Source organism: Pelmatolapia mariae, linkage group LG6, assembly GCF_036321145.2.
Source record: "Pelmatolapia mariae isolate MD_Pm_ZW linkage group LG6, Pm_UMD_F_2, whole genome shotgun sequence".
In the NCBI taxonomy this organism is placed as follows: Eukaryota; Metazoa; Chordata; class Actinopteri; order Cichliformes; family Cichlidae; genus Pelmatolapia; species Pelmatolapia mariae.
The window spans coordinates 8,279,541-8,415,299 of NC_086232.1; the positions used below are offsets into that span (position 1 = coordinate 8,279,541).

Here is a 135,759-nt window from a genome sequence, read left to right on the forward strand (position 1 = left end):
CATGCTGCTAATTAATGTCCCAGAAACACAGTTAGTCAACCTGACAAACTGTGACCTTTCTGTCAGGTAGTGTTTGTTATACCACTGCTATGAAAAAATTGGTTTTCTCCACAAAACACTTGTGTGGAAAGGTGGAGACAAATCTCAATGTGCCAGGTAAGAAACAGCTGGCATGCTTGGTATGTTGTATTTTACCAGCCTGCTGTTAACAGTGAGAAACTGACCTCAACTTGTGTTAAAATTTAGAAACGTTGTATTTTGCCATTGTCCAGATTAGTGTGTTTGGATGTTTCACTGCCTTCTAGTGGTGAAACTTTAGCATTGCAGTTTTTGTGTTCATATCTGAGTGCTCTCTCCACTGTGCTTTAAAGATTGTGTCCAGCCAAAACGAAGAACATTTTTTCCATAATATTGAGGGCCATTTGACCTCAATAAATCACATGATAGGGTTGTGCAAGGTTTCACAATGGGTCCACTCAAAACCATGGCTGATTGTGTCCCACACCTGTTTTCACACATTGGCTCGTGTGACTAGGTAGAAGATCAATGGGGGGTCCATGACCCTCTTGCGGACACTCCCATGGGGCTTAAAATCTGGGACTCTCCACCAATTGCTCTTAGAACTAAAGAAGCTTCTCAGATGAGAGGTGAAACGTCTTCAAGAAATGTAGTTGGTTTTTGTATTATATGATTTATTTATTACATTTTATGTGAAGTGAATAAATAAAAGTATATTTACGGTGGCCCCTAGAGACAAAGCACGTAAAACTCCAAAACACGTACGAACTCCAAAACACGTACAAACTCCGAAGCACTTACAAAACACAACAGAAGTGCTCCAGAATGCTAGGCACAGTGTTGAGCTTTTGTTACCTAGTGGCTACACAAGCCAGGAAGTACCAACGACCGGATTTGGTGTGTGGTAGTAACAGGTAAATGAACATTTTTTTAAATTATTTGAATATATATGAGTGCTTGTGTATAAATACACAAACAATACACATATGCTTTCAATTGTGTAATTTAAGTGATCTAGGTAGTTCTGTTTTGGAAGTTCAGTTAACGCTAGAAATGTGTTTTGGAGTTTGTACGTGCTTTGTCTCTAGGGGCAACCGTATATATTTATATATAAACATATATAAATAAAACCACTTTTTTTTACATTAGTAATTCCTTTTGTGCATAATTTTATATTGTTGTTAATAATAAATTAATTAAAGCAACAAAACAACAACAGCTCTTTTTAGTGAGCCGAGCCGAAAGAGCCGGTTCTCTAAAAAGAGCCAGAAATCCCATCCCATCACTACTGTGGACTGCTCACTCGCATCAAGCCAGTGCCTGCATTTTGGGTCCTTTACTTTCACACATGGTTTCAGTCATTATGCAAATGTACTATTTATAAGATTCGGGGAAACCTGCGTTCAGCTGAGACTGAAGAAGTCACTTGGATGGGTGACAAAACGTTTCTCCCACAAAACGCTACATCCAGATAACCAGAATCAACTTTTAGAGATATGAAAGAACTTGAGTTTTCTTGCGTTTGGCTGATTGCGCAAATCGTTGTTGTAAAGAGGAAGGAAGCTGGTTTATTTCATCACTTTTATTTCTGTCTTCTGCCTACAGACCAACACAAAATGGAATCTTTACAGACAATTTAATTCATTTTTGGAAGTGGAATTGTTTATTGATGGGTCTGATTCCTGGATACTTTATTTACCTGTTTTTTTTTTTAGTTTTTATTGTCTCTAAAGTCAGATAAGAGAACAGACTATGAGTTTAACTGGTGTGATGGGAAGATTTGTTGTTGCCCTTCTCTCTGTGTCAGGTACTGTATATCTTACATTTAGATTTCTGTATATCTACATTTACATCTGCTGAGGTAAAAGAGGGGGATGTGGGAAAATAAAGTAGACTCAGGCTCTAAAATCAGCCTTCATTTTAGTTTTAAAAAATATATATACTGTATGGAAATTACAATGTGGTTCAGTGTGTGTATGTGTGCATGTGCTTGCAGAGCTGGGTTCATTTTCTCATAGTTACTTTAAATGATTGGTGAGACTGATTGAAGACTTGTCCTGTGTTATCTCTTCCACACATTACTATGAGCTGTTTTGTCTTATTACCCGACTGTTAAGAGAAGTTGTTCATTTTATTTGTGTTATCTCATGTGCTCTATGTTACAGTGGTGCAGAGTCAGAGTGAATATGGAGTGACTTACACTGTCACTCACATCTATGCTGCAAAAGGATCAACAGTGGACATACAGTGCACCTACACATACCCACCAAGAAAAAAAGATCAAAGTACTGAAGTTCAAAAGAAGTTGTGGTACACTAAATGGATCAAAAACGTACCTGTGGATCTAATAACTGACCCATACTACAGAGATAGAGTGAAGTATTATTTTCATGGGAATAACTGCACTCTGAGAATCACAGACCTGAGAGAGAGTGACTCAGCTAAGTACATGTTCAGGTTTGAAACAAACCAGTCGGGTGGAAGTTTTAGTGGTTTAAATGGAGTCATTTTGTGTATCACGGGTAAGATTTTCATTATCAAAATAAATCATTAATGGGGTTTCGGATTCACTTTGTATATTTGAATAAGAGTGGAGTATTTAAAATATGTTCCACTATGAAAATTTTAAACCTCTTTGATATCAAATGTTACATTTTTTACCATGTTTCCTCCTCCAGATGCTCCAAAGCTTCTCTCTGTGTCAGTGAGTCCCTCTGCTGAGATAGTAGAGGGCAGTTCAGTCACTCTAACCTGTAGCAGTGATGCTAACCCAGCTGCTAAATACACCTGGTACAAGGAGAATGGTTATGCACCTCTAAGTGAGGAACAGACTCTGTTTTTCCGCTCCATTCAGTCTTCCGACTCTGGACACTATTACTGCATCACTATAAAGAGCCTGGAGTTAAAGTGCTCTGGATACAAATTTATTGATGTGAAATGTAAGTTTAACTTAAAACATGCTCTTTCTCCAGCTCTTCTGTTTAACATTCACATTATGCTGTTGTAATGTTTTTATCAGCTTCAGAAGATTTATACATAACTGTTTCTAGATATATATTCAGGAATTTTAATAAGCAAGTTATCCTCAAAACTCTCTTTAATAAATACCTAGCATTCAATGCAACTTTGTATCTAATAGAAATGTTTTTTAATTATTATTATTATTAGCAATATCAACTAACTCTTCATTTCACTATTCATTTTGAAGAAACATTTTTTGTATTTAGAAAAACATTTTTTCCCCCTTTTAAATTGTCGTAGAGTAACTTACAGAAAACACTGAATCTTAGAATTTGTTTAAAGACAAACCAAAATAAACAAAGAAACAACATTTCTTTCCCTAATAACCCAGCATTCAAGAATTATTTCTCTATTGTTACACTTTCCCTGATTCATGCATTATTTTGTTGTAAGGATCACCTAATGATGGGAATTTACTGTTAACTGCACCTACTGAGCACCAGACTTCCATAGATGTACTTTTCTGGACTAACTCTAATCACCTGGTCATCAAGCCTCTATTTAAGCCAACAATAGTCACTGAAAACAATAATGCATACATTAATTATTGCATCAACAAAATGTTCATGTTTCCTCCTCCAGATGCTCCAGAGCTTCCCTCTGTGTCAGTGAGTCCCTCTGCTGAGATAGTGGAGGGCAGTTCAGTCACTCTGACCTGTAGCAGTGATGCTAACCCAGCAGCTAGTTACACCTGGTACAAGGAGGATGAAGACTCCCCTAAAACATCAGAACAGAACTTCACCATCAGCAACATCAGACCTGAGCACAGTGGGAGTTATTACTGTGTGGCCCACAACAACAAAGGGACTCATAACTCCACCTTACAGCTGACTGTTGTAGCAGGTAATTCTTTACATTTAGCAAAGCATTATTTGAATCTAGCAAAAACAAAAAAAGGGTTATGTAGATTTAATGACCATTGTGACCAAGCTCCAACCTTACGGGCAGTGAGGGCAACAAATCCGGGTACCTGGCAAAACCTGTAAAAAGCTCGATCTCCTTATGATTTGCACTGCTCTTCCTACATACATTCCTTGCATGTATAGATAGATTTGTTTGTTTTACACTTGAGAATTTTCTGACTTTTTTTCAATATAAGGTCTTTTGCTATTCAGGATTCAGAATCATCTGCCTTCCTCAAAACACAGATACAGAAACAGATTTTGAGACTACACATGGGGCTGCATGGCTATGCTCGTTTATGGGACAGCAGGTCTCAAATATTGTATAACACTTATTTAACTCTAATTTTCTTATATTTTATTCATCATGCATACACTTTTTCCATAGGAACATGGAAGTTAACAGCTGCTGGAGTAACTTTTGCTGTTCTCCTCTCCATCATAGCCCTCTCTGTCTCCCTGTGGATTTGGTGAGACTTTGTGTTACATCATTCAGATTCAGTTTATCAGAAACAATAAATGTCATCTCATTGCTCATCATCGTTTACTCTAACCAGGAAATGGAGGTCCTCTAAGGAATTATTTCAACCTGGAAACAGAGCAGACAACAGAGAACAGGTGAAAACAATCATATCATTGTTGTGCTACACAACAACACTCACTTCTAGTATAGAAAAACAATCAGCTGACTGAGAAATTAATCAGCTCTATCGTTGATCATGCCATGATCTATCCTTTAAATTTTATCATATGTCAAGTTTGTAGCTAATACTAATTTTTCTATGCCACGTCAACCTGATCAGAAACAGCCACAGGATCAAGAAGACCTTCAGTATGCCAGCATCCAATTCCCCAAAATCCAGGCCGATCCTCTCTACTCCAGCATCAGAGGAACTCAGTCCCACAGACATATGAAGGAACAGGAGGTTATCGAGTACACTGCTGTTAGATTTAAGAGAGACAGTGGGGCCCTGAGGTGAAACAACTCCTCACACAGAAATGTTCCCCACTACAAAGTGAACGGTTTGTGAAATACATAAACAACGTCATTAGCCGTTTCTGGGTCCAAACTCCTCATCAGGTCCCAAGGTCAAACAAACACTGTGGGATCACTGAGAGCTAAAAACTGTCTAAATTCTTTCATCTGTAATAAAATGATCAATGTGGCTGCTCTACTAGGTGTAACATTGAAGTTGTGCTTTGTTATCACTTGCATTGTTACCTTGTTATCAAATTAAATTAATATTAAAATTAATTACGTTTGTTGGCAGAAATTTCTCTTTTACATGATTAATCCATTTTTGCTGATATTCTGGCTCATTCTGTGGCACATCTCAGCACACAAAGTCATAATTCCCTTTATATCACATTACCTCACCTCAGTACAGTCATACTGTGCAACAGTCATCAAACTCAGCACTAACTATTGTGCAAGAAGGAAGGAAGGACTTCTCCCTTGTGCTTATGGAACTGTCGACAGCCCGCTTCTGAATTGCACAACTATTGCTGTGGTTAATTTAGTTTAAACAGATGTTATCTCCCTGCAGAGATGTTTTATTGACACACAAAGAAAAAGAGAACAGCGGCTAATTTTAAATAAGGAACTGTAGTGTCTATATTTCCACAGAAATGTGACTTAAATAGAAAATCATAGACATGTGTTATTTATGATCCTGCTAGAAGGGTGAATGCTGCACAAAGCTGACAGAGTAGCTTTGCTGTATACCAATAGCGTTCTGACAGGACAGGCAAAGCAAGCAGTGCTTGCCTTGTCAAATCTTAAAAATAGACATAGATTAAAATGTACCAAAGTAAATCTCTACCCTTTCATCTCAGACATAATTGTCATAAAGCTTCTGGCTTGTTTGCATCCATCCATTGTCACTGAAAGCTGAGCTTATGGGGGCTGTGGCCATTTCCTGTTAACAATGACTGGTTCTAGCAAGCTGAGAAGCCAGCAGCTTTTTTTCTGGTGCTTAGCACATGCGCATTGTGGATAAACCTCTCGTGCTTTACAGTAAATTGACTGTCAGACCAACACTGACAGCTGCTGGAAAGAATGACCTGCGGAAGCGCTCTTTCCTAAGCTGTGGGTGTAAAAGTCTACTGCTGAACGAGCTGCTCAGTGCTCGTACAGTCTCATGCAGGGGATGAGAGGTGTTGTCCATGATGGATGTAAGCTTAGACAACATCCTGTCCTCCACAACCTGCTCGATGGACTTCAGTGGACAGTCCAGGACAGAGCTGCCGATCTTGACCAATTTGTTACGTTTCCCCCTGTCCCTCTCTGCCATTCCACCACTCCAACAGACAACAGCATAAAAAATAGCAGACGCCACCACTGTGTCGTAAAACGTCCTTAGAAGAGTCCTGCTCACTTCAAAGGATAGACCCTTTTTGTAAAGGGCTTTTGTATTCTTGGACCAGTCCAGTTTGTTATTGAGGTGAACACCCAGGTAATAGGGGGTGACTTCTTTCTGAAGTCAACCAGCTCTTTTGTCTTGCTGGCATTGATGTGAAGATGGTTCTGTTCACACCAGCTGGCAAAGTCATTGATAACTCCCATGTATTCCAGTTCGTTTCCCTCCGACACCCGGCCCACAATGGCGGTGTCATCTGAGAACTTCTGGAGATGACAAGTGTCCGTGTTATAACTGAAGTCCAGAGTGTACAGGGTGAAGAGAATAGAGGCGAGTACTGTTCCTTGTGGGGCCCCAGTGCTACAGACTTACCACCTCAGACACACAGTCCCGCAGCCTCACATACTGGGATCTACTGGTAAGGTAGTCAACAATCCACATGGACAACTAATGGTCCACTCCCGCTCCCTGCAGCTTCCCCCTTAGCACTGAGGGCTGGATTGTGTTGAAGGCACTGGAGAAATTGAAAAACATGATTCTCACAGTGCATGTCCGGATGAGAGAAGGCCCGATGTAGCAGGTAGATGACAGCATCATCCACCCCAATGTTCAGCTGGTCGGTAAACTGCAGTGGGTCTAGATCTCTCCCAAGTAGTGGGTGGAGGTGGTGAAGTATGATCCTCCCAATGGTCTTCATCAGGTGTGAAGTCAGGGCAACAGGTCAGGGGAATGAGATCGTGGATACAAGCAGCAGAAATGAGCCCCCCCCCCCCCCCCCCCACCCCCCCTTTAGAGATAGGGTGAGAGGTTCAGCCATCTGGGAGGGGGATCTGACAAGGATGCCTGCGGAGCATCTCCTGGGTGAGGTGTCCCAGACATGTCCTGCTGGGAGGAGCCACCGGGGCAGACCCAAGACATGCTGAAGAGATTATATCTCTCGGCTGGCCTGGGAACGCCTTGGTCTTCCCCTGGACAAGCTGGAGGAGGTGCCTGGGGAGAGAGAGGTCTAGGCTTCTCTGCTTAGGCTGCTGTCCCCTTGACCCGGCTCTGGATAAGCAGAAGAAGATGGATGGATGGGAAAAATTAATAATAATACATTTCTAATAACTAACAATTCACTAGCTGGGCCCACGTCCTCATTTTAGGTTTGTCAGCGTTTTAGTAGGTAAAAGTGAATGCTTTGACATAAATTGAGCTTCAGTTTGGGGAAGGCCTCGAAGGGGACTGGCGATGGCTCCCAGGCCTGGCAGATCCCCATTTACTAAATAGAAATGAAGAAATTGAAGAATGGAGAACAAGGAGGGAGGGAGGGTGGGGCACATAAACGAGAATGATCAGCTTGCAGAACTGGAGGAACCTATAGAGATGACAGCCAGAAGGAGCGTGTTTGGAGGCGTGGACCTGCTCCTGAAATTCCGATACATAATCTCCAATAACTGGCTAGCATAAAAGAGTTCACTTCCAAATTTTAGGTCATAAGTCTTGGAAAATTCTTATTATTATTATTAACTTGTAATTTAAATTTTGATTGAAAATATACCGAAAACCACTACTGCCATCTATATGACTACTTTAAGTGAAAGTGAATTTTAAGATAAAAGTAATGGATTTAATAGATAAAACAAATTGAATTTTCTTTATGGTCTTGAGTCAGTATCATGAGGTTTGAGTGTGCTCTTGTGGCCTCTGGTGTTGCAGCTACAGATTTTCATTCCCAGTGCTCACTTTATTATCCATTCATCTGTTCTCAACTGCTGATCCACCTCAGGGTCATAGGGGCTTTAAACAATCTGTTAATCTAAACCACAGGTGTCGAACTCCAGGCCTCCAGGGCCGCTGTCCTGCTTGTTTTCCAACTAACCTGCCCTTGCAGCTTCTTATTGGCAAAGCACACCTGATCCAGGTAATCAGCAGCAGGTAGGGCAGGGATATCCCAAAAACAAGCAGGATGCTGACCCTCGAGGACTGGAGTTTGACACCCCTGATCTAAACTGAAGAAAAAATGCATATCTATTATCCTATTTTTTATTTATTCATTTTTCAGTCTATAGAGTGCATTAATGGTTCTAGTTGTATTGAGACTTTGTTTCATGTTTTACATGAAGACAAGAAACATGATACCATTGAACCTACCACCCAGCTATAAAGACAAAATAACAAAACATAGAGAAGGCCAAAAACAAGTTTAATCAAGATCATCGCTGCGTGTCGACCCATGAACAGTTTTTTCAGGGACATCAAAACAAATGCAAAATGACTTAATTGAAGCTACTGCAGATGTTCTGAAGGAGAACATAAAAGCGGAAGTGAGTTTAGCTCAGGTTATGGCAGTGGAGGTTGATGAAACAACAGGCATTGCAAACAAGGCTCAATTCTCCATCATTCTTCATTACCTATCTGGTAAATTGGTGAAGGAGGCTTATCTCAGCTTTGAATGATGAGGTCAGTGAAGACAGAAGAGCAATTACTAATTATGCATTATGTATACTAGAGACATTCAACTGTGCATACAACCTGATTCCACAAAGATATAATAGCATATTTGTTATAACATCCAACCTAGATGGAGGTAAAAAAAAAATAAATAGAAAGAGTATTAACTCACAGGTATGGACAAAAGCTGAACCTTGTTCTGACACAGTCTGCAAAGATTATACCAGAGTGTAAATCTTTTTGAAGACTCTGAAGGATATTGCAGTCAAGTCTACAAAATGTACCAATTTCCTTCACGGAGTAGTGAAATATTATATTCCATCCGTTGCAGCTCGAAAATGGAACTCAAACTCAAGGCTTGTTCAGACTATCATAATGTATCATTACAGAGGTATTTAATGTTAATGAAGAAAGCCCAGATGAGAAGGATGGAGAGACACCAACACCATCATGTCTAATTTGGCTCCATCAAGACCATCAAGTTCATTTTCTCTTGAGAAATATAAACTTGCGTGTTGAGTAGAAGAGTTGTGTCTGACTGCAGCTATATTTAGCTGAGTGAAGTCACCCACGGGTGGTGGAGGGTGACACTGTCAGACACTTGAGTTGTTATACCAAGTTATTTTAGTATATGCTAATCATGATGTTTCAGTTCCTTAACAATAGTGAACTTTTTGTTCACTTTTTTGTACTTGATAGAATTTAGATTCTTCCCCACATTTTATCTGTAGTCTTAGTAACTTTTTAAGTTCTTCATTTTAATTGTGTTTTCTGATCTCCTCTGTGTTGCAGTGGTACAGAGTCATAAAGGCTACGCATCTACTCAGATGATGGCTCAACAATGAACATAAGCTGCAACTACACATGCCCATCCAAAAGACAAAACACACATGTTAAAAAATGACTGTGATTTACTAAAGGAAAACAGTATGCATCTGTGGATCTGAAAACAGACTGACTGCACAGATCATGATGACTACCATTTTACTCAATAAGGCTTCATTTTGACAATGAGTAGCCTGAGAGAGTTCAGATTCATAACAAACCATGAATGCATCTCAAATAATTCTTACATTTTAAATACAATCTGTGTGTTTATGTAAGAGGATAAATTACAACTTCAGGTTTTTCGTGTTTTCAGATCTCAAGGTGCATATGATAACATCAGAGGGGCAACAGTATGATACCCAGGTACAGCTGAAATGTCACAGCGGCTGTCTGCCTGATTGCCTTTTCTATGTCCGGATCAGGAATGGGCAGGTCATTTCCATATAATAAATGTCTTCTCTTTCATCTAGACATCATTTTCTGTTTTTAAAAGGATACAACAAGATTCTCAGTGTGTGGAACGTGATGTACTGCAACATATGTGTGTGCCTCCTGCACTCCAAGCTGTTTGTTCTCATTCTCATGCCCCTGCTGCCAGTCCCCTCTGAGGCCTTCATCAAACTGCAGCCTCAATTCATGCTTACTGCATCGACCAATATCTACTAGAAATGCTTTGAAATCTAAATGAGGATGTGGTCCTAGCTAGTGAACCACATGTTATTCGAGGCGTCTTGTGGATTTAAATTACTGGTGATTGAAAAGAGGAAGTTATATTCATGAATGGCTCTGAGAAATGCATAGATGTTGAGATGACAAAACCCACCTCATCATTACTCTGGTAAAATCAAGGCTGTAGTAAATACATATTTCAAACATATTTGTTTTATTTTCCCTTTTCTGCTAAGTTTAATGTTCTTTTACAAATAATATACACTCATATACACAGAAACAAAATAAAAAACACAAGCATTCAGTGTGAAGTCTAAAAAAAATAAGTGAAAGACATTTAGATAGAATACATAAATCAAATATAATATGTTCAGGTTTCCTCATTGACTCTGACTTGTAACAGTGATGCTAACCCACCAGCTAACTCATGCTAATTACACCTGGTACAAGGAGAATGAGGACTCAGCAACAGCATCAGGACAGAACTTTACCATCACTGACTTCAGACACACAGTGAGAGTTATTACTTTGTTGTCCCCTTAGCAAGGGTAGGCAGCTCCAGGCCTTGATGCCCGGTGTCCTGCAGGTTTTAGATATCACCCTGGGTCAACACACAATCAAATGATTAGTTCATTACCAGACCTCTGGAGAACTTCAAGACATGTTCAGGAGGTAATTTAGCCATTAAATCAGCTGTGTTAGAGCAAGGATACATCTAAAACCTGCAGGACACCGGCACTCGAGGCCTGGAGTTGCCTACCCTGGTTTACTGAACTTAAGTGAACTTAAAAGGCAAGGCAAGGCAAGTTTATTTATATAGCACAATTCAACAACAAGGTAATTCAAAGTGCTTTACAGAGACATTAAAAACAAAAACAAATAAAAAGCATGATTTGAAATTGATTAAGACAAGCAAACAAACAAACAAACAAACAAACAAACAAACAAACAAACAAAACTGTATATAAAATCAAAAATCAAAACAGTAGATAAAATTAGAACAGTAGATAAAATCAGTAGTTAAAATGTAAGTTTTGAAATTTAAGCTTAAAAGTGTGGATTTGGTGCTTTATTCAAAAGCAGCTGAGAACAGGTGAGTCTTCAGCCTGGATTTAAATAAACTGAGTGTTTCAGCTGATCTGAGGCTTTCTGGGAGTTTGTTCCAGATATAAGGAGCATAAAAGCTGAATGCAGCTTCTCCGTGTCTGGTTCTGACTCTGGGAACTGATAAAAAACCGGATCCAGATGACCTGAGGGATCTGGAAGGTTCATACTGGGTCAGGAGGTCACTGATGTATTTTGGTCCTAAACCATTCAGAGCTTTATAGACCAGCATCAGAACTTTAAAGTCTATCCTCTGACAGACAGGCAGCCAGTGTAAAGACCTCAGAGCTGGACTGATGTGGTCCACTTTTTTGGTCTTAGTGAGGACTCGAGCAGCAGAGTTCTGAATGAGCTGTAGTTGTCTGACTGATTTTTTAGGTAGACCTGTATAATAGAAGCTTTGCAATAACAGAGTCCCTTAACAACAGTTTTATTGCTTTCAATTTTATCTACCAGCATCTGAGCCTCCATGCGTGAAAAGGATGAGAAGGAAGGGAGGGGATCATTTTTAACAACTTCACTTCTGTATTTTGTATATTAACTTGAGAAGATGTGAGAAGAGTCAACTTCTGTGATACAAATGAAAATACTGTCAGTCATGCATTTTATGATTGTGGAGACACATTTCGATGCCTCACACAGAGCAGTAAGTGGAGCAGCTATGAGTTTAATGCAAGTAATCAGTGGATTTGTTCTTCTCACTGTGACAGGTAGGCCTGCTGTATATGTCCCTGTGTGTTTCTGATACTAATCTACTAGAGTAACTAGAAGTAAGAGAAAATGTTAATTGAGTCACTCATTCTGAGTTCAAAGTTGTTGTTGTTGTTTTTTTATTATTTAATTTCTACAATTGTTGTATGAAATACTTTCTGTTTCAGTAAAAGGACTAGATGTTACAATCCCTGACCAAGCATTGCTTTAAATGGATTCATCGTGTGTTATGGCCATTATCACTAGACACCCTCGTCCAAGGAGGCTCTGCCAGGGTTGATCAGGCCCTGTGTCACTGGTTTATGTGAAATTGTTATTTCTCTTCTTCTTTCTGCTGTTTAGTTTCCTACAGTTTATTCTATCTATTCACTGCAAGTGAGAAATACTTACCTACCTAAATACTTACCATACAACAATTGTTGTATGAAATACTTTCTGTCATTAAAGCTGGGCAGTACCAAGCATTCTTCTTTGATTAATCACTAAAAGTAAACATTATGGGTATACTGGAATCCTTTTCTGTGAAATAACAACACTGAGAAGTTTGTCAGAAGTTCAAATTTTTTGTAATCTAATCATTTAATTTTCTGTGTTGTTTTATTCCAACACCATACATGTAGGTGGGCAGTAATGGTCTTGTCCTTTTGTCATGAAACCGCTGTGTGGCAGGCAGCATTTGGAGCTAAGTGCAAGACTTGTGAGACAAGAAACAAACTCAAAACAGCTTTAATGGTGAAATCTTTCAAAAACAAAACAGAGTATAAAATAATAAGGAGGGATGTCAGTTTAGTTTGTCAGGTAAAAGCCAGGGAATAAAAATAGGTTTTCAATCTGGACTTAAAGACCTGCACTGAAGACGCTTGTCTAATATGAAGAGGAAGGTTGTTCCAAAGCATCGGAGCCCAGGATATCCTAATACCTTGAGGCAATCACATGTAAAACACAATATTTATGAGTGTTTTAAGTTGTAAATCGTTCAGATTTGACCAAAACACGACAGGAAGGCTAGCAATCTAGGGAAACAGAACAAGGGAGCACACAGCATTGAGAGACGATGCGACAAATGACAAGCAGCGACTCGGACAATAAACAAACACATAGTAATGAGGGAAGGAAGTGGAACAAAATACAAAGCACCAGAGACAAGAGACCATTAAAATAAAACAGGAAATGACAAACACAGAGACACAAACACAAACCTAATGACTAAGCAAATAACTACCATTTAAAATAAGAGAGAATAAAGAGTATATAATATGAAAAGACACTGATAAACAGATAAATGCTGTCAAGAAAAGCAGGATTCAACTGCAGGACTTCTTAATCAAATCAAAGACAGTGAGATTATTTACAAGGTGCAATAAAAACAGTTTCATAATGTGACATCCACATTTGTGTTAATCCCACTCCAACACCCAAACTCTCTCTGCAGCTTTACCCCAAATATTTACAAAGAGGTGTCCGTGCTGTCTTCAAAACTGCTTCACAGGTTTCCTGGACAGAAAGGAGAACATCTTCCAAAGAACAAAACGGTCTTTAACTTATGAACCAGGGTTTCACCAGGGTTTGTCATACAACAATCCGGTGTTGACTGGTAGAAACAGCAGGTTGGATCGGCGAGGACATAGGGACAATGACAAACAGAGAAGTAGAGAACTAGAAATTAATCCTCTCGAAGCCCAGGGACCATGGCATTGTTTTCCAACAATGTTATTGTTCCATTAACTTTAATATATGATCCTAAAGCCTGACACCTACATTTCCGGTCTCGCGTTGACTTCTTTTAACACATTAAGCACATTACAGAATCGCGCAATAAAAGAAGCATTGAAGCAATTAATTTGTGTTGAGAATTTTTTATAATCAAATTATTTGAACACCAATGGCACTGCTTGCTTTACTTCCTGAGAGTAATCACAATGTCTTGCAACATCACTTCTTCTTAGAGGCCATCCTTCTAGGTGTCACTTCTGGTTACAGCGTTTATGGGTCTTTGAGTTTAGTTCCTTTTATGACTCTGAGTTTATTTATATTTCTGGTTCATGATTTCTTGTCTGTCTCATCCTGTGTCTCCTGTGAGACTCTGTCATGTCCTGTGCATAAGTTTAACCACTCATGTCTCTGTTAATTACATATCCATCTCATTGGATGGATATGGCCCATTGTTTTCCTATTTGTGTCTCTCTCTGTGTCTCTCGCTCTCTCCCTCCATGTCTGGGCTACGTCCACACTAATGCGTTTTCGTTTGAAAATGCATCGTTTTCTCTCCGTTTTGGCCTCCTGTCCACACTGAGACGGCGTTTTCCTCAAGGAAAAACGCAGCGTTTTGAAAACGCTCTCGAAAACGCATACATTTCAAAACGCAGCTGTCCCGTCGCAGTGTGGACACACGAAAACGCAGACTTTCTAAAACAATGATGTATTTTAGTCATGTGATGCAGTCATGTGACCAAATAAACAAAGATTATACATTATGCATTATACAGCGGTTGTTTTGATTGCTCTCAATTTTGACTGCCCTAAAAACGATGAATATCAGTTTGTACATGCTCCAAATAGCTTTTCGTCAATTCTTGAATTCTCACTCGCTTTTGCGCATGCGCAGGACTGGAACGTAAGCATTTTCATCCGTTTCAGTGTGGACGCAGGACTCTGTGAAAACGACTGAAAATGCTAGTGTGGACGTGGTTTTCAGATGAAAACGCCATTTTCAAATCTATCCGGGCTAGTGTGGACATAGCCTTAGTCTCTGTGTTTTGTCTCCCTTACCTGTTGCCATGTTCCTCTCCTCGTTTCATCCTTTGTCTCCCCCAGTCAGTCATTATGCTTCAGTATTTGCTTATCCCTGTTTCAGCTTCAAGCCTGTGTGTTCTTGTCAGTGTTTGTGTGTTCGTGCACTTCCTGTTTTATTTTGACAGTCACTTGTCCTGCTCTTAGCTGTAGCTGATTTCTGCCCATTTTTTTCCATGTCTTCCTTTTCAAAAGATCTCTGAGCTAAGCTGGGTGTTAGGCCCTATACATACCCAGAAAACTAAAGATATTCAAGGTCCAAACACGGTTTCTCTTATAACACATCAGCCAAGACAATATTGATATTCAGTATCCAAACATGCTGGGAGCCAAATGTTGCTCTCTAGAGCCCACAACCCTTTTACAGTAAGTCTGCTTTGGCTGTCTGTTGAAAAAGTTCTGATCTCTAATCTCTAAATTTGTGTTATCCAGTTGATAATGCACAGTTTAGATGGAGCTGATGTGTGGGTGAGGGGACTCGCTGTAAATGTTCTGTAAATGTGGTCGTAGGGTTTCCAATGGGAGAAACATTTCATCACTCATCCAAGTGACTTCTTGAGTCTCAGCTGACTGCAGGTTTCCCCAACTTTCTAAACACTACATTTGCATAATGGCTGAAACTAGCACCAGTGACTAGTTCATCAGAGCATAGTGTGAGAGCATGCATCGTAATCTATGAACTTCTAACCCCTGCGATTCAATCGTACAGTTTGAGCAGGAGCTGAATAACGGGACTGAAAAAATTGCACAGTGTATGCCCAGCTTTAGATGAACAGGCATATGTAATACATGAGTGGGGCAAAGAAAGGAATTGGCAGGAAATACCCTATTTGTGCAGCAATCAGCATGATGTTTTCCACTTCTTCTCTACACTTTTACCCTATGTGCCAACTGCAGTAGGCAGATGTTGTTGCAAACACCAGCGCAAGTGGGCCTGATGGTGAAGGACAGTCTTGGCCTTCTGACAGCCCTATGAGTTCAGAGATCTCTGCCAGATTGTCTGGGTAGAGGTTACTTCCTGCCTTCTAACATGAAAGTCAGAGTCTTTAGCTGAGATGTGTTTTCCATGATACTTGAAGCTGGAAATGTAGCCTACAAAAAAAAAAAATTAAAATAGGTTTATAGTCTGATTTTCTTTTTTCTCTGATGTGCTCTGTGTTACAGCGGTACAGGGTCAGAATGATTGGGGAGTGACTTACATGTCTTCTCAGATCTGCAGTTTAAAAGGATCAACAATGGAGATACGCTGCAGCTACACATACCCATTCAGAACGGATAACCCTTATATAGTTGTGAAGACATTCTGGTTTATGAAAGACAGTAATTTTGTGTTTGTAGATCTGAGAACAGACTCAGAGTATTCAGGTCGTGTTCAGTATCAGTGTGAAAATAAGAACTGCATGGTGAGAATCACGGACCTGAGAGAGAGCGACTCAACTGAGTACAAGTTCAGATTAATCACAAACCAACCAGGAGGGAGATTTTTTGGTTCACCTGGAGTCACTTTGACTGTTGCTGGTAAAATTTTAAACTAATCACTTACTATTTTAAATCCAAGTATTTACTGTGAGTGTGTTTGTGTGTTTTATCTGTATGTTGTCAGCTGAGTTTAATGTTCTTTATTTACTAATGGGCAGATCTGCAGGTGCAGGTGAGCAGATCAGCTGTCAGAGGTGATTCTAAGTCAGCAGATCTGAAGTGCGAGAGCAGTTGTCCTCTGCCTGATAATCTCTCCTACATCTGGTACAAGAATGAACAGATCATCACAGGACAAACATCTAATCTTTATCTAAACCACTGGGATCCTACAAACAGGATTTCCTGTGCTGTCAGAGGATATGAGAACTCTCGCTCTCCTTCAGTGGGTAAGTTCACGTACTAAGTCCTCTGATTATATGCATTTTTATTTTATTTGTCAGTACTGTCTTGAATTTTTTATGTGACCAAACAATGTGTAGCATTCAGTTCAGCAAGAAGCATTCAGTTCTCTCTCTCCACAACACTCTGTCTCACAGTGGTGAAGGATGTCTGGGATGTGACCTACACCACTACTCAGGTCTGTGCCTTCAAAGGATCATCAGCAGAAATACGCTGCACCTTCAGATACCCATCGACTGTAGATGGCACAAATACAAAAGTTCAGAAAACTTTCTGGTTTACTAAAGTCAAAGATAATGAACCTGTGGATCTGACAACAGAGTCAGAGTACAGAGATCGTGTTCAGTATCAGTGTAAAAACAACGACTGCACTCTGAGAATCACAGACCTGAGAGAGAGCGACTCAGCTGAGTACAAGTTCATGTTCATAACAAACGATCCAGGAGGGAAATATTCTGGATCACCTGGAGTCACTTTGACTGTCACAGGTAAAATAATTTCCACTGGAAGTCACTTTAAACATGTATTTGTGGAGATGTTGACTTATTTCTGACAGACAGTCCCAGATCAGCTGCAAAACAGCTTATTTCAGTTTTGTTTTCAATACATTTAATTTCTTCTTGTTCCATATCGAAGTTCTACTTGGAACCTTATTAAGATTCAAAAATGCAAAAAAGGATTTTCTGCCATTTTTCAAGTGGTCTTCAACTTTTGAGTCTTCAACTCTCTGTTTTTTTACTCCCAGATCCACAGCTCCAGGTACATGTGAGGAGATCAGCAGTAAACTCTTATTCTAACTGGACAGAGCTGACATGTCACCACAACTGTCAGCTACCTGATCAATCTTCCTACATCTGGTACAGGAATGGACACAAACTTTCATCAGACGAACAATATTTTCACATGGACACATTTGATTCTACAGACAGTTTTCACTGTGCTGTGAAAGAACATGAGCGATTCCCTTCTCCAACAGTGTGTGAGTTCACTACTTTTTGTTTCATTAAAGGAATTATATTTAATCTTTCTTTATATACGTGTATGTTAGTTTAGTCACAAGCCTTTCTTGTGGGAAGTTAACGATGTTTTCTTTTTAGAATATAAATTTATAAAATTTAGTTTTGTTATGACCATGTTGTCATTTTCCTTATTTCTCATGCAGATGCTCCAAAGCTTCCCTCTGTGTCAGTGAGTCCCTCTGCTGAGATAGTGGAGGGCAGTTCAGTGACTCTGACCTGTAGCAGTGATGCTAACCCAGCAGCTAATTACACCTGGTACAAGGAGGATGTCATCAATCCTCTCAGTTACCAAAACCAACATGTTTTCAGCTCCATCCTCCCCTCTGACTCAGGAAAGTATTACTGTACAGCTGATAATAACCTGGGACAAAAGAGATCTGAAAGCAGAACTATTGATGTGAAATGTGAGTAAAACACATTTATAAGCTGTAAATTCTTTATTCTCAATTGAACAGTTAACATCAACTTTAGAGATAAGATTTAATGAATCATCATGAAGAGTGGAAACAATTACAATTGTTATTACTTTGAATGACTGAATGAGAGTGTCTGTGTGATCTGAAGACATTGTTTGGTTTTAAACAACATCTCCTTTTGATGCATTGGTAAAATAAAAACTCACTGCCATGATTACAGAAACGTATTGACTAATTTTATGTTTTTTACTGATAATATATAATAGAAAACCTATCAAATAGCAAAATATATGATTTTAAGATACAACATTTTGAATTAGATGGTACAATAGCAGAAAAGTACAAAACAAACTGGAAGAACATGTTGTAACTAATTTAATTAATGGGTAAAAAAAAATGTTTCTACAAAATCTAGAAATACTTCAGAATATGTCCCCTAACATGTCTTGATGTCTATAAGCTCAGAGGACAATTAGAATTAGCAAGTCTAGGAATCTATAAAATCCAGTCCATTCTGTCAGTCCACATGGTGCATTTACAGATGGATGTTAATTGCTTATCTCTATTAGTTTGGAGGACAGTGGAAAATATTGTAGCAAGTCTAAGAATAAGTATGGCATCCTCTGTCTCTACCCATCAATGTAAAATGCAAGGCTTTAATGTCAGTGAAAAACTTTCATACTTAATACAAGGAGAGATTATTCATACACTTTTTCAATGTTTCCTAGATAGTCCAAGGCTTCCCACTGTGTCAGTGAGTCCCTCTGGTGAAATAGTAGAGGGTAGCTTTGTGAATCTGACCTGTAGCAGTGATGCTAACCCAGCAGCTAATTACACCTGGTACAAAGACAAAAAAGTACTGTCAGGAGGACAACAGGATGTTTATCACTTTAGCTCTATCAGTTCTGAGGACAGTGGGAATTACTTTTGCAAGTGTCGGAATTTGTATGGACAGGCAAACTCTATGTCTCTATCCATCGATGTAAAATGCAAGTATTTTTTGTTTGTCCAAAACTTTCAAAATAATTATTTTCAGGGTTGTCGGAGCAATTTTGATTAGATTTTTTTTCCGGTTTCCCAGATGGTCCAAGGCTTCCCACTCTGTCAGTGAGTCCCTCTGGTGAAATAGTAGAGGGTAGCTTTGTGAATCTGACCTGTAGCAGTGATGCTAACCCAGCAGCTAATTACACCTGGTCCAAAGACAAAAAAGTACTGTCAGGAGGACAACAGGATGTTTATCACTTTAGCTCTATCAGCTCTGAGGACAGCGGGAATTATTCTTGCAATTCCAAGAATATATATGGACAGGCAACCTCTATGACTCTACACATTGATGTGCAATGTAAACGTTTTTTAGCAGTGCAAAGCTTTTACAATACTTCTTTACAATGCATAAATGATGTCAGTAAATGTATATTGGTTCTTTCCTGTTTTGTAGATGCTCCAAGGCTTCCCACTGTGTCAGTGAGTCCCTCTGGTGAAATAGTAGAGGGTAGCTCTGTGAATCTGACCTGTAGCAGTGATGCTAACCCAGCAGCTAATTACACCTGGTACAAGGAGAATGGCCATGCTCATCTTAGATACTTGAAACAATTTACCTTCACATCCATTCAGTCTTCTGACTCTGGACCTTATTACTGTACAACTAAGAACAACATTGGAACAAAGATATCACCACACATTTTTATTGATGTGAAATGTGAGTGAGGCATCTTAATATAAAGAACAGAAATGAAGTTCTTTAAGAGTTATATTTTAAACTCATTAAGTTCTCTTTTGCAATTATTTCAATCCATTCGATGCATGTCCATACATGTACAGATGCTCCAAGGCTTCCCACTGTGTCAGTAAGTCCCTCTGGTGAAATAGTAGAGGGTATCTCTGTGAATCTGACCTGTAGCAGTGATGCTAACCCCACAGCTAATTACACCTGGTACAAAGACAACAAAGTACTGCCAGCAGGAACACAGGATGTTTATCGCTTTGTCTCTATCAGTTCTGAGGACAGTGGGAATTACTTTTGCAAGTGTCGGAATTTGTATGGACAGGCAAACTCTATGTCTCTATCCATTGATGTAAAATGCAAGTATTTTTTGTTTGTCCAAAACTTTCAACATAATTATTTTCAGGGTTGTAGGAGCGATTTTGATTAGATTTTTTTTCCGGTTTCCCAGATGGTCCAAGGCTTCCCACTGTGTCAGTGAGTCCCTCTGGTGAAATAGTAGAAGGTAGCTTTGTGAATCTGACCTGTAGCAGTGATGCTAACCCCACAGCTAATTACACCTGGTACAAAGACGACAAAGTACTGTCAGGAGGACAACAGGATGTTTATCACTTTAGCTCTATCAGCTCTGAGGACAGCGGGAATTATTCTTGCAATTCCAAGAATATATATGGACAGGCAACCTCTATGACTCTACACATTGATGTGCAATGTAAACGTTTTTTAGCAGTCCAAAGCTTTCACAATACTTCTTGACAATGCATAAATGATGTCAGTAAATGTATATTGGTTCTTTCCTGTTTTGTAGATGGTCCAAGGCTTCCCACTGTGTCAGTGAGTCCCTCTGGTGAAATAGTAGAGGGTAGCTCTGTGAATCTGACCTGTAGCAGTGATGCTAACCCCACAGCTAATTACACCTGGTACAAAGACAACAAAGTACTGCCAGCAGGAACACAGGATGTTTATCACTTTGTCTCTATCAGTTCTGAGGACAGTGGGAATTACTTTTGCAAGTGTCGGAATTTGTATGGACAGGCAAACTCTATGTCTCTATCCATCGATGTAAAATGCAAGTATTTTTTGTTTGTCCAAAACTTTCAAAGTAATTATTTTCAGGGTTGTAGGAGCGATTTTGATTAGATTTTTTTTCCGGTTTCCCAGATGGTCCAAGGCTTCCCACTGTGTCAGTGAGTCCCTCTGGTAAAATAGTAGAGGGTAGCTTTGTGAATCTGACCTGTAGCAGTGATACTAACCCAGCAGCTAATTACACCTGGTATAAAGACAACAAAGTACTGTCAGGAGGACAACAGGATGTTTATCACTTTAGCTCTATCAGCTCTGAGGACAGCGGGAATTATTCTTGCAATTCCAAGAATATATATGGACAGGCAACCTCTATGACTCTACACATTGATGTGCAATGTAAACGTTCTTTAGCAATCCAAAGCTTTCACAATACTTCTTGACAATGCATAAATGATGTCAGTAAATGTATATTGGTTCTTTCCTGTTTTGTAGATGGTCCAAGGCTTCCCACTGTGTCAGTGAGTCCCTCTGGTGAAATAGTAGAGGGTAGCTCTGTGAATCTGACCTGTAGCAGTGATGCTAACCCAGCAGCTAATTACACCTGGTACAAGGAGAATGGCCATGCTCATCTTAGTTACTTGAAACGATTTACCTTCACATCCATTCAGTCTTCTGACTCTGGACCTTATTACTGTACAACTAAGAACAACATTGGAACAAAGACATCACCACACATTTTTATTGATGTGAAATGTGAGTGAGGCATCTTAATATAAAGAACAGAAATGAAGTTCTTTAAGAGTTATGTTTTAAACTCATTAAGTTCTCCTTTGCAATTATTTCAATCCATTCGATGCATGTCCATACATGTACAGATGCTCCAAGGCTTCCCACTGTGTCAGTAAGTCCCTCTGCTGAGATAGTGGAGGGTATCTCTGTGAATCTGACCTGTAGCAGTGATGCTAACCCCACAGCTAATTACACCTGGTACAAAGACAACAAAGTACTGCCAGCAGGAACACAGGATGTTTATCGCTTTGTCTCTATCAGTTCTGAGGACAGTGGGAATTACTTTTGCAAGTGTCGGAATTTGTATGGACAGGCAAACTCTATGTCTCTATCCATTGATGTAAAATGCAAGTATTTTTTGTTTGTCCAAAACTTTCAAAATAATTATTTTCAGGGTTGTAGGAGCGATTTTGATTAGATTTTTTTTCCGGTTTCCCAGATGGTCCAAGGCTTCGCACTGTGTCAGTGAGTCCCTCTGGTGAAATAGTAGAGGGTAGCTTTGTGAATCTGACCTGTAGCAGTGATGCTAACCCAGCAGCTAATTACACCTGGTCCAAAGACGACAAAGTACTGTCAGGAGGACAACAGGATGTTTATCACTTTAGCTCTATCAGCTCTGAGGACAGCGGGAATTATTCTTGCAATTCCAAGAATATATATGGACAGGCAACCTCTATGACTCTACACATTGATGTGCAATGTAAACGTTCTTTAGCAATCCAAAGCTTTCACAATACTTCTTGACAATGCATAAATGATGTCAGTAAATGTATATTGGTTCTTTCCTGTTTTGTAGATGCTCCAAGGCTTCCCACTGTGTCAGTGAGTCCCTCTGGTGAAATAGTAGAGGGTAGCTCTGTGAATCTGACCTGTAGCAGTGATGCTAACCCAGCAGCTAATTACACCTGGTACAAGGAGAATGGCCATGCTCATCTTAGTTACTTGAAACGATTTACCTTCACATCCATTCAGTCTTCTGACTCTGGACCTTATTACTGTACAACTAAGAACAACATTGGAACAAAGACATCACCACACATTTTTATTGATGTGAAATGTGAGTGAGGCATCTTAATATAAAGAACAGAAATGAAGTTCTTTAAGAGTTATGTTTTAAACTCATTAAGTTCTCCTTTGCAATTATTTCAATCCATTCGATGCATGTCCATACATGTACAGATGCTCCAAGGCTTCCCACTGTGTCAGTAAGTCCCTCTGCTGAGATAGTGGAGGGTATCTCTGTGAATCTGACCTGTAGCAGTGATGCTAACCCCACAGCTAATTACACCTGGTACAAAGACAACAAAGTACTGCCAGCAGGAACACAGGATGTTTATCGCTTTGTCTCTATCAGTTCTGAGGACAGTGGGAATTACTTTTGCAAGTGTCGGAATTTGTATGGACAGGCAAACTCTATGTCTCTATCCATTGATGTAAAATGCAAGTATTTTTTGTTTGTCCAAAACTTTCAACATAATTATTTTCAGGGTTGTAGGAGCGATTTTGATTAGATTTTTTTTCCGGTTTCCCAGATGGTCCAAGGCTTCCCACTGTGTCAGTGAGTCCCTCTGGTGAAATAGTAGAAGGTAGATTTGTGAATCTGACCTGTAGCAGTGATGCTAACCCCACAGCTAATTACACCTGGTCCAAAGACGACAAAGTACTGTCAGGAAGACAACAGGATGTTTATCACTTTAGCTCTATCAGCTCTGAGGACAGCGGGAATTATTCTTGCAATTCCAAGAATATATATGGACAGGCAACCTCTATGACTCTACACATTGATGTGCAATGTAAACATTTTTTAGCAATCCAAAGCTTTCACAATACTTCTTGACAATGCATAAATGATGTCAGTAAATGTATATTGGTTCTTTCCTGTTTTGTAGATGGTCCAAGGCTTCCCACTGTGTCAGTGAGTCCCTCTGGTGAAATAGTAGAGGGTAGCTCTGTGAATCTGACCTGTAGCAGTGATGCTAACCCCACAGCTAATTACACCTGGTACAAAGACAACAAAGTACTGCCAGCAGGAACACAGGATGTTTATTGCTTTGTCTCTATCAGTTCTGAGGACAGTGGGAATTACTTTTGCAAGTGTCGGAATTTGTATGGACAGGCAAACTCTATGTCTCTATCCATCGATGTAAAATGCAAGTATTTTTTGTTTGTCCAAAACTTTCAAAGTAATTATTTTCAGGGTTGTAGGAGCGATTTTGATTAGATTTTTTTTCCGGTTTCCCAGATGGTCCAAGGCTTCCCACTGTGTCAGTGAGTCCCTCTGGTAAAATAGTAGAGGGTAGCTTTGTGAATCTGACCTGTAGCAGTGATACTAACCCAGCAGCTAATTACACCTGGTATAAAGACAACAAAGTACTGTCAGGAGGACAACAGGATGTTTATCACTTTAGCTCCATCAGCTCTGAGGACAGCGGGAATTATTCTTGCAATTCCAAGAATATATATGGACAGGCAACCTCTATGACTCTACACATTGATGTGCAATGTAAACGTTTTTTAGCAGTCCAAAGCTTTCGCAATACTTCTTGACAATGCATAAATGTATATTGGTTCTTTCCTGTTTTGTAGATGCTCCAAGGCTTCCCACTGTGTCAGTGAGTCCCTCTGGTGAAATAGTAGAGGGTAGCTCTGTGAATCTGACCTGTAGCAGTGATGCTAACCCAGCAGCTAATTACACCTGGTACAAAGACAACAAAGTACTGCCAGCAGGAACACAGGATGTTTATCGCTTAGTCTCTATCAGTTCTGAGGACAGTGGGAGTTACTTTTGCAAGTGTCGGAATTTGTATGGACAGGCAAACTCTATGTCTCTATCCATCGATGTAAAATGCAAGTATTTTTTGTTTGTCCAAAACTTTCAAAATAATTATTTTCAGGGTTGTCGGAGTAATTTTGATTAGATTGTTTTTCTGGTTTCCCAGATGGTCCAAGGCTTCCCACTGTGTCAGTGAGTCCCTCTGGTGAAATAGTAGAAGGTAGATTTGTGAATCTGACCTGTAGCAGTGATGCTAACCCCACAGCTAATTACACCTGGTACAAAGACGACAAAGTACTGTCAGGAGGACAACAGGATGTTTATCACTTTAGCTCTATCAGCTCTGAGGACAGCGGGAATTATTCTTGCAATTCCAAGAATATATATGGACAAGCAACCTCTATGACTCTACACATTGATGTGCAATGTAAACGTTTTTTAGCAGTGCAAAGCTTTTACAATACTTCTTTACAATGCATAAATGATGTCAGTAAATGTATATTGGTTCTTTCCTGTTTTGTAGATGCTCCAAGGCTTCCCACTGTGTCAGTGAGTCCCTCTGGTGAAATAGTAGAGGGTAGCTCTGTGAATCTGACCTGTAGCAGTGATGCTAACCCAGCAGCTAAATACACCTGGTACAAGGAGAATGGCCATGCTCGTCTTAGTTACTTGAAACGATTTACCTTCACATCCATTCAGTCTTCTGACTCTGGACCTTATTACTGTACAACTAAGAACAACATTGGAACAAAGACATCACCACGCATTTTTATTGATGTGAAATGTGAGTGAGGCATCTTAATATAAAGAACAGAAATGAAGTTCTTTAAGAGTTATATTTTAAACTCATTAAGTTCTCTTTTGCAATTATTTCAATCCATTCGATGCATGTCCATACATGTACAGATGCTCCAAGGCTTCCCACTGTGTCAGTGAGTCCCTCTGCTGAGATAGTGGAGGGTATCTCTGTGAATCTGACCTGTAGCAGTGATGCTAACCCCACAGCTAATTACACCTGGTACAAAGACAACAAAGTACTGCCAGCAGGAACACAGGATGTTTATCGCTTTGTCTCTATCAGTTCTGAGGACAGTGGGAATTACTTTTGCAAGTGTCGGAATTTGTATGGACAGGCAAACTCTATGTCTCTATCCATTGATGTAAAATGCAAGTATTTTTTGTTTGTCCAAAACTTTCAACATAATTATTTTCAGGGTTGTAGGAGCGATTTTGATTAGATTTTTTTTCCGGTTTCCCAGATGGTCCAAGGCTTCCCACTGTGTCAGTGAGTCCCTCTGGTGAAATAGTAGAGGGTAGCTCTGTGAATCTGACCTGTAGCAGTGATGCTAACCCAGCAGCTAATTACACCTGGTACAAGGAATATGAAAAGTTACATAAAGCATCAGGTCAAATCTTCACCATGTCTAACATTGGACCTGAACACAGAGGGATCTATTGCTGTGAAGCCAAGAACAGCAGAGGGCGCCAGATATCCACTTTGCAATTTACTCTTGAGCCAGGTAATCTTTTGCATTTATCCCAAAAGTTGATTCTATTCATTTGGATCTAGCTTTTGTAGCGGAGAAACTGCTCCTCACTCATTCACATGACTTCTTCAATGTCATCTGAATGCAGGGTACCCCAAATTTATAAACAGTACATTTGCATAATGACTGAAACTAGCACCACTTAAAACAATGGGCTGTGAGGTCAGTTTTTTGATAATTAATATTCAAATTGTCTTGATCGTTAATAAATTACTAATCAAAGATTAATGATGAGTGACAATTGATCAATGGCCAAGAGTACCACTCACCCATAATTAGGGAATGGATTGAATTGTAAGATGGTGAAAGTTGCACCCTTAGGCTCCCTCCTTGATTCTGAGATGGTCTTTCCCTTTTCATGTAAATGGCCTCCTTGAGTCATTGCTCAAACCAGCATTCCTGCCTGTGAAGGATGAGTACATCCTCATCACTGAGGTTACATCCTTGCTTGAGCTGTTCCTCTTGAAGCTGTTCTCAGGAGGATTAAGGAGATGAGCCGTTTGGAGCTCATACTCCATGGCAGATATCACATGTTTCTGAAACAGAGTCTAATTTTGCAAGAGCTTCTTCATTCAGGCTTTGTCCCCATTTCTACCTTGTTGTCATTGTTCACCACCTCAGCCTCTGGGGAAGTGCTGTCTCTGTCACTGACCCCCAGTTCAACTCTACTGCATCTTCTCTGCCTTTCCCCAGATCAACCTCTACAGGTCTCTTTGGTTAGTTTTAACCCACTGAACTACTTTTCCAGCCCCCTCTATTTTCCTGCTCCCTGGCTTTTACTCCCCTGGTTTCCTTTCTTCATTGTCAGAGCATCTGCATTCATCCCCTTTGTCTTTCTTGTTCACTAGGTTTCATGGATTCCTGGACTTTAATTTGTTCTCATTTTTGGAGATTTACCTTAGATTGCAACTTTTGGCTTTTTAATATTAAATTTCCCTCCACGTTTTGCACTTGCTTCGACTCTTGCTGTACCCAGACATAAAACAGGATACAAATGAAATGAAGTTCTCATCCTCTGGTGTTTGTTTATGTTTGTTTCACTTATTAAGGATTCAGACTGCTCTGTCTTCCACAAAACACTGATACACTATTACAGAGACAGACTGTGTTATATGAGTAGTTACTGAGAAGATATCCCACAATCCAGTATACGTGGATATACGCAGATCTGCTGTTTTACTGATTGTTTTGATAATATTGCGGTACAAACATGATGTAACATTCAATTAACTGTCATTTGACTTTAATTACTATTTTCACAGGTGTATGGAAATTAAAAGCTGTTGGATTAACTGTTGTTGCCTTCCAGTCTGTCAGCCTCCTCTCTGTCATAGTCTTCTCCATATTCTTGTGGATTTGGTGAGCAAATCTGTTACATTATTAAAGTTCAGTTTCAGAAATAATAAATGTTATACCTTTAGTCATCACCAATTGTCCTAACCAGGAAAAGGAGGAATTCCAGGGAATCATCTGAGAAGATGACTGAAGACATAGCAGACAACAGAGAACAGGTGAAAACAGTCATATAATTGTTATGCTGCACAACAACATTTTGGTTTAGAGAAATAATTCATGCTCCTGTCTTTAATGTAAACACATTTTTATTGTGGAACAGTGGTGAGCACTTTTGTGTCACAGCAAGAAGGTCTTGGGTTTGAATCCACTGTTCTCGCAGTGTCTTTGTGGGTTCTCTCCAGGTACTCTGGATACTTCCTCCCACAGTCCAAAGACATGAGGTTCTGGGGTTTAGGTTAACTGGTAATTCTAAAATTTCCCATAGGTGTGAATATGAGTGTGAATGATTGTCTGTGTCTCTATGTGTTTGCCCTGTGACAGCAACCTGTCAAGAGAGTACCCTCCCTCTTGTCTTATGGCAGCTGGGATACCCCATCCCAACCTCACATCCTGATCATTGGATAAGTGAATGGACTTTTTTTCATTGATTGTGAAGCTTGTAACTGACACAGATTTTCTATACAGTTCCTGTCTGTTCATGAAGAGCTAGAAGAGCAGGAACTGCTTCAGTATGCCACTTTTTACTTCCCCCAAAACAAGGAAGATCATCTCCACTCCAACATCAGAGCAGTTCAGCTCCACAGAGACATGGAGGAAGAGCAAGTTACTACAGCCCTGAGGTGATTTTTTTTTTTTGTTACAACACATATCTGATTTTTGGGATACTAATGAGAATATTCATTTAATGCTCTCTGTCTCTCTCTCTTTATCTTTAAACCAGTGAAGAGACATTAGAGGATTCCTCTGCATTGTACTCCACAGTCAACACAACCAGATAAAACACAAACGTTCTAAGCTTGTATTCATTGCATATACGCTATATACCCTATCAATATTAGGAAAGACAGCTTGATTCTGGTCTCTGTTTGGGTCACTGAGAAAGTGGGGGTGGTGGAGTGTGGTTTTTGGCTCAGCTGCAGGGGAATGGTGGAGCAGTGGGTTCACGGTGTGGTGTCTGGAAAGGCTGACCAACACAGTGGATTTCCATCATCTAAACATGCCTCCCCTATTTGAGTAGGATGCCACGACCTGACTGAAGAGCAGTACTGGACTGAAATGAAGGATGGCAGCTAGAAAGCTACACAAGCAAACTGATTGTTATCACAACAAATAAACATACCCTTGTCTGGCAGTACTGTGTGCAATGAATCCCACTTTTACAGTGAGCATCATCACACGTTTTGAAGAGAACCACAGCTACGGGAGCTGTGATTAAATTTGTTTACATCAGAAAGTGTACTTGATTGGAAATATTTTCTAAATCTTTGCCAATATGTGTTATGTTATGTGGCTAATCAGCCATATAATCTATATTTTACTATAGCAAAGATTTGGGTGTGAATATTTTAATAGCTTTTAAGAGAACTGCTTCACAAGACATAGACGAGTGTGTGCTAACTTTCACTCAGATTTTGTTGCCCCCTTTTTCAAGATGTAAAACAACAAACATGATCAACACAGTTGTTATTAGAAAACATGGTCATCACCGTGTATTTTATAATATTTGTTCTCCTGTTATATAATAACATTTCAAAATTAAATGAATGTGGTTAAATGGGTATAGAGAAACAAGTTGTCCTTTATTCTGCTTGTCAAAATCAAAATTGGTATATCAAAGAACTGTACAATTTCAGTCATGCAGACAATTCTTCACTCTCTCATAATACTGTGAAGTAAATATAGATTACTATGTCATCAAGATTATTAATTAATCCAATTTATTAAATCTGCTTTTAGCTTATACACACACTGGAGTCAGTATTTTTATAGAGCTGTTAGCCTGCAGGTGGCACCACTTACATCAGCAAGGATAGTGTGCCCTTCTTCACCTGCTCCTGCTTTTCAAGGATGAAGGGTGTGACCTTGTGAAATGAGTGGGAGAACTCTTTGTATAGGATTAACAAACAAAAAGATGAAAAGAACAAAAAGGGAAGAAAAATTATTCACAAGAGTCAGAAGGATGTGATTAATTAAAGCCTGCAAGATTTACTTTACTTTTACAACTGACATCAGTTCACACAGAAGATAAAAGCTCAAAGCAGGACATAACAGATACATAACAGTAAATCGTGTTTATTTAAAACGTGTCTGTGGTACATTAAGTGGTAGCCAATGCATTCTTCTTCTCTGCATTTCTCTCTATTTAATCTTAGTCTCCCCTTACTTGGTGTATGTATGCAGGGTCCCCCAGGGTTCCATCCTAGGGCCCCTCTTATTTAGCATTTACATGCTCCCGTTAAGCCAGATTATAACCACCTATAATATTAACTACCACAATTATGCAGACGATACTCAACTTTACATTTCAATGTCACCAGGTGATGTTGAACCTATTCAAACCCTTAATAAATGCATTGAGCAAATTAACAACTGGATGTCTCATAATTTCCTTCAACTAAACAATAACAAAACTGAAGTACTTATCTTTGGACCCAAAAAAGATAGATTAAATATCAGTAATCAGCTCAAACTGGTCCAACTAGAAACTACCGACCAGGCCAGAAATTTAGGTGTAATAATGGACTCAGACCTGAACCTCCAGGGCCACATAAAAGCTATAACAAAGTCAGCATTCTACCACCTGAGGAACATTTCCAGGATTAAAGGACTGATGACACAAGGAGACCTAGAGAAACTCATCCATGCATTTATCTCTAGCCGCCTTGATTACTGTAATAGTATCATGACAGGTTTACCAAAAAAATCAATTAGACAACTGCAGCTGATCCAGAACACTGCTGCTCGTGTTCTTACTAGAACTAAGAAAATAGAGCACATTACCCCAGTTCTAAAGTCATTACACTGGCTCCCTGTAGCCCAGAGAATAGACTTTAAAGTGCTTTTATTAGTTTATAAATCCTTGAATGGGTTAGCACCAGAGTACATTAGGGATCTGCTATCATGGTACAAACCCTCCAGATCACTTAGGTCCTCCAGCTCTTGTTTATTGACCGTCCCTAGAACCAGAACTAAACATGGAGAAGCAGCTTTTAGTTTCTACGCTCCTCATATCTGGAATACAATACCGGGAGAATACAAAGCTGCAGAAACATTGAACTCTTTTAAGTCTAAAATTAAAACTTACTTATTTAGACTTGCTTATGAGTAACTGATCCTATTATGGCTCTCTACTTGTTTGTTTTAATATCTTCATATAAATTATTGTCTTGATTGTTTTATTGTAAATGCTTTCTTGTAAATGTTTATTGTATTTTACTCTTATAGTGTTTTATGTTTTGTGTTCTCTTTTAATCATGTAAAGCACCTTGAATTGCCTTGTGCTGAAAGTGTGCTATACAAATAAAATTGCCTTGCCTTGCCTATGTATCACTGTGTGTGTGAGTGAGTAGGTTTATCCTGGAGTTATGAGATCCTCTGAAGGGCGAGGCCATTCAAGGCCTGGTTCCCACTGGATTCCTGGCTGACTCATCAAACAAAGACTTAACTACATTACTTAAAAACCGGTTCATCTCTCCATTCCTCATCATAATGTTAGAGCAGGATTGTAAACATGTTCGTTATTTTGCTCCTCAGACTTGACTTTGCTTCTTCTTAAACACTTGTGAGCTCTTTCAGAATTATTCACATATACAGAGGCTACAGTCCGGTGTATATTAACAGTTTCTGCTTTTAACTACATGCCTCAGAAAAAAGCCAATTTTTACAGCTCTTTGAAGACAGCTCCATTGTGGATTGTATTTAAAGGTGTTGCTGGGACTCGTTTACTTCAAATACACATTATCAATCAACAGTTATGTTTTATTGAGATGACAGGAACAGCTATGAGTTTAATTGCTGCAACCTGTGGACTTCTTGTCCTTCTCAGTTTAACAGGTAGGTCTACTTTACAGTATTTATTCTAAAATCAAACAGAAGTGATGCAGGAAAAATATTTATACAACCACTATTTTACTGTTTTCTAAAAAAAAAAAAAAAGAAAGAAAGAAAGAAAGAAAGAACGTTTTTACATACAACCCCAAATCAGAAAAAGACGGTATGTTATGAAAATGAAAATGAAAACAGTATTCCAATTTTGGTTCTTGCAACACATTGTAAAAAAAAACATTGGAACAGTAAAGCATTTACCACTTTGTAATGTTGCCATTCCTTTTCACAACACTTAACGTTTAGGGATCGAAGACACCAAGTAATTAAGTGTTTCAGGTGTAACTTTTTCCCGTTCTTCTGCAAACAAGTCTTAAGGTGAGCAACAGTACGGGATCTTTGTTGTCACATTTTGCGCTTCAAAATGCGACACGCATTCTCTATTGGAGACAGTGCGGGCCTGTGCGTAGAATGTGATTTTGCATTGTCTTGTTGAAATATGGGCTTCCCTGGAAAAGATGTCTTCTTGAAGGCAGCATGTTGTCCTCCAAAATCACTGTGATGGTGCCATCAAAGAAATACAAGTTACCTTTGCCAAGGGCACTGATGCAGATTCTGTACTGTTGACAGAGCCCGGCTTTTGGACTTGTTGCTGGTAACAGTCTGGATGATCCTTTTCTTCTTTGGTCCATTTCTCCCAAACAATACCTGAAATACTGATTTATCTGACCACATTTCACATCCCAGATGCCTCCGAGCCCAGAGAAGTCGACGGCGCTTCTGGACACTGTTAACATAGGGCTTCCTTTTGGCACAGTACAGTTTCAGCTGGCATTTGTGTATGTAACTACGTGTTGTGGTACTTGACAAAGGTTTGCCAAAGTAGTGCTGAGCCCAAGTAGTGATATCGCTCATAGATGAATGATGATTCTTGATGCAGTGCCGCCTGAGGGATCAGAGATCATGGTTGTTCAGCTTTGGGTTTTGCCCTTGTCCTTTACGCACTGAAATTCCTCCAGATTCCTTGAATCTTTTAATTATGTTATGCACTGTTGAAGGTGAAATATCTAAATCTCTTCATTTCTTTCTTTGAGGAACATTATTTTTACACATTTCAATAATTTTCTCACGTATTTGTTGGCAAACTGGCGATCCTCGGCCCATCTTTGCTCCTAAAGGACTAGACCTTTCTTGGATGCTGCTTTTGAACCAAAGCATAAGTACAATTACCTGTTGACGTCACCTGTTTCAAATCAATTCGTTATTTAACCAATTCAACTGATTACTAGCCCTAAATTGCTCCTGTCTCAACCTTTATTGGAATGTGTTGTAGGTCTGAATGACAGGAAAGGATGTATATGTACAAATGAAAGAAGCTGATCAGACAAAACATGAAATATTTTGTGTTCATATTGTCTGCAATGAATTATAAGTCAAAGTATATCTAGAAATCAGTACTTTCTTCTTTTATTTGTTTTTCCACACTGTCCCAACTTTTTGTGATTTGGGTTTTTATTATCTTTAAAATGTAGGGTGATAAACTGTTTAGCATCAAAGCTCAAAATATAGCACTGAACATTCATGGAATAGTGATTAACACAATCTCATTATCGACTTGTATAGATGCACAAATTCTCTTTCTCTCTCTCTGTATCCATATATACACACATACACACAACTTAGTTTGGAATATATTATTAGTTCAACTTCAGTATTTACTAGTAGAAAATACAGAGTTTCTCCTGTGATGTAATCTTAATAAAAGCAACATCCTTTAGAAAAGGAGCTGAATCTTTTAACATTTTTTATTATAAAAAATGTATTATTTATTTTATTATTTTTTTTCCTTTCTTTTTCTCTTCTTTCTCATTCTCTCACTCATTCATTCCTCCCCCTGTGTTCCCGTCCTCTTTCTAGTTTCCTGTGTTAGTTATTCTTTTCTCCATGTTTATTTACCTATTAGTTTCCCCAGTCATATCTCCCTCTGTCTCTCGCTCTCTCTTTGTTTTTAGTCAGACTCTCATTTTGTGTTTCTCACACTTCCTAATTTATTTTGACAGTCTCTTGTCCCGTGTACATTGTGTTCAATTTTGCTTCCAAAGTCTCGTCAGTTAGATTTTTTCAGCTGTTTTCCCCAGATGTGGCAGGCAGGTGGGTTAGGACCCAAATGTAAGACTCTCTGTCCTGATTCTCTCCTGTATATTGGCTCTCTCACTCTGTCCGTTGTTTTGATCTCCCTCTTGCTCTGTGCCTCATTTGTTTAGAGCCTGCAGTGTTTGTATCCATGAGTATCTGTTAAGTTGGATTTAGTTTTTATTTTCCAGCAATGAAGCTGTTGTTCAGTCCAGCCTGATAATCTTACATTTGAGTCCTGACCTACGTGCCAGCCACACACAGCACTTCATGACATTTAAAGTTTCATTTCTATGTAACCTGGCTCAATATTCCCATCAGAAGTGTATTTCTTAAATACACAGGACGTCTGACAGTTTCCCCCTAAATATTTTTATTATACAAGTTGTACTGATGAAAATTCATAACTAATAGATCATATTTTGTCTTTCTTATGTTTTGCTTTGAGAACGAGCTGGCTATTCACAGTGAAAATCTTGTCCAACAGGTACAGCTGGGTCTGCCAGCATTTGGGTTGTACGTGAAGGAGAAGATTTATCACTCTATATTCTCGTCACTGTGTCTGGAAACACAAAGTTCTTCTGCAAGGAAAAATGTGAGCGAGCAGAAAACATCCTCATTAATACAGATGAAACCACAGCTCAGAGCGGCAGATTCAGCATTGAATACAAAGATGCAGCTTCAGGAAGAGGAAGGCTGAGCTTTACCATCACAAATATGAGAAAGTCTGACTCAGGAATGTACCGGTTTGGTTTGGGTAAATCTTCAGCTCCAGATTCATACTCAGACTTGGAGGTCAGAGTTTCAAATGGTGAGTTTCTACTAAAAGTCACTGAAGTCAAAATTGTGAAACCATTCACCTACTCTCATATCTCCATAAACTCTCAGGCTAAATACAGACCTATTTAAACTCAGTCACTTTAATTATTTATTATATAATTCATGGATGTTCATCTATTTTACAGAAATTGCTAAAAACTCTGGAGTCTCCCGTGCACAGAGTGAGGGAGAAGAAATCTCATTTCCATGTGCCACTGCTGTCCATGCACAGAGGAAGTTCCTTTGTAAGAATCCGTGTGAGAAAGAAGGAAATATCTTCATTGACACAACTAATGACAAAGTTCAGAATGGCAGGTACAGCATTGAAGACACAAAAGGATCTGCGTTTGAACTTCAAGCAACCATCAGACATCTGACCAAGTCTGACACGGGACAGTACAGGTGTGGTTACGGGGACCCTTTATCTCCTGATTCATATCACACTGAAAATATTTTGGTTGTAGATGGTAAGTTTCTTTTCAGAATAATAAAAATTCTTGATATGTTCATCCCATAGCTTGTTGTTAACAAACAAAATCTTGCAAATTAGGGACTAGATTAAAATTTATTGCCAGTCTTTCTACAATTCTCTCTGTTTTCCCCCTTTTTTTGCCCGTCCTTTCCAGCACTGTAGCATTTAGAATTATTATCTGAAGACCAAGAAAAATGCCCAACAGATTTATTTTCCCAAGTGGACCATCCTGGCTTTTGATATACTGGTAGATGGCCAGGTGGCCAGGAGAGGACAGAGGTGGAATGCTTTCCCTGCACCTGTAAATTTTTATTATAATTTTTTAATTATGATTAAAATAATCCCACTATTGTCCCCTCTCACTTATTTACAGACATTTGGGACATTATTGGACACAATATTCATTGTAATAGGGTCTTTTTCAGTTTAAACATTTTGCAAACATATATGAGATTCCTGACGGGTTCCAGTCTCACTTTAAAGAACAGTATTATGTTGTATTCTATCTTGTTCTCTATGAAACATGTCTAAATGGAATCTTAGAAACTGAATTCAGATCTATGAAAGTGAATATAAATAAGCCTGTTTTCTGATTTTTCTCTAATGTGCTCTGTGTTACAGTGGTGACTTACACTTCTACTCAGGTCTGCGCCTTCAAAGGATCAACAGCAGAAATACACTCCACCTTCAGATACCTATCGACTATAAATGACATAAATACAAGAATCCAGAAAATGTTCTGGTTTACTAAAGTCCAAAATAATGAACCTGTGGATCTAAAAACAGAGTCAGAGTACATAGATCGTGTTCAGTATCAGTGTGAAAACAACGACTGCACTCTGAGAATCACAGACATGAGAGAGAGCGACTCAGCTGAGTACAAGTTCATGCTCATAACAAATGATCCAGGAGGGAAATATACTGGATCACCTGGTGTTAGAGTGGATTCTTAAATGTTTGTCATTTTTATGCTTGCCATCCATTTCTACATTGTTTAACTGTGAGGCTGAGGTGTTTTATCACAGGGAACATCCTTGTGGAGGTCTGTTTGATGTTTGGTAGAGCTTCCTGCCCTTTGTATGGTTTCACTGTGTTACCTATGGTAAACCATAAATTGGGTGTGGGGGAGACTACCCTCTTTATGACCAAGGATGTTCCCCCTGCTTTTAGGGTTTATGACCCTTTGATCAGCAGGAGGGCACCTACATACACACACACACACACACACACATATACATACAGTGCCTCATCTTTGTAACCAAGGGGGGTTAAGAGGGGAGGTACGTGTTGTAAACTATTGTGTGAACTGTCTCTCAATAAATAGCTGCGAGGGAAGCTGCTCTTTGAAGGACTTTGGGCTGGAGACAGGTTAGGAGCGTGAGCTCCAAGAGCTGGTTCTTGACCAAAGGCCTCCCTTGCGCAAGTAATCGATCGAACGCTGTTGCCTTGTTTTTCTTTCATGATGAATAAGTCTCTAGAACTAGCGGGGTTTGTGGGAACAGACCCAACATTTATTTGGTCCTTCGAGCCGGATCCCAACACATCGCCTCCACCGCGAGGGGAGGGAGAGGACGCCACCGCAGTCTGCTAGCAGCCATCGTCTGGGACGATTGACGAAAGCCCTGGTACTTTGCTTTGTTCCAGGCCGGACAGTTTGCGCCTGAACTCCCCACGGGATGGATGGCGATTGACGGGAACCAGAGACTCTTCCCATGAACGGAAACAACACGAACAGTGAGTACAGAAGGCCTTAGGGAGCGGCTACGTGCCCGTGCGTTAAAGCAGGTACGTGAGTGCGCAAGCTGTGCGTGTAGACGCAAGCTGCCTGGTTTCTCCGCCAGTGTTTTTGTTTTTGTTTTATCTTTTTGATTTATTTAAGGAGGTTTAAAGAGGTTTCTCCACCGAATAGAAGGAGGGTAAGGACGGTTTCTCCACCGAAAGGAGGATAGAGCTCTATAAAGATAAAAAAAGGTTCTCCGCAGTTAAGGGCGTTGAGTGTATGGTTTCTCCACCAATGGTAAGGAGGAAAGAGCTCGCCGCGGTTAGGGAGGTTATAGGCCTAAAAAGAGTGTGAATGAGCGTATATGTGTGTGAGTGCCAGTAAGTGAACGCAGCAGCACAGAAGTTAACCTAAGCGGTGTTAATGGAATTCGGTGACCTGTTGTGTACACGTAGCCTGGGTTTTGGTGTAAGTCGCGTTGCCAGTTGCAAACTTAAAAGAAGTCTGCCTTGAAAGAGGATGAAATACACTGCAAAGTTTTTATTGGGCAGAACGTGGTGTGTGGATCGTTGAAGAATGAAGTGAAATTGTGCTCTAAAGCAGAAGCGATGGTGAGTGTGTCTGACGTCACGGTGTGTGTGAAGGTATCCAGCTGGGGCAGACGTGATTCTGCAGGTCACCTGCCCAGTGGACAAAGAAATAACGTAGTTGTGTGGTGAATGATAGCACGAAGAGTGTTTGGTGTTTCTCAGCCTGAAACAGCTGTAATGTACTTTCTGTTTTTAAGAGAGAGAGAGAGAGATGTGTGTTGTTTTAAGCAGTGATGAGAATAATGAAAATGTGATGAGAGAGGAACACAAAAACATACAGAAAATACATCAACTATACTAACCCTACATGCATATACACAATAAATGATACTCATGAAGACCAGACAGCATCTTAAGCATGAGATTCTGTTTGTCATCTTGTCCAAGTCACTAGTAAGATGAAAGTGATACATAGACTAGTGGACTGAATATTATAGGAGGACAGATGGTTGCATCATAGAGGAAAACAGAATGCTGATGAGGGGTCTTAAATGAGTGAGCTGAGTGAGCTGATTGTGAGTTTCTGGTGTGTGAAGAAGTTTTACCATGGCACACATTTGGTTACATGAGAAGAAACTTATTATGTGATGAGACAACAGGGTTATGCTGTATGTTGTGTGTGGCTGGTTGGATGAATGTTTGAGATTGATCTAGCTGTTGATTTGTCTTTTGTTATTAAGTTGAGCCTGCCAAATGGGTTGTTACAATTTATCCCCCTGGCATGAAAAACACGTGTCATGACTTAACAAGGCCTTTCTTTCCTTTGCTTTCCTTTATTTTCTTTCCTTTCTTTTTATTTTGTTACTTTCATGGTGCACTGAAAGTTTTGGTTGATGATCTTTGTTTGAGCAGAGATGCACGATTAGAACAGAAGCGCTATACGACTCGTCGTCGACAAAACTGTTGCGAAAGTGAGCTTCTCCAAAAATTAAAATGGGCTTGGGAGAAAGCCACTTATTTGGGACAATCAGAAAACAAGTCCCTGCCAAAAAGGATTCAGCGATGTAATCCGCTTCTAAAGTTTTTCTTCTTCTTTTTTGAAATGACGTCATTGCTGGCAGTAGAAACTTATTGCGTCAAGAAGGGTTCTACTATTAGCAAATAAAAAATGAGTGGAAAAAACTGACTGACAAAAGCTGACAAGACTGACTGACTTAACACCATTGTGTGAAGTTAACCCCCACCTGACAAAGGTGTGGACGTATCTCTGTGTGTGTCTTCTGTTGCAGGAACAGAAGGAGACCACAGGAGGAAATTTGGGTCACACGACTATGTGAACTCTGCAAATTTAACCTTTTTAGTTTAAAATTTTCTGTGTCTGTGAATTCACCATGGGTGTGTTATTCACTAACTTGTGTTGCTTACAGAAATTACTGTGAGAAAGAGTGTATACAAATGCGCAGCGCTAACATTTACCTTTCTTTTTACAGTAGATGGTTAATCATGTGATTTGATCATGTGATTTATAGCAGGACACATCTTAATGATGTTTTTCTATCACAGGATTACTGAGATTTTGTGTGAAGAAAACTGTAGTTACAGGCTGTGTATTGGTGATTAACTTACACTGTGTTGGAGAAAATATGAGTGTTATAAGGGAGAAGTGAATACAGTGTGACACTGTGTTTGAAACCAGTGTTACTTCTTTTTTACAGCATCTCTGGAATCTGGATGACCAACACCTGACAACCAGGACAAACCGTGTGTTTGGCTAATGTTTGTTTTTCTTTAAGAGTGCTTGTAAAGGATTCAGCATAGACAGACAAGTGACAATTGAACAAATGTGCAGTGGTTACAGAATAGTTGAATATGGGGCTCATTAGCTGGCCACTATTGAGCTCACAGTGATAAAAATGAGTGAAGTGACAAACTTAAGGAAAGTCACCGATTAAATTGTGGAATAAATTGGGATGATTCATGATTTGGGACAAATTATGATAATAATAATAGTGATTTAATGACTGGAGAAAACCTGCACATGATATTTGTCTTTTATGCTGAATACTTTATTACTCTTATGATCTATAGTTGGTTGAAAATGTGAAGTTTGATTTAACAGACGTTGTCTTCCAGGATACAGGCTCCAGGTGGAGCTGGGAGTTAAACAAGCTAAATATTTAATTGCTGACTGATGTTTTAACACAGGGTTACAGGTTGGAGTGAAGCTGCTCCAAGGGACAAACCCTGGAGATTGTTTTAGGGAGACTGTGCAACATTCTTGTACATGTCTCATTGGGGAGTTGACACATGGCGGAAGCCATGTGGCGAGAGGGGTGTCATTTTAATTTGCAGATGTCGTGAGGTGCCATGACGAGAAGGAGTGACTGAGAGGATCGTCCACAAGATGGAAGCTGAGGCCTGGAGAGAGGCTTCAGAAGGATCGGAGATTACCTTCAGCACAGAGAGCTGTGCTACTGAGCTTCCAGGGGATTGTGATGAGGAGACTCTGCACAGCAAAATCTTAAATGAGATAAAAGAGTTTCGATGTTGACGTTGAGGAAGACAACTAAGGTGTACGACGTGCTCTGCCTTTAAAATCTTCAGCAACGTTGAATCGTTTGAACCTGAGGGAGCGTGCCAGGCTCCAAAAAGTGACAGCGCAGAGGAGGTCCAGCGATGGACTTGTGGTTCTGTGAACAGCACAAATGCCAGGTGACTGCGAAATACCTAACACCACTTTTTCCACAAGTGAAGCCAGTAACTTACTATCCTACCAGATTAGCTCTAGTTGCTTGTGCTTTACTTCCATGCGTGAGATCAGTATGTGCAGCAGCTTAAGCTGTACAATGTTTCAGGATATAGTTTTTCACCTTTTTGACACTGTTAGTTCCACACGAGGTAGATGTCTACTACTGCAGACTAAAATTATATTTCTGTCACCTACAAAACGCTTGTCTTTAATGTTACTGTTACGTCAACCCTTTTTGTCAACAAAAGAAGAGGGCGCTTCTCATGAGTGTAGACAGCGCGTAGAGAGGGGTGTAAGCCGAGGGATGACTTAACAGATGTGCCACTTGGTGAGGGAAAGGTTTGGTTTGTTGATGGTTTGAGTTTTACAACAGCAGAGGGACAGGCTAAACCAGGTTTTACTGTAGTAGACAGTGAGAAAGTTATCTGTGCAGGACAACTAACAGGTTCTATGTCTGCTGAAGCAGCAGAGATAGTAGCTTTAACGGAAGCGTGTAAAGCTGCAGAGAAACAAGATGTGACAATATACACTGATAGCCAGTATGCATTTGCTACAGTACATTTCTTTGTAGTACAGTGGGTGAGACGAGGTGTGACAGCCTCTACAGGGAAACCTGTAGAACACGCCAAACTCTTGCAAAATCTGCTGGAGGCAGAGTTTTTACCCAGTAGAATTGCCGTTTGTAAATGTGTAGCACACATGTGAGGGAAAGATCCGGTTGCATTAGAGAATGCTTTTGCACATAAGATCGCGAAAGAGGCAACTTTAGGAGAACATGTTGTTAACGTTTTAGCAGTGCAATGCCAGCAGACGTTGGCTATTATGCGGGATGCACTGGTAGACATGCAGGGCCACTGACCTACTGCAGGGAAACAATTGTGATCTACAGAAGGAGCGAGTTTGCAGGATGGTGTTTGTTATCTGTGTGATGAACCAATACTGCCTAAGAATTTGTATAAGACTGTTGCTATTTTGCGCCATGGGCTTTGCCATGTCGCAACAGGAGGGAGATAATGAGTAGTTTATACTTTAAGATTAAATACCCTTAAAAAACTTTTTTGTAGGTCATGTATGATATGTTCAAGCACAATTCTCGGGGTAATTTGAGACCTAAGAGAGGGAAATTCCCTAGACCCAGTCACCCATTACAAGTTACTCACATGGACTATAGGACTGTCCAGCTGTAATAACTATGAGTATTGTTTAGTGATAATGGTTCACATTTTGTAAATGAAGTGATTGGATTAATGGCACAACATCTAGGGATAACATTAAAACATCATTGTTTATATCACCCACAAAGTGCAGGGTTGGTAGAGAGAACTAATGGAATAGTAAAGTTAAGACTTAGGAAGAGACGTAGGACATGGTTAAATGGTATAGAATTAGTTAAGATGTATATGAATGTACATGAGGATTACTCCAACAGAGAATGGTCTGACTCGTTGAGATTATATATGTTAGAGCATTTAGAGTCTAGTCTTCTGTAGTGATGATAGACAAGCAGAAGAGAGAGCATATTAGCAGATTAGATGCTTAAAATGTTTAAAAATAAAGAAGTCTTGAGAACAAATGATCTGCCAGATGATTCTGTTTCTCCGCAGGAGCAGAGTCTGAAGTCTGGAGATTGGATGTTGATAAGGCCATGGAGAGGAAGTGCTGGTCCAGTCCATGGTGGAAAGGTTCCTATCGGATGCTGCTGACGACGACCACAGCAGTGAAGATTGCTGAAAGGAATACTTGGATACATCAAGCGCACTGCAAGAAGGTAACACACTTCCTGGCCGACTCTGGGTGATGGTGAAAAGGCCAGCGGTACAAAGGGGGGAGTATATCTCTAGGACCTCTCATCTCAATCCTGGTGAAGAAACCAACGGATCCTGAACCCAACTTAGAATGGCTGGGAATGTGCTGTTCGCCTTCTTGTGCCTGTGGACCCAGAGTGGGATGACAGGAGCGCACTGGGACAGAGCAAACCACACCCAGTACCCGCATTGGGTCTTCAACAACTACTGGTGGCAGTTTGTGAACACAACCACTCACATAAAGAACGAGACCAATGGGTTATGCTTGTGATGCCACTGGCTACACATTCTTCTGGACTGTGGCCATATAGCATCACTAAGAGTGAGACAGTTTGTTTGGTTGCCTTGGCAACACATCCAGGAGTAAACATACTTGGGACACTGCCAACTTTTCAACTTCTGAACCTGAATGGACGGTTGATTCACCAGTAGCTGGGAAGGTGAACTGCTCTGATACGACAGACCTGCTAGTCTGACTCAAAGTATCTGACTCGCTGCAGGACATTGAACAGCTAAATGAACTGGAAAGAGGCCAGTTGCCTATGTGTATGAAGGGCAATGGATTAGTCCAAGTACCATGGAATTTGTACAACATCACCTATTCTTTGTGTCCTCTGCAAGAAGAATGCAAACAGAGAAGCCTTTTGTCTACATTTACATCATGAACACTTCGCTAAGCTGGTTAAGGCTTTGAGCCAAGAAGATCAAAACACCTTGATCCAATTTCCTTTACAAAGCTTTTCCTGTGGTGACAACAGGACAGGAGAAGAGTTGTAAATGCGGATAATTTACTAGTTGACTCTAACCCCCACAGGATGCCTACAGTGAGAAGATTTGGGGGGTTGATAGGAGTCATAAAGAAGGGTGTTGACCAGGCTACAGCTTTGAAGTTAGCTGAGAGCCACATGGACAAACGATAAAGTCAACTGATGTGTTTGAATGTCTATGTCTGTATACAGTTGGATTGTAGTGACATATGATTTTTTGAGAATGTTGATTCTTCTTGTTTGACTGTTACATTCAGTTGTTTACTTGCAGGAATACATAATGAATCACATGACAGGAGTAGATGCACCACAAGGCTGGATAACTTGGTTAATGTCTGGTCCTTGGTGGCATCTTCTTTTGGAAATATTAATTCCTGTTTTTGGACTGTTGACATTTGATTTGCTTATGTATAGGATGAATTTTACCTTGTATAAGATCAATGCGAACTAAGATGATTCCTAATACATTTGTTAATTATGTACTTTTACAACAATATGAATTGACTGACATGAATGATATGACAGAAGCCTGTGTATAAATGATGCCTGCACTGAAATTGTCGAGCAAGAGGTGCATGGCTAAGAATATATTACATAGAAATAATTTGGAGCATAAAAACGTGTTGTAGGGAGGTACGTGTTGTAAACTATTGTGTGAACTGTCTCTCAATAAATAGCTGCGAGGGAAGCTGCTCTTTGAAGGACTTTGGGCTGGAGACAGGTTAGGAGCGTGAGCTCCAAGAGCTGGTTCTTGACCAAAGGCCTCCCTTGCGCAAGTAATCGATCGAACGCTGTTGCCTTGTTTTTCTTTCATGATGAATAAGTCTCTAGAACTAGCGGGGTTTGTGGGAACAGACCCAACACCTGGAGTCACTTTGACTGTTACAGGTAAAAAATATTTCACTGGAAGTCACTTCAAACATTTCCATGTGTATTTGTGCATATGTTGAGATATTTCTGACATAATGTCATTGTTTTTTTACTCCCAGATCCACAGCTCCAGGTACATGTGAGGAGATCAGCAGTAAACTCTTATTCTAACTGGACAGAGCTGACATGTCACAACAACTGTCAGCTACCTGATCAATCTTCCTACATCTGGTACAGGAATGGACACAAACTTTCATCAGATGAACAACATTTACAGCTGAACACATTTGATTCTGTAGACAGTTTTTACTGCGCTGTGAAAGGATATGAGACATTCCCTTCTCCAACAGTGTGTAAGTTCGCTACTTTTTCTTTCATTAAAGGAATTATATTTAATTTTTCTTTATTTACGTGAATGTGTCTGTATGTTAGTTTAGTCACAGGCCTTTCTTTTAGGAAGTTTTAGGAAGTTTCTTTTTAGAATATACATTTATAAAAAAAAATTTTTTTATGACCATGTCATGATTCTTATGTTTCCTCCTCCAGATGCTCCAAAGCTTCCCTCTGTTTCAGTGAGTCCCTCTGCTGAGATAGTGGAGGGCAGTTCAGTCACTCTGACCTGTAGCAGTGATGCTAACCCAGCAGCTAGTTACACCTGGTACAAGGAGGATGTCATCAATCCTCTCAGTTACCAAAACCAACATGTTTTCAGCTCCATCCTGCCCTCTGACTCTGGAAAGTATTACTGTACAGCTGATAATAACCTGGGACAAAAGAGATCTGAAAGCAGAACTATTGATGTGAAATGTGAGTAAAATACATTTATAAGTTGTAAATTATTTGATCTCGATTGAACATTTGACATCAACTTTAGAGAGAAGATTTAATTCATCATCATGAAGAGTGAAAACAGCTTTACTGCACAATGATGTCTGTTTATTACAATATACGGAAGTTTGACAAGGAAATAAGTAAGGTTTCTACATGTAATTATTTTATAATTTTTGTAGCATTGTGAGAAGCCTGCAAAGACTTGAGTATATTTATAACCAACCACGTTGTCATTTTCCTTATTTCTCCTCCAGATGCTCCAAAGCTTCCCTCTGTGTCAGTGAGTCCCTCTGCTGAGATAGTGGAGGGCAGTTCAGTGACTCTGACCTGTAGCAGTGATGCTAACCCAGCAGCTAGTTACACCTGGTACAAGGAGGATGTCATCAATCCTCTCAGTTACCAAAACCAACATGTTTTCAGCTCCATCCTGCCCTCTGACTCTGGAAAGTATTACTGTACAGCTGATAATAACCTGGGACAAAAGAGATCTGAAAGCAAAACTATTGATGTGAAATGTGAGTAAAATACATTTATAAGCTGTAAATTCTTTGTTCTCAGTTGAACAGTTAACATCAACTTTAGAGAGAAGATTTAATTCATCATCATGAAGAGTGAAAACAGCTTTACTGCACAATGATGTGATTATCCCAATATAAGGAAGTTTCACAAGGAAATAGGAAGGTTTCTACATTCTACCTTTTCATAATTTTTGTAGCGTTGTGAGAAGCCTGTAAAGACTTGAGTATATTTATAACCAACCATGTTGTCATTCTCCTTATTTCTCCTCCAGATGCTCCAAAGCTTCCCTCTGTGTCAGTGAGTCCCTCTGCTGAGATAGTGGAGGGCAGTTCAGTGACTCTGACCTGTAGCAGTGATGCTAACCCAGCAGCTAATTACACCTGGTACAAGGAGGATGAAAATTTACCAAAAGCATTTGGACAAAACTTCACAGTCACCAAGTTCAGACCTGAACACAGTGGGAGTTATTACTGTGTTGCCCAGAACAAGCTGGGACGTCATAACTCCACCTTACAGCAGACCATTGTGCCAGGTAACCATTTATACACACATACTGGATACACTCAGAAAGGAGTGCAGTCAAAAAGTCAGGCACAATCTACATTATTTATACTAGAACTGTTATTTATACTAGAACTGTTATATTACCATGTTTACATTTTTTTTTTTTTTTTTTTTTTTATTGTCCATATATGTCATTCTTGACCAATGATTGTATCTGACTTGCACTGATGTCATAATTCTTATACTACTGCTGGGTTTTTTTTTTTTTTTTTTTTTTTTTTTATATTATTTGCCCATATATTTATATTAGAACTGTTAAATTACTGTGCTTACATTTTATTGTACATGTTGACATATGCACACATTTACTGTTGGTTACTAGATTTTAACCTTGCACTGTTGCACCATTGCATTATTATCCTGACACACACTTCAAACAGGACTGCATCCCCAGTATATTATACGCTTTGCTACTGTTGATTTAGATTGATTTAGATTTAGATTGATTTAGATTTAGTATATGTTGTTTTGTTGATTGTTGTGTATCATCCTGGTACATTGTAGTGAATGCTGTGTGTGTGGTGTTCTTAAGCTGCTGGAACCTTGAATTTCCCCTTGGGGATTAATAAAGTATCTATCTATCTATCTATCTATCTATCTATTCATGCGCTATGGCTAATTATTGGATGGCACTAGAATATATAATAACAGATCACTGTCAAAATACCTCAGCACAGATAGAACTGTATTACTAGTTAAACGTACACATGTACAAGTATTTATTTTGCCAAAACGTTTCCCCTTCAGTGTTCTATGGACTCATAGCGCTGCTACAGATAATTAAACCAGAGCTGATTTTAAAAACTTTGCTCTTTTGAATCTACAAAAGAGCAAAGCATAAAGATAATATGCTTTTAAACATATCATCTTTAAAAGCATATGTTTGCATGGTGTCTGTCCTGTGAGGGCCATATATCTCAAATTAGTCATTAATGAGTTCAGAAAACCAGGCCTGCAACTTGATTTACAAAGATAATTTAAATATATTAAAAATAAAATACTGGCTGCACCTGTAACTGTTAAACTTGCCTGTTTGGTTAAACAGAATATGGCAGGAGTCCCACTGTCTGCTGTCAAGGCTTTCCTTATTCATGTGCTAAAGAGTCCTAAGAATCAACATTGTAACTTATCTATCACGATGACAAGTACCATGTTTATTGCTAATGCTAGCCCTGTTTCCATGCAAAAAGCAGATTGTAACTGATCTCAGAATACTAAAAGCAGAGCCAGTTACATTTTTAACCTCCTGTTAAAAACCAGGGATTTATCCATAATGCCCATGTGCACCCAGCCAGATAAAGCTGCAGGCCACTCAGCTTGAAGTGATTTTTAATCGAATGCAAGTGAAGCTATGAAATTAAGATGTGCTACAGTTTTCAGTGGAATAAGGGGCACGCCCAGTTAACCCTGTTTCCAGAGACAATAGCCAACTGCTGCCACTGTAAAGGTTGAATGTTTATTGTAGGATTTGTATTTTACAGTATAAAGTGCATTGAGACAACTGAAATGAGAGAAATTTTATGATAAAACACTGTTTGAGATTAACAGAGTGAGATCACTTTACTCTGGTGTGTTTAAATAGATTTCTATTTTTATTTTTCACTAGACAAGAACTTGGCTTCTCTAGCCTAAAACTCCAACACTGTTCAGGCCATACACAGGTCGAATGTTATGGAATACTCAATTAACTATTAGTGCTTTATTTTGATCTTGATCAGGAGCAAAGAAGATAAAAGCTGCTGGAGTAACTGCTGCTGTTCTCCTGTCTGTCACATTCCTCCCTGTCTTCCTTTGGATTCGGTGAGCAGATCTGTCACATTAAACTTTTACTTTTCAGTCATTGTGTTGTTCTTTTGTTCATTATCATTTCACTCCTCAGAAAAAAGAGGAATTCCAAGGAATCATCCAAGACTGAAGGCAGAGCAGACAACAAAGAACAGGTGAAAGTAGAAATATAATTGCAGTAAAAAACATCATCATTTACCATTCTAATATAGAAGTGTCACTGAGAAACAATTCTTGTTTTTTCCTTGTCTCCCTACCTATAATGTAATTGCATTTTATCACATGCTAAATTTTTAGCTAAGATCATTTTTTTCTGTGCAGTGTCTCTCTGATCAGGAGGAGCCACAGGAACAGGATGATCTTCAGTATGCCAGCATCCACTTCTCTAAAAACCAGGCAGATCCTCTCTACAGCAACAGCAGTTCAGCCCCACAGACACATGGAGGAACATACAGTCACACTTAAAAACTGAAAACTATTTGAATGAACATAGAGTCCAGGCAACTAATCAGTCTTCTTAGATTGTATCACATCATCTCAACGAGAATAAATGTAACAATCTTTAAGTTGTTGAACTTCATGCAGATCGTACATGATTTAATTACGCTCACCACAGAAACATAAAATCTTTTTTTTTTGTTTTCAAATTACAAGTTCGACTCTTGTTAATATAAAAACCACTTACTTTCAATTTTTTGAGTTTACTGTGTTACACCGCTGTTAAAATAAATTTAAAAGTACAGCCCTGTGGTGAGCAGCTCCTCACATAATACGATGAGCCTCACTAGAAGATTCAAATTAAATATCTGGGAAATACAGTGCCTGCTTTAGCATTCTTCTTCTGTTTTTAAGCTTTTTTTTCCACCATCACAATATAATTTCATGCTGCATACTCAGAATCAACTAATTTATGTCTATGAACCAAAAGTCATTGATGAAGAGGATCCATCCAGACTGCACCCTGCAGTCAACAAGATCTGGTCAACAAAGCCATAATTCCCATTAGCAGAAAGAAGCTGCATCATGGGAGGTTTGGTCTGTTCACTCAGTGAGCATCATAATTTAGCCAGCATGGTGGCTACTGGAGCTAGTTCTCATTTTCACAAACCAAAATAATCTTTTGCTGCTGTTTTTCTTTTCTTATCACTTGTAGAAAAATACACGTATGTAATCAAACATGATTATCATAGTCTGTTTTCTGATGTTTGATATCCTGATGCAGTGGCGGTCCTAGCCTGTTTGGCGCCCCGGGTGAACACTCCCTCTGCGCCCCCCCCCCCCCCCCCCCCCCCCCCCCCCACACACACACACACACACACACATACACACATATAAAACATATTAAGGATTGTACATTAACATAAAACTGTTGTCGGTACCATACTGAATTTCACCAGAGAAACACACACACACACAGACACATACATATGAAGAAAGAGACAGTATGTGTTGTATGCAAACGGCTACCAAACAGCCATCATAATTCGTCATACAATGAGAACAGGACGAATCAACAACTGACAATGACTAATTAATATTAAAATCTGTAACATAATGTATTGTTTGGAGTTTAGTCTGTTACTGTTACTATTTTTACCATTTGCTCTTGGAGCAACTGTAACCCACATTATTTCCTTAGGGATTAATAAAGTATTCTGATTCTGATTGTTTCAGGATGACCTGCCATTATCCAATGACACATCTGCTTACCTGTATCTTTTGCTTGTTTCTCCTCCCCTTCTTTTCTGTTTTTTCTAAACTGAGCACCTGATGGCTTTGAACTTTTCTTGTCCATCTTCCATTGGTTTTAATTTTGCACTCCAGTATGAACACAAATCCCCCAACTCGAGGATCACCACAACATAACCTAACAGACCTACACCTTAGTTCATAGATTCACTTTGTCTAAGGTGTATTCTGGGATTTCACACAACCCAGGATTCAAATCATGAATACATAATGGGCTTGGATTTACATCATTATGAATGAAATGTGCTCTATTTGGAAGCAGCCGGTGTTGTGCCAAAAAGTGATTGTCTGCCAAAAACTGATTTCCAATGTTTCTGTGTATTTCTTACGTGTAATATCTTTACGTATGTTCGTAAATAGACTTCAGTGAACAGGGTTTACAAAGGGGTTACATATAGAATTAAAAAATTATCTGTTTTTCAAGTATCTTTACAACTCTGTGTTATTGTACTTACATTAACTTACATGTATTACATGTATTTACATTAAATAATTCCCCCTAGGGATCAATAAAGTATTCTGATTCTGATTCTGATTATAACCAATCCGGTCCTTTATCCCCACTCAAAATATTTTTACAGAACTATTGTAATATTTGCTGGCATTTCTGCTGTCCTGTTGGCCAGCTTACTCTTACAAAAGACATTTTTAATGTTAATGAGATTTTTTTTTTAACTGCATAAATAAAGGTTATATAAAAGTCACTGGCAAAAACTGATTGCGGCTTCTACCTTGTTACACGAATGTTGTTTGTGGCTCAAGATTACTTTATGTCATCCATAAGGGATGCATTTGACATATGTTTAACATATTATAGCCCAACAAGTTATTTATAGCAGTTTAAATATGAGCAATCAGTTTTTGGCAAATACCGGAAATCAGTTTTTGGCACAACACCGCCCCCCTCCCCTTTCGACAGGTTGTGTGTGAGATATTAAATCATCAAACTGTAAATTATGAATTTTAAAGTGTTAGAGCCTCGTTGTATCGTCTCTCTATATACTGTACTGTATGTAGCGGAGACGACAATAAAGTTTACTTTGACTTCAGCAGCGAGCAGGCGCACAGAGGGCTCTCGCGCTCACTTTTCGCGTATAGAATTTCGAAAAAACATCGGTGCAAATTATAAGTCTGTATGTATAAGTCATAATGTCTGGTGTTTTCATGTTTGTTGTTTTTTTTAAAAAAAAAATATTGTTTTATTTTGCGAGTTGGTTATTAGATGCTGCTCCAGCCGGCCAGAGAATCCCCCGCCGCCCCGCCCTCTCCTCCCTGTGCTGCAAGCAGCAGGCGCACCTCGCAAACGGAGGGCGCCCTTACTCCCAGCAAATGGGCGATAGAAAACCGATCGGTGCCTATGCCATTCCCAATATGCACTGGCTGATGTCTGGGCAGCATGAGTACGAGCAATTTTATTTATTTATTTTTTTTTGTGCCGATGCCCGTGATGCCGCCCCCCACCACGATGCTGCCCCGGGCAACCGCCCGTGTCGCCCGTATCAAAAACCGCTACTGTCCTGATGTATTATTATCATAATCACATTTATTTCATTAAACTGCACAAAGAAATTGACTTTTTTTAAACTATCAACTTTTTTAACAAACAATTAAATAACACCTGATTTTTCAGTAATCTTAACACTTCATCAGAGTGATATAAATGGTTTTTCTATATAAAAATACACAGAAGCAGAAACAATACATTTTGTTTGAAGTAAATATTATAATCAATCATCTTATAGAAGTTATATATGTTGATACACTATGTAGATTATAGGACAAAGAAGCAGTTGTCAAGGACGAGTTCGGTTATATATACACAGATATACATACGTTACAATTACTTTAGTATGATGGGATTTGCATATTAATGTTGTGAACAGGAAGGATGTCTAGTTTCACTGACCTGATTTCCACAATTTGACCACAGCAGAAAGTGATCAAATAAAGTAGAACATTCTGAGTGAAACATCTTCTACTCTTCTGTATTTTCTTCTGCTTATTCAACACACTTTACTAACATGTGGAGCCTGGACATATGATCCTGCATGTTACCTCCATGTAACTCTGGGCTTCTTGTTGATTCAAAGTGCTGCTGTTTTAAAAAGAGGAAGTTTTATTGATGATTGGCTCTGAGATATCCAGGAATGTTCACAGGATTCAAACCATCAATAATCCAGATATTCCCAAATGTGATGGCCAAACCCATGGCCACACTCTAAAGTCGGTAACTCTTGTATTTTCATTTCTTCATTTGAACACAGTAAAACACTTTAGTTTCCAATAACTTTATTGATTGGTTTGGATACATTTGTTCTATTTCTAAGGGCGCACATTTAGTTTACTTATGTATTCATACCACTTCATTACTTTGATTTTTGACTAACCTTTGTCTTTGTGAGTTTAGGGTTTAGTGGTTTTTGATTTTCTTCTTTGGTGTTTAGTTTATTAACAAACCAGACGATACTGCACTGTTTGTTATTTACAATTGTGTTTTGTTTAGTTATCCCTTGTGTGTCACTATGGTCTGATCAGCCATTATATATACCCTTGTGCGTCATTTCATGTTTAGGTCAGTTATGTTTGTTTGGGCAGTCATTAGAGTTGGATATCTCGAGACCGGTCTCGAGACCACTTTTACGTGGTCTTAGTCTTGTCTTGGTCTCTGACGGACTTTTGTCTTGGTCTTGTCTTGGTCTCAACAGACTTTGGTCTCGGGCTTGTCTTGGTCTCGCTGTCTCAGTTTTGCTGTCTCAGATCAACATAGTGGTCGGGAGATTTGGAGTCAACAGTATCCATGACACCCAATGTAACACAAAAGCTTTAGCTCTAAGAGCCGTGCTTAGAGTGCTTTGTAGTGAATCAGAAGAGTCGACTCCCATTGAGCGAGAGCCGGCTCCTCACTTAATTTCCTTTTCACTGCTCAGCTCTCACACAGCGACACACAGTGGCTCGCTATGCTCAAATCCCTCTATATTGTGGCATATTATTATTTTGCCTTTCGCACCCCCCAAACACAACTAAATGCAATAGATTGAGCAGTATGCCAGGTCAGTAAGTTACAGAAATGTCAGCGACTTCGTCTGTCATAAAATTTGCGTTCATAGACCACAAAGAGTTTTCGGTAAATGCAAAAAGAAGCATTCGGCAAAATGCAGATTTTGCAAAGTCTCCTTGACCGATACAGCCGGGACTACTTCAACCTTCACCAGACACCTGGAGTGCAAACACCCTCAAAGGTAAGCTAGCCAGTAGCCATCTTTCCATTTTCAAACTCTTTTGCCTACCTTTCCAACCTCAGATGACCAGGTCATGTTCATGTAATATTGTTATTTATAATGTGTTCTTCAAGCGGTATAAATTATTTAGGGACAGATTTTTTGCAACCGTCTCTGCAGACTTAACTTGTGAAGATTGTAACTAACGTTACATGCTATGTACAGGTAGCTAGCACTAGCACTGGCTATCACCTACTACCTACCTAGTTTTCACTAACTTTAGGTATTTTGGTGAATTCACTGAGCAGAAACATATCGAACCCATTTCAGATAGAGCACTTTAAGAGCTGGTATGGTGTGGTTTGTTGTCGACTTTAATGGGCATATTTATGTGGTTGCTGACTCGCAAGGAAGGACGGGCGTTTCAAGAGTGTCCCTTTAACATTGCTAGGCTAACAGCGGCATTCTCAACAGTGAAGCCCAGATCAGAGCAGTCTATGGCTTTGGTCCAGATAGCACGGATGGCAAAACTGAGTCCTAAAGTTCTAAAATCGAACTTAAGGATCTTTGACTATGACTTTCTTAGATGTTTTCTACTATGTTGCCCTACAAAACCAGTCCAGTGTGTAGGGGCTACTGCAACATGTCATTATTAGACAGTTATTTTGTATTGGTGTAACTTCAGACTTTATTCAGTAGTTCATTTCTTGTCAATACAGCTGTGTCTGATAGCTGACTGACATGAGGAGGCTTAATGCAATATGCAAAGTTAATGCACAGACATTTTGTCTTTTGTAGATTTCATTCAACTGTTTTTCTGTTCTTGTTATTTAAGGTCTTGCAACCCTGAACACCCCAGTATTTTCATTATTACTAGTTGTGCCTAATGATCTATAAATGTGTCACACTGGATTGGAATAGGTTATTTTGTATACAAAGATCTGCCCTCATTGATAGATTTAAAATTACTGTGCTTGTAAGATACAGTAGTTTGTTGTGGTTGAATAGAAACAGATGTTTTACAGATTCCTATTTCCCTGTTTTGTAGGTACTTGGAGTACAAAGCAGGATCTGCAACATCAGTGATAGCGGTCAATCCCACACAGCCTCAATTATCATTGTTTGCTCCAAGCATCCACTTATTTTCCCCAAATTCACCCAGGCAACAGGCCATCACCCAGTCCATCCTCCGGGACCTTATAGTTGGATGCTCTCTCCCCCTGTCTATCGTTGAGAATCCACATTTTAGACACTTCCTGATTGTCCTGCAAATACAGCATATACACACCTGTGTCTAGGACCACCTTGACAGAGAAGCTGATACTTCACCTTGTCACTAAAGTGAAGGGTGACATAATCAAAGCCCTGGAAATCCAGCCAAATGCAGCAATAACAACAGACCTCTGGTCTGACCGGAGGCTTCGATCTTTCCTGGGAGTTACCGCTCATGTTGCCTGCAAGAACAAGGACTCTTACAGTTTACAATCATTTTTGCTTGACTGTAGACGTTTCACAGGGAAGCACTGCGGCGAATGAATCACCTCAGCATTTGACAACATAGTTGAGGAGTATGGCATTGGCCATAAAATAAGCTACATTCTGACGGATAATCCATCCAATATGAAGCGGGCCTTTAAAGTCAGGATGCCAGAAGTAGAGCACCCTGAAGGTGACAGCAGGGATGACCTCGATGATGAAACAATGTAGGAGAATGCAGAAGATTCTGATCCATGGTCAACGGCTGAACATCTTTCTTGCTTCACCCGCTCGCTGCAACTCGTAATCAGTGATGGGATGAAAGAGGTAAAGGCAATAGCTAGAGCCAAAGCCAGCAAGTTTACAACCCTGCGGCACAGCAGTAGTAAACACAAAGACTTGTTTGAGGCACACTTTGGCTCCAATAAGTCCATCCCAGCAGCAAACAACATCCGCTGGAATAGCACCTACAGACAGTTAAAGGCTCTGATCAGACTTGACCACAGGGCCATCACTGAAATGTGCAGCGATACAGAGAATTTAGTGTTTTCAGCGTGAGAATGGGCTCAGCTGAAAGGCCTTTGTGCTTGGCTTGAGCCTTTTTCGGAGGCAACAGACCTTACAGAAGGTGATCATCAGGTGACTATTAGCATGGTGGTTCCTCGACTTGAAGAATCATCTTATAAAGATGGAAGTGCAAATGCCCCAGGTCGTAACTATAGTCAGGGCACTGAAAAGACCCTTAGAGAGACGGTTCTCTGGAATTTTCAGGCAGATTTGCATGGATGAAGAGGATCCAGAGGAACCGTTTAGCCACCTGATCTACTTCCTTGCCACCATGCTCGACCCCCAGTTTGGACTGACCTGCGTAGATTTGGATGTCCAAAATGGTGAAACCGGACCAGCACTGAAGAGGTTCAGAGATTACCTTAAAAAGTCATTAACAGGTGGCTGTATAATAATAATTATTTATTGTTATTGTTGCACTTATTATCACTGTCTTTGGTTTTATAAGCATCCTGTCTAATCCTGTGTGTGTGTGTGTGTGTGTGTGTGTGTGTGTGCGTGTGTGTGCGTATGAGTGTGTGTGTGTGTGCGTGCGTGCGCACCCTTTTCCAGACCTTTTGATCGCAGAGGTAGACAGAGATGCACCTGCAGCACCAACAAAAGAAGACACAGAATTATCGGATAGTGACTCAGCACCACCCCCAAAACAATGTCTTCTTTCACGCTACAAGGCATTTAGGTTGCAATGCAGCACAAGCCACAACTCGAGCACTGATGCACAAATAAGCAAGCACCTAGACAGCATAAATGACTGTGACTGTGATGCACTCACCTTTTGGTCAAAAAACAAAGAGCGTTTCCCCAGTCTACACACTGTTGCCTTGAAGGTCCTCTCTGTCCCTGCCTCTTTTGCCCCAGTTGGGAGAGTTTTTAGTAGAGGAGGCATTCTAATGAGACCCCACCGCGCACGGCTAGGCTATAAGTTGTTGCAATCTTTAGTTTTCTTGAAGTGCAATCAATCACTGTTTTAAAATGTGAACTGTTTTCTCTCCCTCCTCTCTGAGCTCTGTGAGCTATGCTGTTTGTTCATTATATATTTTTTGTTCATAATATTTGTTCATAAGATATCTGTTATTTGTTCATAATGTCTGTGTTCTATTGTTCCTGCCCTACTGAACAATTGGCAGTGTGTTGTAATCTCATGCCACTGAAGACATCAAGATGTCAGAATCTTTTAAGCACTTGTTCTTATTCTTATTAATGCACAATTTATATTGGTATGTAATATTTGTAGTTTGCATTTGATTAATGTGAGGTGTGCACATGTCTTTATATTGTTTGATTACAGAATTTTACTTAAAATGATGTTGTTTGACTAAATAAATGTGACCATTGACTTTTAAATAACATCTGCATATCACTTTGTGTTGACGGGCCTAATCCATTTCAGGGAAGTTGATATCATACAGTATAATTTGGCTAGTGCTACTACAATGGGACATGATGCAATTTCAAGTTTATAATCTTCAATTTGATGTTACAATTTTATCTATATATAAAGTGTAACTGAAACCAGTTACATATTTCCCATTCTTTAGACAGTTGTTGGAGGTGTTCGCTGTTTTGTCAGATGACTTTGTGGGGCCAGTCAGTACTGCCATGTCAGTCCTCAACAGCACACAAAAGTTAGGTGTTTTTTTTGGTCTCGGTCTCGGTCTCGTCTCGACTTGGTCTTGTCTTGGTCTCGGTTTAGGCGGTCTTGACTACAAGTCTCGCAGTCATTTGGTTTGTTAAGTTTGCTGTCTTTGCCTGAGTTCAGTTTTGTTTCTTTGACCTCTTTTATGAGCTCAACATTTATTACTTTTGTAAATATGATTTTTTGGGGGGTTAAGTAAATGAAAACCATATTTTTCTAATAATTCCTGGGACTCCTCCTGTTTTTCAACTCGGTCCCTCACACCAAACAAACGAGCATTTTGTGTAAAGTATATTAAAAATGTAGCCTAATAAACATTAAAGATCTATGCAGTATATTATTATATATAATAATATAACTTATATTATTTTTTTACATAATGATAATATTAAAAACTCACCTCTCATCATGATTGATGTCTCAATCAGAGACATTATTCTATGTTTTCCAACACATTCAAGACATTCTTGTTTGATAAATTTCCAACAGTTTAGGTTCAAACATATTTTACATTTTTGTCATCACCTGCATTTTGAGAAAAGAAATCTATAATTGTTTAGAAAACTTAGCAGTGTGCCAGATTTCCTGTTGAGGCTCCACTTCTCACTGTGTGTTTATATAAAGTCTTGTACATTTAACAAATTTTGTGCTCTAAAAATCCAACCAGTTTGTAAATATGTTCATGTTTCCTCCTCCAGATGCTTCTTCTCCAAAGCTTCCCTCTGTGTCAGTGAGTCCTTCTGCTGAGATAGTGGAGGGGGCCTCTCACCCTGTGATTGTTAGGATATTTTTAAAAAGGGGATTAAAAAAATAAGGAAAATGTTATAACAGAAAGTCATTTTTAGCTGTTTAGACCATCTTTGCCTACTTATGCCGACAAACAATGTTTGGTTGGGGTGTAACGGAATACATGTACCAGCATAACGTATTTAAAATACAAAATATGAGTAACTGTATTCCGTTTAAAAAGGTGTTATTATAAATACAGTCACTTTGTTGAAATTAAAGGGATTACACGGCGGTCTTTTCCTGTGTCAGGCTGTCCCCTCTCTATTTCTGGTAATTCCATGCCGATGGAAACCCAAACAAAACACGCATTAAGAGGCTCTAATGCCGGGGTCTCAATCTCGGGGCCCATGTCACCTTTACTTGCGACCCACATAATTTATGTGTTTTTTGCCACACACTCGCACTCTCCTCCTTAAAGCTGTCTCACTCACTGACTGAGGGGTAGTGATGTGATCCTGAAATGTTGATACTTCCAATACCAGCGTTTCATGTTGCAGGATCAATTCCCATATGAAAATATCAATATCTAATTTGATTACATTTGATTTTATCGTAAAAATGACATACAGAGAAAATTAAACTCAAACTACAATCGCCTTCCGCCTCTCATTCATGTGCGTGCTACGGCTCCGCATGAACCTGAGCCAGTGAGAAACCCGAGGCACTTTAGACCACAAAACATGCAATCTTGACTTTGTTCACAGATCATAACTGCATTTACGTTTAACATAGAAATTATGCTTTGTGCAATGTATGTGTGAAAACAGTTAAATACTGTGGCAACACGACAAACCTTGTTAAAAAAAATGGGGAGCCGCTCTCACTTGATGGGAGTTGGCTCTTCTTATTCACAACAAAGCATCGGCTTTTAGAGCCAATGCTTTCACGCATGACACATCACTATTTTCTTCATATCAGGGCCTCCTCTCCAGTGCTCAAACAGCTTCCTTTTAGGTCCTTTCACAGCTGATTGGCCCCTCAGGACACACCCATGCCTCAACAGGTGCCGGCTATTAGCCAATTTGTCCCATGCCCAGCCAGTCCACAGTTTATTAAAACAATGTTTTATATATATATATATTTTTTTTTTTTTAAAGTGAAAACATGCAATAAAAACAATAAAATCATGCAAATAAAACTATACTCACAAATGAACACTAAAATTAGAATAAAACCAATTATGATAGATAAATATAAATTTCCACTGTGTGACAAACACATGAAGACATTAAATGGCTATCAAACATATCAAAGCTGAACTCATTTCCTGTCCATCTGCATAGAGCAAGAAACTGCTCTGGTTCTCACACCAAGAAATACAAAATTAGTGACACATCTGGTTTCTGTTTATTTTCAGTTGGCTCATCTGCATATGAGTGCTGTGAACAGGAAGGAAGCTGGTATTTTATAATAGTTGGATTTCTTTCTTGTACTTGGAGAGCACAGCAGAAAGGTATCTCAGTAAAACAGTTCCAATGATCATTTTGAATCAAAACTCTGGTTCAATCCTGAATGTAGGTGACACTGGTAAAATCCTTCACTCCCTGAGGATGTCAGAGGACTTTTAGTCATGTTCAGGTCACTGAAAAGAGAAGATGGATCTCTGAGAGTCACTGACCAAAGAGAACCATGGAAAACTGATATCCACCACAGCAGTGTGGATTTTGAAAAAAGGGAACCTTACAGGAAGGTTGGAGTCTTTAAATACTTGTCCACACTGACCATTTGTTGAAACTGCTTCTTATGTTAAACAAAATTTCCTGTTTTTCATGATTTTCAGAGTATTATTTTAAATCAGAGAAATTTGTTTGCTTTTTTAAAAATCAACCATCCATAAAATGTTTTTCTATCTTTTTCTTTGAGTTTCTGTTGTTTCAGTTTCCCCCAGTGGTGAGACTTTAGTGTTGCTGCTTCAGTACTGAGGACTCCACTGTCTGCATCCATCATCCCACCAATGCTCTTTGCACTGATCCACTTCAGTGCCACAGAAGAATCAGTTCATACAAGTTAAAGAAAAAGAGCACATGCTGAGAACAACATTATCTTTATTATTCATTGAACGAGTGAAGATAATCAAAGTGGATTAATAGCAGGTTTTAACTTCTGTGTTTACTTGCATTTGTCCTACTGTGAACAGGAAGGAAGCTGTTATATTTAAACACTTCCTTTATCTGCCTGCAGACCACAGCAAAAGAAATCTTTAGACAACGTCCTTCACATTTGTAAGTAGAACTGTTCTTTGATGGGTCTGATTCCTGGATACATTATTTACCTGCTGACATGTTTTATTGTCTCTGAAGTCACACAGACAGATGAGAGGAGCAGCTATGAGATTAAATACAGCAGTGAGAGGATTTGTTGTCGTCGTTCTCTCTGTGTCAGGTACTGTGTGTCGACATTTACATTCACTGTTGTAAAAGACAAATGTAGCAAAGTTGAATTAAGTCTTTAAAATCAGGCTTAAAATCAGAACAGAGTGCAAAGAATTAGGATTAAAAACGTTGGTTTTGTGAAAAATCAACATTTTTCTGGATGCTGTGGGTCCAAATTCCAGGTTATGGATTTTTCTATTTTTATTTATTTATTTTTTATTTTGACCAAACGTTTCTATAGACTAAACATTACTTTTAAGAAGGTTGAAATGGAAACAACATGTATTTTTGCCAACTACATGTAATAAATGACCAGACATCTGTGAACATGGAAACAATTTTAGTTTTACTTGTTTTTCTGTCATGACCTGTATACATGTAAACATGTTTCACTTGTTTCTAATGTGTCTTTATATTCCTCTTTCTGTCAATCTATAAAACACTCTGTGTTTATATTAAATTACTGTACAAATAAATCTGTATGTCCTCTGTATGTTGGTATCTACAGTTATGCTATAGCTGTTCTACAGAGTTTTCTCACTGTCTGCATGTTTGTTCTGCTTTTACGTGGTTTCACAACTCGGCTGTGAACAGAGAGGAGAGAAAAGCACATTGTGTCGTTTTCCTTCACAATAATTAAACGACTGCTGTTTGTGTGAAACTGAAGAGTGAACAAAGTCAAAGCTCAGTATAGATTCATTTTAACATTAGAAACAAACTATTTATAAGAGTGTAAATATCCATCCATCCATTGTCTTCTACGTCTACAATTCAGGGTCAAAGGGCAGTGCTATCTATGGTAAATGGCCTGTATTTGTATAGCGCTTTACTAGTCCCAAAGGACCCCAAAGCGCTTTACAAATCCAGTCATCCATCCATTCACACACACATTCACACACTGGTGATGGCAAGCTACATTGTAGCCACAGCCACCCTGGGGCGCACTGACAGTATCACTATTGAAGGTCACCAGTCTGTTGCAGGCCTAACACAGAGAGACGGGCAGCCTTTCATACTCACACCTATCAGCAAATTTAGGATCACAGGTAACCTAAACCCACTAACTGGTTGTCTTTGGACTGTGGGAGGAAGCAGGAGTACCTGCAGAGAACTCATGGAGGCACAGGAAGAACAAGGCAAGGCAAGTTTATTTATATAGCACAATTCAACAGCAAGGTGATTCAAAGTGCTTTACAGAGACATTAAAAAACAAAAACAAATAAAAAGCATGATTTAAAATGGGAAAAAAGAAAGGAACAGTAGATAAAATCAGTAGTTAAAATTTAAGTTTTGAAATTTAAGCTTAAAAGTGTGGATTTGGTGTTTTATTCAAATGCAGCTGAGAACAGGTGAGTCTTCAACCTGGATATAAATAAACTGAGTGTTTCAGCTGATCTGAGGCTTTCTGGGAGTTTGTTCCAGATATATGGAGCATAAAAGCTGAATGCAGCTTCTCCATGTCTGGTTCTGACTCTGGGAACTGATAAAAAAAATGCATCCAGATGAGCTGAGGGATCTGGAAGGTTCATACTGGGTCAGGAGGTCACTGATGTATTTTGGTCCTAAACCATTCAGAGCTTTATAGACCAGCATCAGAACTTTAAAGTCTATCCTCTGACGGACAGGCAGCCAGTGTAAACATGCAAACTCGACACAAAAAGGCCCTGACAGGACCTTCTTGTTGTGAGGCAAGAGTGCTAACATGTAATATGTGTAACATGAGTCTCTATTCTTTCGGTGATAACCACAGGCTGTCTCAGTGACAAGCATTTACTTGTCAGTTCACAGTCACTGTGTTACAGCCACCTTCTGTCAGCTCTGCTCCTCATCACACAAACACTCCTGGTCCCAGTGACTCAGACTCCTCTGGCACTGCCCCTGAACTCTCTACTCCACCCCTCCCCCTCCCCTCCTGTGGTCTGTGGGTGTGGTTTGTGGCTCACATAAACTACACCCAGCCACCACAGTCTATGTTATGAATATTTTTAGTAGCCCTTTCTGTCCTCTGTGGGTACACCAATAGGAAATGTGATGATCAGATCTGTTATAGTAGCAAAATTGTTGTAATTCCACGCCACACAAAAAAAGTGGCTACCTACTTGTTTAGAGACTAAAGGTGTGAGCGAAAATGTGGAAAGAGGTAGAGAGAGGTAGGGAAAAAATAACAACATGTACAAGAATTAGATTCGGCTGTGTGGCACTGTTTTATCCTTCCAGCCAACAAGTATGAATAACAGCATGTAGCAGAGATTGAAAAAATCACTCTTCAAAGAAAAGGAGATAAACACAACACGGTGCCAGGAATAAAAGTCTAAACAGAGGCACATTGTGGACACGATGTGGATTCTATCAAGCTGCTAGACAGTTTGAAGTTAACAGAAAACTTCAACAGCAGTTGGCGTGCCTTCAAGCAATGAGTCCAGCTGTAGTATTTGAAACCAAGCCAGTGTGATTACAATTGCTGGACTTCAAGCTATCATATTGTAAAACACATTTGTTTATGACGAGCTGGGCGATAATGAGAAGTTTGACAGAGTTATTGAAAAGTTTGAGGCTGAACTGATGTTGAAGGAGCTACAAAGATCAAGCATGTGAGTTGTCACAGCAGCATGTTAAGACATTTAGTGAAATGGGCGCTAATGCAGTCAGTGACTGTGCTACTGTGGGAGCAGTTTCAAATCAGACAGGGAAACACATACAGCCACAATCTTACCAAATACTTAAGCATGAAGAAATAACCAGTGAAATGGCACCAGATACTTCACAAGGTTAAAGCTGAATGAAAGCAGCTGAATGAAAGCAGCACCAAACACTGTACCTTCAATAAACCATTTGGCAGATACTGTTTCCTGAGACTACCAATGGAACATATAATAGAAGGACTCTAAGGTGTCTGAATTTATGTGAATGCCATAATTATCTGGGGCTGTAAGTGCAAGAACAAAAGAGGAGAGACTGATCAGGGTGTTTGAGCAGGACTTAAGCTCAACAAGAGCAAATGTTGGTTTGCAGTGCAAGAAATTGTGTTTTTGGGAGACAAGCTTTCAGCACAAGGAGTTCAGCCTCATCAAGAAAATAATCGAGGCAGTACTGGACATAAAGATCCACAGACAAGACAGGAGTGCTTCACTGTTATGCTTGTGCCATTTGCCATATTGTTTTGTGTTTGTTGTTTCAGTGATATATATGTTTAAAAACAACCTAAAAAAGTGAGTATGTGATCTTCTTCTCATTGTTATCATCTTCAAAGATAAGGAGATAAACAAAACAAGGATGACAAAATATGTGGACCAAAATTTCACACTTCAAACAAACATAAGTGTGTGATGGAGAGACAGGAAGATGGCAAACAGTTCACTAAAAGTTCAGAAAACAAAAAGACACAAACAAACAGGAAAACTTGTTAGAACAGATAATGAGACAGAAAGTTATTGCAAATAAATAAACAGGCAAAGACTGAATGTCGTGTTTATACAGAGGAACTAATGAGGTGAATGTGAACAGGTGAGCAGGAAGGAAGAGAAGCTGAAACATCTAGAAATAATAAATAATAAAAAATTACACCATAACTATTTATTTCTATGAATATAAATCAGTGATCTTGTCATTGCTCAGTTTGATGTCTCTTTGTCTTTGAACTCATTGTTAACTGAAGGTTTTAACAGTGATTGTGGTTTCTGATGTGCTCTGTGTTACAGTGGTACAGAGTCAGGATGGCTGGGGAGTGACTTACACTTCTACTCAGATCTGTGCTGTGAAAGGATCAACAGTGGAAATAAAATGCAGATACACATACCCATCCTGGATATATGATCAAACTTATAAAACTTATCAAACTACTAAAGTTCAAAAGAAATTGTGGTTTACTAAAATAACTGATGGTGAACCTGTGGATCTGAAATCAGACTCAGACTACACAGGACGAGTGGAGTATCGTTTTAATCAGAAGGACTGCACTCTGAGAATCACAGAGCTGAGACAGAGCGACTCAGCTGTGTACAAGTTCAGATTCATAACAAACCAACAAGGAGGGAGCTATACTGGTTCAGCTGGAGTCACTTTGACTGTCACAGGTTTTATTTGAATTCATTATTTGCTTCCAGATACAGTTTGCACATATTTTAAGAACATAAACTGAATTTGTGTTGTTTCCTCATGTGTGCAGATCTCCAGGTGCAGGTGATCACATCACAGCACCAACAGGATGGTACCCAGGTACAGCTGAAATGTCACAGCAGCTGTCTGCCTGATCGTCCTTCCTATGTGTGGATGAAGAATGGGCTGGTCACTCTGAGAGAAACATCTTCTACTCTTCTGTATTTGTTATTTCCTGAAGACAACATTTCCTGTGCTCTAAAAGGACACGAGGAGTTTCCCTCTCCATCAGTGTGTGAGTTTATTCAACAGGCTTTACTAACATGTGGAGCCTGAACATGTGATCCTGCATGTTAACTCCATGTAACTCTGGGCTTCTTGTTGATTCAAAGTGCTGCTGTTTTAAAAAGAGGAAGTTTTATTGATGATTGGCTCTGAGATATCCAGGAATGTTCACAGGATTCAAACCATCAATAATCCAGATTTCTCCACACAGAAATATATCTTACCTCGAGTGTGGCCATAAGTTTGTGTCTCCTCACAATCACATTTTCTCAAACACATGTAGCACCCAACTCAAGTAGCTCAGGATTAACTCTCGGTTAAGGTGGTGATAGTACTATGAGCGGGGCCCTGGGTACGTTACTTAATTTTACTAGTAAACAGGAGAAACAATAATTAACCAGTTTTAACCTTTCTACTTAGAAGTCTTAATATTGGCAGTGCCTCCACTTAGTGAAAATAATATGAGTTCTGTTTAGTCTTCACTAAGAATAATGAATTTATCTAACATGTTAAACCTCTTTTTACCTTTTTAGTAAACATTATCACTTATAAACTCTGTAAATAATAATTATGACACAACACAAAACTTCAAATTCAAAATGTGAAATTTAGTCAAAATAAAGTATGATTTAAATAAAAAAAAATACAATATTCCAAGTTCTGAAGTGTTTCCTTACAATTCCATTGGATGGTTTTTCTTCACAACTCACAGTCAGTGTTTTAGAAAACACATTTATCCAAAATACTCCCCTATAAGTTCAGTTCAACTTTGTAACCTTTGTGAGCTCATTTACTGAAACCGTTGCAGGCCTGATCGTTGCTCAGATTCGTTGGGCCAGAAAACACAAATGGCCACTTCACTTGTTAAACAAGCAGAAAACAAAACGCACGTGCTCAGGTCTACTCACAAATCCTTTGGGCTAAGTGTGAGGGCAAGCTGAGGGGCAGGCTTGGTTTGTGACCATGCGGCCTCCACTCAGCAACGTGGTTGGAATTAGCGGCATACCCGGGCTGCTAAGTACAGTGGGTCGAACCCACGGAAATCTTATCCACAGCAGAAGGGTCCAGAGAATTCCTCTCGGTCCATCATCACAGGGTAAAACAGTCCATAACAGGAACGTAGACTCACCTCACTTAGATCCCGCCTTCCTTACGTCTGGTTGGACAATAGGTTTACATCAACCAATGGGATAAAAGAAAATACAAGATTGACAACCTAAAATGAACTTGTAAAAGAACTTGCAGCAAATACAAAGTTTTCCTTGTTTCACATTAGATAACAAACCTTTGGTTTTCTTGTAACTTATAACTCCATGAACACTTAAATTATGATTGATTTCTATTTATTGTGATTTTAACCATGTTTTTAATGCATTTGAACTCTTTTTTTTTGTTTTTAAACACATATATGAAATATTTACAGTAAAGTCTTTACATGACAATATTTATATCCTTTTAACCTGTAGGGTCTAAAATAGATATTTGAGACCAGGTTACACCCTCCCTGTCTAAAACATTTAGATGTCCTCATCTAACGCAGGATTTTAGACTTTTTAGGCTCAGAGTAGTGCCTTGGGTGTTTAGAGTGTTTTACATGATGGTTTTTATCTCTGGTGCTACTGTGGTTCAACTGTATAAGCATGCCTTGGTGTACAATAGTCACAGGTTCCTCAGACTGCGTTCCAGGTTTGTCATAGGTCAAACGGATTACTGGTTTCACCTCTCGCATTGACTTTCAAGTTTTAGGTCTTGTGGGAGTCCTCAACTCCACCTCGGTGTCTGCAGCCGTATCACTGGTATCTCCTTCCACATTTGATGGCTGGCATTCCTCTTCATGATAACTTTCAGAAGGTCCTTCCTCCAATTCCGGTTCACTCTCAGATGAGGGGGAATTATCAGAGGGAAGAGGTTCTGTGTTAGGTCTGTCTGGCCTGAATTCATGTCTCTGAATATGGTCACTGGTAATGGTGGGGTACTTGTAGACATACTCATTCTCAGATTCTGAGTCTGGCAAGACATCAGATAATCGATCTTCTTGGTCCCGTATCTGACGTCTGCTGGCATGTCATCTTCTGGTAACTGGTGTTCTTACTCTTTCAGGTGAAACTGAGTTATCTGCGATTCTGACAAGATAACCGATTGGTAGCAGATGGTCTCTGTGTAGAGTTTTGACACCTCCAGATCCTTGTACCGGTTTTACCTTGTACACAGGTAGGTTCGGCAGCTGTGTGACGACAATGTAAGGTATTGACTTCCATCAGTCTTGCAGTTTGTGTTTACCGGTAAGGCCAACGTTTCTTATCAGGACTCTGTCTCCTTCTTGTAAAGGTTGGTCTCTTACTCTTTGGTCATAACGTGACTTGTTTCTCAAATAGTTCTTTGTTGCATTCTCAGTAGCTAGATGGTATGCTTGTTTGAGTTCTTTCCTCATTTTGTCGACGTACTGCAGGTGAGTCATCTCTGCGTCATCTTCAAGAACAGCACCAAAGCAAATGTCAATGGGTAATCTGGCATTACGTCCAAACATCAAATAGTATGGAGAATATCCAGTAGACTCATTTTTAGAGCAGTTATAGGCATGTACTAACTGGCTGATGTGCTGACTCCAGTTTTGTTTCTGTACATTTTCAAGAGTTCCAAGCATTGATAGCAAGGTTCTGTTGAAACGTTCCGGCAGAGCATCTCCTTGCGGATGATATGGTGAAGTACGTGATTTTCGGATACCTAGCATAGACAAGAGCTCTTTGATAAGGCGGCTTTCAAAGTCTCGACCTTGATCTGAGTGTATCCGGGCAGGTAATCCGTAATGCACAAAGTATTTCTCCCATAATACTTTTGCAACTGTGACTGACTTTTGGTCTTTTGTAGGGAATGCTTGGGCGTACCTTGTGTAATGATCGGTCACTACTAATACATTAGCAACTCCTTTGTTATCTGGTTCAATCTGGAGAAAGTCAATACAGACTAGATCTAAAGGACCGTTGCTAGTGATTTGACTGAGTGGAGACGACCGTTGTGGGAGAGTTTTGCGAGAGACACAACGTCCACACGTTTTGATGTACTGGTGTACATCAGCATTCATGCGTGGCCAATAGAAACGGTCTTTGAGGAGTTCTGTTGTCTTCTCGACTCCTAGATGTCCACATTCATCATGTAGTGATCTCATTACACTTGTTCTGTATCGGTCTGGTAAAACCAGTTGTTTGTGAACTATGCCATTGGCCAGTTTTCTCTGTCGATATAGTATTTTGTCTCTCAGTTCAAGTTTCCCACTCTCACGAATTAACAAAGACATATCAGGTGGTTGATTTTTGGATGTGACAAGTTGCTTTCCAGTTTGGATGGCTTGTTTGACTGGTCCAATGACGGGGTCCAGATCTTGAGCGACTTGTAAGTCTGTAGGAGTCAATTGATCTTCCAAAGTTGCTTTTAGGTTTACTGGAAGAACGTAAGCTTCTGGAATCACCGATGTAGGAACTCCAAGTTGGTCTACTAGCCTGACAGGGGACTTAGTAGCTTCATAGATAGATTCCTTTTTACAGATGGCTTTTATGGCAGATTGTGGAACATCTGTCCAGTCAGTGTCATTGGTGTGTTGTCGGGACAATAGATCTGCGACCAGGACGATATTGGATGTTGAAATCGTACATGGCTAAAGCTGCAAGCCAACGATGTCCAACAGCATTTAGCTTTGCAGTGGTCAACACGTAGGTTAGGGGATTGTTGTCGGTTCTAACCGTGAACTTAGCTCCATAAAGATAGTCATGAAATTTATCCACGACCGCCCACTTTAGTGTTAAGAACTCAAGTTGATGAACCGGATAGTTTCGTTCTGAGTCACTGATCTTTCGGCTAGCAAAAGCAACAGGCTTAAGGCCCTCAGGATACTCTTGATTGAGCACGGCACCTAAACCGTTCAGGCTAGCGTCCACATGTAGGACATAAGGTTTGGTGGAGTCTGCGAATGCCAAAACAGGGGCATTGGTCAGACATTCAATGATTTTTCTGAATGGTCTTGACAGTGCTGGTCCCATTGCTCTTTGAACGGCTCAGAAGGTTTGAGGTAGGTTTTGGTTGGGTCTTTGGTTTGAGCTCGCTTGTTTTTCTGAGTAGGTGGATAACCTTTGGTAAGCTCAGTTAATGGGCGGACTATGCTTGAATAATTTGCAATAAATCTGCGATAATACCCACAGAAACCAAGGAATGAGCGAAGGGATTTCAGATCTGTTGGCTCAGGCCAGTTCCTGACAACCTCGACTTTTTCTGGATCGGTGGCTATACCATCTTTTGAGACAATATGACCAACATATTTGACTTGGGACTGACAGAACTGACATTTGTCAAGCGACACTTTCAGACCAAACTCCTCAAGGCGATCTAAGACTTTAAGGAGACGTTGCTCATGCTCTTCGAGTGTTCTACCAAAGACGATTATGTCGTCAAGGTACACTAGGACTTGGAGAAGGTGCATATCACCCATGGCCTTCTCCATGAGCCGCTGAAAAGTGGCTGGGGCTCCTGTGATGCCTTGTGGCATTCGTTCAAATTGGTAGAACCCTAGGGGGCAGATAAATGCAGTCTTTTCCTTATCTTGCTCGGACATGGCAATTTGGTAGTACCCACTCCTAAGATCGAGGACTGAGAACCATTTGCTGCCTGTAAGACAATCTAAGGCGTCGTCAATACGAGGGATGGTATACTGGTTGGAAATGGTACGACTGTTCAAAGTTCTGTAGTCAATGCAGATTCTGATGGAGCCATTCTTTTTGCGCACTACAACAATAGGTGATGCGAATGGGCTACGAGACTCTTTGATAATGCCTGCAGCTAACAGCTGCTGTAGGTGTTGTCGTACATCGTCAATATCAGCCGGAGCTAAACGACGTGAATGCTCTCTGGAGGGGGTAGAGTTGCTAAGGTGGATGTTATGTTCTACATCTTTAGCTAACCCCACATCCCATTCATCTAGAGAGAAAACATTATGTCTCTGAGCTAGCTTTTGCTGTAGTCTTCTCCTGTAGGAGCAGGAGAGTCACCAAAATCAAAGAGTTCGGGAGCTACGGTACTAGCTTCAGACTCTAAAACTTTAGGGTCGGTGACTACGTCTACTGCATGCATCTCGGCAATGACTGTGCTGACTTGGATAGAGGTAGGTTTCTCCGACTAATAGAACGATGAAACTGTTCTCATCCATGTCACTTTCACGGAGAACACCTGGCTGGACCAACACGCCGGATGGGAGTTGGGGCATGGCAGGTGCTTCAACCAAAATAACATCTTGGGGTTTAGTTCTTTTCTGCTCTACTTTACACGTGGCATAACATTTTTTCCCGGGAGCAATGGTAAGTGGCCCTGGACCTTGCCATTTCACTTGCCCTATGGGATCGTCGGCTGCATGGGACCTTAAGGACTGAGTTTGGATTTGGTCATAAACTGCCTGTATCCTCATGGAGCTGACTTTGTTCTCACTACCGCTATCTCTGCACAGCTGAAATAGGCGACTGAACAGAAAAGCGTTGGTACCAACCACTACAGGGGTTTCATGACCTTGTGGGGGCTCAGGACAGATGAGAGCGAGGACATATAGAGTACCCTTGACACCTGCTACATCCTCAGGGAACTCTATCTCTACTACTACATACCCATGGTAAGGATAGGACTCAGCTGATAGGCCCCAGATGGCTAGACTGGAAATGGGCTGTATAGGGACTGTTGGTATGTTGGCTCTATACCAATCCTCAAAGATAATGGTCACTGTTGACCCTGAATCCATAAGACCATGGCATGAGATGTTATTGATCTTGATAGGAGCTATGGATGACGGACCGATAAGCCCTTCCGGTATGTTGACACTTTGAGTTGGAACATTGGTAGTATTAACTCGAGCAACACACTGATCTTGAGTGTCTGTACTTTGACTTTGTCCATGTGGGCTTCCATGCACTTGCTGAATAAGCTTTTTGATCACCTTTTGAGCATTCTCCGGAGCTGTACATTTGGTTGCAAAATGGCCATTTTCTCCACATCTGTAGCAGAAATTATCTGACTCTTTACTACTCTTTGGCTTAAAGGTAGATGATTTTGGACTGAAGTCTGCTTTGAACTTAGAATACTGGCCTCTCTCTTTCGCATAATGTTGTGGCTTTACTGACATTACACTTAACTGTGTTTTCAGCTCTTTGACTTCTTTTCTTAACTTTTCTTCCGGCATGATGGCGCCTGTGTTTGGCTTCGCCGCTGCCGGGTGTAGCTGGTCTCGCTCTATTGTCATGTTTTTTCTTTTTACTCTGCTGTTTTTTAACTGTTTTAATCATGTATTGGCTGCCTTGGTCTACGATCGTCCGACGCTGCTATCCATCCGGTCGTCAATGACGGCCAAAGATGTTTTTTCTTTTTCCTTTCGTGGGACTTTCCATTCTCCACATTTTTCTCCGCACTCTTTTGGTACCTTCCACCCTCTGCCTGTGACTGGATCTTCGACCAGCGTTTTCAGCGTTCCCCGTAGACGACGGAGAAAAAGAGGAAAGAGATCGGGCATCCAGGTGAAGTTTAGGCTTCTCTGGCGGCGGGGGCTGATTGGAAAGCGATGTCGAGCTTTTTCTGTCGCCTACGCACATGACAGCTACATGGAGAGGATTCTGTCTACCAAGGCCCTACTAGGATACAGGGGGCCTGGCTCTCTGAGGTCGTGTTATCTCAGAAGGGTTTATCCAGACTCTCCTGCCGACTGGTTTTTCATCCCCTCGGTGAGTGGAATATATGAACGTGAAGGCTCTGATCCCGTTCTTTGACGAATAAATCGTTTGTGCTTAACGATTTTATTGTTTCTAAAAATCTGGACTTCCTGTTCTTGACTGAGACTTGGCAACGGGGGTCGGATTATTCGTCTACTATTGAAATGTGCCCAAATGGCTTCTCTGTCATTAGCCAGCCACGAGGATCTGGTCGTGGAGGAGGCCTTGCGGTGGCATTCCGGAGCCGTTTTAATTGCCGTTTAGTGAAAATTGGACACTTTCTGTCTTTTGAACTACAGCTCATCAAAATCGGAAAGAAGGATCCTTTCTACTGTGCGTTGGTTTATCGCCCTCCTGGCCCAAACAGTTCGTTTTTAGCCGAGTTTAGTGATTTTCTGTCCTCTACTATGAGATTGTCTAAACTGCTTCTTGTGGGAGATTTTAATATACATGTTGATGATGAGTCCGACCTCTTTGCTAGGGGTTTTACTAGTATCATGGACTCTTTTCATTTCATCCAACATGTATCGGGCCCTACACATAACAAAGGCCATACATTGGACCTTGTTTTTTCTCTGGGTCTAAATATTGATTATATTTGTTCTAAGGACATTTTTATTTCTGACCATTATTGTGTCTTTTTTAATATGTCCTTTTATGAGCCTATGTCTCCTGTTCATCGGACATTTATTTCCCGCACTTTAAATTCCTCCACTGCACAGAAGTTCTCTGATGCATTTAACTTAACATTATCCCCACAAAACGATGTTGATTCTTCTATGTGTAAGGGGCTACCAGCCCCCCTGCTATGTAGGGGTGTAGGAGTGTACAAGTTGCCCTGAACGACCGAGGGGTGCTGGGATCTGTGTCCTTGACCCCCCTAGTACAATTGACCCCGATACATACTACTGTAGGAATGTTGTCACCTGTCTGGCGGCTGCTGGCACAGAAGAGGGGCTCCAGGATTCAATCTTGAGAAACGATGCCTGCCTGGAGTATACTATACTATCAGACATAAACACAGCCTAGTCTACCTTCCCTCTGATTTTCTGTACCCCAACCAGACAGCTAGGGTGCCCCTACTCCAAGGCAACTTGGTTAGACAAAAACATGAAACGGTCTCTTCTAAGCAATGTTAAACTTTAATTTGCTCAGATGGCCCTTTGAACTTTACCATCCATCAGTTACGATGGGCCCTGAAAATCATGGATGGCAAGAAACAAAAATACAAAAGAAATAAAAAGACATCAGGTTCAACGAATGAAACAGGCAATTGTGACCCCACTGTTGTAAAACCCTTGGTTTACACTAGCCACAGACGGGGATCCAAAAATCACAAAACAAACAAAATAATGAAATTAAACAAAGAAATTCTCTTCTCTAGAATGATTAACACTGTATCACAAACATAACACAATTTACAATGTTCACAGGGTAATAGTCCCAGTTCCTACGAGTCAGTCCCAACAAAATGTCCTTTGACTATGCAACCGTATACAGTCTTTTTTTGAAGGTGTAACTGTAGTGAACAGGAGCTGACTGCAGGGTCCCAGTCCGTTAAGCTGACCAAAGTTACAGCAGCCGGAGTGAGCAATCCAGTCTCAGGTTCACAAAAGCAAGGAAAATAGAAACCGTACCTTTGTCTCTCGGCGACAGTGCGTGGGAAAAGCACTGGGCTCCGAAAAGGCGACACTTTCACATACAGCGTAACCAGGAGGATGAACAACCAGGACGTCGTCTAGATGGCAGGGTAACCTATTCCTTGATGATCCACTTTGTCCTCGACGTCGGGTCCGTAAAATGCATCCAACCTCAGGCTAGCAACGGGCAACATTAAGTGTCGTGGCTAAAGTCCTCCCATCGGCTCGTCAGCTCCCAGCGAGACGGCTAACTATACTCCCTCGCTCCGAACGTTCACTTAACGGCCAAACCCAGCCTAATCCAACTGGAAACGGTGGAGGTCTTAACGAAAAGCGCAGCTGGAGTTAGCTCTCGCTCCAACTCCCTGTCCCCACGCTATCTACCTCGACGGTGGCCTGCAGCAACACCAGTTGCGGCTCGCGGCTACACAAGCCAGGCTTTGCACACGGAGCGAAACTCCGTCTAAGCTTGCTGCAGTCGCGACTTCTGCTTCACTGACCTCACGGATACCCCTTTTGGGCTCAGTCGAACCGTGAGGCTTTCTTAATGTGGCTGGCCGTGGCAACACGCGGGAGACGGCTACTTCTCCTCTCCTCGGCTCCACATGTACACACCCGAGCGCGCGCACGGCTTCTCTGACTTCTCTTTTATTTTTCTCCTGCCTTACCCAGACAGGCCACTTGAGGCACTATATGGCAGCTACGACCATCTACATGCATGTGCCCCTACATATGGATCTATTCAACTGTCATTGTCTTTCGATCTTAGATGAAATCTGTCCGCTTAAAATGAGACCTGTGCTTGTTTCCAAGTCTGTACCCTGGTTAAATGACAACATTCGTCTTATAAAACGTAACTGTCGTAAAGCTGAGCGGTTATGGAGGAAAATCCACTTAAATGTTCATCTTCATTATTTAAAGGATCTTTTAGTCTCCTTTAACAATGCTATTAGAGTTGCGAGGGCTGCTTATTTTTCTCAGTTGGTTGCTAAGAGCAGAGGTAATCCTAAAGTTTTATTTGATACTATTACTAACATTATTACTCCTGCTCCACCTGCCGCTATTATTTCTTCTGTTGAAGATTGTGAAACTTTTCTTGCTTTCTTTTTAGAAAAAATTAGCAACATAAGAAAAAACTTGTCTTTTTCAGCGTCTGCGCTGTCAGTTCCCACGCCAGCTCGGCCTGTTGTCTTAGAAGATTTCTCACCTATTTCACTACCAGAGCTGGGAAAAATAGTTAGTGCAACAAAACTATCCTCTTGCTCACTTGATTTCTTACCTGCATCATTATTCAAAAATGTCTTTTACTCTACTGGTTCCTGTATTCTTACTATAATTAATACCTCCTTGGCTTCGGGCATAGTACCTGCCTATTTTAAAAATGCTGTTATTCACCCCTTGTTAAAAAAGCCTATGCTGGACCCATCTCTTACTAGCAATTATAGACCGATCTCAAAAATTCCGTTAATTGCGAAGATTCTAGAGAAGATTGTGGCTAAGCAGCTTACAGCAGTTTTGGATAAATACAGTATTTTCGACAAATTTCAATCAGGCTTTCCACTGAAACAGCCCTTCTTAGAGTTTCTAATGACATTTTGTTACAAAGTGATGCAGGTAAATGTTCTGTTCTCTTAATGTTGGATCTTACGTCGGCCTTTGATACTGTTGACCACTATATTTTACTTAACAGGCTGAAATACTGGGTCGGTGTCTCTGGGACTGCATTGAAATGGTTCTCCTCGTATCTCTCTGAACGATTTTCTTCTGTAGCAGTTTCTAAGTATAGATCATCTCCTGCGTCCCTGTCTTTCGGTGTGCCACAAGGCTCTGTGCTAGGGCCACTACTGTTCCTAGTTTACTTACTCCCTCTCCAGCACATTTTGAGCCCTTTTGAGGATATTTGTTACCATTGTTATGCGGACGATATCCAACTCTATATATCTTTTAAACCTGAAGAGGCTTCTAAGCTGCAGCTCTTAAATGTGTGCCTGGAAGCCATTAAAGGCTGGTTGGCGGAAAACTTCCTCCAACTAAACGAAAATAAAACCGAAGTTCTCTTATGTGCCCCAGATAGACATATACCCAGTATAATGAATGCTCTTGGTCCTCTTTCAACGTTTGTAAAACCATCTGTCAGGAACTTAGGGATTATCCTTAATCCTGCTCTTACGTTAGATAGTCATGTTAAATCTCTTGTTCGGTCTTGCTTTTATCATCTAAGAAATATTTCTAAATTGAGCTCTATAATATCCTATACCGAACTGGAGATTGTTATTCATGCTTTTATCTCTTCACGATTGGACTATTGCAATTCCCTGTTTACTTGTCTAAACAAAGGTTCTTTGGAGCGTCTGCAGATCGTTCAGAATGCTGCAGCAAGACTTTTGACGAAAGCTTCTAAATATTCACATATAACACCGTTGCTTATGCAGTTACATTGGCTTCCCGTCGAATTTAGAGTCCATTTTAAGATTCTGGTTCTAACTTTTAAGGCTCTTCAACAACAGGCACCACCATATATTATTGAACTCTTACAGCCCTATGCCCCTAGTAGGTCTCTGAGGTCGAGTAGTCAGGGCCTACTTGTCATCCAGAATACGAGACTGAAAACTAGGGGTGATAGAGCTTTTGCTACTGTGGCCGCCAGACTGTGGAATTCCCTTCCTCTGGACTTACGATCTGCTGATTCATTGATTACTTTTAAAAAACAGTTAAAAACACATCTTTTTAAAATTGCTTTTTGCTAACTTTGTTTGTATTATGTCTTTTTAATCTGTTATATCTTGTAAAGCACTTTGTGATCTCTATCTAGAAATGTGCTATATAAATAAAATTTTACTTTACTTACTTACTTACTTAACTGTTGCACTTCGTTGCTTGTGTCTGATTTCTCTTTTTTCTTTTCTCTGGACATCTTTTTGTGGCTTGACTCTGTAGAATGAGACTGCTTGTTGAGCTTTTCCAGCTTTTCTTTTAGCTCTTGAATTTTGGACTGAAAATCATGTTGCTGACAGTCTTTGGAGTCTGTTTCACTTGCTACTTGCACTGCATGCACGTACTGTCTCTGTGCTGGTTTTTTGAGTTTTTGTCTTGCGGCTTCACGCTCCTCTTCTTCTCGAATTTCTTTCAGTAGGCTTAAAAATGTTGGAGGATCACTTCGCTTATCTCTTAGACCTAGCTGAAGCAGCATGAAGTCTGATTCAGTGGCACCTTTAATGAGTTGCTCTAGTCTTGCTTTGTTGGCTTCATCCACTTGTAGGCCTCCTTTTTGCACTACTTTGTTCAGTAATCTTTCTAGTCTCAGTAAGAAGTTAGGCAAGCACTCACCTTGTCTTTGATGCATAGCTCTGAATGTGAGATACAATTCCTCACCAGATTCTGAGGTTCCAAAGGTACTTTCCAGTGCCTGTATGTAATCAATATGGTTTGCCATGGGATTAGACATGCGCACTGCTTGAATGATCTCCAGCGCTGGCCCTTTAAGACTCTCAATAATCCTTCTGCGTTTCTCCTTATCTGAGCATTCATACTCATCAGTCATGAACTTTACTTGTTCTAACCAGCTGTCCAAATTGTCTTCACCAGGTGGAGTAGGGTGGACTCCAGAGACGATTCTAAAACGCCGGTATAAATTGCTTTCATTTGGCTTGGACTGCAAAACATCACCTACCGCCCGGATGATTGACTCAGGGTTGCGGTTCCATGAGGTGCTAGGATCACATAGTCTTTTAGCATCCTCCAATGTTTTCCCTTCATCGCGTAGAAATCTGTTCAACTTCTCTGTGAATAGATTGGAGATTGTTTCTTGTTCTGCAACAACTATTTTCCATTTATGGCCTTCTTTAAGGGAGATCACCTCTGGCGGAACTTTGGTAGGATCGACTTCTTCACGGCATTCACATAACATGGTCAGGGTTTGATTATTGGCATCAAACATTTTGCCTCTTACTCTTACCTTGCCCAAGGTTTTTACTTGTTCGAGTGTTTCTTCTACTGTGGATATCTCCTCCGCTTCAGGCACTCCAAGAACTAGAATGGCATGTGCCTGATCAAGCCCTTCACCGCTGCACCAATTTGCAAGATTTGGTTGTGAAACATTGCTTTTAGTGGCCATAGTTTTAACAAGTTACTTTACGTAGGGGGAGGAAAAGAAATTAATTGAAGTTACTTTTTTAAAACCATTGTTACTCTTAGTTACTTTTAAGGTTACAGCAGATTTACTTATAACTTAAAATTGACATAAAACAACAAAGCAATCCCAGCGGTGCCTCCAAATGTGTAGCACCCAACTCAAGTAGCTCAGGATTAACTCTCGGTTAAGGTGGTGATAGTACTATGAGCGGGGCCCTGGGTACGTTACTTAATTTTACTAGTAAACAGGAGAAACAATAATTAACCAGTTTTAACCTTTCTACTTAGAAGTCTTAATATTGGCGGTGCCTCCACTTAGAGAAAATAATATGAGTTCTGTTTAGTCTTCGCTAAGAATAATGAATTTATCTAACATGTTAAACCTCTTTTTACCTTTTTAGTAAACATTATCACTTATAAACTCTGTAAATAATAATTATGACACAACACAAAACTTTAAATTCAAAATGTGAAATTTAGTCAAAATAAAGTATGATTTAAATAAAAAAAATACAATATTCCAAGTTCTGAAGTGTTTCCTTACAATTCAATTGGATGGTTTTTCTTCACAACTCACAGTCAATGTTTTAGAAAACACATTTATCCAAAATACTCCCCTATAAGTTCAGTTCAACTTTGTAACCTTTGTGAGCTCATTTACTGAAACCGTTGCAGGCCTGATCGTTGCTCGGATTCGTTGGGCCAGAAAACACAAATGGCCACTTCACTTGTTAAACAAGCAGAAAACAAAACACACGTGCTCAGGTCTACTCACAAATCCTTTGGGCTAAGTGTGAGGGCAAGCTGAGGGGCAGGCTTGGTTTGTGACCATGCGGCCTCCACTCGGCAACGTGGTTGGAATTAGCAGCATACCCGGTGTTATGTTGTGACAGGGATTTGACCACCAGGGGGCAACAGTTGTTGAAGAGTGTTTCAGTGTGTGTGGCGCATGCCCGGTTCTCGGAATAAAGAAGTAACTCTGAGGTAAACAGGGTCTCTGTGGTTCCTTAGTCCTGGGATATCATATATGGCGACGAGGGTAAAAGCCAAGTGTTGCTGTGAAGTTACGCCGTGATAAGTGACTTATAACGTGAGGTTGGCAAGTGGTACAGCGCTGGCATCTGTTGGAAGCGGAGCGTAACCCTCGGTGAGGAATAATGGCTACCACAGTGGGCTCGGTGGCGCCGTTCGACAGCGAGCTGCAATCCTGGGAGGAATATTGTGAGATTTTGGATTACTTCTTTGTGGAGAATGATATTAAGGAACAGGAGAAGAAGCGAGCGGTACTGTTGAGTTGCGTGGGCGCACAGACTTACGCCCTGATTAGGAACCTACTCAGTCCGGTCAAGCCGGGGGATCGTTCTTATGCTGAGTTGGTGGGATTGTTGAACAACCATTTTCACGCCGAGTGAAACTGTGCAGCGGTGGAAGTTTAACACACGGAATAGAAGGCCGGAGGAAAGTGTGGGCGATTATGTAGCGGAGCTGAGGAAGCTCGCACAGGACTGTAACTTTAGAGATTCCCTGACAGTGATGCTGCGGGATCGTTTAGTATGCGGAATAAGCGACGACAGGATACAGCGCAGATTGTTAGCAGAGGATTCACTAACATTTGAAAAGGCGCTGAAGTTTGCTCAAGCAATGGAGGCTGCTAACAGAGACATTGTGGACTTGAAGGGCATGACGGAACAGTCGCGATTCACTAAAGGATTAGGAGCGGTGAACAAGATGGAGGACGGTGGCTCGACGTCACAACAGGTTGTCAGGAAGTGCTACAGATTTGGAGGTCTGAATCATGTGGCCAAGGACTGCAGATTTGTTTCAGAAAAATGCCACAACTGCGGAAAGGTGGGACACATAAAAAGGGTCTGCCGAATGAAAATGGAACAAAAAGGAGGGCCTGGCAGACAAGGTAAACAAGCCCATTTCTTAGAAGAGGAGAATGTGGAGAGTGAGGAGGAAGGAGCTGAAATGCACCACATAATGACAAGTAGCGTGACTATGTATAATGTGTATGAGGAGATTAGCATCCCAAGGGAGGAACCCATCAGACAGAAGCTAAAAGTAAATGGACAGAATGTGACATTTGAAGTAGACACAGGCTGTGGCTACACTATCATGTCAAAGGAGTCATTTCAAAAGCGTTTTGAAGGCAGTAAGGCACCCAAAGTAAGCAAGTGTGGAATCAAACTGAGAACGTATGGAGGCCACAAGGTACCCGTGCGGGGAGCAGCCAAAGTGCAGGTGGAATTCAGAGACAGTAAAAAAAATACTGGATGTGGTGGTGGTTGAAGGGGCTGGAACTAGTTTGATGGGTCGGGGATGGATTAAGGCCCTTCAATTAGACTGGCAACCTGTACATAAGATAGAAGGCAGAGATGATGCCTTACAGATGATACTGGCCAGACATGAAACAGTGTTTAAGGACGAGTTGGGAATGCTGAAGGGGTTTGCAGCAAAGATACATGTAGTCAGTGATGCCAAACCGTGCTTCTATAAGCCCCGATCAGTTCCGTTTGCTATGAAAAAGAAAGTGGAGCAGGAACTGGAGAGACTGTTGGAGGAGAAGATCATCCAACCAGTGAAATTCTCAGAGTGAAGAATTTGTGGTGACTACAAACTGACTGTTAACAAGGTGTCACCTGTAGAACAATACCCCATTCCAAGAATGGAGGACATGATAGCAGGGCTGGCGGGAGGAGAAAAATACACCAAGCTAGATATGAGTCACGCATATCAACAGGTTGTACTTAATGACGAATCTAGAAAGTATGTCACAGTGAACACACACAGGGGTTTGTTTACATACACCAGGTTGCCATTTGGGGTGAGTTCAAGTCCTGCCATTTTTCAGCGCACCATGGAGAGTGTGCTGCAAGGTCTGACCAATGTCGCAGTGTATCTGGATGACAACATTCTGACGGGAAAGAATGACAAAGAACATCTTCAAACACTGGATGGAGTGCTGCAGCGCTTAGAGGAGGCGGGCCTGCGCTTAAAAAGGAGCAAATGTCAATTCATGGAGAAGGAAGTGACATTTTTAGGACATCGGGTGGATAACACCAGTTTACATCCAGTGCCAGTGTTACGGGTTCGAAATTGAGGACGAGAGTAAAACAATGATAGTCCAGAAGAGGTCGGTCAAACAATTGATTTTAATGAATGCACGCAGCGTGGAGAGGTGCAAACTGCAAAAACATCAGTTGTACATCTCTGCCCAAAATACACTCTAGATTGCTTTTATAACATCAGGGTATTGTAACGCCCCTTCTTGCGTTTACAAGCACATAATTTGCATGTAGAGAACATCCATGTATTTTAAGAGATAACTGCAGACACAGAAGTTCCCCATCCATCCAAATATGGTGAAGATCTCAGGCCTTTGAGGTCCCCATGGACTGGACATCCTTTCGTCACCTGTAACTAAGCAAACTCAAATACCACAAGAAGCTGAATACATTCAGGCCTTTGCTCAGCTACTATTTTACTGTAACCATATACTCAGGCTCTGAGTTATGATATATATATATTAACTCAATCATTTTAAAGTAGTTATAACTGCACCTGTAATAAACATGTTAATATTTGATTATGATAACCCCTGTAATACTAATTATAACATAATTCTCATCTTCCCTCAACAGGATGATGGTTATATACAGTTCAGCAGTGACCTAATTTCTTTAAATATTACAATTCCCTCTCTTGATGTCTCTCCAGAGACATCACCACACCATTTCCTTGTGTCACTCCTCGACCCACTCTGTCACCTCTACATCCATTAATGGCATCATGGGCCCCGAAACCACCATTCCCAGGTCCACTTCCTTCGCTCTGACCCTCTCTAGCCGTCCTCTGACTCAGCAAATCAGAAAACCACCTCATGTCCTCTAGGTGGTCCAGTAATAAAACACCAGCTCCCACTTGAAAACACTTCATGCTTAAGTGGTCTCTGCTCCTTTTCTGGGTCCCTCTCTAGTGGAAATCTTCTCCTGTAAGGGATAAAAAACAAACAGCCTTTCTCTGCTACACCTCACTAACCTACTTTGTTCATCTAATGTTCCTTTAATTATTCAAAGTTGGTTGACAATATCATGTTCTGGGCTCTATCCATTATATTAACTTTACTTAATCTCAATACTCTTTATGTGTGTGAGCAACGCTTTTAGTTCTATTAAAAACACCCCGGGTAAAATATACACCATCCCTATGTCAGCCTAAATCTCCGCTAGAAAACACACTTCAAAATTTTCTATCATCATTTACTCCTCTGTTTGCTTCAAGCATATACATAACATGCAAAAGTTACTGTTAATGCCAGTTAGACAAGTTTCCATTATCTACAACATTTTGTTTCACCCGGCTCACCCTCACACATTTCCTGTTCACTTATTGCATATTTATCTTTAACACCTTTTACCTCAGCAGTTGCTAAGCAGAAACAAAGCAACATGTGTTCCACCTTTACCCTGTAAAATAAATCCATTTCATGATTGTGTCTGTAAGCATGTTTTGCATTCATTTATTACACTCCACGCCATTCCTGCCAGTTAGGAGCTGTAAATTTAAAAGCTACATAAAGTAGCCTATATTTAAATCATGTGTGTTTGTAAGCGTGCATGCAATTAACCTGCTATGTTCTCATCTTCCCTCAACATGTATCACCTGGACACTCTCGCCAGTGAAGCTTAAGACCCTTTTGGACGGAACATGAACTCTAAACAAGCACAGTTATGCTTTGTGTCTGAAATTAACTCAACCTGTAAATAGAGACATCACTGTTATCACAAACATATTCAATACTATTAAAATAATACTATACAACATGTTATTAATGCAGTCATCATAAGGCAGATTATATGATGGCAATAAAAATCTCTAAATCCCCAATCCCAACAGGTCCTGTTTTTAAATCTTCCCTGACTTTCCCTTCAAGTTCTGCTTTCTTAGTACAGTGATTAGGTCCTCCTAATCCCATTACATCTGCCATATTGATTCCTTCATGTGTAAGTGTCAGATTTCGAGCATCTAAAACTTTACTCAGTCTCTGTTGTGCTAATGATGTCATAGTGAACGCCTGCAAGTTCACATAAGCCACCACACTATGTTAGTCAGAACTTTTAGTGAGTGTTCTCTCCCTACATGTGCTGTTTCCTATATTATTTTGGCCACCCTTGCTGCATGCTGTGCACATTTAGGGTGCCTTGCTTCTGTTGGACTCAACCTTATGTTAACCTACATAAGTACCTGTCTTAAGAGCGACCTCTGCACAGCTCAGACGCCAGTTGCAAGAGCTCTCTAACATTAGAATCATCAGCTGTGACTTATATAGTGTTATTTCGGTACTTTATACTTCACACAGTTTTGAACGTTGTTTATATGGGGAGTTCCTCTTTTTGTGTCTATATCTATTAATATGCCTTGTGCACTAAAGCTTCCTGTTTTTTCAGTCTGGCTGAGCACTTGTTTGTGAGTAAAAGGTGGCCTTGCTCTACAAGCCAGCCTTCATTATTAAAGTACATAAAACAAGATAATGGGCAGGTTCATATTAAAAATATAGCTTTTATTCCTAACACCAGTCCCCGTTTTTTCATTTCTCCCCTGAGAAATGAACTAATTCCTAGTTTAAGACATTTAAGTTTACTTCAATACATTCCCATTTAATTTTATTTATATAGCGCCAAATCACAACAAAAATTGCCTCAAGGTGCTTCATATATACAGAGAAAAACCCACCAATCTTGTGACCCCCTATTGAGCCAGCACTTTGGCAACAGTGTGAAGGAAAAACTCCCTTTTAACAGGAAGAAACCTCCAGCAGAACCATGCTCAGGTACGGGCAGCCATCTGCTGCGACCGCTTGGCGTCAGCTAATAGAGACTTTTGAAGAGAAATACTTAATATTTAATAATCCACATTTCACTATTCTATTCCTCCGTTCAAATTTTATTCTGTATTGTTCTTTATTTGTTATTATTTATGTTTAGATTGTTTATTGCTAGTCTTGGTTTGTTGTTGTCTGTTTGGGAGCTGACATGGTCTCTATGGATAAGCGTCTTTTGGTGGGGTAGCATCAGGAGAGAAGCTCCAGAGAGGCATCTTTCATGTTAAACACTAAAATATAACAAAAGAGATCTTCTCAACGTGTTGTATATTTTTAATATTTCCTTATTATTTTGTCATAAAATAAATCAACCAAATAACTTAAGCTGTGTGACAGCACCTTGCGTTTACGCCGGGCTGTGAACTGCCCTGAAGCTACACCCCCTTTTACCCCATTTAATTTCTCAATCTTACTTTAAACTATTCCTGACCTTCTCCTTCTCTCATCTGATCCTCTCAAGCACGTCCTGTACCAAATTTATCTTTAACACCTTTTACCTCAGCAGTTGCTAAGCAGAAACAAAGCAACATGTGTTCCACCTTTACCCTGTAAAATAAATCCATTTCATGATTGTGTCTGTAAGCATGTTTTGCATTCATTTATTACACTCCACGCCATTCCTGCCAGTTAGGAGCTGTAAATTTAAAAGCTACATAAAGTAGCCTATATTTAAATCATGTGTGTTTGTAAGCGTGCATGCAATTAACCTGCTATGTTCTCATCTTCCCTCAACATGTATCACCTGGACACTCTCGCCAGTGAAGCTTAAGACCCTTTTGGACGGAACATGAACTCTAAACAAGCACAGTTATGCTTTGTGTCTGAAATTAACTCAACCTGTAAATAGAGACATCACTGTTATCACAAACATATTCAATACTATTAAAATAATACTATACAACATGTTATTAATGCAGTCATCATAAGGCAGATTATATGATGGCAATAAAAATCTCTAAATCCCCAATCCCAACAGGTCCTGTTTTTAAATCTTCCCTGACTTTCCCTTCAAGTTCTGCTTTCTTAGTACAGTGATTAGGTCCTCCTAATCCCATTACATCTGCCATATTGATTCCTTCATGTGTAAGTGTCAGATTTCGAGCATCTAAAACTTTACTCAGTCTCTGTTGTGCTAATGATGTCATAGTGAACGCCTGCAAGTTCACATAAGCCACCACACTATGTTAGTCAGAACTTTTAGTGAGTGTTCTCTCCCTACATGTGCTGTTTCCTATATTATTTTGGCCACCCTTGCTGCATGCTGTGCACATTTAGGGTGCCTTGCTTCTGTTGGACTCAACCTTATGTTAACCTACATAAGTACCTGTCTTAAGAGCGACCTCTGCACAGCTCAGACGCCAGTTGCAAGAGCTCTCTAACATTAGAATCATCAGCTGTGACTTATATAGTGTTATTTCGGTACTTTATACTTCACACAGTTTTGAACGTTGTTTATATGGGGAGTTCCTCTTTTTGTGTCTATATCTATTAATATGCCTTGTGCACTAAAGCTTCCTGTTTTTTCAGTCTGGCTGAGCACTTGTTTGTGAGTAAAAGGTGGCCTTGCTCTACAAGCCAGCCTTCATTATTAAAGTACATAAAACAAGATAATGGGCAGGTTCATATTAAAAATATAGCTTTTATTCCTAACACCAGTCCCCGTTTTTTCATTTCTCCCCTGAGAAATGAACTAATTCCTAGTTTAAGACATTTAAGTTTACTTCAATACATTCCCATTTAATTTTATTTATATAGCGCCAAATCACAACAAAAATTGCCTCAAGGTGCTTCATATATACAGAGAAAAACCCACCAATCTTGTGACCCCCTATTGAGCCAGCACTTTGGCAACAGTGTGAAGGAAAAACTCCCTTTTAACAGGAAGAAACCTCCAGCAGAACCATGCTCAGGTACGGGCAGCCATCTGCTGCGACCGCTTGGCGTCAGCTAATAGAGACTTTTGAAGAGAAATACTTAATATTTAATAATCCACATTTCACTATTCTATTCCTCCGTTCAAATTTTATTCTGTATTGTTCTTTATTTGTTATTATTTATGTTTAGATTGTTTATTGCTAGTCTTGGTTTGTTGTTGTCTGTTTGGGAGCTGACATGGTCTCTATGGATAAGCGTCTTTTGGTGGGGTAGCATCAGGAGAGAAGCTCCAGAGAGGCATCTTTCATGTTAAACACTAAAATATAACAAAAGAGATCTTCTCAACGTGTTGTATATTTTTAATATTTCCTTATTATTTTGTCATAAAATAAATCAACCAAATAACTTAAGCTGTGTGACAGCACCTTGCGTTTACGCCGGGCTGTGAACTGCCCTGAAGCTACACCCCCTTTTACCCCATTTAATTTCTCAATCTTACTTTAAACTATTCCTGACCTTCTCCTTCTCTCATCTGATCCTCTCAAGCACGTCCTGTACCAAATTTGCTTCCTCTTTTCAAGTCCCACATTTAATTACAAGCTCTAATACATTTGCCCTATATGGCTGTTCCGACGTGTTTCCTGTCAACTTAACAGAGTTATTCTCAAAACTCAGAGCTGAGGTTCCCCTTTCCTAAGTCTGTATGTTCTACAAGAAAGCAAGTCGGTAAACAAGTTTATCATCACAAAGGTTGTTAGGTAAAGGTCACGTAGACATTTGCTTAGTAACCCTAAAAGAGCACATTTCATGTAGCTAATCGCATATATTAAGACCCCCCTTTTTGTGACACATCTCATGTGTTACAAACTCAAAATCCTTCACTCAGGTTAGGGAATTAAAAGAAAAGTTAATCATATCATATTAGGTATAGTTGCTCCGGGCCTTCAAACCTGTGTTTAAGGAATGAAATCAAATTAATCATCATGTCAAAATCCCTTCTTGGCTCCATCCACAGCCTGCATCCTTGAAACGTCCTATAAACAAAAGCCTGTGTGTTAACTAGAACATCACCTTTTATACTCACTTTCTCCACTTATGATCCAACCTGTGTTATAAAACAAAACTTAAAACATAACAATTATCAGTCATGTGTCCAACCTTAGTCCAGTCTTTTGTCAGTGTCCAGTCGATATTCATTTATTTTCTTTTTAGTTGTTTCTAGTAAAATAGTTCTTTATACGTTTGGACTGGATTGGCTCGCTGCAATCCTCTTAGACAGGGACCCACAATCTGACCCATTGTAATTCGGAAAAGGTCACCTTACTTTTTGTTTTCCTGAGACTATTGTCGGCGCCGTTATTCATTGTTGTCTTTTGCAGGCCTGCTTAGAACAAAAATGAGAAAAAAGAGAGCTGAGTATTAGCTCATCAAAGTACAAAACAAAATCACCTGACAGGTTTTTTCTTTATAAGTGCACTGTTACAAAACCCCTTAAACATGTCCATGTTTATTAAAACTCCCTCTTTAAAAATAAAACAACAACCTCCAAAATCTTCAACAATCTTAAATTTCAGCCATAGAACACACCCAAAACGTAAAAAGCTACACCGTTTCGTACACAATATCCCCCTTTAAGCATTTTACCAAACTCACATTCAACCTAAGATATAAACACGTTATAACAATGTGTCAACACTAATTTATAAACCTCTTAATCAACTTTACACCTCTCAACTGTCTACATTGCTTCCTTTCCTCAAGGCCTCAATCACACACACACAGCAAGCTCCTCTGTCATCACTCACATTAGCTCTCCAACTAATTTTCATACTCAGTCACAAGATAAATACATGTTTAAACCTTATCACATTATTCAATTATTTTCATTTTCTTTCTATACTAATCACTTGTTTTTATCAATCAGTGCAACAGCGCTCCTAAGTCACCCTTTTAAAACTGCTTTAATACTTTTCTTGTGTTTTTTCCATCTTTTTAAATCTTTCCATCAATTTTATTAACCATTCACACCATTCTCTCACTCATACAAGCAGCAAGCAGATCTTCATTGCATATGCTTATGTTTGCTATTTTGCATATATGGCTTCACAGTCTTTCAAACTCCTTCCCAATTCTCCAGTTAAGCAGTCAGTTTTTTCTTTCCCCGAATTACTAACCCTCTATTTTAATTTCCCACCTTAAATAAGCACTCCTAATCTTCAGCCAGGAGCTAGGGCCTGTTTTCCAGGTTCATGGACACATGATTCTGTGAACAATTCAACCAGAGACTTGCCTTAACATATCCATTGGCGTTAACCTACAATTTTCTTCCAACTGCTGGATCTTGAGAGTTGGTCCGGGTCTGCTCTGCTCCTAAAAATAACAAACTAAGACATTTGCATTATTATCACGGGTGCCTAAACGACCCATTTCTCTTTTTCTAGTCAAAAATACCAATTATGTCATGTATGTAAGCGTGTTCTTCCTTGCGTTATGTGGTCATGTAAATGCAGTGTAAGCTGTTTTCTTCATTGCATGCCAGGTGATCATCTTAATTAAGTGTAAGCAGTTTCTTCATTGCATGAGTGTAAGCTGCTTCTTCATTGCATCCTTATGTATTTATTGCATTTTCATGTATTCATATTTAATTACTGCATCTTTTCACTGAGCTCTACATTCAAACTATCTCACTTCTGATTCGTTTCACAAATAATCTCACATGTAACAATTTATATATGTGTGTTTTCTATTCATTAATATAATTGTCAGTTATTTTGATTATCTTTTCCTTTTGTATTGTTTACCTCTTTGTTGTGCTGTGGTGGACATCCCTAAACAATCACAAGTTCAGGGTTCAATTTCAATCCAATCCTCTCCTATCTTCTCGCAGTCAAACTCGTCCAGCTTCATCTCTCACTGGTCCTTTTCATTCACAGTGTCCTGTTCGGGCTTCAGAGCTCCAGCAAACACAGTGTGTTTCTTCTCTGTTTTGATCTTTCAGTATTTCCTCTTCCTTCAGTCTTATTTTCATTTGCTCTGTTTTCTTCTCCATTCATCTTTTCAGTCTTTTCTTCCAAGATTGCTCCAGGCTTGGCAAATATGACAGTCAGTGCGTTCAAGCAGACATATCACGCTGTTCTTCACCAGCATGCATGTTGCATCACGTGCTTTCTTCCATGCTGCTGGACTCATCATTCGTTGTCAGTGTTACTGCTTTCGCCTGCACTGTCTTTTAGCTTCCGTTACTTCTTCACGTCCACGATGTTCTATCGGTCTTCATCAGGAAATTGACTGTCCTTTGCGTTTCTTCTCGGGGTCAAGGACAAAGTGAGAGCTCAAGCTGCACAATTTCGAGCCAAAGACTGGCTTATTTTCTCCCAATCCTTTTAATCTACTTTTCTGCTGCTGAACTCAAGGTTGCAAAGTTGAGAGAGTCCACCTGTATTGGCACACTAAAGCATATAATTAGTATCATATTCATTTTTATCTTAAAACCTCCCTTTTGCTTCATCTGCCCAGAGTTAAATCTCTCTCTCTACTCTGGGTGCACACTTGTCACCGAGAGCTTCCCTTTTATGGGCATGCATTTCCTGTCCCAGACACACACACGGTTTCCTGTTTCTACAGCTTCTGCAGAGACTTCTTTTAATTTCACAGTCTACAAATAATCAGTAATTCTACTAAATCTTTATCTACAAACAATAGCCTGATTTTCACTCACACACATTTTAATAGCGCTCTTTCACACATCAGGACAACTAACACTTCTCCACACACATCACCATTCTTTAGGTCAGTTTTGTAGCATCAGTCACACAATCATTTCTTGAGTGGGTGTACTAAGTGCATATACTTATGTGTTTTTAAACAGAAAAATAAACTCAACCTCCCATAACATCACTCAAGGTCAAATATCTTCATAGCCCCAAAAGCAAGCATATTATTTCCCTAGTCAAAAGTCAAACCGTTACTCACAGTAATTTTTAATCTGGGGTTAGGGTGCAACCATAGACTGCCTGAGAAACTGTTTCAGCACGCACGGCCTTCCTGAGATGGTGGTCTCAGACAATGCCCAGTGTTTCGTAAGTGCACAAACTAAAGAGTTCATGGCAAAGAACGGAATCACTCACGTCACCTCCGCTCCATATCACCCAGCATCCAATGGGTTAGCAGAAAGAGCAGTGCAAACATTCAAAGAACTCATGAAAAAGAGTACTGGAGACACACTGGCAACCAAGTTAAACAGGGCTCTGTTTAGTTACCGAATCACACCACAGTCCACAACGGGGAAGTCTCCTGCTGAGTTGATGATGGGCCGGAAGTTGAGGTGTACTCTTGATCTCATACACTCTGACTTGAAACAGAAAGTGACAGCAAAACAAGATAGCCAAAGACTGTATCATGATAGACATGCCAAGGAGCGCATGTTTGTAATTGGAGACACAGTATATACCAGAAACTATGGTGGAGGACCCAAATGGATACCAGGACTTATACAGGAGATGACAGGGCCTGTTTCCTACTTGGTGATGCTGGGAAATGGGACAGTGGTGAGGCATCACGTAGATCAGCTGTTTGCTCGCCTGGGGCCGTGTCTGTTGGCAGGAATGCCTGAAGGCAACCCGGGCGAGCCCCCAGAAGCAGCACCAATCATCAGCGCTGAGACAGGAGACAATGATGAGAGACACATGGAGGTACAAGTTACATCAGTGGTGAAGCCACACATGGAGAGTAATGATTCACAGGAGTCGCCAGCCACTGGGTTACGGCGATCGCAAAGACCCAAGAGACCTTCTGAGCATCTGAGAGATTTTGTGCCGTGATGGACAATAATAAGAAGGAGATTACGGTGAACTGTTATAGGTTAACCTAAGACTGTTGGACTAAAGGTTCATTATTACGGAGTGAAATTTCAGTAAAGGGATTGTTGCATTTTAATAAAGGTGACGTTTTTTGTTTATAGGTATTTTATGTAGTGATTAAAACTACAGAGTAGTTTCAGTTTAAGGGGGGAGGAATGTTATGTTGTGACAGGGATTTGTCCACCAGGGGGCAACAGTTGTTGAAGAGTGTTTCAGTGTGTGTGGCGCATGCCCGGTTCTCGGAATAAAGAAGTAACTCTGAGGTAAACAGGGTCTCTGTGTTTCCTTAGTCCTGGGATATCACACCCGGGCTGCTGAGTACAGTGGGTCGAACCCACGGAAATCTTATCCACAGCAGAAGGGTCCAGAGAATTCCTCTCGGTCCATCATCACAGGGTAAAACAGTCCATAACAGGAACGTAGACTCTGCATCCACGGCTATTGTTTTGACTATTCTCCCGTTAGCTCTGGTACACAACCTCCTCCGGTAACACGCAGCTGCCGACTCTCACTAGCTTAGTTAGTGTTTTTTTCTTTCGCCTCGCTTAGATCCCACCTTCCTTACGTCTGGTTGGACAATAGGTTTACAACAACCAATGGGATAAAAGAAAATACAAGATTGACAGCCTAAAATGAACTTGTAAAAGAACTTGCAGCAAATACAAAGTTTTCCTTGTTTCACATGAGATAACAAACCTTTGGTTTTCTTGTAACTTATGACTCCATGAACACTTAAATTATGATTGACTTCTATTTATTGTGATTTTAACCACGTTTTTAATGCATTTGAACTCTTTTTTTGTTTTGTTTTTAAACACATATATGAAATATTTACAATAAAGTCTTTACATGACAATATTTATATCCTTTTAACCTGTAGGGTCTAAAATAGATATTTGAGACCAGGTTACACATATTTAAAAGAAAATGAGTTTGCTGCATGAATTTCTTCACATGGAAATATTTTTGACCAACATGGCTTCAGTTTTATGTCTCACATTATTACTGTACAGTATCAACATCATCAGTGGAAGCAAACATTTACTGAATTCCTCAAAATAAGGGAGAAAATACAAGTTTACATTCTTCATGTTCACTGTGATGATACAGACATAAAAACTATGAATCAATATGATTTTTAATCTGTTCTATAATATCACCCCAATCGGTCCCAGCAGATGGCCCCGCCCCTCCCTGAGCCTGGTTCTGCTGGAGGTTTCTTCCTCTTAAAAGGGAGTTTTAAGTCTGAATATATGTCCATTGATGTCAAATGTGGGTGAACAAGTTTATTTAAGAAAAACCTTTGAAAATTGCCTTCATATATGATCAAAATTGATTAACCTCAAACATCTGCTTTGTTCATCTCTGTCAGGTTCATAATTTATTTCAGCTGCTGTCGATCACTGCACTGCTCCATTTATTCTATTTTTATATGCAAATATGACCGTTAAAATTAAGACATAAAACTATTTTACATCTTTGGTAAAGATTATAATTGACTTGCATCTAGCTCTGAAAATGCTAAATACTTTTCTGTGTTGTTTGATCTGTTTAATAATTCAACCTTTGAAGGAACTAATAAACATGCTGTTGTCTGCCTGTGTTTCCTCCAGATGATCCAAAGCCTCCCTCTGTGTCAGTGAGTCCTTCTGGTGAAATCGAGGGCACTTCAGTGACTCTGACCTGTAGCAGTGATGCTAACCCAGCAGCTAGTTACACCCGGTACAAGGAGAATGATCATAAACATCTCAGTGAAGGCTCACAGCTCGTCTTCAGCTCCATTCAGTCCTCTGACTCTGGACAGTATTACTGTAGAGCTGAAAACAAGCTGGGGATGAAGAGGTCTGGATCCAAACTTATTGATGTGACATGTGAGTAAAAAAAAGTAAAAACTGAAACATTTCATTAACTCTGCCTGTTTAACATTCACATTCTGCTGCTGTAGTTCACGCATCAGCTGTAATAGATGATAAACAGCTGATGCGTGAACTACAGCAGCAGGATGTATGTCATAATAGACGTACAGTGAGGTGATTTAAACTATGAAGGACTATAAAATTCACCTCTAAATTTACAGTCGCATGAAAAATATTAGCAAACATCTAACATCCAGTTCAACATTTTTAAATATGTTCATGTTTCCTCCTCCAGATGCTCCAAAGCTTCCCTCTGTGTCAGTGAGTCCCTCTGCTGAGATAGTGGAGGGCAGTTCAGTGACTCTGACCTGTAGCAGTGATGCTAACCCAGCAGCTAATTACACCTGGTACAAGGAGGATGAAGACTCACCTAAAGCATCAGGACACAACTTCACCATCAGCAACATCAGACCTGAGCACAGTGGGAGTTATTACTGTGTGGCCCACAACAACAGAGGGACTCATAACTCCACCTTACAGCTGACTGTTGTAGCAGGTAGTCATTGACATTCAGCTCATGTGGATTTAATGATGATGGCAGTGAGGAGGATATCTCATCCAACAGCTGGAAGCTGCTCGGTCACCTCAAAGATCACACTCTCCACATTTCACATCCTAGACTTTTGTCCTCTTCATTGTTGGTGATATTAATCTGCTCTGTTGTTTTTCTGTATATCAAACATCTGTTGCTCTGAGGAGGAGCTTTGGCTGCATTGTTGGGTTCTTCTGGCAGTGTTTGACTTTAACTTCCACTTGACTGATGGCCTTTCTTCACAAAGTATCCTTCTCACTGCATGAGCTCAGAGGTTAATAGTTAATAGTAGAAGTTAAACATGTAGACAAAGTTACAATTGAAAGCTGCTGAAACTGCAGCAGTACTGTTCTGTACTGGGACTGAGTTTTGTAGCAGTTGTTGACATATGATATATGACTCTACAGACTTAGTGTTACTTTCTGTACTCAGGAAGTGATGCTGGTTTAACTTCACATTTAATTGTAATGTTTCTGTTTTTCTCACATGAACCTCTGACATCAAGTCTTACAGTAGCTTATTTTACTGACTATTCATGCATGAACAAGCTCCTGTGCAGTTTTACAAAGAGTACAATTATCTAAAATTCCAGGCACAGTAACATTTATTCTACAATGTTGTGGCTTAACTTGACTTGATGTCGTGCCTGAATCGACTCTGTGCTCAGTTGTTGTAATGCTAACTTAACTGTCAGTGTTTTATTTTGATCTTTGTTTCCACAGGAGCAGGAACATTAGAAGCTGCTGGAGTAACTGCTGCTGTTCTCCTGCCTGTCATATTCTTCTCTGTCTTCCTGTGGATTCAGTGAGCAGATCTGTTACATTATTGTTTACAAGATAAACTTTGATTTTAACAGTTTATAAATGTCATTATTTTGTTCATCATTAATTGTCCCAACCAGAAAAAAGAGGATGTCCAAGGAACCTGTTAAATCTGAAGACAGAGCCAACAACAGAGAACAGGTGAAAACAGTCACATCAGTGTTGTACAAATAACCAACTTTGTGGTTTTAAACTTCATGTTGGACTCACAAATCCTTCTTTGCTGTTGTTCTTTAACTCAAATACATTTGATCACATTTGTAGCTGAGATCTTTTTTCCTATACAGTGTTTACCTGATCAGAGACAGCCAGAGGAACAGGATGATCTTCAGTATACCAGCATCCACTTCTCCAATAACCAGGCAGATCCTCTCTACTCCAACATCAGAGCAGCTCAGCCTCACAGACACATGCAGGAACAGGACGTTACTGAGTACACTGCTGTTAGATTTAACAGAGGCAGTGCAGTCAAGAGGTGAGAGAGACTGTCCTCTCATGTCTAAGAAACATACTCACTGCTTTTACTGTTCTTTTTCACCATTAATGGAAATGATTTCAGTTGATGCTATATCCTCCAAATCATGAAATGTTCTTCTCTGTTTTCAGAGACAGAAGTCAGGAAACAGGAGAGTCTTCATGTGCACTGTACTCCACAGTCAACAAAACCAGATGAAGGGACGGGTTGATGATGATGATGTGATATTTATGTTGACTTAAAAAACAAGATTTAAGCTCAATTGTAGCTAAATGGTTTATAAAATAGGTGAAAATGCATTATATTGTTATGTTTAGTAGAAAAATGTTACTGTTGTGTAAAGTATTTTCCTCTTTTTTGTATATTTGTTGTTGTTGTTGTTAAATATCACACTTTTAATAATAGACCAAGATCTGAGTGTATACAAAATGCAGAAGAATAATTTTTTAAGGGACAAGCAGCTATCCAGACCTACCTGGATGTAGGATTCCAATAAAGTCTTTTCACAATAGACATGTCAAAGTGGATCAGCTTCCTCACTTTGTTCAATGATTTCACTCATCTAAATCAGACCATGGATCACACTTTGCTAACTGTACCAGTTTCCATGAACTGCAGTAGCTGCTTCAAATAAACAGCCAGATTCCTCGACCGTTCTCTAGTTACAGCCGTCGTGGTCTGCTGTGTGGCAGGTAGAGTGTGGACCCAGATGCAGGACACAGAAGGCAGAAATAAACTCATAAAGTTCACCAAATGTTTACAAACGTCAAGAAGTCACAAGCAAAGAGAGACCACACCATGACACATGTTTAAACAAGGAATGTTTATTCATCAAAACTACTTATTAATCAAATAGACATGTTCAAAGCACCACAGTGGTAGAACGACATCACACAGCACCGTCACAGGATATTAAACAGAAACTGGCAACAGGGCTCTGTAGAGTGAGTGATCATAATGAAGCAGTTTATTTTAAGTTGTAGCATCACTTTCAGACAGGATATTTCTAATTTTAGAGATATTGTGCAAATGGAAGAAAGCAGTGCTGCATATTTGTTTAATATGTGCATTAAAGGACATATCCTGGTCAAAAATGACTCAGAGTTTCCTCACAGTGTTACTGGAGGCCAAGGTAATGCCATCCAGAGTAAGAATCTGTGTGAACAGGACTCTCCATTTACATGAACAAATTGGAGACTTTGAGATAGATATGAATCAAACCACTGCAGCACAGTACCTGTAATACCTACAGCGTGCTCTAATCGCTCTAATAGGATATTATGGTCAACAGTATCGAACGCTGCACTGAGGTCTAGCAGGACAAGCACAGAGATGAGTCCACTGTCAGAGGCCATAAGAAGATCATTTGTAACCTTCACTAAAGCTGTTTCTGTGCTGTGATGAGCTCTGAAACCTGACTGAAACTCTTCAAATGAGCCATTCCTCTGCAGATGATCTGTTAGCTGTTTGACAACTACTCTTTCAAAATGTTTGATATGAAAGGAAGGTTAGAGATTGGCCTATAATTAGCTAAGACTGCTGGGTCTAGAAATGCTTTTTAAGTAACAGTTTAACTACAGCCAGCTTGAAGGCCTGTGATACACAGCTGATTATTAGAGATAGGTTGATCATATTTAAGACTGAAGCATTAATTAATGGCAGGACTTCTTTGAGCAGTCTTTTAGGAATGGGGTCTAAAAGACATGATGATGATACGATGAAAGTAATTATTGAAGTTAACTCAGAAAGATCAGTTGGAGAAAAAGACTCTAAATGAATATCAATGGTACTGAAAGTAGCTGTAGATAATGTTACATCTGTGAGATGATTATGAGTAATTTTTTCTCTAATGATAAAAATTTTATTTGTGAAAAAGTTCATGAAGTCATTACTAGTTAATGTTAAAGGAATCGTTGGCTCAACAGCGCTCTGACTTTTGGTCAGTCTGGCTACAGCGCTGAAGAGAAACTTAGGGTTGTTCTTATTTTCTTCAATCAATGAATAGTAAGATGTTCTAGCTTTACGGGGCTCTTTTTAAATGTTTATCTAAGTTTCCAGCTGGGATGGACAAGGCTAAACATCAGGCTTTCAAATAAATTCAACTCTGTATTGATCTTTGTTTAATTAATAAGCTGGTGTGGAAGATTGCTGCCACACCGCCTCCTCGGCCTGTGCTTCAAAGGCTCTGATAGTTAGTATGACTCAGGGTGTTAATTCATTTAAACTTACATAATCATCCTGCTGTAACCAGGTTTCAGTGAGGCAGAGTAAATCGATTTGTTGATCAATTATTAAGTCATGTACTAACTCTTTGGTGCTGTTGAGGATACTGTATTGTTCTTTCTTTCTTTTATTTTTTTACATTTAAGTCATTTTTTTCTGGTTTGTACTTTGTTTTTTGCCTGTTTGGGAGCTGACACAGTCTCTATGGAGATTCGGTTTTAGGTGGATAACAGGAGGAGAGAAGCTGCAGAGGTGTGTGAGACTGCAACTCTGCTTCCTGGTCCCAACACTGGATAGTCATGTTTCAGGGGATTTCATAAATTTGCCAGATTTCTAGAAATAAGAGCTGCTTCATCCAAAGTGGGATGGATGCCATCCCTCCTAACCAGACCAGGTTTCCTCCAGAAAGTTTCCCAATTATCTATAAAGCCCACATTATTTTTGGATACCAGTCAGACAGCCAGCAATTTAAGGAGAACATGACACTCCTGGTCTGATTGGGGAGGGGACGACAGTCTGACATTCAATTCAGTTCAATTCAATTCAATTTTATTTATATAGCGCCAAATCACAACAAAAGTCGCCTCAAGGCGCTTCATAGGTACAGAGAAAAACCCAACAATCATATGACCCCCTATGAGCAAGCACTTTGGCGACAGTGGGAAACAAAAACTCCCTTTTAACAGGAAGAAACCTCCAGCAGAACCAGGCTCAGGGAGGGGCGGGGCCATCTGCTGCGACCGGTTGGGGTGAAAGAAGGAAAACAGGATGAAAGACATGCTGTGGAAGAGAGACAGAGGTTAATAACAGATATGATTCAATGCAGAGAGGTCTATTAACACATACTGAGTGAGAAAGGTGACTGGAAAGGAAAAACTCAATGCATCATGGGAATCCCCGGCAGCCTACGTCTATTGCAGCATAACTAAGGGAGGATTCAGGGTCACCTGGTCCAGCCCTAACTATATGCTTTTGCAAAAAGGAAAGTTTTAAGCCTAATCTTGAAAGTAGAGATAGTGTCTGACTCCTGAATCCAAACTGGAAGCTGGTTCCACAGAAGAGGGGCCTGAAAACTGAAGGCTCTGCCTCCCATTCTACTTTTAAATACTCTAGGAACAGCAAGTAGGCCTGCAGAGCGAGAGCGAAGTGCTCTAATAGGGTGATATGGTACTACAAGGTCATTAAGATAAGATGGGGCCTGATTGTTTAAGATCTTGTATGTGAGGAGCAGGATTTTGAATTCAATTCTGGATTTAACAGGAAGCCAATGAAGGAAAGCCAATACAGGAGAAATATGCTCTCTCTTTCTAGTCCCTGTCAGGACTCTTGCTGCAGCATTTTGGATCAGCTGAAGGCTTTTCAGAGAGTTTTTAGGACATCCTGATAATAATGAATTACAGTAGTCCAGCCTGGAAGTAATAAATGCATGAACTAGTTTTTCAGCGTCACTCTGAGACAGGATATTTCTAATTTTAGAGATGTTGCGCAAATGGAAGAAAGCGGTCTTACATATTTGTTTAATATGTGCGTTGAAGGACATGTCCTGGTCAAAAATGACTCCAAGGTTCCTCACAGTGTTACTGGAGGCCAAGGTAATGCCATCCAGAGTAAGAATCTGCTTAGATACCATATTTCTAAGATTTTCAGGGCCGAGTACAATAACCTCAGTTTTATCTGAAATAAGAAGCAGAAAGTTAGCGGCCATCCAGGTCTTTATGTCTTTAAGACATTCCTGCAGTTTAACTAATTGGTGTGTGTTACCTGGCTTCATTGTGTTGGCAAAGTTACACACTGATTCAATATTGATTTTAGTGACCTCTGATTGATGTAACTGGGTGTCATTATTGCTGATGTGAATGATACTTTTACTGAATTCAGGTTTACCCTCAGCCAGCAGTTTTTAAAGTTCCCTCAGTGTCGCCTGCTCTGGCCCCTGGAAGACAACTGACTATGGTTGCTGCTGTCTTCACGTCTCAGAACAGAATCACTAATTAGCAGAGTTTGATCCCCGGCGGGTGTGTCACCGAGTGGGGGAAACAGTTAGACACAGGAACAGGTTTGTGGTGTACCAGGGCTTCTGTTTAAGACTATGATTCCTCCTCACCGTCACCCAGCCATCATGTTTTCCCGTCTGCTCAGGATAACCTGCTGGGAGACAGTTAGCAGGGCCTACGCCACCTTCCAATGCTCCAGCTACAGGGGCCTGACCAGCTACAGGTTTTCAAGGGTGGGATGCCGAGAGTTCAGTTTAGTGATCCAGGCCTCCAGAGCTGCATAAAGGCTACATTTATTACAAGTATCATTACTGCTCATTTAAAAAAACAGAAAGCATAACTCCTTCTCCAGAGTCGGAGCAGTCTTCCACATATCAGGTTAAATAAAGACTGCTGAGGAGCAAGCATGGCTTGGGCCCATCTCATAGCTCGCCCTCGCAGCAGGATAACCATGAATGCAATTTTGCACAGTCTGAGGAATAAATTCTCCTTTGTTGATGAAACACTAGGAAACACTGTGCGAGGAACCCTCTGTTCTTTTCACTGGTAAAAACTTCAGGTGTAGGAAGAGGCCTCTCCAGAGGTACAACCTCCCTGAGCTGTGCTGCTGACCATGTCCATCGTTTTATGACCACAGTATACTCATCTTATAACGGATGTCAATCCAGCAGATTATCTTTGGCATGTGGTGGATCAGGAGATTTGCAACATGGATGCACAACCGACAAATCTGAAGCAACTGTGTGATGCTATCATGTCAATATGAAACTAAATCTGTGAGGAATGTTTCCAGGTCTTTGTTGAATCTGTGCCACAAAGAATTAAGGCAGATCTGAAGGTGAAACAGTACTGGCAGGTGTAACTAATGAAGTGGCCAGTGACTGTATTTAGTGTCTAGATGTTTTTTTCAGTATTTTATTCACTTAATAGCAGGACAGAAACCACATGACTGTGTCCTTGTGTTATACCCTCTCTGCTGCAGTGATGCTGCAGACAAACACAAACATCGTGATTAGACATTTAAGAAGAGCCTCTTAAAAGATGATGGTCTGTGTCTCTTGACCTAAACACATAATCCAGTTAAATCTAATTTATGTTCATTAATGCCCCTCACACTGTAACTTAAAGTAATAAATTGGTTACTGATTAATTACAGAAGCATGTTTATGAGCATAAAAATGTAAGCCTTGGACCATCGGGATGAAATGTGGTTGGGAAACTTAACAAGCATTGATAAAACTTCATCAGTAGCTCGAGCAAGACCTCAAAACCTTCGCTCACCACAGGTGGTTAGCAGACTGTGGTTGTACCATGCAGCCTAATAACATGCAGTAAATTGCAGGTTAAAGCAGTTTGCTTACACATTGTTAAACGAGGGAAGGGAACTAATGTGGCTGTCACATTACCCTTTTGTCCCATTTCATCCCAGGATTTGAATAAATTGCTGCTCACTTTCTACAGTACTTAAAACTGATCAGTAGGACCTGAAACTGCAAACATTCAAACACTCAGGCCGAGTAAGAATCAGTTGGTTAATCTACTACAATTAGCAAGTGAATAAATAAACAGAAGAAAGTTACAGTGATAACAGAGTCATGCAAGTTTTTGACCAGGAGGTTAAACTCATGCAAATGACCTTCACAGAGGCTCATGAAAACACTGTCCTGCTTATAGATAGCAGATCATTTGTGTCAGTGTGTCAGGATGGTTTATATTTGAGCTTTTACATAGAACAATTTTTCTTCATTTTTTAAGGATTAGAAAAGTCTGTGAATCCCCAAATTGTTCAGTTGTTCTTTTAGCTCCCCATGAGGTCACTTTCACCATGTGACAAAAACAACACCCCACTGTACACACTCAGGCCACCAGCAAGTTTCTAAATCCTCAATAAAAAGCTGACAGGTTGCAATGATGTTCCAAATAACTTATTAAGAAAACAACTAAATACACAGAAAATATTATGAAAACTGGTTTATTTTATATCTCATAGTTTTAAATGAAGCAATAAAAATATGTATAAAACATCACAAACTGCAATATTTTACAAATGCTCACATCCTGCTGATGCAATGGAGACATCTTCCAGTGACAGTCTTCATACGTGTGTGTGTGAGGAGGCTCCAAAACCCACCGACACAGAAGTGCATGTTCACAACTCCCTCTGTGCAGGCGGGGTCAGGACCCTCCTCACCCTGGGTGAAGAGGGGTGGTGCTGTGGCCAGTCAGTTATGAAGTGCTGAGGGTGGATCTCTGGTCCTCTGTGCAGCTCTGTCCACTCTCAGCTTCCCTGCAAAGCAATAACACAAGAAAGGTGTCATTTTAACACAATACAGCATTTTCATTGTTGGGAGCTGCAGTATGTTGTTAAAAAGCAATATTAAACCCAACGTATACACATGAAAAATATAAATAAACCTAAACCTACAGTGCTGCTGACTGTAGGGATGAGGATGATGATTTATACCTACTATTGGAAGAACTTTGTCTTCAAGACAGTTTGTTGTCAATGTGAGGTGATAACTTACATAGTTGGAACACAGCACCACTCTCCAGTTTGTCACTTGGTCATCCATCCTTCTCATCGGGTTGGTCGGGGTAAGGCTGTCTTCTGGGTGGGGTGTTAGCTCCATCTTGGACGTTGAGTGTCTGAAGTGTTGAATTCTGGGAGAGAAAAAGTGTAAACCACCTGAATTTAAAGACAAAAAGAAAAGTATGAATTCACAGATCACTGATTTGTTAAATTTATTTTTCTTATGTTATGTGTTTTTACCTCACCTCTGATCCCTTAGCCACAGGCTACACCTTATGTAAAAACAAGAGACTACAGTCAGTTCACGACATCATTTTTAAACCTTTTCTACTTATTTGTGTTGACATTAAGTACAGACTTACCTTTGTCCTGCATGGTGAACTGGGGCTTGGGAAAAACATATATTATTCATTTAAAAGTTACCTGTGATATTAAGAAAAATGGAAGTAATAACAACTAAAAAACTACCTTTCAGTCACAATGTAATATTAATATTAATGTCACATATCAAGAAAAAAACAATACATTTCACATGTGCGAGTCAGATGTTCTTATATCTGTGTTACAAACATCACAAGACACGAAGGCTTAACTTAAACATTACAAAGTTAATTAAAAAGTAAAAGATATTTACAAACACTGCAAAACACAAAGGCCAACTTAAGTGTTACAAAGTTTAAAAACACGTAACATAAACTAATCAGAGTCACTGTCATCTAATGAAAGGTTAAAAGGCCTCTCCCAGAAACGTCTGACTCCAAAACAACCTGAGGATGTTGAAGGGGCATCGAACTGGTCACTTACCTTGCACCTCTTTGCACTTACCTCTTCGGTGCAGATGTCTTCTCTGCTTCTCTTTTCTGAGGAAGGAGCAGCAGAGAGAGCAGATGAGAGAGCAGCTGAGGAAGGAGCAGCTGAGGAAGCAGATGAGGAAGGAGCAGCTGAGGGAGGAGCAGCAGAGGGAGCAGCTGAGGGAGGAGCAGCTGAGGGAGGAGCAGCAGAGGGAGCAGCAGAGAGAGCAGATGAGGAAGGAGCAGCAGAGGGAGCAGCTGAGGAAGCAGATGAGGAAGCAGATGAGAGAGCAGCTGAGGAAGGAGCAGCAGAGGGAGCAGCTGAGGGAGGAGCAGCTGGCGGATCACCAACTGGGGCAACAGGGAAGAGTGGGGCGTTGGCCTGGCCAAAAGGCGGTATGGCGATAGGGGCAGCACCTGGAGCAATAGGATGTTGCCAATCGTGCCAAAACGGCTCTGGAGGGTGCTCCCGGATGAGAGGGGAATCATCTCTCTCATCCATGGTGTCATACCCCGAGTCATCGCTAAGCCAATCCCCCCACTCTACTAACTCGTTCCAGTCAAATGAATCGTCAGTCTGTTCACTCACCTCTTCATCGTCTACAGGTAGGAAGGGGGGGTACTCACCTTCCTGTTCACCGTCATCAGCATCTGGTGCTTCATGAGAAGAAGGTGAGGGTGAGAGAGGGAAAAAATACTCACCACACTCACCTTCACTGATACGCTGGGTATCAGTGTCCTGTGCTTCACTAGAAGAGGGGAAGAGTGAGAGAGGGAAGAAATACTCACCACACTCACCTTCACTGATACGCTGGGTATCAGTGTCCTGTGCTTCACTAGAAGAGGGGAAGAGTGAGAGAGGGAAGAAATACTCACCACACTCACCTTCACTGATACGCTGGGTATCAGTGTCCTGAGCTTCACCAGAAGAGGGGAAGAGTGAGAGAGGGAAGAAATACTCACCACACTCACCTTCACTGATACGCTGGGTATCAGTGTCCTGTGCTTCACAAGAAGAGGGGAAGAGTGAGAGAGGGAAAAAATACTCACCACACTCACCTTCACTGATACGCTGGGTATCAGTGTCCTGAGCTTCACCAGAAGAGGGGAAGAGTGAGAGAGGGAAGAAATACTCACCACACTCACCTTCACTGATACGCTGGGTATCAGTGTCCTGTGCTTCACCAGAAGAGGGGAAGAGTGAGAGAGGGAAAAAATACTCACCACACTCACCTTCACTGATACGCTGGGTATCAGTGTCCTGTGCTTCACCAGAAGAGGGGAAGAGTGAGAGAGGGAAGAAATACTCACCACACTCACCTTCACTGATACGCTGGGTATCAGTGTCCTGTGCTTCACAAGAAGAGGGGAAGAGTGAGAGAGGGAAGAAATACTCACCACACTCACCTTCACTGATACGCTGGGTATCAGTGTCCTGTGCTTCACAAGAAGAGGGGAAGAGTGAGAGAGGGAAGAAATACTCACCACACTCACCTTCACTGATACGCTGGGTATCAGTGTCCTGAGCTTCACTAGAAGAGGGGAAGAGTGAGAGAGGGAAGAAATACTCACCACACTCACCTTCACTGATACGCTGGGTATCAGTGTCATCCAGGATCCTGATGACTTCAGGGAGGCCTTCTTCTGCAGGGCGTTCAACCACATAGTCAAGACGCCCTGTGAGGAAACAATTTTTAAAATAAGATTAGGAATGTAATACACACCCAGTGTTAAAGCAACAGTCCTACATCTGTTAGTTTGAGCAGAGGATGAGAGAAAAGCATTTTAGGCTACATTTATGTCAGACTGAATGACACTTCTACTTGTTCATGCAAGAAAAAAACAAGTCAACTAAGTTCAAATCTTTAAGTGAAGTTTTTTTTACTAGAAGACCACCAAACCTCCACCAAGACAGCTCACTCTGTGTACTTTTAAGGTGACACTATTGTATTTTGTGTACATTCAATTTGCTTTATTTGTTCTTTGTAAGCCTTTATGCAAACACTATGTTGGAATAGGTAATGGATAATAGGTATTGATTTGTAAGTAGCCGGACATGAGTAACTTATTATATAAATATACTACAGTAAATTTATAACTAACCATGCAGCTCATTCTCCTGTTTTATTTACAATTCACGATGTCATACATTTTAAAAAAAGCTCAGAGGTTAAATGTGTGGATGCAAACCATAATGTAACATTTAGACCACATGTACCAATCTCATGTCCTAAATGTATAATATATATATATATATATATTTTTTTTTTTAATAAAAATACAACCTCCTTGGCAAGAGTAAAAATTGCACACACACAAAGCTCTGCAGGTATGTCTGAAAATGATGGTCAAGTGAAAAATAAACAAACAAACAAACAGAAACTCTTAACTCAGAATCCACATTTTTAGAAATGTGCACAAGGACTGTATCTGCCACAAGGACAGATACATCTAATCTGTGGTAAACATGCTATCCCTGTGTAAATATCCCTGTGTACAATATATCTCTCTGCTATCTAATAAGATTAAAAGCATTACCGTAACAGAAGATAGGTCTTAATGCCATTATTACTACTGTTTTCATATTCTTTTGATATTATTTTATTTGTATTATTTTTTTTTATCTTTGTGTTTTGCAGCAGAGAAAAAATATGATCAATAAATAAGATCAATAAAGCCTTTGATCCGGGAAGAACAGGATGTTAGGAGGGGACCTGGATCTGTGTGTTTACACCTGCGTGTTCTGACGCCATGACATCCTGAAGATGCCGTTACCACAGAAACTGATTTTTGGGCATTTTACAAATTTTAGTCCATTAAGCTATTTTTAACCATTTCATTTTAAAGAAAAGTGTCAAATTTGAAGCCTTCAAATCAACGTAACACCTTTTTTTTTTTTCAAATTCATACACCAGTCGTTAATAATTTCTACACCTCTCCCGGAAAATTTAAAGCATACAAACAATTTACGGGGAAAAAATCTTGGAATACACATATTTGATCACGTTAAAACTTGATATTCACACTGGAACTTGTTAAATTATTACAGTCATTTAAATTTAAAGAAATTTTCAAACGTACCTGCAGCGAAGTCCAGGTGGCTGTCGATGAGTCGGGGTCCACGGCGAGCCATCTTCAAACTTGAAAAACAAACACAAGTACAAACAATCCAAAGATGAAGTACTTGTTGTCGCTTTCAAGTAAAATCCGCTTTCAGTGAAAGGTTTTGCAAAACTTAGCTTTCCACAGGCTGAGGTTGGAGCAGGTCGAAACAAGTCCACGAGCAAGTGTAAAGGGACGATTGGAACCTTGTGCAGCATTTATATACCCTCGGCGGCCATGGTTACGGTTGTCAACGTGCGTGTGCACGTGCACGTGATAGAACTATATGAATGGAGCTCACCGCAGTGTAATTTACAGTTAATTTATGGTCATTTACAGTCATAGCTGGACTGGCCATCAGGCATACCGGGCATTTGCCCGGTGGGCCGATGGTGATTTTTCGTTTTTATGGGCCGATGGGTTTTTTTGTTATTTTGGAACGGTATAAAAAATGAAAGGTGGTGGACAGATGCTGGCATTTGTGTAAAAATAACTCTGATGTTTCGTGGTGGCTGTGGCGGAGCTTCCACAGAGGCCAGCAGATGGATGAGGGAAAGGGGAGGAAGGAGGAGGAGAGACCCGGACCGGCCGCGTTTTGTATTGGGCTGAAAAGGAACGCGATTTGTCCCATACTTCAGCTAGAATGAAAAAAAAAATACACGAAGCTGGAGATATTCTGTCTTTAAGCTGTCAGCTGCCTCTTGTCTCCCATTCTCTCTCCCTCTCTCTCCTGTTGCTACTTAAATGATGAAACTGATCAATGATCAGCTGATCGGCTTTTCTCTCTTGTTTGTTTATGGCGCATTTCAGCCAGAAAGAGGAAACCAGCGGATGTCGCGCTAAACAACAGCAGCACGCTAAAGCTTGATCAGCTGTTGTTAGAATTTATTTAATATGACTTTCTAGTATCAGCTGATATTTGCTGGAGCCACAGTTGTAACAGCTGCTGGTCATGATATCGGTTTGGATATGTGGTGAGAGGGAAACGTGAAGATGAAACCAGGAGATGTCCTTACTGAATCATCAGAGCTGAACAGGTGATGGAGAAACAGGTTTACCTTTTAGGTAACATGGATGAGTTGAAGAGAAGTTATGAACTGTTTCTGAGAGACAACACCAGGATCCTTTTCTACGTAGCTGACAGCTGGTAACTGTTCAGGGGCGGGTCTAGCAAAGTTTTGCAAGGGGGCAGGTAACCATATGAGACTGAAGAAGTGACGAAATGTTTTTCCCACAAAACGTTAAGTCCAGATGAACAGAATCAACTTTTGGAGATAGTATATAGCTCATGCTAATATCACATCTTCACATTTTTCTTTTTAGAGGTAACAATAACTTTGCATTCTCGCTACCCACCATGCTCTAAAACAGGTAGATGTTAGCAATGACTACATTTAACAAATGTTTTTAAAATTCTAGCCGTGCTAATTAGCCTTAGGATTGGTTGAGGTCTGTGCAAGCCTTTGGAACAAAATCAGTCTTGTAAAGCTCACTATTTTCCAGGTGAGCCTATAGCACATTTGTTAAAGTCAGTCCGGACTGTACAGCTTCTAATCAGAAATAATTAAAGTTTGTTTCTTTTTTTTCCTGCTCGTTAATCTTTTTTCTGTTAACAGGATAGCTGAAAAGTCTTAAATAACTCATGTTAAAATGTTGTAGGGCTGTAGAGTGGGGTCATGTTAACAATCCATTAAAACTTGTGGTCTTCAAGGTCAACTTTATGATTTATTGGTTGAAAATTGACAAAAAGCCTTAGAACCTACAAACTTTGATGCTTACAACTGTGCTGTGTATATGTCACAACATATACGTCTGAGTCTGTTGTGGCCAGTGCGATCCTCTATGCTGTGGCATGCTGGGGGAGCAGGCTGAGGGTCGCAGATGCCAACAGACTCAATAAACTGATCCGTAAGGCCAGTAATGTTGTGGGGATGGAGCTGGACTCCCTCAAGGTGGTGTCGGAGAGGCGGATGTTGTCCAAAAAGACAATGTTGGATAACACCTCCCACCCTCTCCATGACATGCTGGTCAGTCACAGGAGCACGTTCAGTGAGAGACTGAGAGTACCGAAAAGCACCACTGAACAACACAGGAAATCTTTCCTGCCTGTGGCCATCTCCCTGTACAACGCATCCACTTAACACACTGGTTACTGCTACAACTACACGTTTCTTTTCCAGCTATTTATTAATGTGTGACTTATGTGACTTCCAGCTATTTATTAATGTGTGACTTATGTATATATATATATTTTTATATATTGTACTATTCTTAGTTAGCGTGTTGTCTGTTTTGTTAATGTTGGTTTATAATGGAGCACTGTAACAAAAAAATAATTTCCCCCTGGGATCAATAAAGTATTCTGATTCTGATTCTGATTCTGATATAGCAAGAACCTATAAAGGTAACTGACCTTTGACCTCTCCTTCAAGAAGGATTATGTAATGTCTACAGTGATTAGACATACTTTATAAAACAGTGTGGGGCACAGAGTATTTTTGTGCGTCAGTGTGGAACATGTCAGTAACACTGAGGGTTACACACACTTTGCCAGGTACACCTGTTCACCTGCTTGTTAAACACAAATATCTAGTGAACCAATCAGACGTCAGCAAATTAAAGTATTTAAGCATACAGACATGTTCATGATGACCTGCTGAAGGTCAAACCAAGTATCAGAATTGGGGAAAGAGATTGCGTGGTTGTTGGTGCCAGATGGGCTGGTCTGAGTATTTCAGAAACTGTTCATCCAATGAGCTCACAAAATTACCTCTACAGTTTACAGACTGTAGTGGCAATCCAACCAGCAAAAGGCCACCTGAGGGAAACTGAAGTATTTCCAACTCATCCTGGTGATGAGGTAAAACACGGCCAGTACTTCTAACACTTATTATCAATTATTTACCAAATTAAAAAACAACTTGTGGTAACTTATTTTTAATTTTGCTGCATACAAGTTGTATGTAACTAAATCACATGACCTTTTATCGTCCTTGAGCTTATTTCTAGTACAGCATTTGATATAAACACTGTATGTTTATTTAAAAAATAATAATGAAAAACACTCCTTGTAATACATTAAAATCAGCTCAACTTTTATCTTAAAATCCAATCCAACTTTATTTACAGAGCACTTTAAAAGCAACATGGTTGACGAAGGTGCTTTCCAGTAAAAAAAAAAGAGATAAAGTAGATCTGACAGCCGTGGACGGCGAGCCATGCACACCGGCGCCATCTTGGTTCCAAACCACAGCTGACATGAGTTTGATATAAACAAAGTATATCATGTAAATAATGTATATCAGCCAACATACTGGACTCTGTTCTGCTGAACAAACACATATTATCCAATATTGTAGCTGGTATTATTTAATAATATTTAAATATTTTCAGAATTAAAGTTTATATTTATTTGTCACACTATTTGAAACTTAATAACCTTACAATAAAACAAAGTCACAGATTTAATTATTCTGAAACTAAGGCTACGTTCACACTGCAGGCGAAAGCGCATCAAATCCAATTTTTTTGACCCTATGCGACCCATATCCGATCACGGTATGACAGTGTGAACGGCACAAATCCGATATTTTCAAATCCGATCTGGGTCACTTTCGTATGTGGTACTGAATCCGATACATATCCGATGTTTTAGAAAGCGACTGCTGTTTGAACGGTCATGTCGCATTAAATCCGTCTTTTACATCACTGACACAAGACAGACGCCAATTATCAGCGTCACCAAAGGGCCATCATTCTTTGCGGTATGTGGGCGATGTATAAACACATTGTGTGCAGCCGCGGGCCAGTTGCAGACACACTGCTGGCCCAGAACAGTTTCAGCTCTGGCCTCAGATGTCAGCCTAATGTGTACCTTAATCAAGCCATGTAATGACAACATGTGCTGGAACATAATAGTACAGAAGTAACATGACGAAACAGACTGATTCTTATATAGCGCTTTTCTACTCTCCCAGTTACTCAAAGTGCATTATACATGCCACATTCATCCAATCACACACTTTCACCTAACTGAGTGCATCCTAACTACATTCATACACCTTGACCTCTTACCATGCAGACTGGAAGAGCCAGGGATCGAACCACTAACCTTTCGATCAATCGGTGACCTGCTCTACCTCCTGAGCTATAGCCACCCAGTAATAAACATGAGTAAACCCTCACTAGGTTTTGGATAAAGTGTACACTCTCAAACTTGTCAAACCTGCATTTGAAAAGTTGGCTACCATAGCAGTATAGTATTGCAACATAGCATTTGAGTCTTCTAACTGAAATAAGAAAATAGAAAAACAAATAGTGCCATCATTGCCAGACCTGGCCCACATCTGGTTGACATACGCCCTACCACGACACCAGTCAGTCAGAAGTGCCAACTTGATGCCAGATCCGGGCCAGACCTGTTTTCTTTGAGCCTGGGCCACATAAACCAAACCATAATCGGGCCAGATGTGGCATGCCATCACATAGACAATGCCATCTACACCAGGCCTGGCCCACGTCTGGATTACATGTCATTTAGCATGCCAGAAGTCAGCCAGCAGTGCCAGCTTGACACCAAATCCGGGCCAGGCCTGACTGCTATGTGGGAAGTATAAAAAGTATAGGAATGTACAACCATCATACCGCTCAGGGAGGAGACCTTGTAAAGATGCTGGCTGAAACTGGTAACACAGTGTCACTATCCACAGTAAAATGAGTCCTGTACTATCATGAGCTAAAAGGTTCCTCTTAATCTCTGGAGACATGTCCTGTGGACTGATGAAACAAAAATATAACTGTTCGGCTATAATGATAAACAGTATATTTGGAGGAAAAAGGAGGACGCTTTGAAGCCTCAGAACACCATCCCAACTGTGAAGTATGGGGGTGGCAGCTTCACGTACAGGGCCGTTCTGTTGCAGAAGGGACTGGTGCACCTCACAGAATAGATGGCATCATGAGAAAAGAAATTTATGTGGAGTATCTGAAGACATCAACCAGGAAGCTGAAGCTTGGGCGCAAATGGGTCTTCTAAATGGACAATAACTCCAAGCATACCTCCAAATTAGTTACAAAGTGGCTTAACGAAAATAAATCAAAGTTTTGGAGTGGCCATCACAAAGTCCTGATCTCAGTCCCATAGAAAATTTGTGGGCGGGACGGAAAAAGAGAGTGTGAGCAAGAAGACCTACAAACTTGACCCAGTTACACCATTTCTGTCAAGAGGAGTGGGCTGAGATTCCAGCAAACTATTGCAGAAAGCTTGTGGAAGGATACCTGAAGCATGTGGCCCAAGTTTACATATGCTCAGACTACGAAGAAAGTTAAAAGAAACAAAAAACAAACGAACAAAGTTCTTTTTCTTTATTTTGAATGTGTAAACAGATTCTACAAAAAGATGTAAACACAAAGCGTCCACTGCAAAATAGTCAGGCTACGTCCACACGTACACGGGTATTTTTGAAAACGGAGATTTTCCGTTTTAAAAAATAATCCCGTCCACACGTAAATGCAGAAATGAAGGAAAACGCTGCTAGGAACATGCCAAAGCAACAGGTGGCGATATATTCCTAACCGTGTAGAAATATTGGCCAATCAGAAGTCTAGAAGCCTCGGTAGGAAATCGTAAACAAAGATGGGGCATAGAAGCACAACCGAGTCGTATGTGTGGAGGGACAGTAACTGTGTGTGTATATGTAAGCATTTAAACACTGCAGAGAGTACAATTAACAGTAACAGTATTGTAGAAATTCATTTCACCGAAACAATAACGTGGCGCACAGTGTGACGTCAAAAAAGGCGCACACCTTTGACGCTGCGTTTTCTCAGTTTTTCTCGTCTACACGTAAATGCAAAAACGGAGTTTTCGAAAATATCCACCCTGGCAGGCGTTTTTAAAAATCTCCGTTTTCAGTGACCGAAAACGCCATTTATGTGTGGACGAAAGGTGCAAACGCATAGAAAAATCTGCGTTTTCAAAAATACCCGGGTACGTGTGGACGAGACATCAGTTCCCTTTGGGCATGTCATGTTCAAGTAGGAAGATTACACTATGAAATAAGAAGTTATCTCTACGTTTTTAGTTAAACTGCTATGCAGATAAGCTACACAAAAGCACCACTATGTGTTGGAACAGGAAGTGATACTCTACTGCAGAGAGAGCGAACACCAACTGAATGGCGCTGTAGTCTGCGCTATAGATTTTTATTATTTATTCATTAATGAAAAAGCACACATATTGGAGCTCTTCCTGTTTGCTTACTGGATCTAGAACACCATTTAGATCATAACAGCTCCTGATCAGGATGAATTTGATTTTCAAATCAAATTTCATGTCCCAGTTTCACAATTTTGTAACATAATATTTCAACGCTTGCTTATGGGCTTGTTTTGGAGCAGACCAACAGTCAGGCTCGTCTTCACCCTTACTGCCAGACTCTGAATTGATGGTTCTGCTATATCTCACCTGGCTGAGTGGGGACACGTGTACTAAACGTTAGAGTTCTCACTGAAGGCGCTTGGGTTTGAGTCTGCCCTCGACCATTTCCTGTGTGCCATACCGCTTCACTCTCTCCCCACCTTCCTGTCTGCTGTCTGGCAAAAGGCCTCATGTTCTGAAATCTCTTCCTCTCCATCATCTTTCAATTCAATTCAATTCAATTTTATTTATATAGCGCCAAATCACAACAAAAGTCGCCTCAAGGCGCTTTATATTGTACAGTAGATCGCACAATAATAAATAGAGAGAAAAACCCAACAATCATATGACCCCCTATGAGCAAGGAAAAACTCCCTTTTAACAGGAAGAAACCTCCGGCAGAACCAGGCTCAGGGAGGGGCGGCCATCTGCTGCGACCGGTTGGGGTGAGAGAAGGAAAACAGGATAAAGACATGCTGTGGAAGAGAGACAGAGATTAATAACAGATATGATTCAATGCAGAGAGGTTTAACACATAGTGAGTGAGAAAGGTGACTGGAAAGGAAAAACTCAATGCATCATGGGAATCCCCGGCAGCCTACGTCTATTGCAGCATAACTAAGGGAGGATTCAGGGTCACCTGCTCCTACACTAACTATATGCTTTAGCAAAAAATCTTTGAGTTTCTTTGAGTGGAGCTTCTTTTGCAGCTGTGACAAAATATAGAACGGTTTCTGCAACCAGGGGAGTAAAATGTGCTGCAGTGTGAGGGCGCACAGGTGTAGGTGTGGAATTTTACATATAAATATTATAGTTTACTTCATGGACAAGAAATGTAAACATTTAATCTAACCCACTTTTCATCAACTACATAACCTTTATTGGAGAGTACATTCATACATTGTGTGTATCACACACACAAACACACATCCACTAAACTCTCTCATTTTATATCTCTCCCTCTCTCTGGTGAATGACGGAAGTTTGGTGGACTGTGTGGTTTGTCTGGCTAAAAGTTGTGTTTTTTTATGTGTAGTGTGTTGTGAGGCTGATGATTTAGTGTAATTGTGTACGGTGTTGTTAGTGTAGTTTATGTGGTGTTAGTGGTTTTTCCTGGATGCAGAGCAGGTCAGTATGCCGTGGACTTTTACACCACCATGTTAGGGATGGAGTAAAGTAATAAAGCTTGCGTGGAGAAGCTGCTGCAGGGGCTTCCTCAGCTGAGCTCTGAGGACAGAGCTGTCCTGGATACTAACTTTTCTTTGGAGGAGATTAGTGCTGCTGCTGGTCAGCTGGCTCCTGGACAGGGTGGGCTGCCTGCAGACCTCTTTAAAAGACTGTTACTGGCATCGAGTCATCATGTGGGGCTCTCTCTTCTCCCTAAAAACAGAGATTTGTCTCTGCTTAGAACTGGAGACCCTTGGCTCTGTTATGCACAGATTACTAACTTCCTTCAAAAGTACTAGCCACCAGGCTGAAACACTTTGTGAAATGAATCACTCACAGAGATCAGTCGTACTGTGTACCACACAGCTCTAATGTGAACAAGAGTTTTCTCATGAGAGACTTGGTAGTTATTTGTAAATTGTACAGTTTGATGTTGGAATAATTTCTTCAGATTAAGAGAAAGTGTTTGATAGGATTGACAGTCTTTTTTGTTTTTCCATTATGAGAATTTTTGCTTTTTGGAGGTGGATTTTTGTCACTTTTGGGGCTGTTGTATCAGGCGGCTTTCTGTTTTGTAAAAGTGGATGATGGGCTGAGCTGCCCAGTTCAAAGAGGATCTAACTGGAATGTCCTGTTTCTGGAATATATATTTATATTGGTATATTTGTTAGAAATTTAATCTTTGTTGCATGGTTTAAGAGATAAATAAGCAAAGTTATCTACATTTATGTTGCCAGGTTTATGTCGGAGGCCTCTGCTGGTGTTGTCATTGTTTTTCTGTTTTCATTACAGATCAGAGTGATGTGGACTTTCTCAAAAGATGTTTAGATTTGTATGAGATCCTTCAGCGAAGGTGAGCTGGTGAAAAAAATATGGTGTAACAGGTTTGTTGGTTTGTCTAAACCAAAAATGGATGCTGTACATACACTGATAAATGTCATTTCAGGAGTGGCCAGATTAAAATCCAGAGAAAACTATGCTAGAGGTGAAAGGTCAAACATTGGTCATCATGTTGAGATTTTTTTAATACCACAGACTGACAAAGAAAACTGAAATTTGTGAATTTTAAAGGTATGCAAGATGTGTTCAGTCGCAGGACCTTGCCTTTTTATTTCATTTGTCTTTGGTTTTGAGATTTTATTTGTGCTCTTGTAATTATTTTGTGGTAAAACTTTTTCTATTTTGAGATCAAGATTCAAGTGGAAATAAAAGTTTGTGTTAAATTCTCTCCGTCTCCCTCTCTTTGAGTGTCTGTCTCTCTCCCTTGGTTTCTGAAGAGGTACAGTGTGGGGGCGCCTGGATAAATGTTAAACAGAAGCGAGATGTAGTGTTCCTCCACTGTCCATTAAGGATATGAGGAAAAGAAATGGTCGAGAACAAAGTGTATGGTGTATTTATAAAAGAAAATGGCTTTTAAATTGTATACCAAAACGACCAGTAGAAAGTCGACTAAAACTTGTTACATAATCATCATGACTGTTTTATCAGTTTAACAGTTTATAGATTGACTTCTTTCAGTTCATTCACTGTGACTTTTGGTGGCGCTGTCATTTGGTATTTGCTGGCTTTGTGGTAGAGTATCACTTCCTGTTCCTGCTCAAACACAGTGGTGTTTCTGAGTAGCTTTTCTGCTTAGCAATTTAATTAAAAACTTTTAGATACATTCCTTTTTCATAGTATAATCTTCACGTGCTTCATCCGAAGCACCCTTTCTTTTAGCCAGGCCCCTGTAGCTGGTGCAGCCGAAGATAGCTTAGGCCCCGCTAGCTGTTCCCCGGCAGACCCCAAGCAGCTGGGGAAAGAGGGCGGCTGGGTGACGGTGAGGAGGAAGCATAGTCTTAAACAGAAGCCCCAGGTACACAACCAACCTGTTCATGTGTCTAACCGTTTTTCCCCACTCGGCGACACACCCGCCGGGGGTCAAACTCTGGTAATTGGTGATTCTGTTCTCAGACATGTGAAGCTAGAGACACCGGCAACCATAGTCAATTGTCTTCCAGGGGCCAGAGCAGGCGACATTGAAGGAAATTTGAACCTGCTGGCTAAGGGTAAACGTAAATACAGTAAGATCATAATTCACGTCGGCAGTAATGACACCCGGTTACGCCAATCGGAGGTCACTAAAATCAATATTGAATCGGTGTGTAACTTTGCCAAAACAATGTCGGACTCTGTAGTTTTCTCTGGTCCCCTCCCCAATCAGACCAGGAGTGACATGTTTAGCCGCATGTTCTCCTTAAATTGCTGGCTGTCTGAGTGGTGTCCCAGAAACGATGTGGGCTTCATAGATAATTGGCAAACCTTCTGGAGGAAACCTGGTCTTGTTAGGAGAGACGGCATCCATCCCACTTTGGATGGAGCAGCTCTCATTTCTAGAAATATGGACCAATTTATTAAACCCCCCAAAATATGACTATCCAGAGTTGGGACCAGGAAGCAGAGTTGCAGTCTTACACGCCTCTCTGCAGCTTCTCTCCTCCTGCTACCCCCCCCCCCCCCCCCCCCCAAAAAACCCCATCTCCATTGAGACGGTGTCAGCTCCCAAACAGACAAAAAACAAACTAAAAACCAGCAATAAACAATTTAAACATAAAAAATCACAAAGAAAGAACAATACAGTATCCACATCTGAACCAAAGAGTAAAACAGTGAAATGTGGATTATTAAATATTAGGTCTCTCTCCTCCAAGTCTCTGTTAGTACATGACTTAATAATTGATCAACAAATTGATTTACTCTGCCTTACAGAAACCTGGTTGCAGCAGGATGATTATGTTAGTTTAAATGAATCAACACCCCCGAGTCATTCTAACTACCAGAAACCTCGAAGCACAGGCCGAGGGGGCGGTGTGGCAGCAATTTTTCACACCAGCCTATTAATTAACCAAAGACCAAGACAGACTTTTAATTCATTTGAAAGCCTGATGCTTAACCTTGTCCACCCCAGCTGTAAAACTCAGAAACCAGTCTTACTTGTTATCATATATCGTCCACCTGGGCCTTACACAGAGTTTCTCTCTGATTTCTCAGACTTTTTATCTGATTTAGTGCTCAGCTCAGATAAAATAATTATTGTGGGTGATTTTAACATCCATGTAGATGCTAAAAATGACAGCCTCAACATGGCATTTAATCTGTTATTAGACTCAATTGGCTTCTCTCAAAATGTAAAAGAACCCACCCACCACTTTAATCACACTCTAGATCTTGTTTTAACATATGGCATAGAAACTGAACATTTAACAGTGTTTCCTGAAAACCCTCTCCTGTCTGATCATTTCCTGATAACATTTACATTTACAATAATTGATTACACGGCAATGGAGAATAGACTTTATCACAGTAGATGTCTTTCTGAAAGCGCTGTAACTAAGTTTAAGAATATAATCCACCCACTGTTCTCATCTTCAATGGCCTGTACCAACATAGAGCAGAGCAGCTACCTGAACGCTACTCCAACAGAGTTCGATTATCTTGTTAATAATTTTACCTCCTCACTACGTACGACTCTGGATACTGTAGCTCCTGTGAAAACTAAGGCCTCAAATCAGAAGTACCTGACTCCGTGGTATAATTCTCAAACACGTAGCCTAAAGCAGATAACTCGTAAGCTGGAGAGGAAATGGCGTGTCACAAATTTAGAGGATCATCATTTAGCCTGGAGAAATAGTTTGTTGCTTTATAAGAAAGCCCTCCGCAAAGCCAGAACATCTTACTATTCGTCACTGATTGAAGAAAATAAGAACAACCCCAGGTTTCTCTTCAGCACTGTAGCCAGGCTGACAAAAAGTCACAGCTCTACTGACCCAACAATCCCTTTAACGTTAACTAGTAATGACTTCATGAACTTCTTCACAAATAAAATTTTTATCATTAGAGAAAAAATTACCAATAATCATCTCACAGATGTAATATTATCTACAGCTACTTTTAGTACCATCGATGTTAAGTTAGACTCTTTTTCTCCAATTGATCTTTCTGAGTTAACTTCAATAATTAATTCCTCCAAACCATCAACGTGTCTTTTAGACCATATTCCTACAAAACTGCTCAAAGAAGTCCTGCCATTAATTAATTCTTCAATCTTAAATATGATCAACCTATCTCTAATAATCGGCTATGTACCACAGGCCTTCAAGCTGGCTGTAGTTAAACCTTTACTCAAAAAGCCATCTCTAGACCCAGCTGTCTTAGCTAATTATAGGCCAATCTCCAACCTTCCTTTCATATCAAAAATCCTTGAAGGAGTAGTTGTCAAACAGCTAACAGATCATCTGCAGAGGAATGGCTTATTTGAAGAGTTTCAGTCAGGTTTCAGAGCTCATCACAGCACAGAAACAGCTTTAGTGAAGGTTACAAATGATCTTCTTATGGCCTCTGACAGTGGACTCATCTCTGTGCTTGTCCTGCTAGACCTTAGTGCTGCGTTTGATACTGTTGACCATGTAGGAATGTTTAGCTTATTTTAGAGTTTAGGAATGTGTTAGATAGGATATAGAATTGTGAGACACTGACACTGCCCTGGATATAAATAAAGGCCTGACTGTGTCATGAACTTAGGAGTAGATCTTAGGAGACCCTCCCCAGTTTGAACTGTGAAGCTAAGACAGAAAGGAGTTAATGTTAAGTGGAAATTCCTCAGGGCATACCTAGGTGGGGGTCTCAACATATGTAACTTGATAACTGTGGTCTGGAAGGGAGATGGACTTTTATGACTGGCAGGGAGACACACACACACACACACAGTGCTTAAACTGTTACACTCACACATCCACATGCACACTCACTCACGTGCACTCACATAGACACGCGGGAACGTGCACACACAGGCACTCACGTGCTCGTGCACATAGACACAGAGACAGAGGTTGCAGCACACCATGGGGGTTTTATGATGCGGCCGCTTCTATAAAGATGGCTGTGACTAACAAAGGGGTGAAGATTGTTTCAGAGGGACACCGGCCTCGTCTTCCCTTCTAGAAGTGCAAGCTTAAATGAAGATAAATAAAGATGAATAAAGATTTTGTAAAAATGACTACTGAGTTCCGGTGCCGTTTCTGGATGCCTCGACGAATAAAAGAACCGGGGTAAAACTGATTTCGCAACAGTTTTGGTGCCGAAACCCCGGGATTCGCTTGAGGCCCAGGGAGGAATTGGCAGAGCTGAGATCATGAAACGAGGCGAACAGAGAGCTAGCTCACATGATTAAAAGGTAAGCACGACCTGTTTATTTTCGAACCGTGCATATTGTTTAAAGCCTAAATTATCTGTTCGCTAAGTTGAGCGTATCTCAGTGTAAATTCACTCAGTATGTTAAAGAAATGGTGTTTGATCCGTCTTAGTTAGTAATTAATAGAATCGGTGTTTCATCCGTGGCGGTGTGTGATCCGTCTTAGTTATTAGGAAAAAAGTGGCGGTGTTGTGATCCGTCCTCCGTGCGTTAAAGCAGGAAACATGTGTTACTATTAGTTAGAAAGCGGGGCTTAAGGCCTCGTCGCAGCCGAGTGCTGTGTGCTCCGAGTTTGGCAACTCAACCCATCGTCGGACGCGTCGTTGGGACCTGTGGGACAGGACAGCCGGGTTAGTGACCTGGTCACTGAGGGCGCCTTAAATAACTAAAGCTAGGTGTTGGATCCTAGTCGCGGTTGATAACCTGCATGAGAGTGGGGGCAAGTTGCTTCGTTAGTGGCAGTGCGACTCCTTGGCTTTGCCCGCTGACTGCAGTGTGTGTAGATTGCGTAGTGTGGGTGAAACCGCAGGTAGAATCTGTGTCTCGTCTAAAGTACGGGAGTCAATTAAAGTACCAAAAAGAATTCGAGTCTAAAAGTGTGTGTTTGGGGAAATGTGTGAGTGTGTGTTGGAACTAAGAGATTTGAGTTTAAGATTGTGTTTTTGTGCTGTATGTGGACGCAGGGGCGGATGTAGAAGGGTGGCATGGGGTGGCAAGTGCCACCCTAAAATGATCCCTTGCCACCCCAAGTGCCACCCCAGTTTTGCATATGACAGTGTTGTTTATTAAAATAAGATAGCATTACCAGTTTAAGCGTAGTTACAGTCAACAGAGAATATAAATGCTAAAACTGAATATATTGGATAGTGTTCCCCCCCTGCACCATTAACAAATGGTTCAGCCCATAGCAGGACTGGCTTTTTTCTTGTTTTCAGTAGCAAGCGATGTTTATGATTGTGCCAGAGCACATTTTGAACAACACCATGGGAATTTCGGATTTTACACAGGTGTTTGGATTTTACACTCTGCAAATGGAAGGAAGGTGAGTGTTATTAACCCTCTGTGGTCCACCAACATGCTTTACTTCCAAATCACATGACTGATGTAAGCTGACATAGCAACAAGCTGCAGCCACGCTGAGTCTCTGTTTCAGCCCACACTGAAAGTTAATTACAGGCCAATAAATCCAGAGTTATGATAATATATATAAGCCACGCTTTTTTCTAAATACTGTCGTCACGTTTTTGTGTTTCTTTTAAGCGTTTTCTAAGGAGAGCGCGAAAACAGTAAAGAAAGGGGAAAAAAGCCACCTCTTTCCTATCGGTGGAAAAATGTACCATGTCGACCAATTAAAAAAAAGTCAACACGTGGGATTTGATTGTTTGGGAGAGGGGAGAGTTTTGGGAGTGACGGTAACGGCGGCGAGACAGAGTGAGCGATCGAGAGAGAGAGAGAGAGAGTTTAGATGTGGGAGATTTGTGACGTTTAGTGTGTTGTGCTGTCTTGTGTAGTTGTTCTGTTGTGTGGTCGTTTTGCTTTGTGTGTCAGTGAGGGCACTAATGAACACAAAGGCACATTTGCAATGTAAACACTGTCACTGCATAGAAAACCAGCGGAGTGATACACCACCTGTTGTCAGGCCTGCAGGTTTATCCCTGTGCTCTTCTCCTCTGTCTTTTGGTGGACAAACCTTTTTTTTACTGGCACACATCATTTGTGGGGCATCTTATTGTGACACCTGATTGTTCTCTCATTTTAGTTTTAGTAATATTTTTAAATGGTTGCACAAAATGAAAAGAACCCGCAGGTGTATTGGCTGCATTTTTAGATAAATAGTTGTATATGTTTAGAAAATGTACAATTTATATTTGTATTTCAAGTTATAAAAATGTACCCAACATGTCTGTGGGGTTTTTACCGTAAAAAATACTACTAGGATTTTAAGTTCTTTGTGTGATTTTGAATACTAATGCAGTATGTCAGTGAAAAAAAACAACTAAATTCAGTTGAGCTGAAAAGATACCAAACAAGGCAAGGAGAAAAAAATAAAATGACACAATTTGAGGGTGAAATACAAACGTAAACTCAAAAGGAGTCAAAAATGGCTGCTGTATTTCAGACCTCAGTCGGTTGATCCAACAAATTATGAAAAATTAGGTTTAAATTTTTGTTCATGACAGTGCAGATTTCTGACATTTTGTGTAATTTAAACTGTAACAATGTGATTGTTTTCTAACAAAAAACAGTGTGAAACTTAAGTTAGACTTGTGTTTGTAAATGAACCGCCCCATGTTGTGTAGCTTTCTGGATTTTATACTTATTGGGCTACATATTTATTTATCATACAGGGTATACAGTACATAAGATCAAAACTCACATGTTTTATGTAACTAAAGTGTGTAATTATGTGGGCTACAGACAATAATTAAGTTATAAACTATATTTATATGAAAAACGTGTATACTTACTGCATTTGAATCATTTTAACCATATGTAACCTCCTACATACATTTGCCACCCTCATGCCACCCTAAGAAAGTTTCTCTAGATCCGCCCCTGTGTGGACGGGAGGCCGTGCCACTGATTGTTGTGTATTTTGAGTTTATTGGGGATTGAATTTGACTGTGTTTTGAGACAAAGGCTGCGATCTGAAGATCGTGAGTTTATAATTTTGTTTTTGTTGAGTTCTAAAAAAGCGGACCATATCCACTCTTTGTGCTGATCAGGGCGTTGTCCAGAGAAGGTGTCTTGCAGAAAGTTTGAATGAGACTGTGAGAAGCATGAGGTGTGTGTGAGCCAGCCTCGAGTGGCGGGTTCACAGGTGGAACAAAGGAGGAGTAAAATGTGTGTGTGTGTCAGAGAGAGAAAGAAAGGTGGGGGCGAGTGACCAGCCTGTGAGTGTGTGTGAATTCCTTGATGACAAAAGAGGGAGAAAAAGTAGATTAGTTGATTTTCTGTGAAATAATAATAGTTAAGAAATCAAAGTGATCAAATAGGAGAAAGTGAACTAAAATAAATAAAGAAACCTAAACAGTGGATTAGTGTCAAGTTAATGATAAATAAATTGATAAAATTAACAGTGACATTTAAAGGTGACCAAGTACTCAAGGATGAATGGAGAATTTGATTGCTGACTGTATGAGAGTTGTTGGGGTGAAAGGAAAATGAGGTTGGAGGAGTGAGTTTACAGGTTAATGTGTGGGTGTAAAAATAAAATAAAATAAAGTGAAAGAAAACAATGACAGAAAAAAAAAGAAAATAAAAGTGTGTAAGTGTGAGTGGGAAATTGTCTCCAACTGATGGAGGCAGTGACACTACAGGTCACCTCCTTCCCCCGCTGGACACAAAAGAAAACATAATTTGGAGTATTGTGGGTGAAAATCATTAACAACAACATCAAGAAGATTTTTTGTGTTTGCGGTTAAGAACAAATAAGAATTTTATTTTCGGGGTTTAAAGTCAATAGAGTTCAAAACAAAATAAGCGGAGATGTGTTGCTTTAGGAGTGATGAAAACACATGCAGTCACAGTGAATAATGAAAGTCTCTCAGTCTGTCGATTACAGGTGGGGAATGGACCTGGATCAATTCTCCACAGGCAGCAGTCGGAAGAAAATTATAGGTTAAGATCATTAGAAATTAAAAACAAAAAACAAAAATAGAAACCCCAGCCAGAATTTTTGGCTGAATTGTTTTGCAGCTTCCCGTCCTTATCCTGAAAAAGCAAGCTCCAAGGAAGCTAATCTCTCCCTGAAGACACAGAGTGCAGTTCCAGAAGCACAAGCATGAACATCAACAGTGGACAGCAGTCCAAGAGACAATACCAGAGTCCTGAGCAGAGAGGTCCAGCAGCACTATGGGCAAACGGCATCAGAAAGAGAAGATCCATCATCTTGATTGGATGAATGGAGATGCGTTTCCAGCAAGCTGCAACTTCACGGTGTGTGAAGGACTTTTGAGAAGATTGTTGGAGTTTGACACTTGCCGTGTTTGGAGCAAGATGGCAATGAAAGAGACTGTGGGACAAAGAGATACATGGGACAAAGCTGAAGAGAACTGACTGCCATTGGACTGCAAAGTGGGAGAGGAGAATGGAGAGAAAGGAGCAGGTGAGGACAGATGAATGCTGTTTTAGTGTGGGGAATCAAATTGGGTTAAGGAATCCAGGGAGACAAGCGACTGCCTTGAAGTGGAGGATTGACAAAGTGTCCAGACCACCACAAAAGGGGGAGGAAGACAAGCACTGAGGTATGCAAGAGTACTGTTAGAGAAAATGGAAAGACAACACCACACATGCACATGATATGCACTATAGAGAATACAAAATCATACATGAAGTGTTACACATCAAAAGAGGGTATTTGTAGAAGGGGTTAATAACACACAACGTGGTTGCCAATGGTGACCTGCAATCATTTGGGGTTTAGCTGTGCCTGACTATGACAGAGATTTTCATTTAGATGTTTCTGAAACAAAACTTGGATTGAACGGAGTTTTGTTTCAGAAAAAAGGGGGAAGGTACATAAAAGGACACACAGAAATAGAAAATGTGTTAACCCGACTAACACACACACACGCAAAGAAGCTCATTAGGACCAAACACAATTTTAAGTAGGTAATACTGTTACCATCATCCTGTCTGGTTTATTGAGTGGGTTGAGAAATGAATAAAACTAGACAACTGAATTAGTATTATTTTGGGGAACATGATAACAGGGGTGAACGGAATCCTGCAGCCAGAGTTTAAATGAATAAAACTAGCAGATTTTGTTTTTGTTTTTGTTTTGTTATGCTGTCGTAGACTTAACATTGTTGAACAAGAAGAATGAGGGTAAGGCATTTACTCTGAACGCTCATGCGGTACAGGCTTACATTGACCAATATTATAGTTATGTTCAAATATATACAGACGCCTCAAAGAACTCAACCGGACAAACCGGTGTTGCAGTTGTGGTCCCAGAGTTTTCGGTGGATATGGGTAATAGGATTAGTGATGGGCTTTCTGTATACACTGGGGAAATGATTGCAATATTATTAGCTGTTCAGTGGGTGGAGGACGTGAGGCCATTACATGCTGTCATTTGTTCAGATTCGAGTTCATCATTGGTCAGTCTACAGCATTGTCACTCAGACAGTAGGGCAGATGTTTTGGGGGAAATTCAGCAGACACTTTTCCGGCTGCACATGATGGGACTTGCAGTCGTGTTTTTATGGGTTCCAGCGCACTGTGGAGTGTGGGCAAATGAACAGGCAGATAGAGTTGCAAAGGAGGCCGTAAGGCATGGGGCGGTTGACATGGCTGTTAGTGTTGGCCAAGCAGAGATAAGGAGTATGGTAAGGCAAGTTATGAGAGCAAGATGGCAAAAGCAGTGGGAGGAGGAAAGGAAGGGACGATGGTTGTATAAGATTCAGAGGAGGGTGGGAGGAATGAGAAACGGAGGACGGACTAGGAGGGAGGAGGTGATCATATCCAGACTGAGATTTGGACATACTGGCTTGAATGACACATTATTCTTGATAGGGAAACATAGTACTGGAAAATGTGATTACTGTGGGGTAGAGGAAACTGTAGAACATGTCATGTTGCAGTGTCAGAGGTATCAGGTTGAAAGGAGGCAATTGATTCACAATCTCAGTAACCTAAAAATCAAACTGGATCTTGTTGATTTGTTGCAAAAGGAATCGGGAAGCAAGAGTTATCAGGCCTTATTTCTGTTTTTAAAAGAGGGGAACCTGTTTGGCAGGATTTGAGGTTTTTTTGTTTTTTTGGGTTTTTTTTTTTTTTTTTTTTTTTTTGAGCGTTGTTCCAGACCATACTCCATACCAGTTGGTGGCGGTAATGCACCTTTCAGTTGTTTGCCAACCGCCAATACAAATGTAAGATCTGAACTGCATAAATGCAATGATCAGATTGTCAGTGTTACACCTGTTACCACTTGTAACAGGTGTAACACTTGTACCACAGCTGTTCATTTTGATGATGTTTTGATTCAAACTTGATCTTTATTTAAAGTGAAAACAGAGTTTCTGATGAATTGTGCTGTAACAACTGTTGTTGTGCAAGACGCTGCAGAAACACTGAAAAGCAGCACAATAAACCAACTCTGCCAACAACAAGTGTAATATGTGTAGTATGTAACACACACAGAGCAACCCTCTGATGTCTTTTCTGAAGCTGCCGTGTTATTAACCAGTTTGTGTTTTCAATATTCATGTGGAACTTGTTAATCTGCAAATGTGCATTTGTTTAATTTGTCTGCAATAAAAAGTTGAACCTGTCTCGTCACGCTTCTTCTGCCAACATCAAGAGACGGGGAGAGCTCTATTCTCTACACTATGCTATCAAGGTTATTATGTACACTGTGCTTAGTCAGCTGATCATACGGGCACCTACACACACATTTAAACTATAATGAATATGCAAAGCAGATAACCAGGAATTAGCTTTCACAGTTCATGTGTGCTTTTCTCAGCACTCGTGGTTCAGACCACACTCATCTTTTAACTCTGACCTCATTTTGAGCTCAGCTCTAATTCTGTAAAGTGTTGTGAGTCCATCTCACACACTTGTATCACATCAAAAACATTTGTTCACAGATTGAAAAAGGCTTCCTGCCACAGAGAGCATCTCCTGGATGACTAAGACGTTGTAAAGAATATCAGACACGCTGTCACTGCTGGTAAAACTGCAGGTTTGCTGTCTTGAAGTTTTATCCACTTGCATCTGCTTAACCATGTATGCAAATAAGGAGGAAGATGAGAGGGTGTCATTTTTTAACACTTCTGTATGTTAAAGACTGGGATGAGTGGACTTCTGCTTTACAGAAAGGACTGTCAGTTATCTACTTGCATTTTAACGGCTCACACAGAGCAATGAGAGGAGCAGCTATGAGTGTAATAACAGCAGTCAGTGGATTTGTTCTCCTCACTGTGACAGGTTGGTCTGCTGTGAGTAATTCTACTTTGAGTAACCAAATGTGACAGAAAATATAATTCAGACACTGATTTGTTTTCAGGTGAATGTATTTTTCTTCCATCTATAAAATGATGCTGTGTGAAACATCGTCTGTCATTACAGCTCTGCAGCTCCAGCCTTCTGTCTCCATTCTTGAATGTTTTTCTTTGCACTGTTAACACTCAGCAGTTCAGAGTTTTGCAGTCTAATCATTTTATCTGCGTTTTATTCCAGTGCCATAAATCTGGACACTAATGATGTTTGGCTGAAAGACCCAATAATTTAGTTCAATTCAATTCAATTCAATTTTATTTATATAGCACCAAATCACAACAAATGTCACCTCAAGGCGCTTTATATTGTACAATAGATCGCACAATAATAAATACAGAGAAAAACCCAACAATCATATGACCCCCTATGAGCAAGCACTTTGGCAACAGTGGGAAGGAAAAACTCCCTTTTAACAGGAAGAAACCTCCGGCAGAACCAGGCTCAGGGAGGGGCGGCCATCTGCTGCGACCGGTTGGGGTGAAAGAAGGAAAACAGGATAAAGACATGCTGTGGAAGAGAGACAGAGGTTAATAACAGATATGATTCGATGCAGAGAGGTCTATTAACACATAGTGAGTGAGAAAGGTGACTGGAAAGGAAAAACTCAATGCATCATGGGAATCCCCGGCAGCCTACGTCTATTGCAGCATAACTAAGGGAGGATTCAGGGTCACCTGGTCCAGCCCTAACTATATGCTTTAGCAAAAAGGAAAGTTTTAAGCCTAATCTTAAAAGTAGAGATAGTGTCTGTCTCCCGAATCCAAACTGGAAGCTGGTTCCACAGAAGAGGGGCCTGAAAACTGAAGGCTCTGCCTCCCATTCTACTTTTAAATACTCTAGGAACAACAAGTAAGCCTGCAGTGCGAGAGCGAAGTGCTCTAATAGGGTGATATGGTACTACAAGGTCATTAAGATAAGATGGGGCCTGGTTATTTAAGACCTTGTATGTGAGGAGCAGAATTTTGAATTCAATTCTGGATTTAACAGGAAGCCAATGAAGGGAAGCCAATACAGGAGAAATATGCTCTCTCTTTCTAGTCCCTGTCAGTACTCTTGCTGCAGCATTTTGGATTAGCTGAAGGCTTTTCAGAGAGTTTTTAGGACATCCTGATAATAAAGAATTACAGTAGTCCAGCCTGGAAGTAATAAATGCATGAACTAGTTTTTCAGCGTCACTCTGAGACAGGATATTTCTAATTTTAGAGATGTTGCGCAAATGGAAGAAAGCAGTCTTACATATTTGTTTAATATGTGCATTGAAGGACATGTCCTGGTCAAAAATGACTCCAAGGTTCCTCACAGCATTACTGGAGGCCAAGGTAATGCCATCCAGAGTAAGAATCTGCTTAGATACCATAATTCTAAGATTTTCAGGGCCGAGTACAATAACCTCAGTTTTATCTGAATTAAGAAGCAGAAAGTTAGCGGCCATCCAGGTCTTTATGTCTTTAAGACATTCCTGCAGTTTAACTAATTGGTCTAATTGGTCTGTGATACCTGGCTTCATGGATAGATAGAGCTGCGTGTCATCTGCATAGCAGTGAAAATTTATGCTATGTCTTCCAATGATGCTGCCTAAGGGAAGCATGTATAATGTAAATAGAATTGGTCCTAGCACTGAACCCTGTGGAACACCATAATTGACCTTAGTGTGTGAAGAGGACTCTCCATTTACTTGAACAAATTGGAGTCTATTAGATAGATATGATACAAACCACTGCAGTGCAGTACCTGTAATACCTACAGCATGTTCTAATCGCGCTAATAGGATATTATGGTCAACAGTATCGAACGCAGCACTGAGGTCTAGCAGGACAAGCACAGAGATGAGTCCACTGTCAGAGGCCATAAGAAGATCATTTGTAACCTTCACTAAAGCTGTTTCTGTGCTGTGATGAGCTCTGAAACCTGACTGAAACTCTTCAAATAAGCCATTCCTCTGCAGGTGATCTGTTAGCTGTTTGACAACTACTCTTTCAAGGATTTTTGATATGAAAGGAAGGTTGGAGATTGGCCTATAATTAGCTAAGACAGCTGGGTCTAGAGAAGGCTTTTTAAGTAAGGGTTTAACTACAGCCACCTTGAAGGCCTGTGGTACATAGCCGATTATTAGAGATAGGTTGATCATATTTAAGATCGAAGAATTAATTAATGGCAGGACTTCTTTGAGCAGTTTTGTAGGAATATGGTCTAAAAGACACGTTGATGGTCAAATCAAATCAAATCAAATCAAATCACTTTTATTGTCACATCACATGTGCAGGTACACTGGTACAGTACATGTGAGTGAAATTCTTGTGTGCGAGCTTCACAAGCAACAGAGTTGTGCAAAATACAATAATGTAAAACAAGCAAAATATAAAAATGGCTAATCTAAAAAGTAATAAATATATGTACAATATGTAAAGGTATATACATTACTGAATGTGTATACTAAATATGTTTTTCTACGTGTGTGTGTTTGAGTGTGTATATAGTATGTATATACATGTTTTACAAATGAAATAAAGTAAACAATAAAATAAGATATATAAAATATACAGAGGTTGGTATGTGCAAAACAGTGGTATTTATATACAGTATGGAGTGCATAATGTTGAAGTTCCAGTAGTGAGGGTGAGGTGTCTATGAAGTGTTCAGCAGTCTGATGGCCTGATGGAAAAAGCTGTCTCTCAGTCTGCTGGTACGGGACCGGATGCTGCAGAACCTCCTTCCTGATGGTAGTAGTCTGAACAGTTTATGGCTGGGGTGACTGGAGTCCTTGATGATCCTCCCCGCTTTCCTCAGGCACCGCTTCCTGTAGATGTCTTGGAGGGAGGGAAGCTCACCTCCAATTATCCGTTCAGCACACCGCACTACTCTCTGGAGAGCTTTGCGGTTGTGAGCGGTGCTGTTGCCGTACCAGGTGGTGATGCATCCAGTGAGGATGCTCTCAATGGCACAGCGATAGAAGGTCCTGAGGATGCGGGGGCTCATGCCGAATCTTTTCAGTCTCCTGAGAAAGAAGAGGCGCTGCTGCGCCTTCTTCACTGTTTTGTTTATGTGTACTGACCACGTAAGATCCTCAGCCAGATGTACACCAAGGAAGCGGAAGCTGCTCACTCTCTCCACAGCGGCGCCGTTGATGGTGATGGGGGTGTGTACTCCTCTGCACCTCCGGAAGTCCACTATCAACTCCTTTGTCTTTGCGACGTTGAGGGTGAGATGGTTGTCTTGACACCAGTGGGTCAGGGCGCTGACCTCCTCCCTGTAGGCCGTCTCATCACCGTTGGTGATAAGACCCACCACTGTAGTGTCGTCCGCAAACTTCACAATGATGTTGGAGTTTCTAGTGGCCGTGCAGTCGTAGGTGTAGAGTGAGTACAGGAGAGGGCTCAGTACACACCCCTGTGGAGCACCAGTGTTCAGTGTGATGGGGGATGAGGTGGTGCTGCCCAGTCTGACCACTTGGCGTCTGTCAGACAGGAAGTTAAGGATCCAGCTGCCGAGGGAGCTGCTCAGTCCTAGATCCTGTAGTTTCCTGTCCAGCTTCGAGGGAACGATGGTGTTGAATGCTGAGCTGTAATCTACAAACAGCATTCTCACATACGTGTCTCTCTTCTCCAGGTGTGACAGGGCAGCATGGAGTGTCAGGGCTATGGCATCATCAGTGGACCTGTTGTGGTGGTATGCGAACTGTAGAGGGTCCAGTGAGTCGGGTAGTGCAGAGCAGATGGAGTCCCTGACCAGCTTCTCGAAGCATTTGCTCATGATGGGGGTCAGGGCTACGGGTCGCCAGTCGTTCAATGAGGAGATGGTGGAGGATTTGGGTACAGGGACGATGGTGGCCATTTTGAAGCAGGCTGGGACTACAGACAGAGAGAGGGAAAGGTTGAAGATGTGTGTAAACACTCCAGCCAGCTGAGCCGCGCATGACTTGAGGACGCGGCCGGGAATCCCGTCCGGACCAGTAGCTTTGCGTGCGTTCACCCTCCTGAAGCACTTCCGCACATCCTCCTCAGACACAGTGTGCGCACTGACGACACAGTGTGCGCACTGACTGGTTTGGAGGAATTAATTATTGAAGTTAACTCAGAAAGATCAATTGGAGAAAAAGAGTCTAACTTAACATCAATGGTACTAAAAGTAGCTGTAGATAATATTACATCTGTGGGATGATTATTGGTAATTTTTTCTCTAATGATAAGAATTTTATTAGTGAAGAAGTTCATGAAGTCATTACTAGTTAACGTTAAAGGGATTGTTGGCTCAGTAGAGCTCTGACTTTTTGTCAGCCTGGCTACAGTGCTGAAGAGAAACCTGGGGTTGTTCTTATTTTCCTCAATCAGTGATGAATAGTAAGATGTTCTGGCTTTGCGGAGGGCTTTCTTATAAAGCAACAAACTATTTCTCCAGGCTAAATGATGATCCTCTAAATTTGTGACACGCCATTTCCTCTCCAGCTTACGAGTTATCTGCTTTAGGCTACGTGTTTGAGAATTATACCACGGAGTCAGGTACTTCTGATTTGAGGCCTTAGTTTTCACAGGAGCTACAGTATCCAGAGTCGTACGTAGTGAGGAGGTAAAATTATTAACAAGATAATAGTCTCATTATTATAAATCATCTGTCGTCTTAGATTCACAGAATGTATTTGTTGTGTTTAAGTGGATTTTCTCAGGATGAACATGGCTGACGTTTATCAGTGTGAACTGTTTGCTCCTCTTTTTGTTTTCATGCTGACAAAACCCAGACTATCAGTCTCACTTCACCTCTTTTCTTTTTTCTTTGTCTACATAAAGAACAAATTGTAAAGTCATGGCTGCCATTGACTAAGTGATAGTGACACTACAGCCACTTCAAGCTGCTCTGTAAAATGAACGAGTCATTTAACATTTGACTTTGAAGCTGCTGAGGCCTGAGCTCTTGTCTGGGATGCATTTTCAGCTACTTTTAATCACTCGAACCTGAAAAGTTTAGAAACAAAACTTTATCTGTGAAATGGAAGTTTTTACCTCGTTACACAGAAAAGCCAACATGTAACGTCCCCGTATGAGAACATGTCTCTGTGTCTGTGTTTGTGTCCTTCTTTGTGGTTCTGCTGAAGTGTCTTGTTACGAACTTGTATTTTCATGTGTTTGTTCTGGGCAGGTAATATCTGTTTATGTTAATTCAGCTGTGCCAGGGCTCGGCTCCGATTGGTGCGTGGATACACCGGCCCGACGCGACTGGTTCCAGCTGGAGGACCCGCCCATTAAAAGGAGGCTGGAGCGCTACGGCTTGAGAGGTCCTCGCGTCTCTCCTCATTACCCAGCAGCGTAACTGTGGCAGCCGTTGGCTGCAGTGTGGCTTGAAAGTGTTGGAAGTGGAGTGGGTAGGGGTGAGCTGCCGTTTCTTTTGATCACCCGTTTTTTCTCCTGTTTTGAATTAGTTAAGGAGGTTAGACTCTGTCTTTATTTTTGACTTTGTTTTGGTAAGGTCAGGGGTGCGGGTTTTGTGTAGATTTGTTCTGTTTATTATTTTGGCCTTGGCTCACCCTGAAGTGTTGACACTCCCGTTTTGTTGTTCCTCTTTTATTTATCACTTTGTAAATAAATCACTATAACGAACGGATTTGTTTCCTGTGGCTGCTTGGGTCTTGGGGGGGGAAGCGAGTGCCTCGCTCATGTTATGGCCTGGCCCTAGACGGGTCGTAACATGAATTGGGGGCTCGTCCTCTGCCTTGTTCTGTGGTTGTTCTCGTGTGTTTTGGTCTGTTTGGCAGTTTTCTTGGTGTGGGGGTGTAGTGGGTGTGTGTGGTTATGGAGTTTTCTTTGGATGGTTTTGTTACTTCGCCCTCATGGGATAAGTTGCAGGAGTGCAAGAAAGCGGATTTGCTGATTATTGCTAATTTTTATGATGTTCAAGTGTCCTATAGTGCCCGTAAAGCGGAGGTTAAGGACGCTTTGTGTGCAGGGCTGGTGGAGCGAGGCATCCTTTCTGCCCCGAAGGCAGCTGTAGAGCAGCCTGACGGCGGGGGTGTGAAGGTGGCTCCGGAGGCTGAGCCGGTGCCGGATTCCAAAGGGCCTGTTAACGTGCTCCCAGCTGAGGTGGAGTCTGATGCGGCTGAGGTGCAGTCTGGTGCAGCTGAGGCGGGGTCTGAAGCGCCTAAGTCTGGTACGGCCGGGGACCCCCTGGCGGGGCGGTCTACGGAGGATCTCCGTTTGACCCTCCGTATAAGGGAGGTGGAAACCCGTGCTAAAGAGCTTGAGGTACAAGCAATGCACCTCCGTGTCAGAGCTTTGGAGCTGGAGCGAAAGCCCTCCACCCCTCTCTCCACAAGTGCCTCTAGTCGTCCTAGTACGACCACAAGTGCCTCTAGTCGTCCTAGTACGTCCACCACTGTCCCAACTGGTTTTGACATCACTAAGCATATTAAACTGGTTCCTCCGTTTCGTGAGGCCGAAGTGGACTCCTATTTTAACGCTTTTGAGCGTATAGCGGCCGCGTTAAGCTGGCCGAAGGAGTTTTGGCCGCTGTTGTTGCAATGTAAACTGGTCGGGAAAGCCCAGGAGGTGTGTACCAGTTTATCAATTGAGGACAGCCTTGATTATGACATCATGAAGAAGACTGTGTTGCAGGCATATGAGCTTGTCCCGGAAGCCTACCGTCAAAAATTTAGGAAGTGTGAAAAAACTGCCAATCAGACGTTTGTGGAGTTTGCCCGTGAAAAGAGTCGCTTGTTTGAAAGATGGTTGCAGGCCAGTAAAGTGAAGGATCTTGAGGGGCTGAAGGAGCTTCTTTTGTTAGAAGAATTTAAAAAATGTTTGCCGGACCAAGTAGTCATTTATCTGAATGAGCAAAAGGTGACGTCACTTGCCAAAGCTGCAGTGATGGCTGATGAGTTTACTCTCACTCACAAAACTATATTTTCAGCCGCTGTCGCACAAAATATCAGGGTGGGACAGGAGAGGAAAATAAAGTCACCAAGGCTGGGACGGAAGGATAGACAGGAGGATGGTGGAAATCGCGAATGTTTTTATTGTCGCGAACCCGGACATCTGATCGCTGTCTGTCCCGCGCTCCGGAGGAAGGAGCAGCGCAAAGGCTCTAAAAATCCAGCCGGCGTAGGTCTCATTAAAGTTGTGCCTTCGCCCAAAATGCGTTCCACCCATGATTTGCACCATGCGAGTGCTGAAATAGAGCCACGTTTTAAACCGTTTATCACCAAAGGCTTTGTTTCTGTGACGGGGAAAGAGAAGGATAAGGTGCCTGTTACTATTCTTCGGGACACAGGTGCGCATCAGTCATTTATGTTGGACAGTGTACTGCCATTGTCAGATAAAACTGCTTGTGATTCAGATGTGTTAGTCTGGGGAATTAAGATGAGCGTTCTTCGGGCGCCGCTTCACAAGGTGCATTTGCATTCGCCCGTGATAACGGGGCATGTTAAAGTTGCCGTGAGTTCCCAGTTGCCTATTAAAGGGGTTTCATTTATCCTGGGAAATGACTTAGCTGGTGGGACAGTTTTTCCACCGCCCGAAGTGGTGGAAACGCCTGTTGCTTCTGTCACTGATGCCGCCACCTCTATGTCAAGTGTGTTTCCTGTTTGTGCTATCACTCGTGCGCAATCGCGCAAATTTGATGATGTTATGGGTGTCGCTGACACATTTATGGCGACGCTAGATGAAAGAAAGTCTCCCAGCTGTGAGAGTGGCAGAATAGAAAGCGGAAATGATGTGACAAAACTGATGCCAGAGCTGGATGAAAAGTTAAATAGGGATGCATTGATCACCGCCCAGCAGAATGACTCCTCACTGACTCCCTGTTTTATATCCGCAGCCACAGGTGCAGAAAGTAGATCCTCCACTTCTCTTTTTGTACAAGATGGAGTTCTTATGAGGAGGTGGTCCCCTGACCAGAGTGGTTTGCGCGGTGCTACGCAGGTGGTGGTGCCGAAGCCACATCGAGGGCAGGTGCTTAGCTTAGCGCATGATGCCAGCATGGCTGGACATCTGGGGGTGAACAAAACTTATCATCGAGTGTTGCATAACTTCTTTTGGCCGGGGCTGAAAGCTGATGTGGTGGCATATTGTCGTTCCTGTACCGCATGTCAGATGGCGGGGAAACCTAACAGACCAATTCCACCTGCTCCGCTACATCCTATTCCAGTACTAGGTGAGCCGTTTGAAAGAGTAATATTGGATTGTGTGGGCCCCCTGCCAAAATCAAAATCCGGACACCAATACATACTTACAATAATGTGTTCAGCAACAAGGTCCCCAGAGGCAATTCCACTACGCACGCTGAAAGCAAAACCGGTAATAAAAGCTCTAATTAAGTTTTTCTCTACTTTCGGGCTTCCAAAGGTTATTCAAACAGACCAAGGAACAAATTTTACTTCAAAAGTGTTTGCGCAGGTTGTGAAGGAGTTGCAGATAAAACATGTAAAGTCCAGTCCATACCACCCGGAAAGTCAGGGCGCTCTGGAGAGGTTCCATCAAACCCTCAAAGCTATGCTGCGCAAGTTCTGCGCAGAGTCTGGTAGAGAATGGGATGAGGGTCTGCCGTTATTGTTGTTTGCCGTCAGGGAGGCCACTCAGGAATCCTTGGGATTCAGTCCTGCGGACCTGGTGTTTGGACATGTGGTCCGCGGTCCCCTCCGGCTTCTGAAGGAGAAGTGGTTGTCAGACACTTCTGAAACCCAGCATAATGTCCTTGATTATGTTAGCGGACTTCGAGAAAAACTCCACCTTGCATGCCAGTTAGCTCGGGAAAATCTGACACATACGCAGGCAAAGATGAAAGCTCGTTATGATAAAAAGGCTGTTTGCAGAAGTTTCCAGCCAGGCGAGAAAGTGTTGGTGTTGCTGCCTGTGGTAGGGTCCAGTTTGCAAGCCCAGTTCGCTGGCCCATATGTGGTGGAACAGAAACTTAGTGACCACAATTATGTGATCCAGACCCCAGATCGCCGGAGAAAGTCCAGGGTTTGTCATATTAATATGCTGAAAGCGTATCACTCGAGGAGCCCTTCGAGTGAGCCATCTCCAGTGTGCACCGCTAGTGTTGTTCCTCCTTATGAACCCTCTGATGACGGACTGCTTGAGAAAAATGAAGCGCTGGGTAGCGGTCGGTTGAAAAATTCGGAGATCTTAAGTGATTTAGACACATATTTAGCCCACCTGTCTGAGCCCGCTCGAGCTGACATCACCGATCTGATAGAGAATAATTTATCACTTTTTTCTGATCATCCTCGTCAAACTGCAGTCCTGTGCCACGACATTGACGTGGAAGGACATAAACCGATTAAGCAGCATGCTTATCGAGTGAACCCAGTGAAAAGAGCGATAATGCAGAAGGAGGTTGACTATCTCTTAGAACACGGTTTAGCTGTTCCGAGCGCCAGCGCGTGGAGCTCGCCGTGTGTGTTGGTACCAAAATCTGACAATACTCCCCGGTTTTGTAATGATTACAGGAAAGTTAACGCTGTTACCAAACCCGATTCATTTCCTCTTCCTAGAATGGAGGATTGTATTGATAGAGTGGGATCGGCATCTTTTGTAACCAAACTTGATCTGTTAAAAGGTTACTGGCAAGTACCCTTAACCCCCAGAGCATCTGAAATATCTGCTTTTGTCACGCCAGATCATTTTCTCCAGTACACGGTTATGCCGTTTGGGTTGCGTAATGCACCCGCTACGTTCCAGCGCCTTATGGCCAATGTACTGGTGGGCGTGAATAACTGCGATGCCTACTTAGATGATGTTGTCATTTACTCATCCACCTGGTCTGACCACTTACAAACCCTCTCTCTCGTTTTCAGCCGTTTTCAGAAAGCCTCGCTTACTCTAAACCTGGCCAAATGTGAATTTGGCAGAGCCACCGTCACATACCTGGGGAAACAGGTGGGTCAGGGACAGGTACGGCCGGTGACTGCAAAAATACAGGCTATTGTCGAGTTTCCGGTCCCACAAACGAGAAGGGCGCTGCGCCGATTTCTAGGAATGTGTGGTTATTACAGAGGTTTTTGTAAGAACTTCGCTACTGTTGTCGTTCCTCTCACCGATTTGATCAGCCCAGTGAAGCCTTTTGTGTGGACGCCTGTTTGTCAGACTGCTTTTGAGTCTGCGAAAGCATTGCTGTGCAGTTCCCCTGTTCTCACGGCACCTAATTTCACGTGCCCTTTCAAGCTGGAGGTTGACGCTAGTGCATCTGGCGCAGGAGCTGTCCTTATGCAGGAAGACCCTCGCGGCGTGGATCGCCCAATTTGCTATTTTTCCAAAAAGTTCAACAAACATCAGATGAACTACAGCACTATTGAAAAGGAAGCCCTCGCCTTGTTGTTAGCCCTGCAACATTTCGAGGTGTATATTGGATCCAGCTCTATACCTGTTCAAGTATTCACTGACCATAACCCATTGGTGTTTCTCTCCCAGATGCAAAACTCAAATCAGAGGCTTATGCGTTGGTCCCTTCTTTTGCAAGATTTTAATCTGCAAATCAAACATAAGAAAGGGACGGAAAATGTTATCGCTGATGCCCTGTCGAGAGCGATCTCTTAGTCTGGAAATTAAACAATAGGAGGGTTGTTTAATTCTTATGGAAGGGGGTGTTACGAACTTGTATTTTCATGTGTTTGTTCTGGGCAGGTAATATCTGTTTATGTTAATTCAGCTGTGCCAGGGCTCGGCTCCGATTGGTGCGTGGATACACCGGCCCGACGCGACTGGTTCCAGCTGGAGGACCCGCCCATTAAAAGGAGGCTGGAGCGCTACGGCTTGAGAGGTCCTCGCGTCTCTCCTCATTACCCAGCAGCGTAACTGTGGCAGCCGTTGGCTGCAGTGTGGCTTGAAAGTGTTGGAAGTGGAGTGGGTAGGGGTGAGCTGCCGTTTCTTTTGATCACCCGTTTTTTCTCCTGTTTTGAATTAGTTAAGGAGGTTAGACTCTGTCTTTATTTTTGACTTTGTTTTGGTAAGGTCAGGGGTGCGGGTTTTGTGTAGATTTGTTCTGTTTATTATTTTGGCCTTGGCTCACCCTGAAGTGTTGACACTCCCGTTTTGTTGTTCCTCTTTTATTTATCACTTTGTAAATAAATCACTATAACGAACGGATTTGTTTCCTGTGGCTGCTTGGGTCTTGGGGGGGGAAGCGAGTGCCTCGCTCATGTTATGGCCTGGCCCTAGACGGGTCGTAACAGTCTCTATGTGTCAGTGTGTCTCTTGTTATAAAAGTGTGTTTGGGTGTAATTTATCCTAGAAGTTACTTGTGTAAGAAATTGTTAATTCCATAGACTACATTTTTATTTTTTTATTCTTTAGCTTTTAAATCAGAAAGAGGTCCAACTACTTTTATCTGTTTTATGTATTTATTATTTTACTTCCTTTTAAAATCCTGTCCTGTTCTCCTATGTTTTCCATTTTATTTCTGTTTATTGTGCTTGATTTTGGTCAGCAGTGGATGTTTTAAGTGTGTGCTAGAACTCAATTTGACTAAACTACCAAAATACTCCATTAGGCCTATTTTGGGTCTAACCACTGCTCTTCAGTAGTGGTTAGACTACTACAGTAGTGATTAGTGCCTTCCTGTTTTGGGGGGTTTCTAAATGAATTATTGATTATCTAAAACGTACCCTTTAATAACAAAAACTCGAATACTGACTGTGTACGAATCTATATTCCTCTCACTGCTTCATTTCCTGCACCTTTTCTACACTCACTATCATTCCCCCTTTTTTCTTCTTTTCCACCTCGACCATGCTGTGATCGACACTCCGTCTATAAGATTCATGCATACGAAGAGATTGTGTTTGTTTAGCTTGTAAAATGTGTGTGAACAGATAATAGACACATTGCATCTCTAACAGAATTGCTCGTGGTGTATTGTTTGTGGCTTCAATCTCCTTGTAGGGTGTGTGATTTATGCTCTTTAATGTCACAGACTGCTGCGTCGATCCGTTCTTCTTTTCTCCCTCTTTTCATTGTCATCAGTGTCACCTTTGACCTCTTCCTTCTCCGACCTGTATCTGTTAATCACACAGTCATCTAATGGCCCTACAGTTAATGTCCCATTGAAAGAGCCATAAATGTAATAAAAAGAGTACTCTAGATTTATATTTCTGTCTTCTTGTGGTTCTGTCTCTTTGTCCTGCCGCCACTCTGCCTGTGTAACCAGTATGTAAGAAAAAGAACAAAAGATGGCCAATTTCAGAAAGCTTTAGGAACATTAGGAGCAAAGAGGATGGGTGATCACAAGGAAAACACAACCACAAGATGTTGAAACAACATCTCGTTGTATTGAAATACTGTACACTGTATTACAACCAACTGCAATAACCAATATAGAGTTTTGCACAGTTCGTCCTGCCACAATCGAACTGCAAGATTCAGTTCCGTATGAGCTGTGCCTCACCATCCATCACAATGAAAGATCATCATTCTTCTATAGATTTCCAGAAGGTCTGTGGAAGTTCTCTGTGGACTCTGTTTTTTGATATCCAATTTCAAAAGTAATACTCTGACCAATGCAAAGCACCGTGTATTCACAAAAAACCTTCCTCTAGCATTGGAGGTACACCTGTAAAGGCAGGACAACAAATTCCATTGGTTAAAAATGAAATCGTCCATTAAGTTTGGAAAATAATGATTATTAAACAAAATTAAATTTTATATAATTTTATACAATTGTACAAAATTTAGTTTTGCTTTAGTTTTTTGTTTCTTTTCCTAAATTTGAACATTTAAACTGAAATCGATCCACTGAAGATGCCATCTCTTCTGTGGTTCGCACCACCCTCACCCACCGCGAGCAGAAGAATTGCTTCGTCCGTTTGCTCTTCGTGGACTTCTCATCCGCTTTCAATACAATTATCCCGCAGACACTTGTTGACAAATGACTGACCCTGGGACTGAGCTCCTCTCTTTGTAACTGTGTTCTGGACTTCCTGACCAACAGACCGCAGTCTGTGAGGATCCACAATGTCTCCTCATCTTCCATAGTCCTCAGCACTGGCTCCCCTCAGGGCTGTGTGCTAAGTCCCCTCCTGTTCACGCTGCTTATATATGACTGCTCACACAACCATCCAGGCTGTCATATTGTAAAGTTTTTGGATGACAAAGCTGTGGTTGGTTGCATCACAAACAACGATGAGATCGGCTACAGGAAGGAGATGGAACACTTGGAGGACTGGTGCAGGAAAACAATCTCTGCTTAAATGAGAAGAAGACGAAGGAGATGATTGTGGACTTCAGGAGGAGAAGACACACACACACTCACACCCCTGCACGTTGGAGGATCTGCAGTCGAAGTAGTACCCAGCTACAAGTACAAGTACCTGGGTATGTACCTAGATAGCAACCTCACCTGGAAAAACAACA

The 135,759-nt window shown here is 40.7% G+C and overlaps 4 protein-coding genes across 7 annotated transcripts; all 4 read left to right on the forward strand.

Moving 5' to 3' along the window:
- The first annotated feature begins 1,725 nt into the window (after positions 1 to 1,725).
- LOC134628936 (B-cell receptor CD22-like) lies at positions 1,726 to 5,112 on the forward strand. Of its 4 annotated transcripts, XM_063475777.1 has the most exons (7): positions 1,726 to 1,825; positions 2,184 to 2,540; positions 2,697 to 2,957; positions 3,622 to 3,882; positions 4,330 to 4,411; positions 4,499 to 4,559; positions 4,745 to 5,112. In XM_063475777.1, exons 1-7 carry the CDS (start codon positions 1,771 to 1,773, stop codon positions 4,919 to 4,921), a joined length of 1,254 nt encoding a protein of 417 aa, XP_063331847.1. In that variant the 5' UTR covers positions 1,726 to 1,770; the 3' UTR covers positions 4,922 to 5,112. The 4 variants fall into 4 exon arrangements, 2 of the variants coding, with proteins under 2 accessions (XP_063331847.1, XP_063331849.1); XR_010094030.1 differs by lacking the exon at positions 4,745 to 5,112 and having other exon boundaries at positions 4,155 to 4,411; positions 4,499 to 4,536; XM_063475779.1 differs by lacking the exons at positions 4,499 to 4,559; positions 4,745 to 5,112 and adding an exon at positions 4,155 to 4,252 and having other exon boundaries at positions 4,330 to 4,401.
- Positions 5,113 to 16,071: 10,959 nt separating this feature from the next.
- Positions 16,072 to 23,262, forward strand: LOC134628855 (sialoadhesin-like). Its single transcript, XM_063475636.1, has 14 exons — positions 16,072 to 16,354; positions 16,474 to 16,701; positions 16,852 to 17,202; positions 17,460 to 17,693; positions 17,877 to 18,137; positions 18,878 to 19,138; positions 19,588 to 19,848; positions 19,971 to 20,235; positions 20,324 to 20,349; positions 21,774 to 22,034; positions 22,127 to 22,387; positions 22,484 to 22,744; positions 22,867 to 23,131; positions 23,220 to 23,262. The coding sequence occupies exons 1-14, from the start codon at positions 16,072 to 16,074 to the stop codon at positions 23,260 to 23,262; spliced, it is 3,261 nt and encodes a 1,086-aa protein (XP_063331706.1).
- Positions 23,263 to 25,344: 2,082 nt separating this feature from the next.
- On the forward strand, positions 25,345 to 53,912 carry LOC134628857 (B-cell receptor CD22-like). Its single transcript, XM_063475643.1, has 9 exons — positions 25,345 to 25,620; positions 34,532 to 34,701; positions 36,416 to 36,505; positions 43,332 to 43,345; positions 43,759 to 44,019; positions 44,298 to 44,558; positions 44,834 to 45,094; positions 53,425 to 53,581; positions 53,666 to 53,912. Exons 1-9 carry the CDS (start codon positions 25,345 to 25,347, stop codon positions 53,910 to 53,912), a joined length of 1,737 nt encoding a protein of 578 aa, XP_063331713.1.
- An 8,701-nt stretch (positions 53,913 to 62,613) lies between these two features.
- On the forward strand, positions 62,614 to 92,445 carry LOC134628431 (B-cell receptor CD22-like). Its single transcript, XM_063475106.1, has 8 exons — positions 62,614 to 62,791; positions 62,884 to 63,108; positions 89,835 to 90,092; positions 90,373 to 90,633; positions 91,392 to 91,473; positions 91,571 to 91,631; positions 91,778 to 91,965; positions 92,097 to 92,445. The coding sequence occupies exons 2-8, from the start codon at positions 62,988 to 62,990 to the stop codon at positions 92,161 to 92,163; spliced, it is 1,038 nt and encodes a 345-aa protein (XP_063331176.1). The 5' UTR covers positions 62,614 to 62,791; positions 62,884 to 62,987; the 3' UTR covers positions 92,164 to 92,445.
- Positions 92,446 to 135,759: the final 43,314 nt, after the last annotated feature.

Excerpts from the sequence above, each read along its gene's own strand:
- LOC134628936 (XM_063475777.1), top strand. The coding sequence starts at position 1,771 with ATGAGTTTAACTGGTGTGATGGGAAGATTTGTTGTTGCCCTTCTCTCT. Across the intron at positions 1,826-2,183 it reads TGCCCTTCTCTCTGTGTCAG|TGGTGCAGAGTCAGAGTGAA; the intron begins GTACTGTATATC and ends TCTATGTTACAG. Across the intron at positions 4,560-4,744 it reads GAGCAGACAACAGAGAACAG|AAACAGCCACAGGATCAAGA; the intron begins GTGAAAACAATC and ends CAACCTGATCAG.
- LOC134628855 (XM_063475636.1), top strand. The coding sequence starts at position 16,072 with ATGGAGATACGCTGCAGCTACACATACCCATTCAGAACGGATAACCCT. Across the intron at positions 22,745-22,866 it reads CATTTTTATTGATGTGAAAT|ATGCTCCAAGGCTTCCCACT; the intron begins GTGAGTGAGGCA and ends ATACATGTACAG. Across the intron at positions 23,132-23,219 it reads TCCATTGATGTAAAATGCAA|ATGGTCCAAGGCTTCCCACT; the intron begins GTATTTTTTGTT and ends CCGGTTTCCCAG.
- LOC134628857 (XM_063475643.1), top strand. The coding sequence starts at position 25,345 with ATGCATGTCCATACATGTACAGATGCTCCAAGGCTTCCCACTGTGTCA. Across the intron at positions 44,020-44,297 it reads CAGAACTATTGATGTGAAAT|ATGCTCCAAAGCTTCCCTCT; the intron begins GTGAGTAAAATA and ends TTTCTCCTCCAG. Across the intron at positions 45,095-53,424 it reads ACAGCAGACCATTGTGCCAG|CATTTGACAACATAGTTGAG; the intron begins GTAACCATTTAT and ends GAATCACCTCAG.
- LOC134628431 (XM_063475106.1), top strand. The coding sequence starts at position 62,988 with ATGAAGAATGGGCTGGTCACTCTGAGAGAAACATCTTCTACTCTTCTG. Across the intron at positions 63,109-89,834 it reads GTTTCCCTCTCCATCAGTGT|ATGATCCAAAGCCTCCCTCT; the intron begins GTGAGTTTATTC and ends TGTTTCCTCCAG. Across the intron at positions 91,474-91,570 it reads TCTGTCTTCCTGTGGATTCA|AAAAAAGAGGATGTCCAAGG; the intron begins GTGAGCAGATCT and ends TGTCCCAACCAG.